Here is a 144,179-nt window from a genome sequence, read left to right as displayed (position 1 = left end):
AGAGGATGAACGACAATATCTTGACCTTAGCCTACGTTTTTTAGATGTCCGTATGTGTTTGGAATAGTTCCATCGTTCTGCCAAGCCCGTCTTCAACTTTACCTCAGGTCATTACAAAGTACTGACAAATGCTTTTGCATCTCCGGAATTCGGGCCGCCCTGATAAAACATGTGTGCATGCATTGTAGATACCTTTGCACGTCAGGTAGCAAGGCTGGAAGAATCTGTGTACCCGAGTATCTTAATAGGGAGCAGCTGTGAGAAGTTGAATACATTGGTGAAAACTCGAGGAGGCAGGAGGCCGAAGGAGAAAGCAGGTATAAGAATGTGGTAGTTGTACCCGATGGGCACCGCTTGTACAATGGCCTCACCATTGTTGCAGGTGATTATGGGGTGCAGGTTGTCTTAACGGCTCCTGGAAAATGGGGCGCTATTAGCCCGGCGATCAAAAGAAGAAGAAGAAGTGGAGCAGAAGGCAATTCTAATGGGAGGTGCGAAATGTGCCATGTGAATAAATATATAGGCCGCACTACCAATGTGGTGCACTCTTTCCCACTCAAGTATGGGCGAGTGTACATACATAGGGAAAACGGGCCGGTGCTTCAATGTAAGACAAAGGGATCATGAATTCTCATTGGACAACAACACTTGCGCGCATGTGTCTTCCCATTGCGGACCACGCAAGTGTAAGCCTCTGCTCGAGGGGACTAGACTTTCGTCCAACCGTACAGATATATCCACTAGATTAGTCGCGGAGGCAGCCCACATAGATCGGAAGCGCATGTGGAGCGTGAGCCAGCTTGCAATAGCATTTTCTCAGCAGAAATTCGGATACATAGATAGATCGGTATGGTAACAGATGTAATTTATCCACGTGTGTTGGTTGTGCTTTCCTCGTTTTGCCATGTGATCGCCTGTGTCGCTCATATTCCTTGGTGTGTAACGGTAAACTTAGTTGCGAGTCAGCGCTCATCCTGTGTTCTTTCACATAGTCAGTCGCTTTGTTCGCGCTGTTACTATTATGAATGCATAAGACCTCGCTGACATTTCCACTTTAATATTGCTACTACTAGACATGACACCTGATGCGCACAAACTAGAGAACTTTAAGTTCAAGGTAGGTAAGGTACGTTTGTGCCATTTCTGAAAAATGAACATCATGCAAATTTGTCAACTGTTCAATTGACGCAGAGTATGTGATTAAAAAGCCGCTGTAAAGCACCGTAGCACCTACACCCCAAAATGGAAGCGTTCACACTTCAAATCTGCACTTGTATTCTCATTGCGGTAGCTTCGCGGCTATGACATCACTCAAGATCGCGGATTTGATCCCGATCGCGGAAGCCGCATATCGACAGGGGAGAAATTCAGTAACGCTCACATACTTAGCTTTAGCATCATGTTAAAAACCCCACGGGGTCAAAATTAACCTCGATGCCACCACTTACCGTGTCTCAAGATCCTTTTGTTCTTTTGAAACGTACACTCATAATTAAATGAAAATTTAATACTTCCGACGCAATTCTATGCCTTGTTTGAGTTAATGACAATGATAACCTCAGAGCTTACAACGAAAACAACGCATGAAGCAAACGCCTCTCGTACAGAATTCTGTGTACTACGCAGACAAACAGCAGTGGCGCACGCTGGGTAACGTTTAACATTACCTCACCAATTTCGCATAGCACTAAAGGCTGAATAAAACATTCGCCGCCGTAATCACCGCTAATTATCATCAATCGAAACAAACAAAAGAAAAATCTTCGCTTACATCGATCCCCACAGTGCGCCATTCCGCGTACTTTTAGGTTCCTAACATCAGCTAGACTATCGGTTATGCCCGGTTGCTATCTGCTAACATTTGGTTGCGATTAAACACACATATAAGTAGGTTACCATGTTTGTAGAGAGAGAGAGAGAGAGAGATGCGAATGAGAGGAAGGCAGGGAGGTTAACCAGACTTAAAACGTCCGGTTTGCTACCCTGCACTATGGGAAGAGAAAGGGGAATTAGAAAATAAAAGCGTGAAAAAAAATATGAAAAGGGACGAAATGGGGTCATTATAGTCTTTCTCATAGGCCACTGTCACGTAGAAAAGTCAACAGAGCCTTGACCGACTTTTGCTGCGACGACAGTTCACGTCGGCATTCCAAAACTGACTGTTCTGAAAGTGGCCTGTCGTCAAGGCGTGCCAACGCGGTCGCTAGTGACAGCTGGTGCGCGCTGTATCGAGGACAGTGGCAAAGCATGTGTTCGATAGTCTCTTCGCCGCCGCATTGTCTGCAAGCCGCGCTGTCGTCCATACCGACTCGGAAGGCGAATGATCTTGTGTAGGCGACACCAAGCCACAGTCGGCAAAGTACTGCTGTTTCGAGTCGAGAGAGTCCAGGTGGGGGTCGAAGTCGAAGGGATGGGTCCAGTCGGTGTAGCCGTGTATGCTTTAAAGTGGGTGTGTTCCATAAAGTTTTGTTGGCTTCATTTGCATGCACACGAATTTTCGTTGCAGCGTCTGTTCTTGAGAATGGAATGGAGTCTTGCAAGCCCTCGTTGTGTGGAGATCGTGCTGCTGCGTCGGCATGTCCATTGCCCATTATGCCACAGTGGCTTGGAATCCACTGCAGCGTGATGTCGTGTCCTTCCTCGACGAGGTGGTGAAGCAGCAGTCTGATTTCTATAACTAGTTGTTCGTGGGGTCCTCGGCGTAAGGCAGAAACAAAACAATGAAGAGCAGCTTTGGAGTCAGTGAACACGCTCCATTTCTGGGGTAGTTCTTCAGAAATTACACGAAGTGCACAACGAATAGCAGCAAGCTCCGCGGCAGTCGATGTAGTCTGGTGAGATAGTCGAATCTTTATGGTGGAAGGTTTTGCAGGAAAGATCACCGATCCTGCAGACCCATTCACCGTGGTTGAAGCGTCAGTATAAAGATGATGATGCTCGTTGTACGTCTCGTACAGCAAGAGCAGTGAAAGCTGCTTGAGTGCTGGAGACGGGAGTTGGGCTTTTGTTCGTATTCCTGGTACCATTAATCGAACATTTGCTTGAGCCAAGCACCATGGTGGAAACGGAACTTTCGCTGGAGCTGTATAACCTGAAGGTATGCACGATAAGGCAGGACTGTTTCACAAAAGGAAGCACGTGGTCAATCCTCTGGCAGTGAGGCTAGATGATGGGCAGGGGCTCGAGCAAGGTGTCTTACGTGTGCTCTGAGCGCTTCCATGACTATATGGGTCTTGGCTGGGAAATCGTGTGCGATGGCAATTGTTTAAGCCGTTGACGAACACCGCGGCAATCCAAGACACACTCTTAGTGCCTGGGCCTGGACGCTTTCGAGTGTACGGATATTACTTCTGCAGGTGTTCGTCAGCACAGGCAAGCTGTATCGCAAATACACAAGAAAGAGCGTCCTGTACAGTTGCATCATTGCATGTACTGAAGTACCCCAGACATTTCCTCCAAGAAACTTAAACACATTAGAGATATCCGTCAGGAGCTTCTTTAGGTAGGCCACACGAGGACTCCAGCAGAGGTCACGATCAATTATTACGCCTAAGAATCGGTGCGTCCTGACATAAGGTATGCTTTGACCATCGATAGAGACATCGTATGATCTCATTGGCTTTCGGCTAAATGCGACCAATGCACATTTTCCTGGCGAGATCTTGAGGCCTTGTTCATTTAAGTATGCCGATGTTGACGTGGCAGCTTTTTGAAGCGTGGCGCGTACTTGCGGCCGTGTCACACCAGATGCCCAGACGCAGATGTCATCGGCATACATTGATATTTTAACTGTGTTCGGAAGTCGTTCCACGTGACCAATGAGTACAAGGTTGAAAAGTGTGGGACTCAAGACACCGCCTTGTGGAACTCCATGGTGCGTATAGTATTGCGAGGACGGGCCATCTTCAGTGTTAAGAAAGAGTGACCGCCTATGTAAATAACTGCGAGTCCAACGATATAATGGACCGCCTAGGCCCACCGATTCCAATGCTTCAAGTATGGCGTCATGAAGAACGTTGTCGTAGGCGCCCTTTATGTCCAAGAACATTGCGACAGATAGCCTCTTACACGTCTTTTAGTGTTGAACATAGGTTACCAGATCGATAACGTTGTCGATAGAATATCGGTGACGGCGAAAACCAGCCATGGCGTCCGGGTAGATTTCGTAATGTTCAAGGTGCCACTCAAGTATGGCGAGAATCATTCGCCCCATTACCTTCCCAACGCAACATGCCAGCGCAATTGGTCGGTATGAAGGAATCTCTAAGGGAGACTTGCCAGGCTGAAGAAGCGGTACCAGGCGGCTGATCTGCCAATCCTGGGGAACTTTGCCCTCCTGCCAGGACTCGTTATAGATATTAAGGAGTGCTCTTCGTGCCCGTTCACCAAGGTGACATAGCATGCGGTAAGATATGCCATCCGGACCAGGCGACGACGACCGATTACATTGGGCGAGCGCCGCGTCAAGCTCTTGCGTCGTGAAAAGCAGATCCATGCGTGAATCTCGTCAATCTGGAATACGGTTCAATGTAAGCGAACCTGTACGAGTTGGCTGGCCCACCATGTTTGTAAACATTCTCGTGCGAGCCGACGTACGTACTAAGAAGCACAGACGTACGCACATATCTGAAAAAGCGTGTTTAGAGACGGGCACACGTGCACATACACGCAACCGTTCGTCGTACGCACGCATATCAAAATGAGTGCAAGTATCACACACCAAAGAGCTCACGCATGCACGTACAACCCATGCACGCTCTTCCTGTTAAGTCCGTGAGCCATTCGCCCTCACAGCATAAGGGCGTCCATCATGTATCCGCGTTCTTCAGCGGCTTATCTCGCCATTCGGACTCCTCAGCGCGTTCACAACTGATCGTCATGTCCCCTCTTCGGCTAATGAATTGTTCAAACGGCTTCATCATCAGCTGAAAGCCACCCTCTTTTCCCGCCACGTTCGTTCATCTTGGACCGGGGACATTCCTGTTGCCCTAGTAGGCCTGTGCTGCTCCTTTAAGGGGGATCTCGGCTGCAGAGCTTTGGATCTGGTATCTCGTCTATGTCACAACCAGGCGTTCGCACGTCGAATTTTTCGCGCCAACTACTTTCACCTGGCTAGCTCCTCACAGCTATATGGAGCAGCTTCGCTATCTATTCGCGCGCCAGCATCCCAGTATTAGGAGGCTTCATTGATTCTGTGATGTTTCTGTTTTCTTTTTTTTCTTTTTGCCAAAATTCTCAACAATGGGCCAGTCTTCAACCGGGGTCGTGTTATACCATCCTCCCTATGCCACGGTATGAAGAAAATACAGTTATAGTATCCTTCCAGTCGTGCCTAATGTATGCGACATAGCGATATTTTCGCACTGAAGGTAGCGGCGTAGAATGACTTCTCGAGTTTCTACTCAGGGGGTTTGAATTCGCCGAGCTGCGCAGTTACCAACTCTTAGGGCTCTCTCTTCATTTGTCCCGTTATTTTTTGTTTGGTCAAACAAGTTGGTGTCAAAAGTGGACTTAATTACTTTGCTTTGAACTAGCAGCGAAGCGTTTCTGATGGCTTCAGAGCAGTCGCGCTTTGCGGACTGGCTTTGTCAACTCGAACATAAGCGCGGGAGCATATATGCATTTATCACAAGCCACGCACAGTTCGTCTTATGCGCTCATGCTGCATCTTCTGCTTGCTTGTGCAGAGGAAATGTTTCACACCTTTATGGCTGTATAAACGGTGTTTGCTTGTCATACGGCTAACACACTCACGCTTAAGGGGCAAGATCTGGAATCGCCTCTGTCAGCTGATGAATGTAACTTGTTTGCTGAAATCTCTGGCTCTTAAGAATGATGATAGAAGCTTATTGAAAAATGGAAGCTTATTGAATAAGCATTCAAATATATCACTGCAATATTCTCTTGCCTCATATTTTCTTGCGCTCAAGGTTGTCCAAATTATTACACAGTATTTACCCGCGACTTCTCTTATCGCCCGTCTAGTTACAGCTCCATTGCCATGTGCTATAAAACTTTTTAAAGTCCTGACGCTCATGGTACAAGCCACCACCCTTACGAGTGTAAAACATTTTGTAGTGGATATAATCTTTTGTATGGCTTCCGAACGAGTGGTCTGGTACACCTGCCACTTCTTCGATTTCTATTCTTATCAAACGGTCTTCTTTATTTCAATTGTATGCCAACTTCCGCTGCAATTAACTTCTAAATCAGGCTGCTTGGACACAATCCTGCAATATTTAATAGCCTGTCAAGATAAGAAAGTTTTGCGATTTGCAGGGAGTCTGCTGTTTGTGTAAATATGCATGTGAATTTCATGAGAACCGAAGTTGCACTCAATGCGCCCTGCTTTCAGTGCTTGCTCTTTGACGGCGTTTCTTTCAACAAGCTGTGTCAGTAACCTGCTCGTAATAGGAATAACAAGGAGAACGCCAACTGACTCCTCCACTACTCAGACAGTGCAGTTTTTAGGCGTGTGCAAACAACCTAGACACGTGTGTTCAAAGCTTGTGCGCTATAACGTAAAACTATTCCAAACTTTTCTATTCCAATTCTCCTATCAGCCCTCCACGATTGGTCAAAAACTTTTTTCGACCAGCCCCACTTCACCTGTCTGTCACGCGACGTCACAAAAACCGCGATAGCTACCCATCTGATATGATGTGTACACACTGATTATGCATGATTCGACAGAAAAAGAAAAACCGTTATTTCTGATTCGACCCCTTTTCGCCATTAGCCCTCAGCTATCGGTAAAAAGTTTTCGTGCTGCACCCACTTCACCTGCCTGTCACGCGACGTCACAAAACCGCACTAACTCACCGCGTCAAAGTGACGTGTACGCTATAAAGATGCATTAATATGCCGAACAAAACTGAATTTTCTTCGGAATAGCCGCAGGCTGCCCCGTTCCGAAAGGAATAAAAGATGGCTGCCGCCGATCGCTGAGACGCTGGCTACTCGCACCTGCCGGAGAGCATAGGTGTATTTGCGTATAATAAAACTTCTTGCGTGGCCGTGTAACGTTTTCGAGCACTTTCGGCACGTTTACCACCTCATTCTGCCAACTCTTCTTTGCTGAGGGTCAGTTTTAACGTCGTTCTTAAGCTTCCGTTGCATGCCGCCGCGATTTTCGACCAGACACCAGAAGCTAAGTAAGGAAAAGCCGACCAATCGCAGACGCCGGCACCACCCTCTTCATCTGGTTATCGACTTTCAGTGCAGTGGCTCTGCCCCAGCGGATCGCTCTCCACTTGAATGTTCTCCTCGCCTCTTGTCAGCCAATTCGATACGACAAGCCGCTCAGTGTAGGCAATGTTATTCGTTTTTCAAGCAAACAAAAGTGACCTCCTATGAACGAGGAGAGAGTTTGATTTGTCTGTACAGACAACCCTGTGGGTGACAGCCCGGTGCTTGCGTCGGTGGTTACGCAAATTTGACGTCAGGAGATTGGAATAGAAACATTTTGGAATAGTTTTACGTTATATGGCCCCTTCTGTAAACTGGTAGCAAAATCATGCAAATAAAAGAATGGTAACAGAGATGTTCTTGTTGTTCGAAGCACTAAGGTATACTTCTGGACGGGGCATTGTTGTTCCTTCTTTTCTGAGGACGAAGTCTTCGTTTGAGGGATCAGAGAGATTTATGCTTTGTGGGCATCTGGGTACCTAACCCTCTTGTTTTGAAAATTAGATAATTCGAGGCCTTTACCACTAAACGCCCGAGAGAATTACATAAGTGGGGGTGTATACACAGCTGCACGTAGTACAAAGGAATAAGCGTGTAAATGACACTTCGGAGCAAAACGCGCTCCACGAGTGCGTAAAGCTGTGTCCGGAGCCTTAACAGAACACCATTATCCAAAAAATTATCGAAAAAAAACCCAGATGTGCTTGTTCATAGTGACGTAATAATGCGCAAATATAGTAAACAGACAGAAATTAAACCCATATGAACTCTTTCAATTTGAGCGCGCCTCAAACCAGAACCAGAAGCTTCGCTTTGCTCACCGAAAAATGTCGGTAAATTTTTGACATAATGCAGTCTAAAAATATGGACCGGTTCCGAGTATAGAGAGCCCGGTAGGTGCGCCAATCAGGAAAATGGCAGAGTCTAAAACAAAATAAATAAAATAAATAATAGTAGATTTTATGTAAAGGCTTGGGTGACGTGTATGTACAGCACGTACATACATGTACAGCAGAGCCAGGAGGCGTAAAGAAGGACGAATCAAGAGCGGTTGACATTGAAGAAAGGAATACAAGGTCTACTGGGGCAGCCAGTGTTACCCAGCGTGGAAGAACAAACCACGTGATGCAGTCACCTGCCTTCCTAACTTGGCGCTTGAGGGGCTTCTTCACTTCTCTCTCTTAAATAGCTCGTGGGTCTTCTTTCTATGATCCGCGCAGCAGCTTCTGAATCACGCTCACATTTTGACTACACGGTTTGCGAAATTGAGCGCTTTGTCCGAAAATCCAGTGCTGTTTCCTGGATCACGTCACCCACTTTTCTATCACCTCTTTTACTCATCAGCTGTAGACAGTGAAGCGGAACAATGCAAACAGGTATTCATTCGCCGCAATGTTCTTTATGATTTTGGCGTATCAGGGCATGGTGTTATTGGTAGATTACGTTTCATCTGCATATACATCTTGCTTTTACGTGCACCTACACTTTTAAAGTTACGCGCGGAAAGTTTTTTTTTTTCTTTTGCAACTACCGCTCTTTGGTGTAGCAGAAAGTGAACATTCTTTAACTCAGAGGTGCGTTGTAGTTATTTAGCTATCGTGTAGTGCAAGGCCTCTATATGGCTGAACAATTATGATTACGAGCGCTTTCGCTCGTCGCCGTTTAAGGCCGGGCTTTAACGCCTGCTTCGTGTTTAACAAGCAATCGCCTCTTATATGTGCCACGACACGGTATTATTCGCTCCTTATTATTCAGGTACCTCCCATCCTGCAGCAAACGTCTTCATAGAGTTTATCGGCTGCCTGTGTGAGTTTTCCGAAGCGCGTATCGCACACCACCACCTTCTCTATGTCGACACGTACACGACAAGACTGGGTTGGTAAATGACAAAAAGCGGCCAGCTTTCAAAGGGAGCAGGCTCGATTGAGCACAGGCTGCCCTGCGTGGTGGTTCACGCAAAACGGCATTCCAGATATCCGGTTTCGGGCAAGGGGGACGGCGGATGAAAACGTCTCTCATAGCGCTCCCGGCAACTACAGCGACATGAGGTGTGCCATCTTCTCTTTAGCCGCACTGCTAGGATGCGGTAAGTGGCGACATTTATGTAGTAGAATATAAATTAAAAAAATAGATTTGATAAAAATAATTTTAGAAAGGCTGTTAAATTCTTACTATGAAACAGGGGGTTAATATATGCTACCTTACGTCTTCGCAATTTTCCCAACTATGCCAGCAATGCTGACACGCATAATTATTGTGGCTTCTACCATTATTAATATTTGTCCATGTAGTGTAGTTATATTCTATATTCGTGTGTATGTGTGTTGTTTGTTTCTCGAACCAAGCGTTTTTGTCCTAAAACGGGAATTTTTTGGTCTAGTGTTTAGTCTGCAATATAAGAAACTGTGGGATGCTGTAAAATGATCTAATTATAATTCTGGTATGTATTGTGCACTATCATTTTTGTAACTTATATTTTGAAAATGTGCCATTATGTGTGCATTTTTAGCGCGGCAGTTCCGCGCTGCCCTGCCTTGTAACCGTAGGAGGCAGGGTGCTTTTCCTAGCAGCAGCCGCAGAATTTTTGTCTGCCTTGCCCAACATGTTGCAAATAAAATAAACCTCTAACTGCAAAAATGGGCGAGTTGTGGTGCATACGGGCATGGTATAGTGGGAGCTTCATATAACGACATGCAAGACGAGCGCTGAATGTTTATTTGAAAATGAATACTTATAAGAGGAATGGCAATCGCAATTATTGCAATTACGGCTTCTTTAATGTGGGCACGCTTTAACATTTCTACTTAAACATAATTTTTCACATAAATCAAAAGCTTTTAGGGAGCGCTCGTCTTGCCTGTTCCTCTTCCTCTGTGCCATGTAGCCTTTACTGTTGTACCAACTACGTCATTTTTACAGCACGTATACGCTTTTCTTTAGAAATATTTTATGCACTGGCTGTTGTCCCCGCAATGGTAGCAGCTGAAAGAAAATGAGTAACGGACGACCTTGACTCTTGTAATTGACCAAGTGTGAAAATCAAATCATATGAAAAGAATTAACTTCTACATCGCAATTCGAAGAGTACAGATATTGGAAGCCACCAACTGAAAGACGGAGTACAGCTTAAGATATCTTTCTTAAAGCAGGCACAGACGAAGGAAATAGGACGACAAAATACATGGCCTATTTTAGAAACGCGGAAGTGAAACTCGACGATAGCCAACGTGCTATAATATTGTCACGTGGGGGTACACGTGTCAATATGTAAGACGTGAAATGTGACACATCAAGGAGAAACGCAGAAGCACAGACAATAAAATAATAAAAGAAATTTCAAGACAGGCGAAAATGAGAAGCTTAAGCCCGAAATTATTATTATATTCAGATGTACAGTCGCAAACTGCATATCTGCAGTTTTTAGCTATCATGTGCATGTAATTTGGTGAAAACTACCTAAATGCAATAGGTAGCGTAGCCGTGAAGGCTAGCTCCCACTTGAATCAGACTAGCAAGAGACGTGATCATTTCTTTTAGCCACAAATGCTCCGCAAGAAGCTCTTGCCTGATGCACGACCGGTATGGGTGTTTCCGCGTTTCGCTCCCATTTAAATATGGCCGCCAAGGCAGGGTTTAGGTCCCGGGATGCTGGGCTTAGAAGCGCAATGCCAGAACCACCGCGCCCCCACGGCGGGCAATCACGCCTTAGAAAGCTTAGAAGCCTAACTAATGTTGCAGGTTGAGGGCTTCGCGGTCAAACTTTTAGGTGTTGCTTACTCCCTATTCGTAGTCGGCCCATTTGTTTTGCGGACCGTGTTTTTGCTGTAAAACACTCAAATGGCTCTCCTCCCCCATATCATGTTGGCGCCCGAGACTGGCATCCACCGCGCAAGAGTACCGTACACTGAGATGTTTGTGGCTTCTACGCTTGGCTATGTCTCCTGACTATGCCCTCTCTATAAATACGGTCACGTTCAACCTTGGTCAAAGAAATAAAGTAACCCGAGCAGCTTTTAAAGGTCTTAAAAGGTGTAGCTCTTAAAACTTCATCGACGAGGTTTCAACGAAAGAACAAGGCTTTGAAGGCGGGGTAAAATCGTGCCAAGTGGCTTTTATGCTCCCGCCTTTGGCGACCGGAGTATAATGAGGGAATGTCTTAAAGGGAACCTGAAATGTTTTACAGCGTCGTACAAAAGCAGTGAGTGGTTAGCTTGATGGTTCTGGTAAATAAGTGACGCATTTAGTCCATCCGCGTAAAGCGTGTGCTAGTTATGGGATTTTAAAAATGAGCATCGCTACTCATTACCGCGGTGCCATTCTTCTGAGTTTTTAATCGCCCGTCACCTGTAGAATACGGGCGTGCGTGACACCAATCGGCCGAGCTATCCGATCGCCTACGAACAGTGCCTCATCGAGAATGCCTGAAACAGACGCTGCGTTAAGCCTATTTTAATTACCATAAGTAGCCATGATAATATGTGTGCCCCTAAAAATAAGTGCACAAACGTAATAAATATGTGTGTTCCTTGAAACCAGTGGCTCACTCCCGCCTGGCAATGCGGATCGCCTGCTGCGGCTCTGGAGACGGGACTGCTGACGGGAAGCGGAGGGGTTCTCGCATAAAAATAGGAGCAGAGATGTCTTTTGTGGTAGAAGAAGCATGACCCGTTGTATGACGCTCGTCTTGCAGAGCAGGTATGGGCAGTGAGTAAACTGTCGTGACCACACACTGCAGACGCAAGCGCTGCACATAAATTCACTAGTCAAAGTCAACACCGAACTTATTGTTCCGGCAGTATCGAACACCAGCAATATTTCACACAAAGGCCCTTTCAGCGCTAGCTGCCAGTTGCGCTTTAGTGGAAGCGGTGCACTTCAAAAGCGTGTAACAAGTCGTGACACAAAAACTGCCACTTCACGATTCAAGTTCAAAAGTCGGGGCAGTGTAGATCTCAGGTATGTGATCTTGTACGTGCATTGTTCACTGTGCGTTCTTATATTGTTACACAGATTGTTCCGGATGTCGCAATGTCTTCATTGAGTACAGGATAGGCTTCATTGTTTAAGGAACCGATCACGTTGCAGCCGCCGCTGAGTTCATCTGTCCGAGCGGAAACGGTTATTTCCCGGACCCGGAGCAATGCGACATGTACTACGAGTGCCGCCGAGGAGTGGCTACGCCAAAGCTGTGCGCTGATGGCATGGCATTCCACGACGGCAATCCGCTGTACGCCCGTTGCGACTTCCTCGCAGCAGTGGACTGTCTACGGAGGCCGTACCTGCGTGAGTTCCCGACGAGATTGCTTGCAGCTTTTTAACGCGTTGGAAGTGCGAGTGCCAAGGTGACAAAGTGTATGTGGCTGAAAAGGGCGAAATGGTCGGAATGCGGAATTTTAAGATTGTCCTGTTGCAAATAACATAATTGTAGTCATTGAGGGGGAATATTCAGAGAGGCGGACATTACTTTCACGAGAAGTCGATACACATAGCTAACTAATTAAAGAAAATTCACTAATGATCTTCTTATTTATTTGCTTCGCGGTAAATATTGCAATTTACGAATCGTGCCAGCAAATGTGCAAGGCGTTCTGGCTTAGAATGAATTTTCAGAATGACGCCAGTTTGGAGACTTGCGTCATCAAACTCGCCGTATAACAATGTACTGTTGCTCCAGATGATTTTTTAAAAACACTCTGTTTTATAAATTGAAACGCATAAGCAGCTGAAACGCCCAAGTATTTCGTCCCACACTTTGTAAAATAGTATATCGGAACTGGTCTCATCATGGGAATTTCATTTCAAGTGTGTACGTCTTGCGATCTCACCGGCAACAATTCGTAACGTGAAATGTGTGCCGTACAGAATTTGTTTAAAAAAGTTAGTTGGTGAGTTTGTGTTATTCAATGGAATACGTGTTTCCATTTCTCATTCTAGTAATGTCGGCGTCTTCGAATAATCCAGCTCGATGGCAGGAATTGCGTTTTCTGAAATAGGCGTTTTTCAAAATTCTGCAAAACTCCCAATATCCCCCTGTATTATATGCCAGATAATGGCAGATATAATCTATAGCAAATGCATAAATAAAGCATACAGAAAAGTATTCATTGGTCCATCAAACATGTTGGAAATCTTAGAAACATGCCTCTTGTTAGTTGGTCATGCACATCAGCCTAAATGTCCTTTCATTAGCTCCCCTAGAAAGTGTGCTGCAATTGTGTGTTAGAAATAACTCGTGAGCTTCTCGATGGCAGTGAGTGCAGAATCCTCAATTGGAAATAGTATCCTTAAAATTTTCAACAGTGTGGCCTAACGTGTTCACGTGTTTGGAAAAGCCCAGCTGCGGTATAGATTCTATGTGTGAGTTGACATTATTAGAGCTCAGCCCAAAGGAGGTCTCCAGTTGTCCCATGTATAGTGCGCGGAAAATGTTGCATTCAAAGCGAAGTACAACTTTACAAGTCTTGCAGTTGTAGTCCACTTGAATTTCGAATGGAAATGAAGATGCGACGCTCATGGCAACATTTGCGCTACCCGTCACGTGGCGGAATTTGCAGGGAAGATTTATGTATCGTGCGCAGCTTTCCAAGTGGTCCGTCTATTCATAACCCACGGATGTTCAGGAACAATTTGGCGCATTTTCTCCCTCTGTAAGGACATGGTATGTTGTTTCCGGAAATAGGATTTATGTTAGGCGTTGATCCTGAAAACCTGAGGATAAGGTTCGTCCATGAACCTGGGGAAGTGGGTTTTCTGCTGATGAGCGCAAGATGATCAAGGTTGTCTGCTTTTTCTTTAGACACGCCGCTGATAACAGAGGCAGGATAACAATGACGTTGTTCACAGTTCACAGTTCAAAGAAAAGTCCTCTTGTAGAGCATATCTGCCTGAAACTAGCAGCGCGATTTTACGGGATTGCTGTTGCACATTGTTTCACACGGGTGCTATGAAAATATGAGTATTAGTGCTCATCGGTTGGTCTTCTGTAATCTGATGTGCCATGCTTGTTGTGGTGAAAACTTACAGTAACACTCGGAGATGTGGTTGCGAAAACGGAACATGGGGGGGGGGGGAATGAGATTGTTGGACGGACTGCACTGAACTGAGAAATGAACTTCACTATTTGTTCCTCGCCGTGGGGCCAAAACTTGGAATACGTCGTGTATGAACTTTTTGTAAAACATTTGCTTAGGGTGCCGCTCTCGAGAAACTCTAATTCCAATATACCCATGTAAATTTTGCGGTAATCGCGACCTATCTTAGTGCCCATTGATTTGCTTTTGATCTCGGCGAAGTACTTTCGATTAAATGCAAAAACTATTTAGGTCTAGTACCAATTTTATTTGGTTCTGAATTATGCGACAATCAATGGGTTTCTCAGAGGACGGCTATGAAAGCGCATACACAAATGCGCAAATGCCATCCACGTGCGCTATAATATTATACAGGGCTACAACATCCTGGGTCACTAAGAGGCTGCCTGTGGGGATACAAACGTCCATTATTTAGCATAGGAAGTGAGTGGTGGGTTTTATGCAAGAAGTGAATTAGTGCGAAATTCCTATCGTTAGGCCATCTACGTAACTCGACATTTTCCCCAGAGACAATCAGTCAGCCCGCATTGGTTTCTTTGTGCACTTTTGGTAGAGGAGGAAAGCTCCCTTGGGGTGGGGCATGGAAGAAGCATGGATTTGGTAACCACATCACTAATTCTGCTCTCTTTTGGAAAGTCACGGAGAGTCCTCTGAACGACTTCTTCAAATGCCGAAGACGGGTTTGGGTCCATCAGTTTGTAAAACATCTTGTTTTCTAGCTGGTGATCGGTATTTCTTATGTAGCCCTTGGTACTAATAATTACAATGGTGCCTTCTTTGTCCGCGGGCTTTATAGCTATGTCAATCCCTACCGCCTATGTTTCCTGATACTTTTTGTTCTCCTTTAGTGAGGTTTTCGCGGAAGGGCTTTTGCTTTCTAATGTCCCAGATTACATCCTGCTGAACTGCCTTAATGAGCATGTGAAGGCGTTTGTCACATGGTGGCGGCGGAGTCCAGCGCCTTGCTGACGGCAGTAGTGGGCGTTCGCGTGGTGGCTCATGTGTGTCACGATGAAACTCACGAAGTCTCAGACGACCGGAAAAGTTCTCCAAGTCATTGTACAGCTGGAGTTCATTCAACTATGCATTGGCAGGACAAAAATTTATACCTCTGGACAAGACATCGCATTCGAAATCAGCAACATTTACATTGCACATGGTAATTGTAGTTGACTGTGTGTGCGTCCTATTCAAACAAATGCAGACACCCAACGAGACATTGTAATTTTCGGTTTTTTCATATATATATATATATATATATATATATATATATATATATATATATATATATATATATATATATATATATATGAATTGTGACGGATGTGGGTTCGGATTACCAGCCACAAGTTTTTTTACGTCCACTTCCATTTACCCTACCCAATTTTCTGCGTTTCAATGGCAACCACCGCTAATTAGGCCTATGCATTCCTTAGCTTAATTCCCTGCTAATAATATATATATATATATATATATATATATATATATATATATATATATATATATATATATATATACTTTATTTTCATTTCTTCAATCCCCTCTCTACCCAGTGACCGGCTTCGCACACTTCAGGCACAATTTTTTCGCCTCTGGCAATCGTGAGGCTAGTGCAAAAAAAGAAACACTACAAACAAAATCAAATTTAACCCAGGGCCCTAAAACGTAGAACTATTCCAATCATCTTTTTTTTATTCAGAACTCCAGACATCAAATCTACATAACCACCGACGCAAGCATCGGGTGGTAACCTTCAGCATTGCCTGGAAAGCCCAATCAAACGCGCTTCTGCTTTAGAGGGTGTCACTTTCATTTACGTTCATTTCCTTAACTAATTGCGCCGACGACACCACGCTCTGGACGTGTGAAGGGTCGAATGGCACAGTTGAAAAAAACGCTCCAACATGACACCGATATAGTCGTGCAACACGTGAACGCAGTGGGACTAGAATGCTACCAGCACAAGTCCTCCTGATCTGGCCACCCGACTGAACGAAGCACAAGTAACCTTCGCATCACATCACAATTGGCGTAAACCGGCAACCAGTGACTGACGCCGAGCACATGTGAGTACTGCGCATGCTACTGCAGCAGAACCGACGGAACAGCATCACGACGACCGGCTCCAGATGACGGTGAACCAGACACGAAACTTCTACACAGAGTGAGCTCGCGTAAGCAAGGTATCAAGGAGAAGGAACTGCTCCAAGTCATCCAGACCTTTGTCACCAGCCGTCCCACCTGTGCACTTCCATACGTGCCTACAGTTAGAGAAGACAGAACAAGCTCTCCTTCACTGTATGCAAGGTAGACCTTGGCTTACCAATGCACCGAGAAACTTCTTCAACTGGGAGTTCACAACACCATCGAAGATCTCATTGATGCATACCACACATCACAGGCTCACCTTCTCTGAGGTAGCAAGTCCACCCGCTGGATCCTAGCTCGAGTAAGCCTCAGTGCGTCCCCGCCATAATCCCACCACACTTAGGCGTGTTCGTCATAAAACTGCTGCCCAAAAAGACACTCGCCTGGCACCACGCCGGCAGAAGTAGAGCGAGGGCCCAGAATCTACACAAGACATTGGGGACCAACTCTGCCGTGGCGTACGTCAAAGCAGCCTATATTTTGATCGATCCCATACCGGCGCCTTTTGCGCCATTCCAGGTCCAGTACTCAAGGCACAGACAGCTTCGAGCTCTCTAAGCGGTGCCGCCCCCACCGATGCAGAAGAAACTGCCATTGCGCTGGCAGTGGCCTCAACAGACCCTTGAATAGGTATGAGCAAATCCAAAACTGCCATAGCAAACTTTGTGCAAGGACTGGTGGCACAGACCACAAAAAGCTCCTGCAGTCACTATACAACAGTGAAGAACCGCGCTCAGTAGAGTTGATGTGGTTCCCGCCTCACGTGGGGATTCCAGCGAACGAAGCCGCCCACCAACATGCTCGAGGATTCGACAGCAGAGTGGTGAGCCTGCCGGAAACCGGAGACATTAAACGAAGTCCTGGACTCATATCACGACATTGCCTAGTACTACCGTCTTAAACGACACACTAGGTCCGCAGCGCACACTAAGGTAAACAAGTGTCAGAAGATCACCTGGAGCAGGTTAGAGACACAGTCATACCCGTACCCCTAGATATAATCGTACATTTAGCCGGGCAGATTAAGTCCGTACTGTCAGTTGTGCGGCTGGCTAGCTAGGCTTATTCACATCCTCTGGCACTAAGAAGGACGCGCTCCCCGATCTTGGGACTTCTCCCCCTCCTTCATCGTGGGAGGAAGTTCTGCTTAGCTCCAGCCCGGACATACAACTCGGAGCCATGGAGCAAGCCAAAGAGGTCACCGTCAGGCATCGCATGGCGGCCACGTACCTTCCATGACAAGTCGATAAAATAGCTCCCCACTATGACACATAAACTTGTCTCTCTCTTTCTTATCTAACTGGCTGAGGAGAGCCGAGGATCACGATCCCGTGAAGAAAGCTTCGATAGGGCCGAGCTAGCCAAATGAAAGTAGGTAACCGGATCAGTATGATGGTGCGGGCCAATGCGACTGGTTCCCTCCCCCTTCCCTTACTTAGTTTGCGGTGGCTGGTCGAAAATTGCGGCAGCATTGAAAATTACCGTAAAACGGATCCTCAGCAAAGCAGAGTTGGCAGAGTAATGTCGCATACATGCAGAAATGTATCGATAACGTTGTAATATGACGTAAAATATTTTATTATACAGAAATAAATTTATGCTCACAGGTAGCTCCGAGTAGCCAGTGCCACAGCGCTTGGTGGCACTGGCACAGCCGTATTCTCTTCCTTTGGTAAGGGGGCAGTCTCCAGTTATTCAGAAAATTTTTCTTGCTCGGCATATTATTGCGCCTTTAACGCCTACATGTCAATTCAGTGCGGTGAGTTTTCGCATTTTAGTGACGTCGCGTGACAGACGGTCAAAGTGGGCGCAGCAGGAAAAAGGTTTACCGATAGGAATTGGCTAAACGGCTTCTTTTTTGTTAGTGGTAAAAAGAAAAGCGTGGAATGAGAAATTGTTATTTTCCCTTCCGTTCGTCTATTCGTGTATTATCACTGTGCACACAACATATCAGATGGGTCATTTCCGCGGTTTTTGTCACGCCACGTGATAGACAGGCTGAGTGGGTCGTTCCTGGAAATATTTTGAACGATCATGGCGGGATGATTACAGAATTGTAATCGAAAAGTCTCCAATATTTTCACGTTATAGCACTCCTATAGACGCAAAAATAATAATAGCTTGATTAAGTTGGTGCACTAAGTACACCAAACTGTACGAACTGGCCTGGGAAACCAAGACCGGCAAACTCTGAAAACAACAAGCATAAGCACATCGGCGAAACTTCGTTTGAGTATTTGTTCATCCTTTCATTCATCCACCGCCCCGTTTGACCAGTATAGAAACGCTTGCATGAGAGAAGAATCTTATAAACCCCACAGTCACAACAGTCAACAACAAGCTCCTGTCTGTGGTGCTTTTTGGAAATCTTTTTTTCGTTTCGGTCACCCGACTGACTTGTTGGTACATGCTACCCAACTTATTTCGAGCAGTGAACAACAACCTAACGACTGCCATGCTAACAACTTTCTTGAGATCATGCGCGACCTGGTGTACGTATAGGATAACCGCAACCGTTTGCCTTAAGTGATCCTACGATTGAGCGGCTGAAAGAAGCTTCAAAAACAAACTAGGAATATTCAACGTCACTGCATTGCAATGAACGCGACAGCAAGCCGTCTGTTAAATATGTGGCCTCCTTGTCAATATGCCACGATTACTGTGCACGTCTTATTACTGAAGCCTTCCATAAAAGCGGCCAAGCATGTGTAAGCCTCCTCTCAGTTTCGCTCCTTCCGAAGGAGATAGACTTCGTATCTCATTGATTAAAATGGTTTGCCCACGCGTATGCAAGATTTCTGTTGCTGTTCGTGCTTCTATATATATATATATATATATATATATATATATATATATATATATATATACATAGGGCCTGACCGGATAAAGGCACTTTGTTGTTAGCACTGTGGTCTGTGTCCCTGTCTTCGTCTTTTCGTTTCGCGCTATTTTCTGCACTGTACACACAATCATTGATTTACATGCATGAGTCATAAAACAGAAATAAAAAATAACTTCCGTCAGGTTGTTACACGCAGTTTTCATTTTTCTTGTCGTTTATGAATGTGATTCTAGAAAATACGACCCGTCTATATCGCGTAAGTATACTTAACAAAGCACTAATAAAAAATGCAACATGTCACTGATAGCCCAAAATGGTTAACCGTTACGCACAATAAATTATTTACATTCACGTTTCACCACACATAAATATTCGAGATCCCAGTTGAGACGTTCTGCGTGCGTTGATCAATTGAGATGCGCAGTTCCGTCACCGCGCAACCGCTTGAAGAAATACCCCTTACTCTGATAGGAACAAAGTAACATGGTGCAAAAATTGTGCGCAGAGAATGCCAAGTCTACTCGCAAGTGCCCCCGCGCCAACGGCTACTTCCCGCACGAAGATTACCCGCGGGTGTGCCAGCATTTCTACACCTGCAGTGCCGGCGTGCCATCCAAGCTCTCCTGCCAGAAGGGACTCGCATTCAGCATCAAGGCGGGCGGCTGTGAATGGGCCGGCAGGGTGCCTGGCTGCGAGCACGAGGCCGCCTCGCAGGTAAGCCGCCGTCTACATTGTTTGCGTACACTCTTTGTTACCTTTCTTCATCACCGCCATGTACCATGCGCTTCCTGAATCTTCGGAACTAGTCCGTTGGAATGCTCCTTTCTGAAACAAGGGTACCTTGGCACTGAGGGACGACCCCCAGCTCAAGCAAAAACTACAGAAAACAACGCTCACCATCACAAATGTGAGCCGGGCCAAATCGAAACCCAACCATGCTACATTTAATGTAGCGGGGAACTTCATTTAAATAAATAACTAAATAAATAAATAGTAACTACTAGGTGAAGAACACATAAATTATCAAGATGTCTAAAATTCTTAACATTCTACTCGCCCAAGTTTGTAATAGTGGAGTAGTACAGGAGTTCCTTGCACAATTTTGTTTAGCACTGCCACTTCTGTCATGCGGACACGGATTATACGTATGTTCATCGCACCGACGTGCCCCTGCTGGTTGTCAGAACGCCTACTTAGAAGCTCCAGCGAAACGCTAATCTCAGTGAAACACGGCGGGTCCGCATAAGCACTAAGAGCACTCCGTCGGTTCAGATGCAGAAACAATGTGCGGCGCGTGCTGAGTCCGCTGGAGCTAAAAGCTGGAGGCACCCTGGCGCGGGGCTGCGGGAACACACGGCCGAGAATTGAGAATCGTAACGAAACCGTGCAATTCAAAAGCGCGAGACGGGTGTGCATATTGTGCCTTCTGGGACCGTGCAGCACTGCGGGAACACGAGGTCAACGCACAGTGACAACGCTGAGAAAAACACTAATTCTAATCAATGCTGCTCCGGGTAATTGAGATCTCTCTGTTCGCGTACCTGCTCACGCCACACCACGCGTGTTTCCTTAGCCTGCTTATGCTTACTGCAATGCATACGGCCACTACAGCTATGAGCCATACACTTCAGTTAAAGTTAGAACATGTTGCTATCCCATTGGTTGCTTCTGCCGTAAACAAAGACTGCGATTTTTGTTTATATTTCACAGAAGCACAATACTGCGCCCATTATGCCACTGACGTTTTTCCGCCACAACGGAGTGCCTCCTATACAGATTCTGTTTCTGGCAGGCAAAAACTCGGACATTCTTTAAAGTATACAGCGCATCATCATACATGGAAATGAGGATTGATGCTGCAAATACTCAAGTGTAAAATTGCAACCCAACTCCAAGCATATCCTGGCCTAAACATTCTTGCCGATTCCGAAAATATCGAACTAAAAAATATTTAAGCGTCCGCACTTCCTAGCCCTCTTAAGCGAGGAGTGAGACGATAGAGCGACGTGTACCGTGACTGCGGCCCTATATCACCCCTAACAACCCGGTGAGGAAGACATTGTTTTCCATCAACTTGAAATGGATGTTATGTCACTTTCCATTTTCTTTACTTTGCAGTTTGAAGAATTAACACGATATCTGGTTATTAAATTTTTCGTGGTCTACCAAAACGTGCGAACGCTTTGTCTGAACCCAAGAAGCCCAGGTGCCATCCCCATGTTCTCACGAAAGCGTCGACCGACATGATGGTCAGCGCCTTGTGACAGAGCGCACCTAGAAAGCAGCTATGCCAGGCGCACAGTTTCTGCCCTCGAGCGTCGCTTTCGGGGCTGTTCTAATGACCACCACATAGCAAATGGCATTATTTTCTCGTAATGCCAAAGGAAATACGCGCACATGGGCCTGCAAGCACAATACTTACAATAACCAGCAGGAGCAGCAGCCACGGCAGCCTATCTCTTTAAAGCGAAGCATTCCCTTCCCCCCACAATTCGGCACCGCTTCGATTCCTCAGTGGCAGGTCGGGGCATGGTCGAGTAGATTATTCCTTCCCCTTAAAATAGTATGGCCTAAACTCCCAAAGGTGAACTATCGTCGTGCGCAGCACCATACTGGCTTTCCCGCGTCCTTTGCTCCAAAAGTAAACGAATATGAAGTGCCTCGTAACTGGACAGAATCAAGGTAATTTTGTTTGCCGTCGCTTTGAGCAAGGCAGACTATTCTTTCTATCTTTACTATTTACATATTTAGTGAATAACAGTGAGTCAATCGATCAATTATTAAATTAGGAGCATAACTGTCTCTGTGAAAATTATAAACCATCCTCAAATATTCCAAACCTAACTTGTTCTTGTCGACTACGCAGTACGTAGAAGATTTTTCCAAGCTTGAAAGAAAGCCCGCGGAATGCAATAAGTGCCGTACGGTTACGCCACAACGCTGGGATGTACGGCGAGTCACAAGAATTGCGGCTTAACCCATCTCATGATGAATGTCGACGTTCATTCGACTAGCAGTGAAGCAACGAGGCGACACACAATATTGTCCCCACAAAAACGCGTTATGTATAAGCCATGCATTGAGCTGGGTTTCTCTCTCGCCCATCCGTCTGGGCACACTGGGTCATTGAGGGCCGCCGCCAATAAGTTCCCGCATGGGAGCTTGTGGGAATGCATATTGAGATAAATTTGTCATTATACGTACGACGTAGATCACATTCCGCAAACACAAGAGAGAACGCAATCATTTAGCGTTTGCAATTGAAGAAACGCACGTACTGAGTGTCAGATGGTTGCCCCAGTTGGCGTAAAATAGGCTCATTGAAGAGTTGGGCGTGCCCAGTTCTACATACCCAGTGACCCGAAATTGCCGCACAAACTGTTAGAGACAGAGATATATAGACAGACAGCCCACGAAAACCGTGTTTATTAAGTGCACTAAGAATGGTAATCACGCTATTGTAAAGAGCCGATGCTTTTTATCCTTGCATCAGATCTCGACAACCGATGACAGTGATGGCCATTATTGTTCTTATTTCAGTTCTTGTGCTGTTCGTGGGCGTATTTTCCTCAATAAAGAGTATTTTCTCTAGCTTTAAATACTTAACAGTCGCTACAGCGTAACAAGATTACATTTCATTGAGGCATTTGTGAAATTCTTACAATAATAGCATATAAAGATTTGGTCCCAAATATGTAGCTATCACAATGCCCACGATGTAGATGTTACTAACAATATATGGCTATCATCTCATTTTCACTTAAAAGATCAATAGGTAAGAAACTAAGGATGGACGTCAGCATACATGACTGTCGTCGTCTTCAGTCCCCTAATTTCGTCAATAGCAGGCGGCTAACTTCGCCACTCACAGTCCGCTAACTTGACCCAAAAGGCAAAAGTGTGGTCCCGGCGCGTGCAGCTGCCAGACAGGATCCCCTATATTATGTACAATTGAAAGATGTAACAAAGGAGAGAGTGTAGCAGAACCAGACGTTACGTTGCCAACTTCTTAGTATGGGACCGCGTAGCCAGAACCGAGCTTCTCATATAGGTGTGCAGTTATAACCTGGAAAAGTCAGCAGTGTGTTCAATGGGGCTGCTTGGTTCCTCTTCAGAATAAAAAAGAGGAACAGCGCAACTTAGGACGAGCGAGTAAACAGGACAGAGCACTCTGTCCTATGTTGCGCTGTTCCTGTTTTTAACCTAGAAAAGCACAACGATAGCTTGCTTAAAGTGTGCTTCACAATGGCGCTTGTCGTAATGCCATCTGTGGCGTGTCCGCAAAATGTCATCGTTTTGTTGTGCAGCGGCAGGCACGGTGGGGTAAGAAGCTAGTAGACATTCTTTCTTTTCTAGTATAACTCAGGTAATGAGTCACACTTGAGTTTTCCAGTGTTGCTTCTTTTTTACTTAACTCTTGTGTCACCTGCCTGCGACAGCTTAAAAGAACGACGAAGCAACGCCACCCAAACTATGCTTTAATGCCGTGCTTTAAAACGACGCATTCAAGCGTGCAAGTAGAAAACAGTATGTGTTGTGCGGAGTGTGGGAGGTCGGTCACGTGATACGCATAAAGGGCATGTCGGGATAACTAAACAGACCATATATATATATATATATATATATATATATATATATATATATATATATATATATATATATATATATATATATATATATATATATATATGTGTGTGTGTGTGTGTGTGTGTGTGTGTGTGTGTGTGTGTGTGTGTGTGTGTCATTGACAGTGGTCTGCTCTGGACCACGGGCAGTTGCACTGCGCTCCTCGAGGAAGCCGAACGCATGTCGAGTGAGCTACAGAACGAAAGTTTTCAAAATGGTGGTGGTGGTGCAACGTAATGATTACGTATTACTGTCGCATTTGGCGCTTAATCTCCACTGAATTTTAAAGCTATGCTTACATTCACCACGAAGACGTCTTCAGTTTTGTATTCATAGTGCTCGTTCAGGTTATGATCTCTGCTGTGTAAAAAAAAATTGATGTATTGATGGTGTTTGTTTTTTTTTTTTACAGCAGGAATCAACGGATGTACCTGAGGACCAGGCAGAAGAGTGAAAGTGAAGCTCCCGTTCTGAGCTTTTTTTTTCCAGTGGCATTCCTTTCTGTCATGAATAAATCCAATACACTACACAAAATTCCTCGCATTACATGCCCTGCATTAAAATGTGACAATAAAGAATGTTTGTTTGTTAACACGATGCATTTTCTTACAAATTCCATAATCTACAGGTCTACATAATCTACAAAAAAAATACCGAACACAGCTCACGATGCGTGCAGGCTTCGCCTGTTTCATGCGTGAGCTGGAACCTGGACATGTTAGGGAAAAACATAAGAAGGACGCAGGATCGGAAACCTGACGTCAAGATCGCCCATTTCGCGCCTTGGGCAAAATGCTAAACTTAACCCATTACGTGCGCTTGCCCGCACGCGTTAACCCCCTCATTCGTGCCTCGCCAGGAATAGCGGTTAACATCAATCAAGGACGTTTGCCGGCACTTGCTTGCTCTTGGCTAGACGAGTTGGCAGATGTCCCTTTGTTTTGGCATATCGATGGTGCTTCAGACTACGCAGTCTAGCTCAATCGGCCATGCGTCCGTGAAGACGGCGTAGGAGAAAGCCAAATCGCACCGATTAGCCAGCATTGCTCTCTACATGCAGCGGCAAGCCCAAAGAGCCGTCTCGCCGTAGTGTCATAGTAGGCGCGGTCTTATGGGCTCTCATTCATCATCTCATTTTCACTTAAAAGATCAATAGGTAAGAAACTAAGGATGGACGTCAGCATACATGACTGTCGTCGTCTTCAGTCCCCTAATTTCGTCAATAGCAGGCGGCTAACTTCGCCACTCACAGTCCGCTAACTTGACCCAAAAGGCAAAAGTGTGGTCCCGGCGCGTGCAGCTGCCAGACAGGATCCCCTATATTATGTACAATTGAAAGATGTAACAAAGGAGAGAGTGTAGCAGAACCAGACGTTACGTTGCCAACTTCTTAGTATGGGACCGCGTAGCCAGAACCGAGCTTCTCATATAGGTGTGCAGTTATAACCTGGAAAAGTCAGCAGTGTGTTCAATGGGGCTGCTTGGTTCATCTTCAGAATAAAAAGAGGAACAGCGCAACTTAGGACGAGCGAGTAAACAGGACAGAGCACTCTGTCCTATGTTGCGCTGTTCCTGTTTTAACCTAGAAAAGCACAACGATAGATTGCTTAAATCGTGCTTCACAATGGCGCTTGTCGTAATGCCATCTGTGGCGTGTCCGCGAAATGTCATCGTTTTGTTGGCAGCGGCAGGCACGGTGGGGTAAGAAGCTAGTAGGCATTCTTTCTTTTCTAGTATAACTCAGGTAATGAGTCACACTTGAGTTGGCCAGTGTTGCTTCTTTTTTGATTAACTCTTGTGTCACCTGCCTGCGACAGCTTAAAAGAACGACGAAGCAACGCCACCCAAACTATGCTTTAATGCCGTGCTTTAAAACGACGCATTCAAGCGTGCAAGTAGAAAACAGTATGTGTTGTGCGGAGTGTGGGAGGTCGGTCACGTGATACGCATAAAGGGCATGTCGTGATAACTAAACAGACCATATATATATATATATATATATATATATATATATATATATATATATATATATATATATATATATATATATGTGTGTGTGTGTGTGTGTGTGTGTGTGTGTGTGTGTGTGTGTGTGTGTGTTTGTGTGTGTGTGTGTGTGTGTGTGTGTGTGTGTGTGTGTGTGTGTGTGTGTGTGTGTGTGTGTGTGTGTGTGTGTCAGTGACAGTGGTCTGCTCTGGACCATGGGCAGTTGCACTGCGCTCCTCGAGGAAGCCGAACGCATGTCGAGTGAGCTACAGAACGAAAGTTTTCAAAATGGTGGTGGTGGTGCAACGTAATGATTACGTATTACTGTCGCATTTGGCGCTTAATCTCCACTGAATTTTAAAGCTATGCTTACATTCACCACGAAGACGTCTTCAGTTTTGTATTCATAGCGCTCGTTCAGGTTATGATCTCTGCTGTGTAAAAAAAAGTCGATGTATTGATGGTTTCTGTTTTTTTTTTTACAGCAGGAATCAACGGATGCACCTGAGGACCAGGCAGAAGAGTGAAAGTGAAGCTCCCGTTCTGAGCTTTTTTTTTCCAGTGGCATTCCTTTCTGTCATAAATAAATCCAATACACTACACAAAATTCCTCGCATTACATGCCCTGCATTAAAATGTGACAATAAAGAATGTTTGTTTGTTAACACGATGCATTTTCTTACAAATTCCATAATCTACAGGTCTACATAATCTGCAAAAAAAAAAAATACCGAACACAGTTCACGATGCGTGCAGGCTTCGGCTGTTTCATGCGTGAGCTGGAACCTGGACATGTTAGGGAAAAACAAAAGAAGGACGCACGATCGGAAACCTGACGTCAAGATCGCCCATTTCGCGCCTTGGGCAAAATGCTAAACTTAACCCATTACGTGCGCTTGCCCGCACGCGTTAACCCCCTCATTCGTGCCTCGCCAGGAATAGCGGTTAACATCAATCAAGGACGTTTGCCGGCACTTGCTTGCTCTTGGCTAGACGAGTTGGCAGATGTCCCTTTGTTTTGGCATATCGATGGTGCTTCAGACTACGCAGTCTAGCTGAATCGGCCATCCGTCCGTGAAGACGGCGTAGGAGAAAGCCAAATCGCACCGATTAGCCAGCATTGCTCTCTACATGCAGCGGCAAGCCCAAAGAGCCGTCTCGCCGTAGTGTCATAGTAGGCGCGGTCTTATGGGCTCTCGCATGACCAAGATGCAGGGGCTACCACACGCTCTGGTCTCTGTAGGGCACATGGCTCCCTGCGTCTAGCGACGCAAGCTAGTGCGAAAACAAGAGTCAGCAAAGAGGTAAATGAAGAGGAGAGATAAATATGTTAGCATTACGCCGCACCTCTTTGAGGTCCCAGATACATTATTTACATCACTTTCACCTCATTGCAAAGTGTTGTTGAGGAGCTCCCTCAACACACGCCCTGCTTCGTGAACGAGTGAATTGAAACTGACGTTGGTCCGGAGCAGACCACCATAAATTGCACAATATATAGAGTGCCGCAGTTAACTTGGAACAAGATAATAAATATACCGAAGAGCTCTAGAGAAATCGTACCGACTGCATAGTAGCCGTAGTCGTGTGTACTTATTGCCAGCATATTTTCCAAGATACATTATTATTTAATAAATTGTTCTTAATGAGGGAACTTCTTAATTATTGCTCGCATCGCAAACATATCAATTACAATGTCGTAGGGCACCTGAAATATCCTACGATTCAAGCATTTGTTCCGCGCTCAGCTTTGCTTTGTTGGTTTTTCAGGGGAAAAACAAAACGCGGGAAGCATCCAAAATATGAAATAAATACGCGCTTGCGCGCGTCTACCACGGATACCACGACCACGGATGCCTCGGATGCACGGCTTCACAAGCGGCGGCAGCTAGATACAGGGCTTCACTCTATGTGATGTTCGCGGCATCGTGAGAACACGCCGCTGACGCATTGATAAGAGTAGCGGGCGCGTAGTGGGGAAGGGGTCGGGGATTTAGAAGCCGGGAAAGCGCGACGGTGCACCTCGGACTGTAATTTTGTGCACTCATCTTGTTCGGTAGATAGGCACGCCCGGAACGTATCTTCCTTTTGTTCCCTTTAGCAATAGAAACAAACGTTGCGCATGCTATGTTCATCTAATGTATTTGGCAGATCTGTACGACCCGCATGTGCTGTTGTCGATTACGTAAATTATTTTTGCTTAACGTGCCACTGCGTAGATATTAATTGGAGACCACAACGGTACAATGACAGTGACCTGCTTTTCAAGAAGCCAGTCATACCCTTCACAAATAATCAAAAGGCTAAAATGATCCTGGCTCTCTGAGATGGCACAGGGTGACAAGACGAATGCAGCCAAGCTATTCCAGATGTGGCATTGTAGACGACGCCCTAGTCCATCAACCTTCCATAGAACGTACGAAGATCTTTGTGAGACGGGTGGCTTCGCCAGAAAGTATACAGGACTGGGACGGTATTTCATGAAGCAGAAACGGATGTTTTGGAATTCTTTGCTGCTAACTCTCATGGTAGTGTGCGCGATGCCAGTGCGGAAGCCGGAACCTCGAGGTCATCAGTGCGGAGGATATTAAAGAAAGATCATATACATCCGTACCATGTACATCTTCATCAAAAGCTTGAAGACGAGATTTTGAAAACATACTTGATTTTGCCAATTGGATTTTCACGAAATGCGAAGAAGTACCAGACTTGCTCACTCACGTGCTTTGGACGAATGAAGCTAATTTCCCCAGAAACGCATAGGTTAATGTTCACAACACGCACTGCTGGAGTAACAGGAACCCGCGATGGCTGCTATAAACACGACAGCACTACGAATAGTCGTTTAATGTGTGGTGCGGCATTTTTGATGGCAACATCGTCAGTCTCATCTTTTTTGACAACACACTAACGGCGCAATGCTACATCAGCGACATCATCGAGGGCCCCATGAACGACGTCTTTTGTAACGTTGCACTTGCGTACCTTCGGAACACCTAGTTTCAACACGACGGTGCTCCTGGGCATAGTAGTAGCCAGTCTTGAGCGTGGCTCGACATGCTTTTTCCTGGACAGTGTATTAGGCGGCATTTACCTGTACCCTGGCTTGCAAGGTCACCGTACATGACAACGCTGAGCTTATTCTTGGGGGGCTACCTTAAAGATCACGTGTATAGCAGCGAAACTGCCACACTAGACACCCAAATGCAAAAATAAACAGTGCCGAGAGATTCCTACGTCGTTGGTGAAAGCTGCAACAGTGCAAGTATTGGAAAGAAGCAAGTACTGTATTGCGTCAGTCTGTGACGTGCTATTAGTGGCACTGGAAAACAACCCCTCAAAACTGGAGTAAAACGTGACGCAACTTTATGATGTCACCCTATTCTTACATAAAAAACTTGCAACAAAGATAGAAATAGGTGAGAAACTGGTTTTTTATGCCGTCTTCATTTTTTGCGGAGTTCAAGAGAGAGAAAGCGCAAATGGCCAAACCAGTTGCACCTTTGTATGTTTCTTTGTGGGATGTTGAGAAGCCTTGTGGGGTTTCCATTTTTTTTTTCAGATAAACGCCTAAGTAGCTCTTTTCTGTTCCTCCGAGAGCTGCTTTTTTTTTCTTTTTGCGTGCTCGTTTGCGCATTGTTTCTTTTTGCATTGGTTGAACTTCTTTTGTAGCTTTCTTTTAAATGCGCGAAACGTAAAGCTATCGCGAGTACCTTATGATCGAACACAACATTCTTGCGTCCGCAGTTGCTGACGCTTATTGCACGACACTAGTTAGGTTGCGAAACCTCTCGACCCATCCTACGTGACGAAGCCTTGTACGATACGTCCATAAACGAATTCAGCCGTACATGTTTCGAAGGTTGCTTGCAGGTGCTTGAGTAGTGGCGCGAGAGGCAGGCTTCAGCACGAAATAAATGCTTCATTCGGACGGCATTTAAGGTACCCTACAACTTTCCAATTGACATGTTTGTGATTCAAGCACTAATTAGAGTTCACTACTTAAAAGCACTTAATTCATGCTGCGTGATAAAAAAGATACGGGCCGTAAGTACACACGGCTGCCGCTATTATGCAGTCGGTAGAGTTTTTGCAGAGCCCTTGGGCTTTTTGTAAATCTTGGTCCAAGTGTACTGGGACACACGATATATATATATACATATATATATATATATATATATATATATATATATATATATATATATATATATATATATATATATATATATATATATATATATGTATATAGAAACGCACTCGGTGCTTCAGGAACACTTTCAAACATACTGAAAGGGTGCCTGTGGTGGCAGATAGCACAATTCTAGTTAATTGGCTAGTCCACTCGGAGAGGCGTACATGAATCAAAAATTGAAATACATGATCGACAAACTAGCCAACACATACTAAACACGTTTTACCTCATTACATTCTGGCCCACAGTGGAGTCCACAATATCTAGCAAGGGCGTTCGCAAGGCGATCCACCTGGAACGAATTATCTGGATGACAGCAGTTTCAAGATATTAGTTACCGAACTTTGCGGACAGATGCATAGGCGTTTAATTTACTTTTGGGCTTCAATTCATAAAACTATGTTCTTTTTGTGAGCTTTTACCCTGACCGCAACTGCGTTGGCCTGTTGGCGCTTGACTAATTTCGCTCTTTCTCTCTTCAAATGAAGATAAATCTTAGACGTCACTGAGCTATGATTCTTGACCTTTACCTAACAATTCAACGTCCTACACTGTGGTAATCTCGTGTTTTCTCCATTAGGCCCTCTTCCACGTCAACTTTCTATAAGAGCGCTTCATAAAGAAGGTATTCAGTATGCGTAGTCTAATGATTTCCGGGAACTCTACCAACGTCTACTCCTCTAGTGTTCCTAGAATTTTTGCGTAGTTGCCAATTGCTTGTTCACCAGCCTTCTTTTTCTCCACTTTTGCATTGAAGTCGTCTATGACTAACCGTATGCTGAGTTTCCCCCTTTTTCCCTGCTAACTCAACATCTTTGTAAAACTCTTCCATTTATTCATCATCGTGAGTGGAGGTTGCAGCGTAGGCTCGTAGCACCTTTTTTCTATACCTCCTATTCAGCTTTATTACGCCTGCTACCCTCTATATAATCCACAATTCGTCAGTCTGGCTCGCGGTGTACTTGTGGATAAGATTAGATAAGGATAATGTGCATACACCAAAACTTTATTGCAATTATTCGATGTGATTTTGTGAAATAAGTTTATATGTTAATTGGTTGCGTTGAAATTATGTGATAACGTCCAGGAAAAGCGAGAAAACTGTTTGAGAACTACAATTTCGGTTTTACGGCAAAGCCTATCTGGGTACGCCGATATGAAATCATATTCATCATGGTTGGTGGCGTGTATATCTCTGTGCATCATTGAGTTCAGGTTGTAAGCACCACCATTCTTTACAAAGCGGCCTTACTTTTGCTCCTCTGTCGGTACCCCAACTCCGGCATTTCTACGAATCTGTGTTGGCATTCCTGCATCGTGGATCCATTTGACTATAGTGCAGAAACATAGGCCAGTTCGTGTAGCAATGTCAAGAAGAAAATAGCCCAATACCGATTATAGAGACTGTCCATGTTCTTTCGGCTTGCGCTCTTGTACCGTGGATTGAGTGCACGGTACATTGTCGTTCTTGCATTTCGCCCACATAGAAATGCAGCCACCATAGGCGAGACTTGATCCGGTAGCCTCGTGCCTAATATTGCACTCCCGTAGGCACTACGCCACCAAGTTGGGTCGAAACGAACAGCTTGCCACAAAATTTTACAGCTTAGTTCGTGAGTTGATCTGAACCTATTAAAGGTTGAGCACAGCTACGTGCATTCTGCCAAACATTGACCAAAATTCTAGAGCTTTAGGACATTAAAAAAAAGTATCACACTGTACTGTCATGCTAAGCTTACATCTAAACACTTGACAAACATGTAAATATATATCACTGAGTTCAAAGAAAAACAAAGCCAGAGCATACTATCATTGATTTATTCATAACACGTACTGAAGACCGGATGGAATTATATAGGTTCACACTTATATCTGCAGAGTTTATGCGATGGAATGTTCATGGCCATTTTGCACAGTTCCAGGAGGTAAAAATCTAATTAAATTCTTAATTTGGTTAAAGGTACTGCTCTAAATCTTTAAAAATGCAATGAGAACAATGATATACGGAAGCGGTGTACTAAGAGGTAAACTCCACGGCAAGAGCGATGTGGCCTGCTGAGGTCGTACTCGACAGCCACAATCAACTGCTGTGCTAGCATACGCAGTGACATTACCCGGAAATGAGCATCTAGATCATGAAATATTCCTGGTCGTTGATTGGAAGCGTACTTTCACACTTTGTTTGAAATAGCTGAACAATGTCCAACTAGCAGAGACATTTGTGATTTTAATTACCTCATGTTCTGAAATGCAGTACAAGTGGAAGAATAGGGAAATATTCTAGCACCAAAAACCATGAAATAGGAATTGGACAGCAAAATTCCACTTTTTTTTCACCTATGAAAGAAAGTCGTAGGTTCGCCGAAAAGGCAAATTATCGATGCCAATAGAGAAGTATTACACGAAGTGTTAGCGAGGTGTATTTGTGTGTGCGCACCATAAACCCAAGCAGTTGGCAGTCAGAACTCGCCCGGTGTGCCTTGTTTTTCGTGTTTATTTTGCGCTGTTTTCACTCGTGGATTCGTACCAGCTAGCTCGCAATCATACCGTTTTATTAGCAAAGTATTAGAGTAAGGCTCATATTTTTATAGGCCGCTTAATGTGCAGTAAACATTCGCCTATTTATTAAATTAGCAACTGAGGTGCCACGAACACAGGCAAGTATAAACACATCTCACTCAATGATCGAGAACACACGCTGTCACAACTTTCGCGGAAGGAAGAGTACTGGCCTAGGGAATATATTGCCTTGCGCCACTTTTCCATTCAGTGCACATACGACAGTTTGTATTAAATTGAGGAGATGTGAGGGGCCAAAACCACGATCTGATTATGAGGCACGCTGTACTGGGGGACTCCGGATTAATTTTGACAGTTCGTTGAACCGCACCCTTTGCACGGTACAGGAGTATTTTCGCATTAAGCCCCCACACTTATTACGGCCGTCGCGAGCGGGATTTCATCCCACAACCTCATACTTAGCAGAGTATCGCTCAAGCCGATAAGGAACTATGGAGGGTTCCGAGACTTGAGAATACTTTACCTAGGTTCGCAGGAAGACCAGCTCAGTCGCTGCAGGTTATATAACTTCATTTCATCTTTATAATGCTCATAGCCCCCTTAGTACTGACAGAGGTGGAGGAAAACAGCCCAAAATGAGTAGGCAGTCGCATCACACAAACAACAAGACATTAAGAGCATGTGCCCTAGAAAAAAATGAACAGATATCGCAGGTGAAAGGAATAATCACATCCAAAAAAATGCGCGTGGCCGGGTGTGCGCTAAGCCTCGCGAAAGTCCATGCGCCTAAACAGCCGAGGCAGAGGAGGAACACACGCTCATTTGCACCGGCCCCCCCTCCCATTCTTTAGCGCATATTTGATCATGTGTCCCCTAACCTTTAGGACATGGAAAGAGGGCGCGCAACAAGCGTCAATCCTCCTAGGTTCATATTAGCTCCTTGTCCAACGCACCCAAAGAAACTGTACGCGGCGTGCTAGTTTATCACTCCTGGCTTTTATACGAATCCTTACGCCAACGCGATGACGACAATAGAAGCGACAAATTGTATCTTTGAAGTTTGAACTTAATTTATGAATTTTGACAATACATGACTGTCATGGCACCGGATCATAAGGCGATACTGTGCAGCCTGACCAGGCTCCTGGCACCACGGGCACAGCAGATAACAGACAAATTAGATTCGGTGTCCATATATTTGTTATTGCAACAAAATGTCACACAACTCAAACGCAACTGCAATAGCAGCAGTTTGGTATCCAAGTTAGGTGACAGATATATACCATCAACATAGGATCTTGCAAAACATAGGACATTGGACAACAAAGAATAACAACGTCCAAAAAAATGCGCGTGGCCGGGTGTGCGCTCCGGGTCGCGGAGGTCCATGCGCCGCCACAGAGGGGCCAGAGGTGGAACGTACGCTCGTCTGCGCCTCACCCCACACCCCCCTTCTTCTAAGGTGCACGTGCACATTCTTTACTGTTGCTTAACTTCCTTTTAATTACGGCTTTTAATAAGGTTTATTTTCAAAAGTGTAACGTTATATAATCCCCTGGCGCTAATGTTATTTACCCGAATTTCAATGCCCTCGTAATGCGTGTACACGTATGTACACGTATTCATGCCAAGGGAAGTGGATATATGCCCCGCGTTGCATTCATGAAGCTACTTACGAAAGCTTATTGTTTGTATTACGGATGTTTGTGATGCTGATGTTGCCTGGTGGTGGCCTACTGGCCTCATCAAGCTGTATGTTTACAGCTTTCTTCCCAGGGTAGCATTCAACACTGTACTTTATGCATGTTTCAAATAAACTTGACTTGACTTGGCATTTGAAAGAAAAATTATTCAACTGAATCACACGCCCTGAGAACACATTTAGGCGAAGATTTCTTTGGTGTTTATAAGGACGTCTTCCCTCCTAAGTGGTGATTTCCAAGTAGAAACCACATGACAAAGTCTGGGGCAGTTTACTGAGATCAGCCTTTCTGTGCATCTGACCGTTTGGATAGACTGGCAGATGGCTTATGGTATCTTCAGCTGGTTGTTGTCAGATTCTCCGAAGCGCTCCTACACTTCACTCTATATTCTGTTGGTTAGAACAAGCGCTCCAAACGTGTTTGCGTCTTTCCAACAAAGCGATCGGATTCCGTCGAGAGCGCTGGTAATCAGTCTGACTCTCCCGTCGTAAGATCGCCTACGTATGACTGAGTTCTGATAACGTCGCGCCCGTCACTTCCGTTTGTTGCACGACGAAAGCGCAAGTCGCCGTTGTTTACGGATCTGTGCTGCAGTAGCGTAATTGCAGATGTTGCCCATGGATCCGCTCGCGTCGCTGTAAGCGTATTCGGCTAAGGCTCCCTGCCACTTGCTAGAATGACGAGTCGATCCGGATATGGCTGCTCCGTGACAGAGCATTAGAGCGACCAGCCGTAGATTCCACTAGTGATAGAGCATTTCACTTCAATCAGCCGGTATGTATTCCCCCTTTTATTGGTACACATAACATTTGTAGTAACGATGCGAAAGTGGCCAGAGAGACATCAGAATCTTTCGCAATCAAATTAATTCGTGAAGAATGTTTCGGGGCTCTATTTATCAGCCTGAAAAGAAAGAAAAATATATTCTACGCACGATTAGCCACTGCGAGTGTGGATGCTTGTATATTTGTAGCATTTCTTAAGGGTTTCGTAACGTACTCACACACACACACACACACACACACACACACACACATATATATATATATATATATATATATATATATATATATATATATATATATATATATAATTTTATTGTAGATAAACATTATTTTGTAGTTGTAGTTCGGTACGTCATAGTTCTGTGCGTTCAAGTCTATACCTTATGATTTCCGGAAAAAAAATTATCTGGCGTTTGCGCATGTCCGGTACAGTCCCGTCGTCCAAGGCTGAAGCCAAGAGCGAGTAGGAATGAGAATGAGACGGCGACGCCGGCGTGTCGACATTTCTTTCAATAGGGCCCAGGCATTCGGCAAAACCTATTTACCAAAACAACAGCCAGCGCAAGCATCAGGAAAGGTTAGGGAAGAGGGAAAAATGCTCTGCTCTAAAACGCAAACAAGACTTGAGAGATGATTCAAGATGAAGATACAATGTGTCATGGAAAACGTGTGGGCTCAAGACCCTGAATGATACGGAACGGACGCTGTGAACAAATACGGGACAGCTTACTCCGACGAGAACACAAATATGACGAAGCTTAGGAAAGACACCTTAAAACACTTCAGTAATGTATGTGATTTGTGGCCCACCAAAATTAATGTCCGGTGAAGCCTTCGAGTCACGGCGACTAACAGCTCCGTGATCAGTGTCTACTGAAAAAACCTAGAGTGTCGGCTTGCTGATCCGCACGCCAGCACGCTCAATCTCGAAGTCTGCAGTTCAGGTAGTTACAACAAGCCCGGAGCTTTAATCTCGCGGTTAGGATAGCGATACGCCTAAACACTCAGCGCTCTGACACAGCGACTCATCGCTAACCCAGAAAAGCAGCCGGAACCACAGACTGACCAGCGCTGTAAGGCCTATCTCATTAGCGCAACAGCCCAAGCATATACTGGGACGCGAGTGCAACAACTGCCGGTGGCGGTGAAAAAACAGCCACCATAGCTGTCGTGTAGCCGGGACAGAGGTCGAGACCGCATTCCCAACTCTAATCTCTGATGGTGGCCATGTGTCAAAGCAGACGCTTGGGCGGCAGGACGGTGATGCAGCGACTGATGATGTCCTGGCATAAGCCAGGGCAAGAGCGGATACCACAGGATGCTGATACCACGATACCACAGATACCACAGAGCGTTCTAAACCACTCTCGCGAGAAGCGTTCTCTTCCACTAGTCCAGTGAGAGCGCATACCTTGTGCGAACAATTTTTTTTCGATCGTTCTCTTAGCACGTAAGTCTTCCTAGCGGCTCCAAGCCCTCTCGTTGGAGCAGTCATTCAAGTAGAGAGCCTTTCCCGCCACGTCGTCATAACACAGCATCGTAGCAGTATTTTCTGTTGGGCCAGGTGAATATGCATAAATATGAGGAGAGGGGCTCAAAATTAACACCGACGAATACGACATCCCATCCGGCCTCTGTCTGGGTTAATGTTGGGCCCTTTTTTATTAACGCAGCACCGCCTCTCTTGACGACGGTTCACTGCAACGCCGGCCATTGCGTGCTGGCATGTCAACGTACGCTCGTCCCATAGGTGCGCCCGCTGTTTCCTCGCCTGTGCTAATAAATCGGATGTTTGCTGTGATCATGTGGTTTCGCCTCTGCCGTTCCCTCCTCCGGCAGGGAGTCACCGGTTCGGCTTGCGTGATTGCACTCTGCCTCAGAGCGCGATGGCTGCCGGATCGTACCAAGTCTGGCTCGCATAATAGAGGGCATCAGTTGAACACACCAATAGTGCGTAAGCGTACAAGAATAATCGCTGAAATTGCAGTGCTATGGTTTGAAGCAGCGTTGTGACTACGCACTGCCCTGGAGGACATTCAGACGCAATTTCACATTTCGCTGTTCCTGCTAAGAATCACAGTCGCTAAGATTAAATTATTGAGGCGGCGATTGCAGTAAATGATGAACTTATCGTTTAGGGTGGCCAATTAGTTGCTTTGCCTGCGCATTTAAATCAGAGCCGCGTCCATTCATAAGCTGAGTACGCTTGAAATGGATCCACATGCTCTGCCGTTCTGAACACAAACACACCCACACACAAACACACACACACACACACAGATATATATATATATATATATATATATATATATATATATATATATATATATATATATATATATATATATATATATATATATATATACAAATCTATGGGTGTCTTTACTTGATGTTGGAGCTCTTCTTGTGTACACTCAACAGCTCTGTTACTGGTGGCCTCTCTCATTTTGTCTCATTTTTCTATGCGCTCTTGTCTTGTTCGCAATTTATATCTGGAGGTGGTGAGCTAGTAAAGCTGGTGAAGCTTTTATTCTGTGGTCCTCTCATTGTTGTGATGAAATAAATAAGTCCTGTGTGCCTGGCCTATCTGTTACATTTTCATTGACCAAAAGATAGGTGTGCAATTGCGTGTTATAACAAAGAAGCTGTCTACATGTAGCTTTGCTTGGTATACTTGATTTCGAATATGTGTACTTTTCAAAGTAGTTGAAGCAATGAAAGCTGAAAAGCGCAAACATTGTCCTCGAGCAATGATTTGCACACTGTCGAACTGAAATAGAGTTTTAGCATAGCACATTTTTTTTTATTTAGAAAAATGCATATTTTCAGAGTGAGCATGGAAGTCTATTTTCATGTCCTTTGTGTGCTTGTGGGCAATGTCAATTGCAAATTTTGCTGCTCGCAGCTCGATAGAGTACCACATAAGATAAAGCAAGTGATCTGTGTTTAGGGGAGGTTCGTTTCATTACTTAGTTAATATATCCCTATTTAGTTTTATATCTTTCCTTCTTATTCCACCATGGCAACCTGAAACCTGTAAGAAAACATCGAAAAGCGTGTTTACAAAGAAAATGAACTTTTTTGTGGATTCATCAAGGTATGCCACTACCAGATCCAGCTCCGGCAAAATTGAGGAATATAAATCATGGAAGGTTTATAGGAATATGAATATAAATTGATATATAGGCATATAAATCAGGAATCATGGAGTATAATCATAAAAAATCTGCCAAGACAAATCTGACTTCTTAACTACTGTGCACCTCTAGCTTTCGCCTTGCTGTCAAGTATGCATTAGCTACTTCGACCTCTCGAAGGCCTTTGATGAAGTGGGTCACCATTTTTTGAAGATAAAGATGAAAATTTCTGTTGCCTGCCTGATTGTTGGTAAAAGGCTTTCGAGGTAGCTGCTATCGAGAAAAAGTTACTTGCCTATTCACCGCACTTTATCTGAAACCTTCATTTCGTCTCCAGGTGTGCCTCAGGGTTACCTTTCCGGGCCACTGCCCTTGTGTTAATAAACGCTGTTATAAATTAGGGTAAATCGGGAAGCATACTACTGTGGCATATTTCGGCTTTGATAAACCGCGAAAAAGTTCAAAGTGATATTCTGAGCACTCTCGATTGGCGCTCCAGAAACCATTTGTCGACAAACACAAAAAACATGAAAGTTACTATTTTGTCGCATCAGAAAGTGGCAATACACTTTATGTACAGATTGGAAAGTGCTAAGGTTTTGAGCGCTGACATTTTTCTTAATTTGGGGGCGCAGATTGACTGGCAGTTTTACTTTAAAAATGTTGCTTCTATTTATCACACTGGTTCTAAACTCCTTGGAATTTTATCCCATCTAACGCGGCATTTTCCGACACCCGGTGCATTACTCCGTCGTTTTGTATCACTAATTTCAATCTATTAGGATTCGCATCTGGTATTTGGAATCGATTGGGAGTGGGATGTACGGAGAAAATTGCGTTAGTACAGATCTATGCTGTTCAAACTGTGTAGAACAAACATTTTCAGTGTAAGACGTACTTTGACTACTACCGATTTGTCAATGAATAGAAATTTGGTACGCACAGCGCCCGAAGGCAGTTTCGCGACACAAATTCCTCCATGAAATTTTAAAGGAAGTATTGGCGTGTCTGACCTACTATGTGGCAATATCTTGCACGTTCCAGTCACGCTGACGCATCACTTTGAGCTCTGCTCACTACATGTAAGTTAAATGCTCGGGTTTCCAGTAAATAAAGATAGCGCCCAACACCCAGTTTCTCTCTTCTTTTGATTTCTCTTCGCGATCCGCGGTGTTTCTAAGCTGTCTCGCAGATAGCTTGGAAACGCTTACCTCACGCGAGTGCCTAACGCTTACTATATGCCTACTTTCTTTAGTGTATATATCACACGGTCTCGACATCTGTCTTAATTGACTTCTCGTTGACGTGCCATTAGTCAACGCTGTGATGTTTCGTTGAATTTGTTGCTTAGGGATTATATCCAAGCAGTAGTCAGCAAATTGTATTCAGGGCATCGGAAATTTCGTCAATAAACTGACCGGTGTATACGGATGGGCCAATCACTGCTAATTTGTGGCGGTGAATGTTCTCTATGAATGTCTGCTTTAATATTTTTTTCAGGCTGCTGCTTTTTTACCAGGAATGGATACATACCCAGCGTTTAGCTGTGGAGCGTAAAATCATAAAATACATTTTTTTATAGATATTGTCGCAACTGATATAGGTTTGACTAGCTATGAAATGTATGAAATGCTCATTCGATGATTCTTGAGATGTTATATTCAAATAAAGGTAACTCACGACTCAAGTTACCATGCTGAGAGATTCCTTGTATGGTGTAAAGCTTCCTGCTGCCCTGTCCTATGGTAAGTACATTGCGTATCACTTCTTTAACGTTTTCTTTTTTTGCGCATAATCAAGGTAGTGAACGCTAAATCCTAAATAAGGGCAATCATTAGAACTCCAGCACTAGCTTGTTATAACATTATTACGGGTATTTTCGGTTCCATTTCCCAGGAGATGCATGTGTCATCAGACAGGGTGTCGTGTGGGTATAGACCATCGTAAAGCTCTGGCACTCGCTCAAGCTTCAATTATTCGTGTACTATGCTGATGCAGCAGCACAACGAGTATCAGTGCAGCAGATGACCAAGCGAGCCGTAGCGCGCTCGAAAACGTCACGATATTCTGCTTCAATGGGATGTCTGCGTCATGACACATACACATCATGAGAAACGAAGGGACAACTACTTCGCATAAGAGATGTGCCGAATTTTTTTGGGTCCCCTCAGACCTGTCATCATTTTTTTTCTCGGAATATGTTCCTCTCAGAATTGTTTAGTGTCCGGTTCTTCCGAGGTGCATGCACACGCTGGGAAGCGCGTGCATGATTTTGGTGAACTTAGGAAGGTTTTAATGAACCCTCAGTTGTTCTGGCGATTGTTTTTCCTGAAGAGCTCGCTTTTAGTTTGCTACAATTTTTTGCGCATCGCTCTTATGAATATTGAACACCACCTGGAACAGCAATCTAATGTCCTACAGAATCTTTTTCTAGAGGCTTCTTCATAGGGGAACTCCTTCTAAAGCAAAAAAAAAAATGAGAAGACACAAATGTGGAGCGACCGTCCTATGGATGTCAGGAATTAAAAAAAAAGAATGCCCCATAAACGTCCCACAGACCTCCCCTGTTCGAACACAAACAGCCGCGGACGTTCATCTAACGGTGCGAAAGCTGTTGCCAATTTTCGAACACCCACTGGACGTACAAATTTCCGGTTTGGACGTCCGCGCAACTCTCCATGTACAGCCAATTTGCGTGCACGGGATGCTCGCGTGGGCATCCGCAGATAATCCGTAGGTCTATAAGAGACGTAGACGTAGAAATCTTCAGCGGCGGACATCCGTACTGCATCGCTAAGACTTGTGTAAAGTATTTTGGAACCTTAACACTTTGAAGGGTGTGAATAGGGCGTAAAGGTGTCAAGTAGAAACAAATTTACGCCTTCAGTGATTTGAAGGGTGCAGACAATTTCACAGTATCTCATGGGTGCTAACGGTAAAGTTTATGCTAAATATTTCCGCGGCTTTCATTTATCTCTTTGCACTCAACAGTGTCATTGCATTCCTTTGTTTCGTGTAGACATTGTGATGATGTGACATTAAGGCACAGAGACAAGAACGTGCTTTTATTTCTTGAAGCACAAGCCATTAGGCGGAAGTACGAAAGGTGCGTTAGCACTAAGTACATACATGCTCTTGAGGAAACAACAGTCTTTTTGAAAAGAACAAAATTATGTGTGTACCAGGAGTACATACGTAAAAATTTTCCCAAGTATAGAGTCTGGAACTTAACACACCGCGATGTCTACATCTCCCGTTTTGTTCTTTTGTTCTCATTAGCAGGCACTAAAATCTTATCCACGCACAGGCACAGAAGACATGCAGATACGCACGCAGAGACAATCCGCAAGCATAGCGATAAAAAAGAACACGGCACTTGACGTAATAGCCAAATGCCAGAACATGAAACAAATGTAAATATTCGAGCCAACGGAAGATAAAGTCACCACGTGGCTTCCGCTCACGGACATAAAGTTGTACTTTTTATTTATTTTTTGCCTGAGAGAAATAGCTCCGCCGACACGGAAATGGTGTTGACTGCAACACGCCTCCCTTTCCTGGTTATATGTGTTTCCATGACATATTCGCTAGCACTTTACATATAAACACAGTAAACATTTTAACACCTTTAGTGTCGAAAGGGGGCTTGTTTGATCCACGGCTAATACCCTCAACTTTAAGGGGTTACACCTAATTGTTGATGTGAACAAATGTGCTTTTTTGGTCAATATCGACGGAACTAAAAATTACAGTTGCAACATAGGACACATGTGCAATAAATAATGCAATAATAGCTATTGCTGTCGAATCTCTCAGGTCAAGTATTTCTGCGCATGGCTTAGTCAGGACACGACACATTCGATCCTTCTAGGCCTTTACGGTTAGACAAACATGCAGTAAATCCTTCCAAGTATGACTGACTTGACATCATTCGAATAAGTGTTGTCCTCAATGCCCGAAATACGACGATCGTATTCCTTACAACAAATTTCTCTGCATGCTAATATAGCTTTAGACGCCCGTAAAATAGGTTATCTGCTCGACGAGAAAAAGTCCTTTAAAAGTAATGTGTCTCATCACTCGTTAAGGAACTGTGCGTCATCGCGCATGAAAGAGAAACTCGCAATGAGAACTGTGATCGAAATTTTATGCTTTTGCAAGAAGTACAAATACATGCGTGTATTTTCACTGTGGAACTTCGCGATCTTGCCTCTCAATTCGGCTGTTTAGTATTAGAGACATTCTGCAATTTCTACCCTCAACGAGGAACTGCAGGAACTTCTGAGGTTTGTCGTCGCTGATGTAGCTCCGGTTTGCTTCTTCACGGCCGCCGTGCAGACAAATCCCTGCACAAAACTTCGGCCTTCTCCTTGTGCCGCCACAGTGTTTTCATCTTTCGATTAGAGGCGGGACGCCAGAAAAGTTGTAAGCTTGAAGAGAGAAAAAGTCATGCGCAACTAAGAGGGAAGCGTTTTCAGCACTGCGGTCACGTCCAGAACCTCGTAATAGCTCCGTAGCTTGGTTGTGAAACATTGGTCATACCTTGCAAAACGCCTCACAACACAATAGCCTATGATAGTAGCAACTGCAATCGGGAGCGCACACGTTGGTTTCTCCTTCCTGTTAGCTGAGAACGCTCCCCAAGAAAAGAAACACAGGAACGACGCACCATTCGGTTCCGTTAACATTTTGAAGTTGAAATGATTTAGTGATCGGAACCTAAGTATACGCATCTCAACCGGTATTTTCTTAGGCAGTGCAATAGGTGTTGAGTACTGTGATGTCTTCTAAATGCAGTGGCTCATTCGACAATTAGGGAACTTTTCTTCCAAAGCATTGCCCTAGTTACGCAACGCACCAGTTATCCACTTCGTGACGCTAAATAGTCTCCCTACAATGGACACGCTGCTTTCCAGCGAGGTGCCTTATTTCGTACAATTCCATAAAACATGTCAAATCGGTGTCGTCGAGGTGATAGGCAGAGATTTTTTCATCCATGCAGCTGCTATTCCTTCAGAGTCAACTCACTCTCACATGCAGTCATCCTAAAACGTGGATAAAGTTTTTCGAGTTCAGAAAACATGATGCTGACTTTTCCACGGAAGAATGCGGATTCTCTCGATGTCTCGCCTATAACTTGAACTCGTAGGCCTATAACGCTGAGCGTGTAAAAGCGAGTAATATTTCGGCATAAAGAGCATCTGTAACCGAAGCATTTGATACAATAAAGTTTTTCTCGCTACCTCCTGCCGGAATTGGTTGAATCGGCACGTGCGTGTCATGCTCCCCTCGCGAGGGGACACAGGAGACTGGCTCTTATGAGTGTACAGGACAGATACTGAGGTACACTCCTGAAAGCCTGGAGGAAATAAGGGCAAGTTGTGCGTGCACTTCAAACACCCTACCCACTATCTGGCAAATGACCGGACAACCCTGCAAATTTTGCTAAGCTTACACTATAAACAATGGCCTACTTTGACCACTAGCTAGTAGGCACTCATGGCGTCAGTAAATTCCACTACTAGTCGCTGTTCCTATTAATGTACATATAGTAAATATTTCCTCTTGAGTTCTAATATCAGCATGCACTTTCTCTTACTTTTGTTCCCTTTTCATGGCGCCCCCAACAACACCTTAGGACCGCCACAACGCTCGGTCACTGCTGGCCGTGTTTGAGGCACCAGTGTGGCCAGAAGTGCTCTTCCGGTCTTGTGAGTAAATGCCGCTAACGTTAGTCCCCTTTTTTACAGTCACTGACAACAAAATCCCCGCGTACCCTCCCCTGGCTACTCATTTTGTTTCAGGGGATGAGAGCTCTCCGGCAAGGCAGTTTCGGTGGTGCACGGGTAGGCTGAGCTGAAACGCCGTCAGGCACGTCCTCGCTGCGTCACTTCGAGGCGGTAAAAATTATTTGGAAATACGTTCAGCCGAATTCCTCAAGGTGGAGGAAAGTACAAGAAAGTCAAAAATATTCATCCACCGTGAGGAACCTTCTAACAGACCCGTATGGATTGTCATTGTAGCTTCGCGCTACAAGTAAGGTGGATGACAATTTTTTCTTTTCAGGTCACAATAATCGCGCAGTTTTCAACTGCGCCTTCTCCCCTCGCACGTAGTTGGAGTTCGTAGTCATGTGCAATAAAATGTATAAACTTAAAGGTAAGGGCGTCAGCCGTGGAACAACAGAACAGCCTAAAGGCTATAAGAGTGTAAAATTTTCTACCTTGTAGTTGTACATTGTACTTGTACTTGTACTTGTACCTTGTACATCTGTATTTTCATGCTTCGTGAGCAGTACATCAAGCGAGTTGATTGTTTACCGCAGTGAGCTGCATTTCTTGCACTGGTCGGCAATGCATCGTTTTTGTCCTGTCCTTTCGCATGTATATTGTCAGACGGACACGCACATGGACACAGAGAGGCTGGGAGCTTTAAGTTTAAGCTCTCGCTATCAGTTAAGCTTGCGTATCTGTTTTAGATAATTCCGGGTCCTCGGAGTGAAACACAATAAAAGGCACCTAGAGATATTGTGTTGGAGAAAAATACAAAACTTCATGTCCGTTTTTATGTACACGCATTAAGGATAGCAAATATCACAGACAAAATCACAGATCCAGCGATTACATTTAGGCGATGTCTGTTGTACAGAAAAAATCAGGAGGAACGCTCACTTTTCTAGTGGCTGAAATCATTATCGTGAAGACAGCTCCATTGTTTCGGGTTATTGAGTCTCACAGGTGAAAAAACAAACCCTTCAAGAGCACTAGGCCTGTCAGAGTATATCTAGAACCACATCCTCTGTATTTTTATATGAGCTGTTAGCAATTGTCTAGCACGCTGTAAAATACGCCTCTAGATGCGCCATCAGGTTCTTTCTAGCTCATTTTTTTACTGTTTACAGTGTTGCGCCAACTTCCTTTTTTTTTATCTGGTACTGATATGCTTGCTGCCCTATTGCAGAACACTGACTTTCCTAGCACCTATGCGACGCTAATAGTGGCTTGTTGGACGAATTGGTTCATTATTGCGTGGTAAAATGCCAGCAATCGGCCAGCAAACCTAAATAATTATCACGAGTAAGGAACAAAGTGAAAGGAAAGAGACTAGATTCAGCACGTTTACTGCCACTTTGTTTCTTATATCTGGTTATTTTTGTACACTTCATTCCCGTTTTCTGGCATTCTACCGCGCTATGTGATCCTATATAATCTGGTTGATAGTGTAGTTTTACATAGGAACATACATGCTTTCACGTCGGATTATGGAGACGGGGCAGTCGTAATTTTTCATTTGGTTGGATATTTGTCAAAGTCCCTGTTCCAGTGTGGATAAAAAAAGACATCTAAGTTCAAGAAACGTCGCTGCAAACTTGCTGAAAGAGCACATATTTCTGGTATACGCTAGATAAAAGTAGAAATCTAACGTGCGGTCAAGTGAAGTTTCTGCTGCCCATGCAGCAAAGATAAACAGTCAAAATTCAAGTAGAGTGTAAATTGCTTGAACTCTTGTACAAGTGCTGCTCCAATATCACGAAAAGTGGAGCGGTACGCTTCTGATGCTCTACAAAATGTCTCGAACTGTGGTGCTTTATGTTGCTAAACCGTAATAGGAACTATTATTGCGATAGCGTCGACTAGGTGACTAATCATAATCAGGCGAATACAGCGCTAAGGACACATACAAAGGTGAGGTCGCATAGGAAACGACACGTGGCGCATTCAACCCTACAACGCGAAAAAAAGAAGTGAGTTGCCATCTCGGTTCACATTGGGAGCAACGCCTTTCCCGGCATGAATTAGACAGGTGGCAGGCGCTAACAGGAAACAGCAACGGAATTACTTGGCAAATAATTCAACTCAGCATAAAATCATTGTTGAACGAGGGATGTGTGAGTGCACCATCTGTGCTGCTATTTGAGAAGGAGATCAAATATTTCCCCGCTGCCCTATGCCCAGGCGCATTTAGTTTGGGAATGCACCATTGTGTATGATTCAGCTGCCCCTTCTTTTTTTTATCATGTTTATTTAGTGCGTTCGATGATCCGTTCTACCGTATTCAAGTATTTGTCCCTCACAATTATAAAATTTGTTGTTGTCGACGTTCCTTCACCTTTGTCTGTCCCCGCCTGCATACCTATAGGAGCGCTCACGGCGCTAGACTTCATGTACCTAGTAGAACCCCTGGCTAACCAGCGCTACGCTTTGATGAAACTCGACGTTGCCTGCCCCATGGGCAATCCATCGCGGTAGATGCAGGCGACAGAGACACTCCGGCCCCGAGGTTCTGTGGATTCTAGTGCCATGTGAGGGAGGCGCCCATTTGGGATGTTTCTGTGGCCGGTGCGATCGGTGAACGCTGCGATGTCTGCAGACTTGGAGAAGGCAAAGCAGACCGCGAAACAAGGCGTTAGCAAAGCGACAACGCCGAATACAGTCAGGCAAATGCCCTTGATGGTGTCCACGTAAAAAATGAGCACTATTCCACCGGACACACTCGCAGCGCCCACGACGAAGAAGCTGCAGATGGCGCCTCGACCTTCCCCGGCCACCGAGGCGATAGTCACGGCCGGCATGCCTTCCGCAAGGTGCCTGCAAGAGCAGAATAAGAATTTAGTGTCGGCATAGAAGTGAATGGGAATTAGGGCGCAGCCATTTCGGATCCACAATTTCGGATCCGCGATTTAAAGTACGTTGACCACATTGCAAATTGCTGTTCAGGAGCTAACTTGACACCCATTGTGCCTCTTCGAGGAGCGAAGTGCAATGGACGATGGTCCATAGCAGATCACCATCCGTTGCACTTCATATACATGCGTATATAGTTACACACACACACACACATGCATACTCTTCTTAGCTTTGCCGTCCTCTCTCTACCTCTAGCAAATAACCTACTTCGCCTACATGACACACATACACATTTTTTCCACTTTGACACTCGTAATCCGCTCAACTGAGTTGCCGTTCAGTGCGTGTGCTGGTCCTCGTCGTTCATCATTGTGTGAACGCGTTCAGGAATGGAAGTGCTGCGCCAATTGCATCATCTTGCGCCAAACCATTGAGCTGCACCAGCCTGCGCCAAAACACCAATTTCTATTAAGTTACCAAATTTAGCAGGATGTGCGTATTGAGTGGCAACCATACAACCATAGGCATGCGTTGGCAAGAGCTTGGCCCTGCCGTCCCAGCCTAAGCAATGCGTTTCAGGGTCGGCGTCTTTGGAGTGTGGTGTGTTTGGCGGCATAATAGTAACTGGAGAAAATGAAAGTCGTTTTCTGCTATATAAGGCGTTACGAACGTTTTATAAAAGTGTTACCGACTGGCGTATATGCAGACCTGCTATAGATCATTTCAACTGGCGCTCATCCCATGGTACAGTAGGGAAGGAAAGCCGCGCTTAATGAATAAGGTAATACAGTCGGCTCAGCATGTATCTCATCAGTTTCGTTGCACAATTTACCACTCAGTTTGGCGCCCGGTTGGTATACGTGCATCGATTAATGGGTGAACGCCATGCGTGTGACGTAATAAATCTATTTCGTACCTGCAACACGTCCGGTTACCAGGGTGATAGTGCGCGCGGCATACCGACAAACGACCTGCTTGCTTTCAGGAAACTTCTCGATCACAAATATCGAATGGCTACTGCAATTGTCATTCAAATGCTCGCAGGCTACACAAACTTCTGCCGGCCATAGTGCACAAAATCAGGCTTTTGACGTCGCAGAAAGCAATCCAAGGAGGTCAATTTTAATATTTAGTCAACCTTAGTGTCCAAATTACGGTCGTGATTAAGCCTTCGCAGAAACCGCAAACGTCTGAAATTGCGTTTGCGGCAACGATGCTCTCGATACGGTTTGAGCAGATTGCGTACAAAAATTTTAATTTTCACAAGCCCTTGTTCGTCGCTCGGAATATCGGTAGCCGTTTTACAGTGGCTTTATCGAGCTCATTGAAAATATTGGTCGACGACGCAGAACGGAAAGCCGGTGATCATTATTGTCCCCTTATTGTTCTCGAAAAATATTTTCGAGCTTTCTCTAGGGAAGCGATGTGAAGTACTGGCAAAGTTCAATAACCAGTACGTCACTTCACATTCATTCTGTGGGCATCAAGAATTGAAAAAAGAAAAACTGCTGGTTGCCAAGAATTAAAAAACTACCTGAAGGCACTAGGCGAATGGCTTTCATTGTGCCTTAATGGGTGATGTTCATGGGAGCGGCTGTAAATATTTTTGATTTATTTTGCATGAATACTTATAAAACCTAAATTTAATAATTAACGCAATCGATGAAATGTCCATGAAAAAGTTGTGGATGACGTTTAAAAATGGTCGACAACAGCATTCGAAACAACCTAGGATTTGTGAAGAGCTTTCTTAGCGAGAACGAAACCCGTGAAACAAACAAAAACAAGAAAAGAAACCACCCTGGTTGGAACAACGCTGCTGCGCACTGAAGATTGCATCAATCTTTACGCGAACGTCATCAACTAGGGGTAGTGTGAACGAGCTGCCGCATTTCTTTCTCGCAGTGTCAGCAGTTTCTGGCACGCATCTTTGGTCCCTATCAAACGCGAAGTAGCGTGATCTTTGTGCGCTTCCCGTTCCGAACTCTTATACTGCTGTCGCCAAGGTTTGCACCATTGTAACATACACAATGAACTGATGGCGACGTTCTCGTCTCAGACCACTTTTATTGCTAGTGCCGGTACTCGTCGTCACATGTGATAAAAATTCTGGAAAATTGACCACATAAGATCTTGGTCGATATATAGGCAGTTAACAATAATTTGTTTATGTATTCCACAACCTTGGCATTGAATCCTTATTAAATGAGCAAGGTAATCAATGTTAGTTCGCTAAAATGAAATATTGCTTGCTTGTTCACAATAAAAAAAAGCTAGACCAGCATTAACCCAAGCCTGTCAACATAGAGTGGGCGCTGTTCATGAAAAGCCCTCGGTTATTCTTTTTCTTGGCCAGATTTACTTGGCCCATCCAGTAAGTGATTTGACGGTGGTTTCTCAGAAACCTTTATGGGACTCCTTTGTAACCTCATTCTACAATTAGGCTGGATGGCAATGTTTCCCTGTCATGAATTTTGCTTGCCTTGAGGGCTTCCGCAGAACTGATCTGCCTTATCATAATAGTGTTATGAAAGGTGAAATAAAGAATGCCTTTTCTTTATATGCATATATGTCACTCATATGGACCTTTACCAAGTTGCTCCAAAAAGCGTATTTACCGCTCGAAAACGGACAATCCATGCTGGAAACTTGCTCCCAAGTTCCAAATTCACTGCTACCAGAGGTGCCCCATAGGTTACTTGGTCGTTTCCATCCCTGGCGTGTTTCTTTTTAAGGTACACTGCTTTACCAGAATCATCTCAGGATATCTGTCGACGTTAACGTGGTTAGCATTGAATAAATTTGGAGACGCACCCTATTACCACTGCGAAACGGATATAATTGAGATGTAAACTGCAATAGGTCTCCCCTCTCGCGTTTCAATATAGACACGTTGAGACACCTAGCGCTGCCGCAGCCAAGTTGACGTGTGGCAGAGGTCCGAATGTGCAATTTAATGTAATGCCATGTTCCTCATCAAGCGAGTGCCGCAGGGATTGTGCACCTTCAAGAAGCACAGGGGTTGAACGAAGATACAAGTATTAATTGGCCAGCATTTGAGACAAGTAAGAGATCATTAGAGCATTGGTAGAAGAAAAGCTGGAAAGAGATTGAGAGAGCCAGATTCATTGCAAGTGTAGGTAATGACAGGTTCTAGTGACAGAGATTTTAAATACGCGAATCAAGATCGAGATGAAATGTCCGTATGCCTAGAGAGCTGTGTATATAGTAAACTCTCAATAAATCAAGTAGGCTAGGACAGTACTCGTCTTCGCCCTGTTTCAAACGCGATTCCGAAAAAAAACATCGTCATCAAAGATGCAGGTTTGATTTGCCCAGCACCGGAAAGAACTCAAAGGATAGTATTGGTTATGTTAACGCGATACCGATATATACCTAATGGCATATATAGGCGTCGAAGAGGTTCATTTTTTTCGCGGCTAATTCCCATGGCACTTACCCATTTACCAAAGCTGACTTGACAGGAAAACGGTTATATATCAATAGACATGGATAGATACGGAAAGGTGCGTGAAGTAAATTAGCATAAATATTGTACAAGAGCATGAACAAGCGGACATGGAACACCTGCAGGCCACAATCACTTGTGCTGTCTAGATGTTCGAACTCCAGTTGTTCGCGCTCCTCCACAATGAATCTATGCCAACTGTTTTAGCTCTACATTTTTTTCGCAAAGTATACTAAGGAAGTTAATCGCTGTAAAAGGTATTCGTGCTAGAAATGAGTTTCATTTGTTTTTTGTTATCCTCAATTAAAATTTGTCTTTGTCACCCAGGTCAGTCCTAGCTGGCACTTATCATATGCGCAAGGAAACTACGGAAGAAGGTCGGCCAATTCCACTCACAACATGGCTGTAACTACTGCCAGAGTTTATCCTTGAGGCTTCTCTTAAGCCACATCCGAGCACATTACTCTCCTCAAAACTTCAGTCAGAAAGGGAATAAAATTTACTCTCACGAAGGAGGTAATTTGTAACATTTTATTTGTTACAAAACATAAAAGAGAGTGTCAACGCAAGAAATTAGTGAACTTATATGAAATACAAGAAACAGAAAAGGGGACAAAAATATCCCAAGGTATGTTGCGAAGCTTTGCACACTTTTTATCGCGTTTGTTTTCATAAAACGTGTTTTGAAAGTGAGTGGATTTTGCAAGGGCTGCTGGAGCTTTGCGTCAGTACATAAAGGTTGCTCTTAAGTCCCAGGAAATTGGCTTGCTCCTCGGGATTTTTTTTTTCATTTCCAATAGATTGCTACCAACGCGGTGAATTGTTTGCGCTGCGATCTCACATCCATTTTATACACGAAACACAAGCGCCTTTGCCAAGTTTTATGTTTGCCTGCTGAGCGGTGACAATTTATCAATAAAATTCTTGTACTCCGCTGTTTTTCATTGTCGCAAATTCTTTAATTGTAAGCTTGAAAAGCATCGTAACCATAACAAGCAAAGGAGCCATAGTAGGTCACGCTAATGCTGCAATCGCCTATAGTGTGCGGGAGTTTCGCGCTATCACCTCTTATTTCTTCACATGCTTTTAACCTTGTGCCAGACGTCATTGTTAAGCATTAATATCTTTCAGGACCCAGATCCATGCTTGAAACCGATTTCACAACATTGGTAAGTGCTGCTCCGGAGCGGCCTCTTCCGGGTGTGTAGTGCGAACATATATATATATATATATATATATATATATATATATATATATACATACAGGCTCTCCTTGCTAAAAGTGACCAAGACTTGCAAAACGACCCAGTGTGCTGGAGGGCCACTCAGTGGTGTTGACCATCACGGGAGCTACTCTGCCGTGTATTTTTCGTTTTGCGAAGTGAAATAATTAGTATTAACTAATTACCTTTTCAGATGTTGATAACTGCAAGGAACTGTTAATATGAAAGTTGTAGGTCGCATTTAGAAATACCTGACTTCAGTGTTTGCCCTTAAGTCGGCACTTAAGTAGACCATTGGCTGAGCTTCCTGTAGTTGCACTTAAATGAAGCCCGCGCAATGCAAACAACCACTTGATAGCGCCACAATTTAAACGCTCCCAGACGACCGATCAAGAAACAAAATTCGCCAGTCTTTCGACGTACGCGTTTCCTCCTTTGACACATTGGGCATTTTGTTCCATTTCCGTTTGTAGAACGTAACATATGGCATACGATAGTGGAGATGGCGCGCACAGATTAAGCCGAGCTTCTTAACCAACGACGAGGCTGGTTGATAGGAAGCGGCACAAACTATAACCCCTATTGAATTATTGTAAAGTCGCTGAAGTTTTTAAATGTTTTTAAAAGTAGTTATTCCCCATACAAGGAAAAGGTATTGAACGTGAGACATGATTACCCACCGGAGCGGATAACGTGTTGCCCTGCTAAGCATGGGGTAGCGGAGTCAAATCCCTGCCGCAGCGGCGATATTTCGACGTGGCAAAATGCGAGAACGACCGTTTCCTGTGCATCGGGAGATTGTTAAAGAACCCGAGGTGCCCAAAGTTAATCCGAAGTGCCCCACTACGCCGTGCCTCACAATCAGCTCACGTATTTGGCACGTAAAACACCCAAATAATTTTTTGCGACAAAAAAAAAATAGAGAGGAACCAAGAACCATACCTTCGTTATTGTAAGCGTCACGAGCAATTCATAATACGGTGCGGTCGTGATACACGTGCTGGACCAACTATGTGCGGCGCGAGCTGATTCGGACGGCGTATATTAAGATGCGCTGCGCGGATTAGCTAGCAGGTTAAAGGGCGCAAGTTGACCTAGGTTGCCTAGGCCCCACTATAACTGTCCTCTTATGGATAAATTACTTATTCAAATGTTTCACACAAAGCACGTTATTGCGGGTTCAACTGTACATTGATGACCGCGCTCGCTACTTCTGAAAGCCAGTAGGCATTCCATATCACCTTGGTATGTTTAGGAACTGCACGAGGCTCATCGGTGTTAATGGTGGGCGATCATCTTATAAGGATTTTATTCATTCGTTTTGCCCTCTATATGAATCTTTATTATATGATAACGTTAATTCGTCACTTTAGGAAAATAAGCCAAATTCATCTGTCATTTCATTTAGCGTAAATTAACGTTGTTTGGGTTTTTATTGAAAAACTGCATCATGTACGGTAAGCATGTTAGCTTTCCCGCCCCATGGTGAGATTAGGGTGAGAACAGCACTTTCTAAGCGCTAGCGATGCACGCGTACAAAGACGCGGCATATCAGTTTTCTAAGCGCCAATTTCTTCCCGGCATCCATCACTTGCAATGTAACGTGTTTTAAGGGACAGACCCATGTGTAATTTCTCGAACCTTGGTTAAAGGCTTCCACAATATAAGAAAGTTAGAAACAAATTCTGATAGTTTCGATGGGATAATTGACGTGACTCTTCTAAACGTAGTTGATAAATTCTAGAGACGCTTACGTGACTGGCGCTTATCAACAAAAATGATGGATCCGGTCAGATCTTATCCAGTCAGATATTACCTTATCTAGTCCGTAGAGTATTGTCACAATAATCGGACAACTTCAGCATTGGACAGCTTTATGGTCGTCTGGGTACATTCTCTGCGACACATGTGGCCGGAACAGCAAATAGAATTGGCTCGCTCGGCCGCGCATTGGGTTTTACGCTACCAGGCGCCAAGATAAGCACTGCATGAAAGCCCGTCCGGAGCATACGCTTTTCGCGGTCAGCTGTCGTATGTGGCATAACGCGTCCTGCTTTAAAGAGCAGCGCATAAGTCAACAACCTGAGTGGATACTCACTCATACGCAGTAACCAAAATTGTAACGAAGTCAGTGACGGTTTAGAATTAGACCAAGAAGAACGGCGAGCATAAAAACTAGCTGTTGGGTGGGTCCAGTAAAAAAAGTAACCCACGGGCACGACATAGTGACAAGCTAATACGGGCTTCATCAAAATGTGGTCTGGGAGTTAGAAGCGTCGGCTCTTTATATATTACTCGTCGCAGGTTCCAGAGTAATTGTTGCCGATCTCGTACCTTCGAAAAAGTACTTCATTCGCGTCATGCACCCAACCTGATTACAAAAGGTTTGGTGGCAACATAGAAGACAGATATAGCCACCGATAACATTCCAGAAACCTCTGATACAGAAAGGCTCGTCTTGTGCTGGTCGGTAACCTCGGACATTTGTTAGCCGGCGAAAGACGGTTGCAGGGATTTGTACGCAAGTAGGCATAGCTATGACTCCTATAAAGAATCACCGTTCCAATACTATCAACACAACACGAACGCGAAAAAAGGGCCTACAGTAAAAAAAATACATCAGAAAGCAACGACGAAATAAAATTCAGACGTTTGTTAGCGTGGACGACTACCACGTGGACGACTTCATGTCATAGGTGGCGCCACTACGATCGCACAACGTCATGTGGCACGATCTCAAAGTTCAATACGCCAATACGTCAACGATCTTGTATAGACTGGAATATATTTGAAGTGGCTTTTCACTCACTCAATGTATGCGTTTTGAGGTCCCAAACGAGATTGGTGGCGGGGCTGGTACTCCACGTTTCTTTGTCGAAGATTGCATTGTTGGCTGCTTGCCCTCTACTGGTTGTTGGTAGGCAGGTGTGTATGATGTGAGGCTTATTCGGCACGCTAGACATACGCATTACCCTGGAGACTTTCTTTTTCTCTGACGTCAGGCAGCTGCCTTCTGCTGTGGTCGCCAGCTCCCTTTCATAAACCAGATAGAACGGCGGCACTTGCGTTGCCTGTTGAACTGCCATGTTTTAAGCGAAGGACAGCATTGCAAGTCCTCTCTTGGACATGGAGGTATATTACTAACAAGTATATGAGTGCCTTCTTGAAGGTGTTCCGTTTGATTATTCTTTTCCAGGTGGTAGGCATTTGGCGTGCGGTTACTTTTCTGGCTACATTGCAGGCCGGCTGATGGAAGCTCGTCTATAAACGCCGTGGTTACTCTCTCGGATCAGAACCTCTGGAGGACGATGTCGAATGGTCGGTGTCGACGTAAAATTTCGTCACTTCGACTCCGCTACCTTTTTGTGGGACTTTTGTTTCGGCGTAGCGGGTAAGGCTGTCGTTAGCCACGACGATCTACATATTATCAGGCACTGACGTTGAAAATGTTGCTTAGGTCCAGTCAGTCCGCTGGAATGACCGGTAAGAAGGCTCCATCTGTTGTACCAGTCCCACTGGTCTTCGTGGTGTCCTGCGTCGATTGAAGCCTCGGCAAGTGTTGATTTAGTGAGCGATGTCGACTTTGAGGTGAGGCCACTAACAGTCCTAAATGGTCGAGGTCACACAGCAGACCCTGAGGTGCTCAGCGGTCTGATCGTCATGCACGGCATGTAGAGCGCCTCAATGCAGTGCTGATTACACACAAAGAAGCTTATTGCCGCCGCCTAGGGAGAACTTCTTCAAGATGGCATATTTTCGCATGATAAACGGAGATAATGCACGCCTCAATACCCTTGGGGCAGCGTCCGTTTGGTCTTCCAAGTACACAGCAAAGTTGTTTAGCACCCGGTGCACTGGCTGCCCCTCGGCGAAGTAGTCTGCGCGCATTTTTTTCTAGGAAGTCGTTGTCTCCTTAGTCGTCTTGCGGAGGCAAGTCGATGGGAGGACGATAAAGACAGTCGGCATCAGAGTGTTTTCGTGTGTACTTGTACACCACGGTGACGCCAAATTCTTAGAGTCTAAGATTCTACCGTGATATGCTTTCTGCAGGATCCTGTATATCCATAATTACTTTGTTTAGCGCAAAACAACGAACACCAGAAAGACGACAGGACAAGCCGCTTGTCCGGTCGCTTGTGTAGGGCGTTGTCCTGTCGTCTTTCTTGTGTGCGTTGTTTTCCGTTATAGAAAGTAATTATGGATTTGCACCAACTTGCCCGCGAACGCATTGTGCTGAGGGTCCTGTAAAGTTGCTAGCCTTTGAACGGCCTGTCAAGTGGGCCAGTGAGATATCTCGTGGGAGTCGAAATGATCACAAGTCATTTCTTTTTTAATGTAGAATAAGCGGCTTCCTCATTCTGCAGCAGCCTGCTAGTGCAAGCCATAGGCCGTCAAGTTCATCTTCCCAATGGAATAGGACGGCACCAGGGCCTTTGCTATTTTCGTCTGTGTGGATTTCAAGTTCGGCGTCATCGTGAATATGTGCAAGGGCAAGTGGCTGCAGCTGTTGTTTGAGTTGTTGAAATGCTTCCACCTGCGGTGTTTCCGATATCTGTAGCCTTATTCGATGTCAGATTTGATTAAATCAGTTAACAGTTCGGCCATGAGTCAAAAGTCCTTGAAAAAGAAGCTGTATTAGGCAGATATGTCAAGAAATTTGTGCAATGCCTTTTTGTCGATGGGCTGCAGGAACTTTGCGATGAGGGTTGTGTTCCACACGTCTGGACAGACTCCATGATTGCTAATGACTTGGGGCAGGAATAGGAGGTTTTCGCACGGAAATGCACACTTTTCCGGTTTCAGGGCGAGTCCCTATGAATTCATTGCTACTAGCATTGTTCTAATGATCCTCGTGCGCTCACGGAGAGTTGCGGAGCAAACGGCGTCTTTCAAATAGACGAAGGATGTCGGCCACATCAAGCCAGTCAGTACAGTAACCATCAGGCGCTGGAACGTTGAAGATGCAGTGCATTTACCAATTTCATGACATTGAACTCGAAGACGCTTTCTCTCGATTCTTCTCGTCAAATTCAATTTCCCAGACGCCAGCCCTAAGTTCCATCAGCAAAAAAGAAATGCTTTGTGCTGCAGAGAAGGTCCAGTGCGTCATCTATTTGTGCTTCTTTCTTACTTTAGGTCCCTGCAAACCCCGCAATCCCTGCAACAACATACAGTTAAATCCTCCTTCTTCACTTTGACTGCAGGGGAGATGCCCGCGGGCTTTTGGACGGCTGGATGAATTTATCACGCAGCATTTCGGTGACTTGTTCCTTTATGGTCTCAAGCTCGCTAGTTGAAACTCTCTGCGACATCCACGGAATGATCGAGTGGATTCTTCGGATAATATGCAATACTTAGCAACTGTTCTTTGGGATACCTTTGATGACGAGAGAAAGGCCCCGTTCTATTGCTGAAGGATATCATTGAGTTATTTTTTCCCATATCTGGTAAAACTCGGAATAACGTCAAAAACTGATTCAGGAACACGGACCGTTGTTGTAGGCCCCGCGGAATGTGAGAGCAAAACACATCACTGATGGCTATAACTTTTTGCATCTACGGAGATCTTGGCAACCTTCTTTAACTGTTTATATTCCTGGCTAAAGCTCATCGTCATTGCATGTAATTTTCCTGAGAGCAATTGAACGATTCCGCTTGCGACAACAATTCTGGGTTGAGCGGGAAGTGTTGGAAACTCTTCACGGTAGCCTCTTTGATTCCGGTTACTTCTGCTCTGACGGAAAGTACGATTTCATCTTGGAGCACGCTATTAGCAGGATGAATGAAAGTCCCACACTGTGGCATTCCTTGCTCACAGGACAGCGTTATCAACTTCGATTGTAGGTCAATGAGTGCTTCGTGTTCACTCTGCAAGTATATGGCGGGGATTGCATCCCATGTGCACTGTGGCAGGATAACGAAAGTTGCAGGGGATGCGCGGTCAAGAATGGCAACTGTTGTCATGAAGGTCCCGGTCGGCGTTATCATATGTCCTCCAGAGGTGCGATTTAAAAGCAGTTCTATGGAGTCCTAACTTTCTTGAACTCGGTGGAGAAGGAACCACTGCCGACTTAATAGTCGGCTCCTGTTTCTAAAAGAGTGGTGACGCAGCGACAATAGAGAAGCAGTTCGAGATCAGCGGTGCTCTTTCTTTCATTGCAGGTAGGCTCCGGCATTGGGCCGCTCTTCAATCAACATTATCTGATGTTATGTCTCGGCATCAAGCCTACCTTCACGGTGTTTTCTTTGCTTCGATTACTCGTCTGGCTGGCGGGGTGTCATTGCAACGTCATCGACGGAAGGTTTTCGGCATTTCGACCAACAGCAACCGCACTTCCATCGGTTGCAGTTTCTAGTGTTGCCGATAACGACTGACGGACCATCCACGGATAGATCCAGTGTGCGGTCGGCGCTGTAGTGAGAGGTATCCGCCTTGCGACGGCGAACGCGAAGGTCCTTGGTAGCTATGCTGCGTTGTCGCGAGGTATTTCGACGAGGACATGGTACTTCGACGAGCAAGCCTCATGGGCTGATTTTGCAGTATGCGAATCGTGGTATGCGTAACACGCCTATGTCTGTCTTCCTTGGGACTTTGCTCTGGTCGAGAGGCGGGCGAGGTGACACTGGCAACGGTGGTGCCTCGCAGCGGAACTTCGGGGTTATCTGGCCCTAGTGGGGGCTCGCAGGGGCCCTCACGGTGGCTACAGCGGCCATAGTGGCGTAAGTAATCTCTTCTGGCTTGGGTGTCGGCGGCGTGGGCTGCACTTCTGAATCCTCCAGTGAGCGCTGAAGTTGCTCCTTGAGTATGTAAGTGATTGAGGACACCTCAGACACTTACCTTGAGAACAACCTCTGGAATTCCTCCCGTAGGAATGCTCTGATGACCCCGCGCACATCGTGAGTGCCTATTGCTTGAGCTTCGGCGTAGTATGTCATCAGCGTACCGCGGTGGTGTTCTTTGGTAACCATCTCCAGTGTCTTCTTGATGTTGCTAGCATCAGCAAAAAACTTTTGAAATGCCCTAAAAGCTTTGCCGTTATGAGTAAACCGTGCCAACTAGCCCAAGAAACAGCCTTGGGGGGGGGGGGTGTTTCTTCGGCGAGTTAGGGAGGAATCGTAGAACTACGCGCGCGCCTGCAATCAGGCAACATACCGCTGTGCAGAGAGCAGGACAAGCCGCATCAAAGCTTTTCATTCGAAAAGCCCGTATGGAGTTACTTTGTAGCACTTAGCTACGTTTGGGTGAATGACTGATTTTGCCTTTCTCTCTCTCTCTCTCTCTCTCTCTCTCTCTCTCTATATATATATATATATATATATATATATATATATATATATATATATATATATATATATATATATATATATATGTGTGTGTGTGTGTGTGTGTGTGTGTGTTTGTGTGTGTGTGTGTGTCTGAAAGCGGGTACACTATCTTAATACATTATTATTGCACACAAGCAGCTTGATCTACTTGCGCAAGAAAGCATTATCAGCACAGTAATCCGTGAAGTTAGCTAACTCTTTGCCTCTTTGTTTGGACAAACATTGTTAGAGTACCACTGTTAAGAGATGGTTACATGGTTTTTGGCATTGGCACATAACCAAGAAAACATGTGCCGTTCATGTTGGCCTTGCCGGTACTGAAAAGAGACTGAAGAGGTGTTCCCTACTGGCGCCTCAGTTTGATTGCAATGCTCAACAATTTGAGAAACGAAACCAGTAGCTCGCGAACAGGAATAAAAATCCCCTGCAGTGCACCCAACCTGGTTGGCAGGAACGTGTGATACCACCGGTGTAGGCATTGGTCGTGGCGCGGTGGCGCAGTCAGTGCCTATGCTGTCCTCGTAATGCCCATGGTGTATGTAGTGGCACCTGCAAAGAAACAGTAAGTCACAAAAGGGTTAGGTGAATCTTGGTAATGTATTATGAATAAACTAATAGCGAAAAAACAAACCAAAGCATGCGAAGCATATGTGGCCCTAAACACCTGTAATTCGTGTGCCCCTAGTATTATTCTTGGTGCCCACACTGCGCTAAAATTTGCAGAAACACTTATGTACACCTTTGATATCGTTTTTATGGACTGGGGCCGTCCATTCCATTCCCACTTCATCCTCAAGGGTGAAAACACCCATTCATTCCAACCCTCTTCACTATTCGGTATGGTGTTAGTTTAAACGTTGTCATCCCTCGAGCAGCTGAGCAGAACCACTCTGTTCTCACAATTCCAGGCAAAGAAACACTTTTAATATCATTGTTTACTGCGTACGCTTGCACACCTCGTTACTAAACTGTATTTCTTTAGGTCTTAACTTTACAAACAACATAGGATACATTCCTTTTGCTGAAGGAACATGCTCGTGGCGCACTACGTCAGCAGCTCATTGTGGTCTGTAATCTCTTTAATATCTGCTGTTGTGATGCAAATCTTTTTTTTTTCTTGGCGAGCACTCACGGACTTTCCTTACCATGGCTGGGTGCTGCTGCCTGGGTAAGAGCTCAGAGTTTAAAAGAACTAACTAAATAAATGGTGGTTCATAGAGGTTCCACTCCCCAGTGGTGGCATGGAACCTCGTTTCTCAAATGCAGGAGCCTGATGTTCGTACCATTAGGCCACCATCGCCCATGCGCATCCATCGTGGCAAACGCCAACTAGCTCTTTTGAGATGATCGCCGCGTTGGTGACACTGCGTAGCACCGGTGCACGAGAGCACATGCATACGCTCACTCAAGGGCCGCCGAAGATAGCGTCAGCCTTTCTATGTCACATCGAACTTTATATAAAGAACGCAGGAATGAAATGGTCAAATTTATATCAAGCCATTGTCAGTTTTTTTTAAGCGTTTCTTCACCTACATTAGATTTCAAGATGTTCGTTGTGTGTGCACGAATATTTTAAAATAAGCGTTTCGGGAATTTTTTTTTGCTGGAAATACATTTATGCCTGTGTGCTGTGAAAATGTCCATCAGTTCTCAAAACGAGCTTTGCACGGACACTAGGATGGCAGGGCACATGCTTGGTCGTTACGGTACACCTACAAAAGGAACCTTATTTTGCAGCAAACTCTTATGCAAGATGTGTACTCAAGACAATCAAACGCGTAATATGACTTGACAAAGAGACGGATTAAACATTATCATATAAATTATATTGTTTCGCTTGTCAAACAGCGTCAACAAGAAGAAGTTAACTGCACCGGTTAGAAGTGTATAATATGGGACTTGATTGCAAATTATATTCAATTCTTGCGATGAGAATATGTGCAAAATATGTCCCTTTGTAGTGCAAGCATAAACTGTAATCCCCTCTTCCTAAACCCTCTCTCCTTACATAAAAGCACCAAGAGATACAATGAAGCCTAACTCTCTAAGCTTCTTGAAACCCAAAAGGTAAATGTGGCCTATAATGATCGAACCACAAGAAGACCACAAACAAAGACACCAAAGAAAAATAGGGGAAAGTACTTGTACTTACTAATTAGGTTAAGAAATGATATATTAATGGAAAAGAAAGCGGATGAATCAAACAACTGCCAGCAGGCTGCTTACGAACCTATGTCTTCGCAATACGCGTGCGTTGCTATTGCCAACTGTGCTAACGCAGCGCCGTTATTCTATCCGCTTTTGGGGTGTTTATGTTTCACTACTGGAACTAACCCTGGCAATGTTAGCCAGCGCCACCACTCAAAAAACATTGGCGGCAAACGTGGAACATTCTTTCTGCCGCAGGAGTCACAAGTACGTGATCTGCTTCGGTGAAGGAAACTGGTCAATAAACCCGCACATGCCCCGTGAAGGCATCAGTGGCGCCAGATTCGGGACCCTCTTAATGTAATGGACGAGAGAAGAAAGCGAACCGAGGGGCCCGAATTTTATTACTCGTAGCATATGAAGCCAACAAACAACGACTTGAAGGACAACATTGGGGAAATCACTTGTACTTACTAATTGAAGAAATGATAAATTAATAGCAATAAATTGGACTAAAAAATTACTTGGCGCAGCTAGGAAATGATGTCTGGTTGTCGCATTACGCGTGCGATGCTCTAATCAGTTAAGCTTCGCGGCACCGTTTTGCCATCTTCTTTCTTATGAATTTACGTTTTACTACTAGAACACTGGCCCCTCGGTTCCCTTTCTTCTCTGGTGCTATATTAATCGAGGTTTGTACAAGTGAAATTACGCCTATTTATCTTCACGTGGTCTATTTGCATTGTTTAGAATTAAGCAAGCCATTGCACTAAGTTTTGACATCATGGCACACCAATTTTTCAAACGTATACTTATGATGCCGCCTGCTTGTAAGTGCTGCTTAAAAATGCGGCATAACTCATCTCAGGCTGGTTGTCGATGGTACTGCGATTAGTATTCTAGCAATATAGTGACCCACTTTCCTTCCGAAGGCATTTTTTCTTAAATTCTGTAATGGTGATTCTTAGGCATCAGTTGTTTCGGCTATATGCGAAATACTCCTGTATCGTCCCACTTTGTTGTGATAGTTTCTTGCCAAGGTGGCCAATGAGCCTGACATCAGGACGACAGCTAATGACGCCGGCGCAGTGACAAGGATGGAATTACGAAGAGGGATAATGTCAACGGAACGACGAAATCGGCATGACAATGATGGCATGACGACGACGACATGTCGATTCCTAAATGATAACGATCAGATAACGACGACAAGTTTACGACGACGACATGAGCAGAATTGAATGACAGTGATTTCATGACGAAGATCTCATGGCGATGATGGTGTCACGACAACCGGATGACAAACCTTGAATGACAATGATGACACAACCACGACGCAATCACGACGATTGCACGAGAAGAGATCTGTAACAGCGACTGCGTGATGACGGCGAAATGACAACCATGGCATTAAAACAGCGGTATAATCACAAATGAATAGTGAGCCCATAGTTGCCATAGAATGACGAAGAAGGAATGATGTGGACAAACCAACAAAGGCTCAATGACGAAGACAGCATGAGAATGGGTTGATGTTTCTGAAGTGAATGCTGAAGGTAAAGCAACAGCCTGCCGACAATGACATGACAACGGTGGTATGACGATGGCAACACGAGAGCAAAAATGTTAAAGTGCGATGGTATGACGACGGCTGTGTGATTATGACGCAATAAGGAAGATAGTATGATAAAGGTATGAGAACAATGGAATGATAAGTGTATGATGGCAGTGGCGTGACGACTGTATCACTGCCTCAGCATGACAACATGGCGAAAGTCTGATTACAAAGCTGCAGTGAGGAAGATGGCATGGTCTCGACACCGTGTCGACGATATTATGACAACCGATGCGTGATAGCGACTGTGTGACTACGACTGAATGACAACAATGGCATGACAAGGGCGGCATTATCACAAATGAATTAGGGCACAATCACCGACAGCGCGACGACAATGGCATGGCGTTACTGAAGTGACGACAAAGGTAAAACGACAAAGTGATAATGACGGTTGCATCATGACGACAGTAGGACAACGAATGAGGGCACCGTCATTATTATCAGTCTATGTGTACATCCATTGCAAGACAAAGGCCTTTCCTAATGACAGACTATGTTGCAATGTAAACAATCGGCCTCATTGGAATGACGAAAGCGTTATGAAGACGATGGTTGATGAAAATAGCACGACGTTATTGAAGTGACGATGACGATAAAATGACAACGTGACGATAACGGTGGCATCACGAACGACAATAAGACAACGTATGCATGAGGACGGTGGCATGATGACGAATGTATAAAGACAATGGAGTGACGATTACTCAATCACAGAGCATGTAAAACCATGATGGCGTCAAGACTACGGCTTAACAAAAGTCTGGTGGTGGAACTGGAGTAACAACGACGGAAAGATGGCGCACACATTACGTCGATGGTGTTACACTGAATGTATAATTTTGATGGTGAAGATGGCATCTGTTCCATTCTTATTAAAGTCACTTCACACACACGCACACACATCATGAGAGTCGGATGACAAAGCTACAATTACCATTATGCAACTGCGTTGTACATGCACAGTCTAAAAACGGCTGATGTAGGGTAAACATAGTGATGACCTTAAAGAAACTTAGGGCCCATGGCGTATGGGTCACGTGACCAGTCGGCTCCTGCACGGGAGAACGCAGGGAAGGAATTGCGCTTGCAGAGGCTAGAAAAAGCAAGTGCCGGGAGTCTCAATGTTGGCAGTGAAGCTCGCCTCCAGAAATCATGGGTTCGCGACACCTAAAATTTATGTCTCTGCTATTATGGAGCCAATATAAAAAAATATGCCCCAAAGGGCAGATAACACCTTCCAGTGTAAAACCAAAACTTTCCCATGTAGACGGTCTGGTGCGCGACCCTTTAAGTGCGGATGCACGAAATGTCATAAACAACATTACCGATGTGGTAAGATTGACACTAATACATCAGCCCAATCTGCTTGCAGTAAAAAAAAAAAACTTGGCTGTAGCACAATACTGGTGATGCGAGATCGTCTAACGTACAAATGATAGGGCAACGAGAGGAAGAGGCGTAGCAATAATGATTAGGAAACAATTCAATTATATGAAGTTTGAGAGTGTATCAGTGAAACTAGGTCATTTGATTTTGAAATTAGCCTCCTTCAGAGTGGTGCCCACATTGGCTTATCTGATATGTAAATTTATCGTTGTATTGAGCGCATATGTCATCTTTGTCTGTTTTTTTCCTATGTATTTCTACGGAATTCAAAGGTTTGAAGTTGCCGCGCCTGTTCGTGTTTATTTCGCTCACCTCATCTTTTTTGAGCGGTTACGACCTCACGCGCACACGAAGGCATATTCAAAGGTTTTTCTTAAAAATCGAAAAAATTACGTGGTTTTACGTGCCAAAGCCACTTTCTGATTATGAGGCATGCCGTAGTGGAGGATTCCGGAAATTTCGACCACCTGGGTTTCTTTCATCATCATCATCATCATCATCATCATCATCATCATCATCATCATCATCATCATCATCATCATTATCATCAGCCTAGTTACGCCCACTGCAGGGCAAAGGCCTCTCCCATACTTCTACAACTACCCCGGTCATGTACTAATTGTGGCCATGTTGTCCCTGCAAACGTCTTAATTTCATCCGCCCACCTAACTTTCTGCCGCCCCCTGCTACGCTTCCCTTCCCTTGGAATCCAGTCCGTAACCCGTAACCCGTAACTACAGGTGCGCCTGTCCTCCTGACCTAAATCAATGTACAAGGCTCTTTTCACATTTCAACCCTATCTAAATACAGCCGCCGTGGCCGCGCTTTGATCTCGTGACCTCGTGCTCAGCAGCCCAACACCATAGCCACGGAGCAACCACGGTGGATTGTTTTATTGCCTACATGGTCGGGTTTGGAATGGCTGCTGTGTCCTACTGGACCATTGGTGATAGGGGCCGGTAAATTGTGGACAAATATACGAAGGTGTTCCCTTGCCTACCTGTTACGCGCCACTGCGTGTGCGCCTGTCCTCCGCCAGTCCCTCAGGATGGGTATGTGTCACTGTGACGTATTAGGTACACAATTCCTAGAATTTGTTTGGTCGGCGTCGTACTTTTCTGTGCAAACAACTGCCGTAACCATTGTTCTCTTAACAAGCATCGCACAATACATTCGTCCTCGTAACATCGCCGCGTAGACTTGCTACACTGTGCATTTATCCAATTTAGAGTTTTCATTGCTGCATAGCTTGTGAGCAATATAACGCATGAACACAAGGAGTGGAGGAAAACCATGTGTTGGATGAGCATAACCACTACATGGCATTTAGTCTTGCGTACGCATAAGGTAACAAAAATTGTACTATTCACCGTTACCTATACAGCATTTATTTGGCCGCCTTACTGAAGCTTTGGTTTGCATAGGTTCATACATGTGATTTTTTTCATTTGTATATCACAGTACTGTGTTAGATAATTTTCTGTTACCAGCCGTATGGCAAACAGGACTCCACATGTAGTGCGATCGGAGACTATGTCGCCTGTGGTGACAGGTGATGTACGTGAGCGCCGACGTGAGCTCGAACGGCAACTCGTCGTCGTCTTCCTGCTATCGCAGTCCTTCTGTAAACATTTCGCCTCCTTAATTTCGTTGTGCTAATTCCTTTGTTAACTTTACTCTCGCCGTTGGGGCGTTGTCATTTCGTCGTGAACACGTTTCTTTCAATCTTCCAGCATCCGTCTTCCTTCCCTCTTTATCACGCAGCTGTACTGATGCTATGATCTTGCATAGCATGAGTACAGCATAGCTCATGCATAGCATGAGTTAAACTATCGTTTAATGATCATGTGGGGCACATAGAGATTCCATCATGGTCAAAGAGTCGTTCGCCATGAATTCGTGCACTTGCGATAGCCGTGATGCCATCGTGATTGTTCTATTCTCGGAAGTCCACCTTTGTCGTTCGATTGTCGTCGTGCTACAGTCATCACCATGCTATCTAAGTCGCGCAACCGTAATCACGCTGTAACTCCGTAACCCCGTAGTCATAGTGCCATAGCGGTTATTTCGCGTTCGTTGTTCCACTGTCGTCATTGCTTCATTGCATACTGCCGCCATAATGCATTCCTGATATATGGTCGTTCTGATGCCTTCGTCTTCGTTTCGTCATTGTTATTCCAGCTTCTTCATCCGATTTGAACGAACAGTCCGAACGCTGGAAAGACGGTGACTATGGTACATGTCCTTCCAGCTTCAACTTTGCTTTCGATATAGTTCTGGTAATCGCAACGTGAGACAAAGAAGGGTACGAGGTGATTAAATCGTCAGCGTTCATGTCCTCCGTTCTTAACCAGCAGACTAGAAGGGCACGAGGCGTTTTGTTTCTAAGTAAGACATCACCTGCGAAATTACTTATGAATTCTCGTTTATTTCCTAAAGATGCAAAATCTTTCCTGACAATGAATTCAGTTCGGCTTCGCTGCTACTTATCGCCCGCCTAATCCTAAAGTACCCACGATGTTGACGTAGTGGCTATGATGTTACGCTGCTAAACCCGACGGTGCGGGATCAAATTCTGGCCGCGGCGCCCGCATTTGGATTGGAACGAAATGCAAAAAAAGGCCTTCTACCGCTGAATGAATCGAGGATAAAAAATACCAGGTGGATTAAATTAAGCCAGAATCTCCAAATACGGCGTTCCTCATAATTATATCGCGGTTTTCGCAGGTAAAGCCATAAAATATAGATTTTGCTGGTAGAATTTCAAACTTCCACTCAATTGGCAACCAGAAAATGAGCTGGATCAGCAATCCCAAATGTACGTTGATACTTGGCGGTGTTTTGAACCTAGACATCTTAGGCCCATCTTGTGCGGCTACTAAACTTGCCTATTTAATGGACGCAAAAGCCATCTAATGTGCCATACACCTGCCAAGGAAAGTGACACTTATTGTCCCTTTACGCGCTCGTTACAAATGCAAATGAAGAAATTCTAATTTCTGGCGTTATAGGAGCTTATCTTAGCCCCCATATACATATATAGTACACGTTTATCAATCACGAGGGGCTTTAAAGATAATGAATCTGTTTCGTCGGGCTTTCGAAATGTAATTAAAGTGACGCTGCAGAATTTTAGGCATCTTCTGCTCCAGGCAACGCGGTGCGGTGTATATTGAAGTGAAACGCAGATGTTGCTCATAGCGAATTTATTGCTATACAAAAGCAAATGTACCAGTAAATGAACCCTTCTGTAACGACAAGGCAAGCATAAACACTCGAAAGTCATGGATAAAAAAGTATTGCCTGATGGCAATACCGTATAAGAACACTATGTATCAACGCTTTTCTCAATACAGAATATGGTGGACTTGATTTCATTGAGAGAAAATCGAAACAAGGCGAACAGAATGAAAAGAAAGAACAGTAGACATAAACAAAAACATGAATTAGTGCAGCATGGTCCATTTTTAACCAATCATGGATACATGAAGGCTTGGTAATGTTTTTGACAATCACTACACCGACATTCTCCTTATTACTTTTGACCAAGCGGCGCTTGCGAAAATATATATCTTGCCCCCGCAGTTGCTGAAGAAGCTTTAAAACGTGATTCACTCGTGTAGTTGTAGTAGTAAATGCAGCGGTATTCACGGCGTTGAATTTCATTCTGCAATAGTGTCGCCCGTGTTAATGTACCCGGTTTAACACGTCATAAGCCTTGCTTTTTCCGCCGGAATCTTTCCTAACAACCTTCATATGGCTAAAGTTTCTGTTATTTTTAAGGACAAGGATAGAAATAATTATCCAACGACATACCAATTTATGTCCTGTTCTTTGCAAAGTGGATTGACAAGATGCTGCACGATCGCGTGATAAATTTTGTAAATGAGCACAATATTTTGACAACTTCTGAGTTTGGCTTCGTCAGAGAAAAATCACACAATTAGATCTTCCAATAGAGAAAGAAATGCTTTTGGGCTCTCTTAAATAGCAGGCGAACACTGTTGGGATTCGTGTTGATTTCTCAATAACATTCGATTGCCTTTACCATAAATTGTCTTTCCAAGAACTTGACCACTATGGCTTTGGTTGTCAACATCTTAGAACTTATTCTGAAAAATCGGGTAATTAGTTCTAAAAGCAAGGCCGTTGATAGGCTGTGAGAGTGGAGTACCGTTTCGTTGTTGAAGATAAACAATTAAAAACAAAAAATACGAAAGGTCATAGGGTATTCAGTCCTAAAAATAAACCCGTTTTTTCACGACCACACCAAATACTGGGGTCATCAAAATTAGATATTGCGCGATCTATAAAGAGCAGACTTGTAGGCATCTTAACACTCTGGTAGAGTTGCTCAATTCTAAATAATTTTCATGAGTTTCCATATCTTAGGAATACGTTGGGAGAGTACTTTTCCTTTAACCTAATTATATTTACAGTGCCCCGTACTCATAATTTCATACACTTCGGAGGAGACTCTAAACGTTTTAGCAAGAGAGCACAAGACCCACCCAGGTGGATAATACAGGCACAATTATTTTGTTAAGCAAGAGCAGGCTGTAAGGCTGTGGGTGCACAAACTTGTATGAAGTGAACAGGTCTCCCGCATTGCATGCGCATAGATTTATTCCATGAAAAAAAAAATTGACAATCTCTAGTTGTGTCCAACCATCTCTTAAAACTGCCTAGAATTTCTTTCCCCGGTTTCGCATCCCCGCGCGTGTGCCTATCTATGGTCGCCCAGTGCAGGCGTAAGATCCGCTGCTAAAAAGGCGTCTCCCCATGCTGGGTATGGAATCTTCTATGAAGCATGGTGTCGATGCAGCCCTCCGCCGTAAGGTGTGGTGGCTTTCTCGCAGGTAGCTGATTATGGATGAAAGTTTGCTGAGAGCTAAGCGGTGATGTGGCAAAGTTAGCCAAGCGTGAAGAGCACAAGTGGTCCTGAGCCGATTGTTGCAATTTCGCTGACGAAGATAGACTGCGCGGTTGTAAGGTTTACCAACTGTGCGTCACGTCCGAACGTTGACAATTATGTTCAGTGGCTGGCTGCGGCAGAAGAACGCGGGAAGCAATGGCCATTTCGCGTGGGCGTTTTTTGTTGTTACAGGCTCACTTAAACTGGCCAATACGACCGCAGAAGAAGCCCGTCTTTTATTGTACTGGGCAACGCGTTGTGCTTGCAGCTTGCATGCGAATCACTTTCGATACGCTGTCGAGGAAGTGAATGTGGCCGAGATTGATGGCCTCGTAATAGCACATATTCTGACGCAACAGTTCTACATTCTGAAGCTAATTCGGAGAAGAGTCTTGTGTATCTGTGTTACTCTGCTCCATCTGTGTAGCTATCCCAACAGCCCGAGTAAAAGGGAGTGACGAGCCTTCGAAAAGATGCTGTTAGGGAGTGACAGGGGACGTTACTTCTTGCACAAGCTAGTCATGAGCATGTTCAAGGTATGCAAAGAAGCATACATCAGCAAATTCGCAATGCCCCAATGCACTCATAATTCGATTGGGCTGGTTTATGAATAGGCCTACTTAAATCGTTACTTTCAGCCACGACGTTGCTTGCTACCTTGGTCAAGTGCTGCAGCAGAGCTGTGACCGCGATTTGTGCTGACTTTTACCTGAGTGGAAGGCTTATCATCTGCTGAGAGATCATCAGGGCGACCGTCGTTGGCTTGTGAAAGCGGTAGTGTGAATACGTTGCCCCTCAATGCCAGGTGGGTACAGAAGTAAAGCCTTGTGCCACTCTGGTAACAACTTGGCCACTACGGATGCGTCAAAGCAGTGATCTAATATTCACATCCGATGCGACCACGGAGCAGCTCCACGGTCTACTGATAAAGGAAAATGTACGTGATAGTGTAGCTTCCATTGAAACCCGTACGTTCAAGGCACGCGATTCACCTGTGTTTTATAGGACTTCGCGCCATCAGTGTGACCAGGGAAATCTTCAGGCGGAACAAAACAATAACCTGACACCATATCCATCAAGAGCAGAAGCCATGCGAGTTTCGTTGTAAAAAGCGGCAAATTTGTTTTGCTCAACAGGCATGAAGCCGTAATTCAAATTATCGGCAATTCGACTCAGTGGGCGTTTGTAGCATTTAATACAGAAAGCGGTGCAGCAAAGCGTCATCCGTACGAGTGTGAAAATACCACCCACTCACAGAACATTGTTTCCTTGTGGGCCAAAGAGAGCTTTGGGCGCTTGGCGCTTGTCGCATCGTCAGCCGCAAAGAGCGTTGGTCATGGCAGGCTCACCGAACAAGCTAACGTACAGAAATTTTTGGCGGTAGTAAATGATTACGTTACTACCTCCAACAATGTTGAAACAAACCTCGCATACACCATGTCACCAGAATTCAGACAAGCTTTTACAATATAAACAACATATCGCGTGAGCGGGGCATATAGTAGCAGGTAAATTTTACGAGCACACCTTTCTGCCTACTTCAAGAGCTGCATTGTTTTGCAGTTCATATGAGCGTACTCCCCCCTCCCTCTTTAGCAGAAGCTGAAAGAGAGTCATTTATTGTTACTGCTAAACTAAACAGAATAATTTTTCTTTAGATTTCGCAGGTATATAAAACTGATTAGAAAATTTATTTTTGTTGAAAGAAAACAAACAGTGTTTCTGTTTAGAGAAAGAGTTTTCTTTTTCGCACTGTTGTTTTCGCGCTTCCATTACTGTTGCCTTAACCGCGTTTGCTAATGTTGGTGACAATTGCTTCTGAACTGTTTTCACCTGAAGCTTTGCGGCCAATTTGGATTGACTTTGGCCATTATTTGGCCCATTAGGACAAGGACACATGGTTGGCACCTGACAATCTGCAATATGACAGAGTGGTACATAACGTTATTCCGCGTAACGCGTACATATGTATGTGCATAGAACTTTTTTGGTAGCGCTTTTGGCCGCTAGGAGCGCACTCAGCGAACCTCGCCTAAAACCCCTTGATAATTTGAAAGTATCGACACTCTCCTCCTCACGGCGCTTTCCTCCTCGATTCTCCTCACCCACCGGCTGCGCACGGCGCGCATTTCCTCCTGAGCTCCAGCGGATGGGCCGCAGGATTCTACGGAGGCGTGTTATTTTGGGCCAGTTGCGCGCCCCAGTGGGGTTGAAAATTTTGAGAAATGCTAATAACAGCATCAATAATTCTGGAGGCAACGTTTATGAGGAGGTTGGTTTATTCTTAAAGCCGTATGTACGGGGTATACCGATGTAAAGGGAGCGCTGAGGCGAGTTCTCTACTCCAGACAATTGTTCTGCCACATGATCAGATGCGTGCGTCTGATATAGTATTGCTTGTGACACATCCCTTTGTGTGTTCTTGTGTGTCTAAGCGAAAGCCTTAGACCTCTGTTTCAAGGTTCCGTTGTGAGCTACAGAAAATATCACGTCACCGAAGGAAGGCGCGAAGCGAACCAAAGCATGTGCAGCCATGTATAAGAGATGATTAATGATTAGCAAAGTAATCATTGATTAGTGATTGGATTCATGCACCTTAATATAGGATGTTTTCTTTGTTCTATATTTATTGTGTCCATAATTCTTTGTCATTTGTGCTGTTATTTGATTAATGTTATTTGACGATTATGGTAAATGTAGTCACGCTTGTGACGAATTAACTTGGTTTTGCGCATGTAAATGCAGATACGATTTTGTTTAGGCTTGTTATGTTCTTGCTATATTGTTATGTTTTTATGTATTTTTCTTTACATGAAGCCATCATTTGGGTGAATGAAGGTGCATAAAAGGGGTCGGTGAAGGGGTCGATGAAGGTGCATTAGGATGAATGAAGGTGCGTTGAGGTGCATTAAGGACGATTATTGTGGATTAAGGTGGATTAAAGTGCATTGAGGGTAAGGGTGGATAAGAAGGATTAATGTGCATTAAGGAGGATTATGGTCGGCTAGGGTGAATTAAAGTGAATGAAGGAGGATTAGGGCGGATTAACAAGAATTAGGGTGGACTAAGGTAGATGAAAGTGGATTCGGGTGTTTTAAGGTGAATTAAGGATGATTATAGTGGATTAGGGGAGATTAATGTGAATCAGGAAGCATTCGGGTTTATTAACGAGGATTAAAGCACATTAAGGAAGGTTGGAGTAGATTAAGGTCGATGAAAGTGGATTAGTGTGCATTAGGGAGGTCTTTTGTGGATTATAGTGGATTAAAGTGAATGAAGGAGGAGATCGATGAATGTGGATTGGTGCATTATTGTGCATTAGGAGGATTATTGTAGACTAATCGGTCTTAATACTCAATGAACTCTAATTCACATTAGTCCCCCCTAATGCTCATTCATCCACCTTAATCCAGCTTAATACTCCCAATCCACCTTAATACAACGTAATCAACCTACATCACCCCTAATGCACTTTAGCCTACCCTATACGGTCTTTATCCTCCTTTATCAACCCTAATATATCATATTGTGTCCGCCTAATCCTCCTTCATCCACCTTAATCCTTATTCACGCATCTTAATCCAACTTAATCCTGATTAATAAACCCAATCTACCTCAATACACCCTAATCCACCTCTATCAAACCTAATCCAGCTCCATGGTCTCTAATCTACCTTAATCTAAACTAATCAATCCTAATCGGTCTTAATCCTCCTTTATGAGCCCTAATTCACCTTAATTCGCATTAACCGACCTTAATCTTCCTTTATCCGCCCTAATCCTCCCTAATCCTTGTTCATGCACCCTAATCAGTCTTAATAACCTTTCATCAACCCTTCCCCTTAATCCACGCTAATCCTCCTCCAGCCACCTTAATCTTCATTCATGACTCTTAATCCTTCTCAGTGCACACTAATCCACCTTAATCTTCTTTATTACACTCTAATCAACCTTAATTCTCTCTAATCCACCTTATGTCAATGACTTGTGATTCGTTAATTAACTTGGGTAATCATTAACGATTATAGTGGATTAGGGGTATTGGGTGGATTATTGTGCATTAGGAGGATTATGGTAGACTAATCGGTCTTAATACTCAATGAACTCTAATTCACATTAGTCCACCCTTAATGCTCATTCATCCACCTTAATCCAGCTTAATACTCCCAATCCACCATAATAAAACCTGGATACATGACAACAGATTCCACAAAACACTGCTTCAATTCATACACAACACAGGCCTCACAGCACACATATAATACTCATATACACATCAAGAATTATGCCTTAAGGGCAAGTCTTTATCGCAATAAAAAAATTCACTTATACAGGGGTGGACATGCTTTGGGTCACCTCTGGCCTTCCTTGGATCACGTGATAGATACTTCCAGTTTACAACGCGATCTTGAAACATAAAGATCTAAGGCTTTCGCCTTAAAAAAAAAAAAAACTCAATGTTGACTAGCTAACGCTCATCACCTGCAATACCCCAGGTACCCTTGCCACTAATTTTTTCATGGCGCAAAGCAGAATCTATAATACTGCCCTTCCGACTGAATAGCAACAGTTAACGACGTGCGAGGTGATAGAGCCACCCTAGAATATTAAGCATACTGAGGACAACCACAACAAAAACGCTGGTGAGCAGGCCAGATGAACGAAAAAAAATGCAGCATTATAGGATGCTTTGCTACGGCTATAAGAAAGACGCCTCAGCTCGCAAACAACGCTGTTCTTTGTCGGAACAAAGTTCTGTCGGCCAATGTCATGCAGCCACTGCTTCCTACGCAAGCCGTCACGCTTTCCTTGTGGTACCATAAATACGGCATAACCGTCTTCAGGCTTCTTACTGCAGTTATATGCCCAACAGCCCGGCATAGCGGTAGCACATAGAGCATGAAGCACAACGTACAACGTTCGCTACGCGGAGCTAGCCGTGCTCAGGAGTAAAATAGCGCGAACGAAAAAGGAAAACACAAGCAAAACTCAAGATCCGCGCGTTTCCAAGGGCAATGGCAGGGAGACCAATCGTCGTGGAGAAAATCGGGGGAAAACTCGTTGCCGCGGGGGAACGCGCAAGGGCCGAGGAGGAGGCGAAGAGGTAGTGCGGCGACCGAGTTCAAAGAGTGTCGCTACTTTCAAATTATCAAAGAGTTTTAACCTGACTTCATCATCATCATCATCATCATCATCATCAGTCTGGTTACGCCCACTGCAGGGCAAAGGGCTCTCCCATACTTCTCCAACAACCCCGGTGATGTACTAATTGTGGCCATGCCATGCCTGCAAACTTCTTAATCTCATCCGCCCACCTAACTTTCTGCCGCACCCTGCTACGCTTCCCTTCCCTTGGGATCCAGTCCGTAACCTTTAATGACCATCCGTTATCTATCTCCTCATTACATGTCCTGCCCATGCCCATTTCTTTTTCTTGATTTCAACTAAGATGTCATTAACTCGCGTTTGTTCCCTCACCCAACCTGCTCTTTTCTTATCCCTTAACGTTACACCTATCATTCTTCTTTCCATAGCTCGTTGCGTCGTCCTCAATTTGAGTAGGACCCTTTTCGCAAGCCTCCAGGTTTCTGCCCCGTAGATGAGTACTGGTAAGACACAGCTATTATACACTTTTCTCTTGAGGGATAATGGCAACCTGCTGTTCATGATCTGAAAATGCCTCCCAAACGCACCCCAGCCCATTCTTATTCTTCTGATTATTTCCGTCTCATGATCCGGATCCGCCGTCACTACCTGCCCTCAGTAGATGTATTCCCTTACGACTTCCGGTGCCTCGCTGCCTATTGTAAATTGCTGTTCTCTTCCGAGACTGTTAAGCATTACTTTAGTTTTCTGCAGATTAATGTATAGACCCACTCTGCTGTTTTGCCTCTCCAGGTCAGTGAGCATGCATTGCAATTGGTCCCCTGAGTTACTAAGCAAGGCAATATCATCAGCGAATCGCAAGTTACTAAGGTATTCTCCAGTAACTTTTATTCTTCCCAATCCAGGTCTCTGAATACCTCCTGTAAACACGCTGTGAATAGCATTAAAGATATCGTGTCTCCCTGCCTGACGCCTTTCTTTATTGGGATTTTGTTGCTTTCTTTGTGGAGGACTACGGTGGCTGTGGAGCCGCTATAGATATCTTCCAGTATCTTTACATATGGCTCATCTACACCCTGATTCCGTAATGCCTCCATGACAGCTGAGGTTTCGACTGAATCAAACGCTTTCTCGTAATCAATGAAAGCTATATATATAAGGGTTGGTTATATTCTGCACATTTCTCTATCACTTAATTGATAGTGTGAATATGATCTATTGCTGAGTAGCCTTTACCGAATCCTGCCTTGTCCTTTGCTTGACAGAAGTCTAAGGTGTTCCTGATTCTATTTGCGATTACCTTAGTAAATAGTTTGTAGGCAACAGACAGTAAGCTGATCGGTCTATAATTTTTCAAGTCTTTGGCGTCCCCTTTCTTATGGATTAGGATTATGTTAGCGTTCTTCCAAGATTCCGGTACGCTTGAGGTGATGAGGCATTGCGTATACAGGGTGGCCAGTTTCTCTAGAACAATCTGTCCACCATCCTTCAAAAAATCTTTTGTTACCTGATCCTCCCCAGCTGCCTTCCTCCTTTGCATATCTCCCAAGGCTTTCTTTACTTCTTACGGCGTTACCTTTGGGATTTCGAATTCCTCTGGAATAATTTCTCTTCCATTATCGTCGAGGGTGCCACTGGTACTGTATAAATCTCTATAGAAATCCTCAGCCACTTGAACTACCTCATCCATATTAGTAATGATATTGCCGCTTTGTCTCTTAACGCATACATCTGATTCTTGCCAATTCCTAGTTTCTTCTTCACTGTTTTCAGGCTTCCTCCGTTCCTGGGAGCATGTTCAATTCTATCCATATTATACTTCCTTATGTCAGCTGTCTTAAGCTTGTTGATTAACTTCGAAAGTTCTGCCAGTTCTATTCTAGCTGTAGGGTTAGATGCTTTCATACAATGGCGTTTCTTGAACAGATCTTTCGTCTCCTGCGATAGTTTGCTGGTATCCTGCCTAACGGAGTTACCACCGACTTCCATTGCACACTACTTAATGATGCCCACAAGATTGTCGTTCATTGCTTCAACACTAAGGTCCTCTTCCGGAGTTAAAGCCGAATACCTGTTCTGTAGCTTGACTTGGAATTCCTCTATTTTCCCTCTTACCGCTAACTCATTAATCGGCTTTTATGTACCAGTTTCTTCCGTTCCCTCCTCAGGTCTAGGCTAATTCGAGTTCTTACCATCCTGTGGTCACTGCAGCGCACCTTGCCGAGCACGTCCACATCTTGTATGATGCCAGGGTTAGCGCAGAGTATGAAGTCTATTTCATTTCTAGTCTCGCCGTTCGGGCTCCTCCAAGTTTACTTTCGGCTGTCCCGCTTGCGGAAGAAGGTGTTCATTATCCTCATATTATTATGTTCCGAAAACTCTACTAGTAACTCTCCCCTGCTATTCCTAGTGCCTATGCCATATTCCCCCACTGCCTTGTCTCCAGCCTGCTTCTTGCCTACCTTGGCATTAAAGTCGCCCATTAGTATAGTGTATTTAGTTTTCACTCTACTTATCGCCGATTTCACGTCTTCATAGAAGCTTTCGACTTCCTGGTCATCATGACGTAGACCTGTACAATCTTCATTTTGTACCTCTTATTAAGTTTCACAACAAGACCTGCCACCCTCTCGTTAATGCTATAGAATTCCTGTATGTTACCAGCTATATTCTTATTAATCAGGAATCCGACTCCTAGTTCTCTTCTCTCCGCTAAGCCCCGGTAGCACAGGACGTGCCCGCTTTTTAGCACTGCATAGGCTTCTTTCGGCCTCCTAACTTCACTGAGCCCTATTATATCCCATTTACTGCCCTCTAATTCTTCCAATAGCACTGCTAGACTCGCCTCACTAGATAACGTTCTAGCGTTAAACGTTGCCAGGTTCATATTCCAATGGCGGCCTGTCCGGAGCCAGTGATTCTTAGCACCCTCTGCTGCTTCGCAGGTCTGACCGCCGCCGTGGTCAGTTGCTTCGCAGCTGCTGCTAACCTGACCTACGAACCTCGTACTCGCCTTGCTGATACTGCTGTGCCAGTAAGTCGAGTACCGTCGTTGAAGAAGGTCAGGACTAGTCACCGCGGTCGAGTTTATGGTGACAACTGTTTTTTGTGATCGGTGGTTTTAGCAGTGGGCTATTCTCGTGAACAGCGTGCGGCGGTGAAATTATGCTTTCTTTCTCTAAAGAAATGCAACAAGTACTCTTGACATGTAATAACCGCTTACAAGGACGATGCGGTGGCAAAAACAAGTGTGTGAGTGGTTTTCCCGTTTCAAAAAGGGCGGCATGTCAATTGATGACAAACCTCTTTCTAGTCGTTCTTCTACGGCCCTAACACATAAAACTGTTGAAAATATTCCTGCAATCATCAACGATGATCGACGATGGACCATTGAAGAAATTATGGAGCTGTCGGGAGTGACTTGAGTTCAGTGTAGCGAATTTTGACAGAATATTTGGGGATGAAAAGGGTTGCTACCAAATTCATGCCACGACTGCTGACTGCTGAGCAAAAACAAAGTCAAGTGGAAGCATGCTGTGCTTGGCAAGGAGAGTGCAGAAATTATCCAAACTTTTTCAAAAATTATCACAGGTTACAAAATTAGGGGTGCGCTTACGATCCTGAATCAAAGCAAAAGTCAAGCCCGTAGAGGACTTCACGTTCGATTCACCTCAAGAAAGCTCGTCAGGTAAAATCAAACAAAAAAACAATGCTGACTTGTTTTTTTTTCGATATGAGAGATGTCTTCCATAATGAGTTTGTATAGTAGGGTAAGACTGTTACCCAGCCTTTCCACTTAGAGGTTTTAAACATATTGCGCAACAGTGTGCGGAAGAACTGGCCCGGTTTATGGCAGTCGGATAACTGTTTCTTTCATCCTGACAATGCCCGTGCTCACGCAGCCTTCTCTGTAGGACAATTCTTGACCAAAAATGGTATGACCCCTGTTCCTTACCCCTCATGCTCACCCACCCTTGCCCTATAGGACTTTTTTTTCTCACTTAAAATGAAAAGAGACATGAAATGGAAGCGTCTTGTTGATTTCCCTGATGTGAAGATGAAAACGACGACGGTGTTGTCAAGCATCATAAAAGATGAAATTAAACAATGTATCGAAAACTGTGAGAAAACACTAGACAAGTGTATTCTTGCAAGTGGAGAGTACTCTGAAAGATATTGAAGGTCTGTGCGAAAAAATGTGAAACAATAAGTTAAAAAATAGTTCGTTTTTTTTTTTGGGGGGGGGGGGGGTGAGTGTACCCCTTCGTATTGCAGGGACCACAGGTGTGTTCCAATTCTCGTCAGCATTGGATACAATATGCGTCGACAGTTTCGAGCCAATGCCGCCACACAGTGCAGACAAGAGGACGACAAGAAGCAAATAGGAGTGCAATCTTAGTTCACTCGTCGGAAATATTTGAGTACTATGTCGATATTCAATCCCCAACTGAACACTCTTCTAAGAAATTCATCTGGAAGTCGTCTGTGCGATGGGGTGCTTCCTTGCGTCGGCAACAAGGAGTTAAGATAAGCCATATATACTGCTAATTTCAAGGTTCTTCTCTCTGAATGTATGAGAAACACAACATAGCTTACATTATAGTAGCCTTGCTTCCGTCCGACAGGATCTTGTGAATACAGCTTGGGCTGATTTTGATTTGATTAATGGCACAAACAAAACGTACGATAAATTTGTTGCTAACTTTAAAAAGTTTATTGCAACCAGTTTCTTTATAAGACATACTCCGCGGAAAGCTCGCAAGGATTGAGTGACGTGAAGTTTGGTGCATATGATACAGCACAGAGATAAAATGCACCATACATTTATTAATGGATGTGAGTCCCTGTGCCTTCTAGTATACACTTGTTATAGGAAAAAAATTATAAAGACGGGTAATACTGGCAAGAGATTTGTATTATGATAGAACATCTCAATCTCGTCATGACGCAGAAATTCTCAAGGAGAGTGACTACCAGTACGTTGCGACCGCAGCAAAGTGCCACTCCGGATGAGGTCAGTGTTAATGGCGAAAATCTTTCTCGAACAGCTTCAGCAGAACTTTTATATTGTCATTTTGTGACCGGAAGAATTCTAAGCACTAAGAAGCCGGTAAATATTCTGCGCCCTTTTAGCAATCTCGACTAAATCTTCATGAACAAGTAACCCTTTCCGCGAATTTCACGGTGTTTGTGAACCTAAAGAAGACGCAAGAGCTGTGATGCGGACTATTTACAGATTAGACAAATATAGCACGTATTAAACGTATAACCCCAATGATTGCATAGATTTTTTTTTATTTATGGCTTGAGTCAGGAGCCTTCTCTCACCATATTCAAATAGCTGGAGTTTCGGCAGTGTACAAAAAAGACGATAAGAACATTTATCAAATCACAGACATGTTTCGGTAATACGTGTATTTTCTAAAGGTCTACAATATGTTAATTTTGTGAAACCCACGGTATGATTACCGAAGCACAGTTTGGTTGTACAAAAAGTGTTCAAGCAAAAGTAATTTGAAGATGACTGTCAACCGCAGAGCGATTAGCGTTTGAGAAATATGCGAGGGACTGTATTCTTGAAGTCATCTTTATTCACCATTTGTTGAAGCCATCCTCGGACTTCCGTTGCTTCGTAACTGGGCGAGATACTCCGGTACCATCCAACTTTGCTATGGTGACACTCGCTTGCGAAGGTTGCCTTTGAGCATGGGGGCGTGGCGACGACTATATAACGACGACGTAGTCACGACCATGGAATGAAAAGGAAGGAATGACGTCGATGGAATTACACAGGCTTTATGATGACGCTGGCATGACGACTATAAAATGACGATTCCAAATGGTGACGACGATATAACGAAGACAGCGTGACGACGATGGTGTGTGGACAATGATATGACGACAAGTGTATGACGGCGATGGCGGGACAATAATGATAGGAGGACAGCCTGATGACGAAGCTTGAATGGCGACAATGGCAACACTATTACAGCATCTGCAAGATGTTATGACCATGGATTCCTTTACAGCGACTGCGTGACGAAGCAAAAATAACGAAAATGTGATGTACGCGGCTGCTTAATCTCGACTAAATGAATATAGCCCAATTACGACAGAATATCGAAGAACTCATGTTGTAATTGATTGATGGATTGACGATGGTGTTATGATCACTACCATGTGGTGACAATGAGGTGACGTTACTAAAGTGATCAGCATGCTAAATGACAGCGTGATAACGACAGCAGAGCACAATAGTATGGCAACGACTTTGTGACGACTATGGCCGACGACAACTGCATGACGAAATTTGAATAAAAATGTTACTGTTTTGACTATGGAAGGACTGTGACGGCCACAGTGGCATGGCGTTTACTAATTAACGTGGATGGGTTGAAGACGATGGCTGAATGGAATGGATGACAATGCTTAAATGGCGAAAATGCAGCGACCACAACGACATGACGACCATAAGCTCATACCTAGTTGCCCAAGCTATTAGAATCTTGCGCCACTTAGTTATGGTAGAAGGAGTGGCGACGAGGCATCACGACAGCCAGGTCACGATGCTGAAATGACGGTGATGAATTCACTACAACATCAGGACCATACGCACGTGCGTAGTGACAGAACTTGATGACGACCTGGACCTTCTGTGTTGAAAGACTACATTACATAGTGTTTTGAGGACAGGAAAGCTGTCCTAAGCATACCGGTGTATTAATCCTAAACTATTGATTGTGTAAAAATAATCGGTTTTTGGTAAAACTTGACGCAAAAGGTTTCTGGGGTTTAGGGCTTTCACTTTTTTGTCATAGCTTGAAAAGCCCATCCTTCAGTATGTCATTGCAATGCCTGCAATTCGTCCGCTATGCAAATAACTGCTCGTGCGCCGCAAGGAAATATTCTTGGTTCTCTCTCTTTAGCCTGCACATTTATTTATTTATTTATTTATTTATTTATTTATTTATTTATTTATTTATTTATTTATTTGTACCTGCTGCAGCCTTAATAAGGCTAAGGCAGCATTGGGATGAGCAATAAACGTACAAACACTTATAAACAAGCTTGCGTGAAGTGTTTCAGGGGTAGTGAATAGATGTAGCCCGGTAATGAATTCTAGACTTCAACTGTTGATGGAAAAAAACTATATTTTATGGCATCAGTGTGGGCAAAAAGATTGACACATTTATAGCGTGGTGGCTCCTCGTACATAAGGTTTTGGAAAAAGTTAGATAGTTATTTAGAGAGGAGAGACGATTGGAATTGATGAATGTGTGAAGCAATTTAGGCATTCAAATTAGCGACGCTCTGCAAGAGGAGTGAGGCCAAGCAGGGGAAGAGAGTTGGAGGGCGACAATTCTTTCTCATGTATCCTACGAACAAAATTCACCGCCTTTTTTTTGCACTGATTCTAGTTTTTTGACATCACAGTGTTTGTATTTCACATCGCCGCTCAAAAAAAGCCTGCGGGCAGGATTTAACAGAGCAGAATAGAAATAAATGGACAAATGATTTATTGATATAGTTAACAAGACTGCGAGTGCAAATTATAATATATATGCAGATGATGTAAATTCATTATTTTTTATAGATATAGCAGGAGACGTTGTTCAAAAAGCAAGTTTTGCACGGAAACGTTTGCAGCGTTGGTAAGTTGTAAATCGATTGAAGAATAATGGGTACACTGTCAAAGCAATAGTATTCAGTGAATAAACCTAGAGTTTCAGTGTAGTCTTATTTATATTGTGGCTGTGAAAAAAACATCGTACGAAGCCCATGGCTTTTATGCTAGCGTTTTTTGTGCCACCTAATTTGGGATAACCACGTAAATGGCTCGTATAAGACGAGCATTAGGCGGGCAATGGTACCTCATCCCAACTAAAGTCAGTATATCATTGTTTAAGTATGCCCTTTCCCTACACATGCATTATCACCAAAGTGTAGGCGAACAACCACTGCTGCTGACTTGCAAAACATTTTCATGTGACAGAAAAAAATATTGCGTGCACTGTAACCTACATATTCTCACGCATACATCTACGTTGTTCATTAGGTACAATTCTATGAAAAAAATTTCGATTTAGCCAGTTACGATTTGATAGTTACAAGAGAGAAAGAAGAGCTAATACTACTAACCTGCGCGTTTTGGAGCATCTTCGTACAACCGTACCCGCGTATGCAATCTTAGACTCAGAGTTTTCCCACGTTCTGAAATACCCAACTAACTATATACAAAACTCAGTCTTTAGGTAAAACGCTACTACATCTGTAAACGAACTTAATATAATGGATGTCGATGTATCTAACATTTATTTCAAAACTATATATTGGGATATGTCCTATTCATATCTTTATTTTATTCTATTAAAGGAGTTTGCTTAGTGTTGAGCACCATGTTAGTTAGTCACAGTGTATATACCCTCAGAATGCAATGCAATCTTCCTACATCTTGGGTAACGCCTTTTATAAAAGACCTTATCTCTTCTTATATTAGCTTCTCACTGTAAGAACCTTTTTTTCTGTCATTGTTGGCCAATTTGACGCTGCTGTAGCTTCTGCTTTTCAGATCAAACTTCGGTTTATCGCTTTATTACAGCATATCTGTTTCTTGAGCGAGTTAATTAAGATTTGATGAAGTGATTGTAGCGCTAGTACGACAAATACAAATAAAGGAGAACTGGAAACTACGGCAGTGGTGCAACGTTCTATCTTCGCCTTTGTCTAATTTGCGCTGCAACAGATTTACCATTATTTGAATTCTTCTCGTGCTCTTGCACATGGTAAAGTTTCGTTTTTATTTCGTGAACATCCCAAAAAAGTTTTGTTTTTCTGTTTTTCGTCATGCATATTGTTCGTTGACTGTGGTCTCACACTGTGGGGTAGCACGCGCTTATCATGCTCCGGCTACTCTCTGGCCTCTCAGAAAAGTCAACTCAGTTCACAGAAACAACCTGCGGCCGTACACGTCCCCGCGCAGCTCACCTAATATTTCACGGGAATTGTGAGTTTGGCGGGAGGGAATGTACACACCGGGTTCGGGCAGGGTAAACAGTGGTGCATCTCTTCTACTGATGCAGCGGTGGCGTAGAGGTAGAGCATACACCGCGCGTGCAAGAGGACCGTGGTTCGAATCCCGCTGCCGCGCAATTTTCCACCGGATTAAAAAAATCCAGGTGTTGGTAAAATTGCCTAAACAGGCCTGGAGTGCGGCCTGATACCTGTAACCAGAACCGCTAACACATTCTCTCACCAGAGCAGCATTGGCCACCCTGGTGCAGCACTTGGCCACAACCTTCTATTCTACTTGCACATGACACCATCAGGCTGTTTGAAGAGCATGCTACTTTGTTTACTGGCGGAATAGCAGGACTTGGCGAGCACCAAGTAGGACCGGCGGGAAACGGTGGCATTGCATTCCGGCACCCTTTAAAATTTAGGGTTCAAAATATATATTGCGCTTACTAGAGCTGGGATTAGAGTTTTAGCTTATTCAAATACGCAGTTACCATTTACGAAATGGTCAGTCACGGTGGATTAAATGTGAGCTGCGAGGTTCGTGGCAAAACCTTCTGGCGGGGAGTTCCAGAAGAGATTGCACCAATTTTATTTAGACAAACACAACAAATGCTCTTTTTCTGATAGTGTGAAGCATCAGCAATGGCGCAAACAACAATGATTCATGAAGTTTCCCTTGATACTATTTGGCGAGAAAAACTTGTTACCAAAACAAGAGGTAACTCAACGGCTGTTGTAATCAAAGAAAGACAAGGTCTTGAAGTGCGCATTAGTGCACGTGGTTTGTCTACAGAGCGCTACCTTCACAATAGAACAATTTCTTTACTTCACTATCTCTGAGATTGGGCCATATTTTCGTTGAGTAAAGCGGCGTTCCCCGTTCCAGTTTTATGAGCAGGCCATTTGAGCGAGAGCATCTGGGTTTCATTTCGGCAGTTTTACGCAAATTAGGCAATATTACTGCACCTTGCCTAGCCCCACGCTAACTTGGTGCCTCTTTTTCGTACAAGGCCTTATTTTAGCCCCTTTATTTTTTTCCACTAAATGCAGTAGAATGTCGGAGATTGCCCAATCTATGAGGCGAATGTGACCAGAAACCCACATACAGCGAACAGCAAATCACTCTGACGCCGCGAAATAAGTTCTTGCCTTCAAAATTTTTCGCATGTACTTAAAGAAACATTCAAAAGCTTGCGCTACCAGCGTTGTTAGTGCCGTCCACGTTTACCGTGATAATCACGCTTCCGTGAAACTTGACAATCCATAACTCTCTAATGATTTAGAGAGGCAAAAGCCCACTCGCTCATCCAGTCGTGTGCGTTTCCAGGAAGGACGGCGCTGTGTATCGATTATGCATGTCTAAACGCAATAACGGAGCCAGACGCATGCATTCACACAGGACATAACTTTTATAATGAATGTCAGGCAGGCTACCTGTATAACCTTCGTTGATCTCTGGGACAGCTATTGTTGGCTCCGTGGAAATCTCAGCGATGTTCGCGACATTTAAGTTTAACTTGCGTTGGTTCCCTAGGACCGTGATGGTATTCGGCCTCACAAACGTTGCAGCCAGTTTTCAGAAGAGCATGAACTAGCCCAGCTTGACCTTGCGGACATTGCTGCATTTACTACGCCACTACAAGAGGATATGCGACCCCTTCACGCTATTCCATCACCTCCAAATCAGTAGAACTCGTAGAAAACTTGCAGAAAACACAGGTGCCATGCTCATTTGCGGAGCTCCCGAAATTAAGTTCCGGACTCTAGTAAGTTCGCAGCCATCAGGTGAGTGCAGTTTCAGCATGCCGCAAAGAAAAACAGACCTCAGCGATGTTTTATGGGCAAATGTGTCAGAAATGATTAGCATTACGTCGCATGTATTTAAGGTCCCGCAGCGATGACGTGAACAGCGTAAAGCTCTCCCATCCGCTCTCTTCGTCTACAAGGTGACCGGCTTCCGACACCTCACACACAAACACTTTTTTCGGCTTCGACACTTCTATTGGTAAAGCATCAATAAACATGATGCGAGGTGTATATTGTCTTGCTTACTAGGCAGGAGATGTAGCTGCTCAAAGTAGTATACCGCTGAACGCATCCAATGAAAGTACAACGAGCACTGGCGTTGTGTGCGTCAACCACCGCCGTTTCTTCCCATTATAAGACACCATACCGGCCAGTCCAGTGTCACATATAGTGTCGCAGATGAACGGAAATAGCAAAACAAGGCCCTTTTTTTGCTCTTGTGGTAAGGCTGCGGCCAGCTTAAAACACCGTATGAAACTCGATACTGTGGCATGGATTCGTTACCTTGATATAAAACTAATTACCGCTGCACTATATTGCAATATATTTTATCTAAGTGATTGAATATTGAATTGTATGAGAAACTGTTTTATTCTGCCCTCCGAAATTAATTTGGCAGCGAGCTCTCGTACATTTATTTTGCAACTAACATATCGTGCTCATTGTTTATGTATAAATGTTGTTATCGAAGGCAACACAATGCTGTATTTTCGCACGTTCTATGCAGCCGACTTTTTCATTGTAACACGCCGCATTTAGTGTATCGAGCCTACTGTACTATTCTTTGCCACCTATTGATTTTTTTTATTCTCGCAACTGTCAATGCTGCTGTATGCGTTCGAGAGCTCGGTCAAGCGGTCGTCCGGACTGCCTTTTCCTCTCAACACTGCAGGTTCAGTCCGAAATTCGACAGAAATAATATTCGATTGATTGATCGAGTAATTTATTGATGCTCTGGGGTCCCTACAAGTTGAAAAAACCTCACACCATGCTCGCGACAGAGGCAGTGGCGAGAAAAAGGTCCTACTCACTCGTCTCCGGTGGCGTCGTCTTCGTTGACCGCGCTGCGTGAGCACCGAGCCACGGGCCCGGAGCCTTGGTAACGGCCCTGCCCACGGCATTGATCCGGGGTCGGAGTCACGGCAGCACGACTCTGGCCGAGAAACAACTCGCGCCGGTCACACGCGCTTGTGTTTTCTTTAACCTGTTGACTTGAAAATTAGGCGCTCATATTTGCGAAAGCACACGCTGTTGCGCCGCTACAGATACTACTGGTAACATCTTCTAGGAGCCCATTTCAATACTTTAGCATTAGGATTGCTAAAGGTGAACAAAATGCATGTGTTTGAATGTCACACAGTCGATAATATATATATATATATATATATATATATATATATATATATATATATATATATATATATATATATATATATATATATATGTATGTATATACCATAGTATATATTATATGTAACATATATAGAAGGAAACTGAAAGGGGTCTGCTGCGAACCACTGTGAGCAGCACTTCGCTCGTCGAAGCGCGAGCACGTGTGTAGAGTGGGCTCCTAAACATCAACACTTTGAAGTGTGGTGAACGCGGTTTAAATTAGGCACGAAGATCTCACATATCTGGGATGTAATGCCAACGTATTTCTGTCGCATGTGTCACTGAATCACCGCCGAGGTTTAAAGAAAAAGATTAAGGCTGATTCATTTATTTGTTTATTTCAATAGCGAAACTCCTTTATGTTGCAGTTTTTCTGTTCGCGTCTTGTGTTCCACATAATCGCTGCGCGTTACCTTGTCCTTACGATTGAATGTGATATAAAAATGTGGCTTTACTATCAACTTTACTGCCTTATATACGCCAAACGCGTGCATTACTTTGCCTGTTGTTACGTGTAAGCTTTCGGTTATGTTTGGTTTGAAAGTTGCATATGTATATTATATCGGATGCGCAGTATCAACACTACATTGAAGGCCATTTTCAGTGGTGACAGTGTGAACAAACAAACAAACAAACAAACAAACAAACAAAGAAAGTAGACTTCGAAACGCTCCGTTTGAGGCAAGCAGTGAGACTATTGATCCTAGCATTCGATTTTTTTCGCTGTTCGATCTCTCTAGTTGGTGGGTATATTTTTCTGATTGTCCATTTACCCACCGAGGTTGCTCAGTGGCTATGGTGTTGGCCTGCTGAGCATGAGGTGGCGGGATCGAATCCCGGCCACAGCGGCCGCATTTCGATGGGGGCGCAATGCGAAAACACCCTTGTATTTAGATATAGGTGCACGCTAAAGAACCCCATGTGGTCAAAATTTCTGGAGTCCTCCACTACGGCGTGCCTCATAATCAGAAAGTGGCTTTGGCACGTAAAACCCCATAATTTAATCTGATTGTCCATTTATATTATACTACGCACAACATGTACGTCCTAGAAGAGGGCGTCATAATCAGCGGCCGGATAAATATTAGATAACACGAGGTCGACGTTTGTTGCTCAATCCAATATTACCAGTGAATACATACAGCAGCGTTGCAGAAAGGATAGTGCGCTGGTAGAGGCGCGCGCATGAACTTCATTCCAGCAATGAAAAGCGTTACACACTTTTAGTTGAGCGCACGCCGCACGTACCTGAGTGCGTAGTACACAATACGTTGGGCAGGCTACGAAGGAAAGGCGCCACAACTCTTAGTCTTAGGCTTTATTGATGCTATGACCCTCCGCGTTGATACGAGTCGGTGGTTTGCGCCACCAAGCTCCTCCTATTTCGCGAAAAGTCCTACCTACTTATCTTTTTTTAATACGTAAAGTCCCAGTAACAAACTTGCTGAGCCTATATTACAAACTTTCTTTTTGTATACATTTGTTCTATGTGGTCTTCCTGCTTTTCTACCACCAAACCTCCAACCACCCTTTAGAGCTAAAGTTCTAATTTAAAATGTCTCGCAACGTAATTCATCAAGTCATAATGACCTTGAGTCGCCGGAGCAGAATTGTGGCAGGTGTGACGTCACGCCACGTGATATGCTGCGGAGAGACATCCCATCTGCGCTCTCTCGGAGCATCGCTGCTGCGGTACCATGTGATTAGGCGAGGGTTTAACGGCTGCTTCGCCGGCGCTTGGTCGCACAGTGTTGCCTTGGGTGGCGCGCCACCTTCTCCGTCTGTGCGTGGTCTTCAGTGCAAGCGACAGGCTAAATCCAATCATCGAGTACATATAGCTAGACAGCAGGCTGCGAATTCTCAAGTGAAGGCAAAGCTGTGGGCTGAATCACCGTAGCAAAGGGAAGCGAGATTAGCACGTTATAGAGAAGCTTACCAAACGCGAAAGCCGGCCAGTATCGAAGCTTCTGCAACCACCGCCGTCGTTGAGCAACACGAACAACAAGGAGAAGAAGTCGAAGCCATGAATACAAGCAACGGCACCTACAACGAACGTTTCACGAACCGCACCCTCGGGCTTGCGGCAAGCTCGACTGCAACGGCCCGGTTTCACCGTGACTTGATGGACAACCCGATCGGCAGTGTGGCTAACTTGTGTGAAACACTGTGGTCTAACTTTAATGAAACCACTTTGGTGCATACTCTTGCAAAACCAAGAAAAACAGACATTTCCCTCTTAGTGACTAGGTTTAACGGAGTTAAACCGCATCCACTTTTTACTAATCTCTATTACGGTGATGTTTGCCTTATGCCTGCGTTTCCTGGATCCAAGGGCATCAATGAAGCCAGCGAGCCCTAGCTGGATAGATATCTTCACATTCTAATGAAATATTTTCGATCATTTTCCCACCTTTACCACTGCAAGCACATGTTTATTCTTCCTTAGTGTACCTCGCTTTATAGCTGCGCTTTCTAAGGCATCCTGATCTGTCTTCGAAAAGTAAAGAACTTCCATTTGGTCTATTATAGATGGTTTCTTTTTTTGTTTCGATTTCACCTCTTAGATAGTTATTCTTAGCAGGTTTCCTTTGCATTTCCACCACCCAGAAGATTATCTCAGCCTCCCTTGCTTTGCGTTTGACGTTATGTGTTGCCAAGTTTCTTTATATACTGGTCGAATAAAGCTTTCTGGTAAGCTTCCTAAGTCTTTTCCTCCACTTTGAGTCAATATTTTTCCTGTAGATATACTTGAAAACTCTCGCTACACATTTGCTTGTTTTCAGATTCCTCAGTCGTTTTTTTGAAATCAATTTTACTGTGAGCTCCCCTCACTTCTAAGTTCTCCATTCAGCATCAGCCTGTACAACTTCATTTGTATTCTTCCTTTTAGAGCCCAATGCGAGGCGTCCCACTGACCTTTGATTGCCATCGAGTCCTCCATTGTAGCCATGACTTCAAACAAACAACCGTACTTCCAAATGTAACTCCTTGAACCTTTACACCTTTTCCAAATCCCCGGAGTTATGCGTACCGATTGTATTCCTACGGCGCTCTGTGTTTCTTTATGGCCGTGTTGCATATCACACATTTCACACCCTTACACCCTAAAAGGGTGTAAGAGTGGGAAATAAAAATCGATGGTCCGAGACGAATTTTCGTGCCATAGAATTTAAGTGTCATTATGCCACATGTTCAATTTCCATCCAATAGACCGCCTACGGCTTTCGCCTTATTAAGGCTGCTTATTGTATCCTGTTCAACGTATGCTAAAGGGAGTGTAAACTTTTCCTATGGTTTCCACAAAGCACGCATGTTTTCCGAATGTCCTCGGTGAACTAAGCGAAAAAGTTCTCTTAATTTGTTGAAAATAAAAGGGAAAATGTGGGTAATGTAGACAAAGTTCAATAAGTGGGTAAGTTGCAGCCTTTCAGTACATTTATATACAAGTGTTTCAAAGCGTTCAATGTTTGTTGTGAACGGCTCAAAATTCAGAACGCTGTTCTGCTAGAAATAGAAACCGTTTGTAATGCCAAAGAGGCACAGTAAAAAAAATTATACGCTTAACAATAGATAACGGTGTAAATATGCTTAAAAATAGCAACTTTATATCCTATTTGGGTTCAAGGGATTTTATTCATAGACCGACTCTCCGCCTTAATCAATTTCAAGGGCGTAAACTATTTTACAGTGCTTGAGCAGCGCCATACTTCATCACCTGACAGCGCCCGCCATTGCGGGCATTCTGAACAGCGTTTGATGGCCTATTTACAATGGCCAAGGGGACAGCTCAGACCGCCGCTATTTCGACCATCATGGTGAACTGTGAGTGTGTACACGACACAACACTTCGGCCAAAGCTGCAAAGCAAGTGTAAACGTACCCAACCGGTGCAAAGCGACCGCTAGTTTTGTTTTGGCATCCTGCGCCACAGTCGGTGGACGGCTCTTTAAACAGTATACTCATGATAATATTGCGCGAACTAATATGTGTCAATTGTGCTTGCTGTTGCAACGTTTTAGCTTACCCAATAATTAATAAAAAAATTTGTATTGTGTGATAGATACGAAAGTGTTTTTACTTCCTTTATATGAGTTTGTCTGAGACGGCAAGGCGGCGACCACAGACGGCTGCTCAGTTCTGCTTAGGTGCTCATGGCTGTAGGTGTTGATGAATGTTGTGCGCGTATTCTTTGTCTTTGGAGAAGTATCCGCATTGCAATGGAAGGTCAACAACGGGAAAACTCGGAACTATACCGATTTCTGTGGTGACGAGAAACTACTGAGGCAGAGGCGCTCAAATCAAATGAGGAGGGGTCTATGTCAAGGAGCGAGAAGAGTAATGCGGCTCTAAGGTGGGTGCCAGGCCAGATTGCACCAAGATGGCACTAAAGCAATATTAGGTTCTATAAGCGCTTGAATTTCTTTCTGCAGGCATTTTTGAGTGGTGGCGGAAACCATAAATTAACTGTAGTGTGGGCGGTTACTTGGTGAAATCTTAGTTTAACGAATAGTCCATTCAATAAATTCGCGTTTAGTTTCTTCTTGCCTAAGGTTGTAATAATACTATCTTCCACATTCAGGCGGACCTGTGCGATCGAAAAAAAAATTACAGTGACGTTTCACTTTTTGAACGCGGGCTACGCGCAAGCGTTTGGATGCTATTCTCTTCTTGTGCATTACTCGTAAAATGTTTTCAAAACATAATTTGATTTTTAGTAAGTGCGAAGGTTACCCCATCGCTTATATTTACTTTGATTTATGTGCGTTATGTCCGGTTTTCCATTTTTATAGCGGAAAGTGCCATTGAGGAGGTGTTGAAGCACTTTAAATAAATGCGTAATCTTTATTACTTCAAGCAATTTCGTAATATAGACTCACACTAATCATTTTCCCCTTCTTCTTCTCGAGTCTCCTGGGCACTGCGAGCGCCTTGCTTCTGCTGGCCTTGTTCAGCTCGGACTCGGCGCTTGGCGGCGTCTCCGGGGTCGGCCGACTCACGCTCGGGTTGCCGCTGGTTGCCTCGCTGCTCCGTCCTTCTCGCTCGGCGCTCAGCCTCTAGATCACGAGACGAACCGCGAATGTCCATAACGCAAACAGAATCTGCAGCGACTGCCAGAGGTGGGCAACCCAGCGTGCCTCCGCCCACACACCTCCTTTTTGACGCTTCACCTTGTTTCTGCTTTCGCACATCGCTCAAAGCCACATGAACCCTTATTAGGTGGCATTTCTTTGTCGCGCGTTCAGCGCACTCTTCCGTACTTTCTCCAGCACGCGATTCTTTTCTACCCCTGCATGCCCCTTCCTCCTACGGTGCTCACTTCCCTCGTGGCAACACACATTGTACCGACAAGGCAACTACGCTTGCCCGGAAAAACATTTGTTTACAAACGGCGTGTTGCTCGGGCTTATCCATGACTGCGTGTCAAGGAGCGCCTTTACCTTATGAGCTTGAGCTTCTGCCCCTTCTGCGCCACTGCAGTTGGCGTGCCATTCAGTTCTTTTTTCTGGGGGAGGGGGGGGGGCTGCGTGTCTTCCACCGGTGCCGCGGACGGCTCATACCGCTTTTGTTTTACTCATCATTGGCACATACGCGATTGGCATTTTTTCACCGTTTTATAATGGACTCACATCTAAATCTCCGCTTTTATCAAACAAATCTCAACGGTTCACATAGGGCTACGGACTGTTTAATTGATCTCGCCTACAAAAAGAAGTTTTCTTTTTTCGTAGCCTGCGATCCTTACGTCAAGAGTCACGTGGTTTCAGGCACCACTGTCATTTTTTTTCAAATTCGGTGCGCCTCAATATTAGCGAGTCAGTCATCGTCACCGGTGCAGGGTGAGACTGCTGCCCTTTGATAGTCGGGACGCGTGTTGTCGCAGTCCGGGTCACTGGTTCTGGCACGCAGCTCATTTTTATTGCCGCGTAAGCACCGCGCCGACATAGAGCCCTGCTTTGACCTCATAGCTAACTGTGTCGCATCTTCGCGCACGAATGACGTCTTCGTAGCGGGTAACCTTAATTCCAAGCGCTCCAACTGGGGTGCTGGGGTCACAAATACGTGTGGGGTGGCCGTGGAGCGGTGGTCTACCAGTGAGGCCCCCATGTCCTAAACGACCCGACGTCTAGTCCGACTTTTGAAACCAACTGTGCCGCGAGTTGGATTGATGTCAAACTGGTGTTAGCGTCTTTGTTTTACGATGGTTGCGAGTGGTCTGTTCCGGACGACCTGACATTGTTGGAGCATCGCCTGATAGCGTTTTCTTTTGCGGCGTTCTGACCAGCTGCCTTTCAGGAAAGGGCCTCAGTCCACAGGGCCCTGGTTCAGTTGTGCGATGCTCTTGACTTGTTTATCAGGAAATTTTATCTCGTCTACGAGCGCGCCTGCGCGGGGCAAATGCGTGTTGTCAGGACCTGGCGCTCATCGCACAAGCGTGTGGTGGACGGCGGAACTTGGCTTCGAAAGGCGCGGCATTAGCACGATACGCAAGAAGTATCAGCGTGCTCGAGATCCCGATACACGGACGCAATTACGCGCCGCGTTTTCTGCTACTCGGGCGGAATATACGCTGTATATTAAAGTCGTTCAGGATATCGCTTTAAAGCGCTACTGCAGCGATTGCAGCAAGCAATGTGTTTTTGTAGCGCAATTCAAAATGGCATTTGGAAAGATTCGATTCCCTGTTGTCCGGACTCCTTTTTTCAAGGCCTTCAAAATGCATGCCTGAAAAGACAAGTCCACTTGTCGAAACACTGGCTCGCGATTTTACCTCGTCCTCGTTTGGCTCATCGCCTAACGTAATAAGACTATATGCACGAGCCAGCGGCTCTACATGCGCGCTGTGGCGCGACTGCACTAATAAACCTTTCACAGGGCTCTATTTATCGTGCACAAAACTATCGCTTTCCAGCAACCTTTTCCCAAATATTCCAGAAAGAAACCCATAGTTCAATTAGTCATAATGTTTTATTGCCCTGAATCAGGCACTATAGAGCGCCGTTGAGTCGTTAGTCTATAAGTCATTTATATTATCACGCAGTAGTGACGGTGAACAATACAGCTGTAAAACTGTGAATAGCATACTAACTTCTTATTAGGCGAACTTGTGCATACAAAAGCAAGTTACACTCAAAGCGCAGCAATAGCGGCGAACACGGTCGACGATTGTCGACATCTGATCTGCCCGTCAATTGCGTCGGCTTTAATCACCAGCCTTCGAACGTTCCAGAATATTCGCCGGTGCCCGAGTGTCTTCCTGAAAGTTCTTCACCATTGGCGTCACTCCTACATGCAATCAGGTTACACAAGGTTCGGTTTCAACAGACAGTGGATAGACCATCGATAACATTCCAGAAATTTCCGATGCATGCAGGCGCATCCCGCGCTGAGCGATAACATTTGTTAGACGGTGAAGACGCTCACCCGTAAAAGATAAATAAGTCCACTATCAATATTCGTCTTCCTCTAGAGGTGTCACCGAATAGCCGATTGGGTTTCAGCTGCAACGGAGCACAATGTAGCACTCATGAGTGGTGGAGACGTTTGTGCTACTGATAGGTGGACACTGCTATCACCCTTAGCTTCAACACATATCAAAACCTATTTAACAGCAATGCTTCATCGCCGTTTGCCGTCAAAATTAAGTGGTAATGTCCTCGAAAAATGTTTTCACAAATGAATGAACAGTTACTGCTGCAGCTTCCATTACTGCCAGATTGATGAATGACATAAGCATTAACATGCATGCACGTCACATGGCGTGGTCATATATTACATATCTTGATTTCCCTCTAGAAGTTAATGATCGAGGTCATTGAACGAGACCGCAGCTGCAGAGCTCCAACTACCTGCAGAGCCAGGGAAAAGCGGGCTACAGAAATGTGGTTATTGTTTTGTTCATAACCTGATTGTGAGTTATAAGAATTAACTTGAATAGAAAAAACGTAAATGGTTTCATATCCAATGTGCATAGGTTGATATTGTGAAAAGGGGCTTCAAAATACTTTTTTCTGTGATTGAACAAAACTTCTAGGGAAAACGTTTTTGTGAGAATTATTTTGCGTCTAAATTCCATAATGATACGACAGGCGCCGCTAAACTCTGTGCCCTGTGACATTCTTGCACCTCTCTTGTGTTGTTTGAGCGCTCAAGAACGTTATCATATAGCTGTGACGACACTGTTTCCTGGATTCACTATGTTACCTTGCAGCAAGAGAGATACATCATCGTTCTATCACTTTGAGGCAGCGTGTTTACGAGTGTCTTGCGATGCTTGTTTGAAGGAGCAATGTCGGTAATTCACGGCGCACATGCCCATGCAGCTACATGCAATGCAGCTAATGGTTCACTGTATTAAATAAGATGCTAATTTCACACAGCACTTATAAGTCATTGAGCTTTTAGGGTATGTGGGGACCACACATACCTTACCTCGAATGGTGTTGTTTACAAATCCATGCGTATTTGGCAGGGACAGAAATGAGGTGAGGGGGGGGCGGCATGCTGAGCTGTGGTGGTAGCTAGTTGTACTATACTGTTCATTTGCAACTTCAGTAATGTGTAAGACGGAAAAAGGCGTTCACTCCGGAGACAAAGACGATTCTGCGCAGGTGGAAAGGTGAACACCAGAGGCGCAGGAAGACGCTGACAACATTGCGAGCGCGAAAAAAAAGGCGCCAAAACCACCCACAGGAATTGCCAATAATTGCGTAGGATATTGTTGGCGTTAGTAAGCATACAAGAACTGGTAAGGTTTAAACAGAGCTAACCAACGGCGATATTCTATGATTGATAGGTCTTCCAGAAAAAAAAGAGAATACAGCGCAGTATATCTAATCGATAAAAACTTAGAGGTCGAAATTGATGAATTCTACAGCAATAATAAGAGGGTAACAGTGGTCATAATAAAGCTGAATAAAACATTTAAAATAAAGGTTGTCTTAGCCTACGCTCCAGCCTCCAGTCATGAAGATGAAGAAAGAATACAATTTTACGAAGATTTTCAATTTGCCATAAGAAAGGTTCAAACCCACTAAACTTGTAGTCATGTGCGAATTCAATGCAAAAGAGAGGAAAGTAGACTGGCGAACAAGCAATTTCCAAATACGTCATCGATTGTAAGAACACTATATGAGTGATGTTCGTAGAATTGGCGGAATGATTATTACTTTCTTCCCAAAGCGCAGTAACAAGAAGCGGACCGGGAAAAGCCCTAATGGAAACCCACAAAGTGAAATAGATTTCATATGCTCTGCTTATCCCAGCATAGTGTAGAATACTGCAGTGTCAGGTGGAGTAATGGGTCGTGACCAATTATAAATGAGCTGTAGCATTTCTCTTATTTTGAAGAGGGAAAGAGTAAACTAATTCAAGAAGAAACAGGCTAACCTATACGCAGTGATAGTAAAAGCGGGAGAATTTAGGCTGGTGCTCTCAAACAAAATGCACCTCTAGAACAGTAATATGAGCATAATAGAGGTAATGAATGAAACCCTAACTAGTCTAACCTTAACTAGTGGGAGGTAAGACACAAAGGCAACCAGCCCGTAAGCTCTCCGAAGTAACGTAGGACCTCATAAATCAACTACAAAACATGTAAGTGTACAACTCAATAGATCAGATGGAACTCAATTGCATGTCTAAACGGATGAACAAAAAAGTAAGGGACATTTGAAATCATAGCGTAGGAAAGATTGAGGAAGAAGTAAATAAATATCCGCAGTACGAAATTAGCGAGATGAAAACTTTGCAAAGGACAAGGCAAGATGGGTGCACTGAACGATTAGTATAATAGTGTAATCAGCGATTTTGATGATACAGTAAAAGCAGCCGAATAATTTTGCGCTGACCTTTTGTACCCCTACGCTGCGCATCATTCAAAGCACTGATTAATATAATACAGAGGCTCCTTCTACAGCTAACCATGGAGTAGAAGGACCTTGTAAGACATGACAAGCGCAAAGCGGCAGGAGAAGGTGGAATAACAGTCGACTTAATCAAAGATGGAGGAGATATCGTACTCGAAAAGCTTGCGGGCGTTTACACGCAATGCCTTACGACTTCAAGTGTACCACAGAGCTGGAACAATGTCAACATTACATGAATCCATAGGAAGGGAGATGTTAAAGAAATAAATAATTATAGCTTGTTTAGCTTGCTTGCAGTATTGCATAAATTATTCACCAAGATGCTTGCAGTAGAATAAGGGAAACCAAGACAACAGGCTGTCTTCAGGAAAGAAAGACTTACACGGAATCCCATCCATATTATCAATCATGTAATTGAGAAACTTGCGGAGTACATTAACTTCTCTATGTTGCTTTCATAGGTAATGAAAGCCGGTCAATGGTAGTACGTGTGCGTTGCTACTTGCTGCGGGCTGATGCTAAACGGAAAAGTGTCTGCCTCGCCCCCCTGCTCGTCATAGTAGTCGCTTCGGGCTGCTCTCTGTGAAGCGACAACACATGCTGCCAGCTTCACTTACTGTTACGGCGCGGCTGGAGCGATTTCTGCGATTCACCTTGTGAGCGATGCTAGGGGCGCTATAACGTAAAACAATTCAAAACTTTCCTATTACAATTCAGCAATCAGCCCACCGCAATTGGTCGAAAACATTTTTGGACCACCCCCACTTCGCATGTCTGTCACGCGACGTCACGAAAATCCCATCTAATATGGTGTGTACACACTAATTATGCATAATTTGACCGAACAAAACAAGGATAGTTATTACTGATTCAACGCATTTTCGCCATTAGCCCTCGGCTATTGGTCAAAAGTTTTCGGGCTGCACTCACTTCACCTGCTTCTGACGCGACGTCACAAAACCGCAAGAACTTACCCTGTCAAAGTGACGTGCACGCATGAAAGATGCATTAATATGCCGAACAAAAGTGAATTTTCTTCTGAATAGCCGCAGGTTGCCCCGTTCCGAAAGAAATAAAAGATGGCTGCCACCGATCGCTCCGCCACTGGCTACTCGCCCCTTCCAGAGAGCATGGGCTTATTTGCGTGTAATAGAACTTTTTGCGTGGCCGTGTAGCGTTTGCGGGAACTTTCGGCACGTTTACGACCTCGTTCTGCCTACTCTTCTTTGCTGAGGATCCGTTTTAGCGTCATTCTTAAGCTTCCGTTGCATGCCGCTGCGATTGTTGCATGCTTCGCGGCGGCATGCTTCCGTTGCATGCCGCCGCGATTACCGCAAGCTAAGTAAGAGAAAGCGGACCAATGGCAGACGCCGGCACCACCCTCTACATCCAGTTATCGATATTCACTGCAGTGGCTCGGCCCCATCGAATCCTTCTCCACTTGAACACGCTCCTCGTATCTTCTGAGCCAATAAGATAAAACAAGCCGCTCAGTGCAGGCAATCTTATTCGTTTTTCAAGCAAACAAAAGTGACCTCCTATGAACGAGGGGAACATTTGATTAGTTTGTTCAGACAACCCTGCGAGTGACCGCCCGATGCTTATGTCGGCGGTTACGCAAACTTGAGGTCAGGACATTGGAATAAAAACATATTCGAATAGTTTGACGTTAAATGGCCCTAGGTGTGTTGGTTTCGACAAGAAATCCTTCAATGAACAATTTTCCCCTTCTGACCCCTGTTTTGTAGACATGCATATATTTATATTATCTAATTAGTTTCCTGTGTACAATGGGAAAAGAGGACAGCTACATTTGCTGTCATAAGGCGCTGCCTACTGATGGGAAAATAATGATGTATGCGCAATGCAAATATTCGTATCATCTAGGACAGTCATCCTCTGGAATAGCAGCTAACACTTTCACTACTATGGGAAATGCTAAGAGAGATGCGTGGGTTTGTAAAACGTGCAGAAGTAACAAGAAACTAAACAGCGGCACAGAGACTGAACTTGAGGAAAACAGTGGTTCTGAGCCTTCACTGTTGGATGAACTCAGAGAAATAAAAAAAATATTTGCAATCTTTGCCGATTCTGCATAAGAACGTTAATTCTCTCCTATTGGTGCACGAAGTGTTCACGGCTGTATCGAAATCAGTTAAGGAACTAAAAGGATCGGTGTCATTTTTGTCCGAGAAGTACGATTCTGTTTTGAAACAACAACAGGGTATTCAGGAACGTCAAATGTCTGATTGTGCTGAACTGGAAGCTACGATAAAAACGGTGTTAACTAAGGCAGCAGTAATACAAAAGCTAGAAGAAAACCAACTTGAAAGTGAGCAGTACGGCAGACAACAAATCTTGAGATCCACGATTTGCGAGAGAAAAGTAGTGAAAGCCTAAGACAAACAATCAGGCAAATGGCAGCAAATCAGGACCTGTCGGGGTTTTCGTTTGACGACATTGCTGCCGTACATCGCTTAAAAGTCAAAAGTTGTTGTACTCCTGTGGTCCTGGTCCTGGGAGAAAATGGTTTGAAGCGCGGGGAGAGCTGAAGAAACTACGTGAAGGTGCATCATTTCCACAGATCTACTTCAATGATAACTTGACCAAAGTTAACCGTGATCTCTCCTGGAAAGCCAGAACGAAGGTAAAGGAGGAGGGGTATTGGCTTTGTTGGACGAAAGGAGACAAGATCTTCGTGAAAAGAATGAAACACTGTCACATGCCCGAATTCGTAAACAAACAGATCTGGAAAACATTGCTTAGCCAATCTGCCTTCTTCTTTCAGTGAACTACCAGACTTCAGTTCATTTAAAAAAGAATTTCCGTGCAGTTTTGATAAAGATTTTACCGCTGTTGTGTCGTTAGTATTCGAAGCATGCGTAAATACTGGGACGAATTTAAATTTCTGGCTGAATCTACAGCTAATTTTGTGGATGTTTTGATAACAGAAATCAATGTTTCCCAGTCTTGCTTTGATACATTTACCTTGCAGGGCGTTTCCGCACATTTTGTCACATGAAGCGGGCGTCGTGGGGGAGGTATTGCTCTGTTTGTAAACTGTGAAGTTTCTTCTATTGAAACATCTTTTGTACATGCCCAATCTATGATGGTGCAAGTTCGTAACAGGTAATTTTCTGTCCATATCTTATCACTTTATCGACCACCCTCATGCAGCCGTTCATGGTTTCTTGTAGAGCTTGAGGAAGCATCTGCGGCAGTGGAGCTCAGTGGACCAATTCTGCTTGATCGGAGACATGAATATCAATATTTTATGCCTTGAAAAACTGACTGTTTATGATTATTTGTCTATGCTGTCCACTTATGGTCTGGAAGGTACGATTGGAGCACCTACTAGAGAGTAATTAGTTAATAATAGCCTAGTGCAATCTTGTTTAGATCACGTAGCACTCACAGCTCCAAGCTGTTTATTTAGGTCTTGTACTATTCTACAACAGTTGGGTGGAACACTATTTTGTAGCATGCCGTCGTGTATTACCGGACGCCTTTGGAACGCCGTCGGTCGAATCTGCATCTGGGCAGCGCAAATGCCTCGTCCGTATCGTTAATCAATGCAAGTTTGATAAGCTTACCGTTTCGTTTGACTGGGCATCCTTAACCAAAGAAGATTCCTTGGCAAAGTGTATGAAAGTTTGTGTACGCAACTGAAAAATTTTGGATCACATTGCAAACGGCTCATAGCTAAGCCGATAAGAAAGAGTCAGTGCTAGATGAACACGGAAATTTTCGCTTCCATATTGCATAGAGGTACTTTGAGGTAACGCTGCAGATAAAATCCCAGAGACCAAGCACTGCTCTTAGAATAAATGTCTGCAAGAAATGGAGTTGTTGCTCTTCTGTGTGGCACCAAACACTGTTACTTCTTTTTATAAATTACCACAATCTTCAAATAATGTAAGCAAAACTTGGTCCTTGGTAAACCATCTTAGAGGAGTGAGTTCCAGTAAACGATCAGTTTTCGGTGCATCTCAGCAACCTCCCACAGCAGTGGCTGAGTCTTTCAAGAGGCACATTGTTAAAGCGTCCCAAAGAGCTGTCTATCCATCCACAAATATTCGGTCCTTAGGACAATCTATATCAGCGTCAGCTTTTCTTCCAAAAATTTTGAAGGGTGATCTGGAAGAAATTATTTACAGTTTCCATCCCAAGAAGCACACGGGATATGATGGCATATCTTTACACGCCATCAGAAGGAATTTCAATGCGTTGTCAGATATTATCTTCTATATACTGAATGGTTTTTTGGAAGGTGAGGAAATTCCAGAGTGCCTAAAAACTGCAGTTGTTTTACCACTACACAAGTCAGGGAATAAAGATAGCATTGAAAACTCTCGGCCAATTTCTATATGGCCGGTTAATGCTCAGGTGAGAAAAGAAAGGTGTTGAAAATAAATTTATCTGTCTTCTTTCCTTGACAAATTTTGCATCCTAACTGATCGACAGTTTGGCTTTGTTTCAGGCCGGGGTACTATTGCACTGCTCGAGGAATTTTCAGATAAACTGTTCTCGGCATTCGATCAGAATCTTTTCGCGTGTTCGCTGTTCTTAGATTTAGCGAAAGCGTTTGAATCCCTGAATCATCAAATCTTGCTAAGTATACTGAATATTTGGGGATTTCGCGGGCCTTTTTATGACATTCTCGAAAATTACTTGAACAACACATTTCAAGACGTCGCAAGGATGATAAGGGTGATTTTAGTTCTAAGCTGTTGTGGAAAGCTGGAGTTCCTGAGGGGTCCATTTTATCGTCATTGTTTTCTATTATCTTTGTTAATAATTTTCCTTGGCAACTTCCAAATGTTCTGTGTTCCAGTATGCTGATGACACTGTGTTACTGTCAAACCACATTTCTTACAAGATGTCCGCTGAAATGTTGCAAAATGACGTGTACAAGGCACTGCATTGGCTCTCTAATACCGGAATTGTAGTTAATGCCCAAAAAACGCAACTCGTTTGTTTTCGCTCTCCACTCAAGACTACTGTAATTACCATGCATCGCTATTTACAAAAATCACACTGTGCTTCTTCTAAATGTGCGCCTATGCCATACGTGGACTCTGTGCAATATTTCGGAATCTATTTCGATAGTAACTTATCGTGCCAACATCACTTATCACTTGTTTGTTCTAAACAGAGGTCAGCACCTTGGGTGATGTTTAGTATCAAATGTTTCGTACCATTGTCTGCAAAAAAGATGATTGTACATGCACTGGGTTACAGTGAGTTGAGATATGGTATGACAGTCTTCGCCTTCAGTTCGGATCGTGGGAGATGCAGGGTAGACAGGATTATAAAAATTGTTCTTAAAAATGTTGCCTACTATTCCCCTTCACTAACAGCTCCAGATATCTTCTGTGCACTTGTTTAACCAAATTTTCATTCATTGCTTGTAGAAACAGTTGTCAAATGTTTTTGGAATTCGTCATTTAAACAAAAAGTGCCGCCACAAGAGAACTTAGAAAACACGTCTGGTACGTAAATCCTCGTTCAGCCACAAGGTATGGTGCCGCCAGACACTGTGCATAAGTGCAGAACCCATATTTAACAAATTACCAGGTGAAATTTTTAATGCGACATCGAAGACTTCGCTGAAAGAAATGTTAAAACAGAGATGGTGAAATTAAGCTCCACGATGTTTTTTCGCATCATAATAGTTATTTCAGCTTCCTTCGTTTAAGTAGTGTAAACAAATGTTATCTTGTTTTTCTTTTTTTCCTTCAAATTTGTTCTATATGTCTCATCAATTTATGCATTTTTTCTTGAAAAGTCTATTATATTCATATGCACGGTCTTACAAGGCAACTGAGGCTGAAACCGGCCTGTTTGTGATGTCTTGAATTTTTGTCGCAATCAACATTATTATTATTATTATTATTATTATTATTATTATTATTATTATTATTATTATTATTATTATTATTATTATTATTATTATTATCGTTATTATTATTATTATTATTATTAATTATGCAGCACACGAACGCACATGATGAATTATTTCCAGCAATTTGAGTGCTCTTTTTCTATGTGGTGTGCAATAATTTGCAAAGTTAGGATATGTAATGCTATGATATGTTTATTCATGATACGTTATGTTGTTTCATAAAGTGTTTTGTTGTTAGGAAATATATATTTTTTCACAGAAAACCTATAAACGTAGCGAACGTAGCGCTATTGCAGATGAGTTCCTAAGCGAGGCGGACATTGCCGCTGATAACGTTAGCTTCAGAAGAATAATTATAAAAAATTTTATTATTCTTTTCTTATTAGTGCTTTAGGGGCAGTTGGTATGGCGAAAATAAAGGCATTCACATTTTAATACACGCTGATTTTTTAAAGAAATCTGGAAATAACACATAATTCGAGATATTTATCTCGAATTTCCAAGCTCGAAACAGAGCAGCGCGGAAATGCAGAAAAGGAGGCTTCGCTACAAAATCAGACCGAAACGCCCCACGACGACAAGCACCAGCAATTCACATACCGAATGTCTAGGCTGGTCGCTGCAGCTACCAGCACAGCACGCTTTGCTAAGAAAGCATGTGCGGCTGTTGGGAGGGTCAGGATTTGCCGCGGTATAAAATCATTGAAAGTTCCTTCCGCACTTTCTTAAAGGGTGTTGCCGTCTGACGCACACTGAGACGCGCGCAATCTTAATAGCGCCTCTCTTGAGCTTTGGAATTTGATAATGAGTGTCTAAAATTAGATGCAATTTTCTAGATTTTTAATAGATTGGAGTGCATGTAAATGCCACTGCATCGAATTTTGCCATTCAGACAACGACCCTCAAGACAGTAAGGAAAGGTTGATAATATTTTTAATCAAAATTTCGAAGCTCTCATTATCAGGCACGAAGTAGGCCCGCTGCGCCTAGCAAATCGCCTGAAAAAAAGGCCACGCTCGCTGCGGTGAATATTTTCTTGTAAAAATCCCCGTTTTCTTTAAATAAAACACCCTACATTATGAAATATATATTTTCTGAACCGGAAGTGTAGAGAATGTGTACGTTTTATTTTTGTGGGCTGAGCTACATGCAGCCATCCATATACATATATATATATATATATATGAACGTTGAACACACAGTAGCAATAACACGACGTTGAATAACACAGTAGCAATACTGTGAACGACAAAATTATAACTTTTATTGGGCGAACCTGTGCCCACAAAACAGGCTACACTTATAGCACAACGATAGCGGCGAACACGGTTGGCGATCGTCGAAAATCTGATCAGCGGGTCAAGCGCGTCGGCTTTTATAGATCAGTCCTCGAATGTTCCAGATTAACCGATGGGACACGCGTGTCTTCCACAAAGTTCTACACTATTCGCGTCGCGCATACATGCAATCAGATTACTCAAGTTGCGGTGAAAGACAGTGGGCGGAACCATCGATAACATTCCAGAAACTCCGTTTACATGCAGGCGCGTCCTGCGCTGCGCATAACATGTGTTACGCGGCCAAACGTGGTCGCCCGAAAAGATAAGTGCAAGTGTCAATATATATACACACAGACACACACACACACACATATATATATATATATATATATATATATATATATATATATATATATATATATATATATACATACAAGATGTCAGCATACAAAGGCACTAAGGACAGCAGAGGCGAAATGATGTAAAAGAATAATTATCTTATTCTGAAAATATGATTATTATAACGCCGGTAATCTACAGTCGATCATCGTCCCTGTGGAACCGTTGTTTCGTGTTGGATTAGACATCCTCGGTCCCTTTCCCCCGTCATCCTCTGGGAACAAAAGGGTAGCCGTCGCAACTGATTACGCCACCCGATACGCTATCACGCGGGCTCTCCCTACCAGTTGCGCCACTGACGTCGCGGACTTTCTCTTGCGTGACATCATCTTAGTTCACGGCGCCCCGCGACAGCTGCTTACTGACCGCGGTCGTAACTTCCTCTCGAAAGTTATCGCCGACATTCTGCGTTCCTGCTCCATTCAACACAAGCTGACTACCTCATACCATCCTCAAACCAATGGCCTGACAGAGCGGTTAAATCGTACTCTTACCAATATGCTGTCCAAGTGCGTTTCCAAGACCACCACGACTGAGACATTGTCCTTCCTTTCGTCACATTTGCGTACGATTCGTCCCGGCACGACACCGCCGGATATTGTCCATTTTATCTATTGTACGGTCGCGAACTCATCTTGCCCCTAGACACGGCACTTCCTCCTGCTTCGATCTCAACAAGCGAGTATGCGCGCGACGCCATCGTCCTCGCGGACCATGCACGCCAGCTTGCCTGTGTTCGACTGACGGCCTCGCAAACCACTCAGCAGCGTCAGTACAACGCCCGCCACGAGACTTACAGTTTTCACGTGGTGCGCTCGTGCTCCTGTGGTCGCCCTCTCGTCACGTCGGACTTTCAGAGTAGCTCCTTTCGCTATATACAGGGCCCTACCACGTGCTGCGCCAGGTGACGCCTGTGACATACGAAATTGCTCCTGTGCGTTAAACCTCGTCCTCTACTCTGGCATCTAGTAATGGTGTGCACATCAGTAGACTCAAGGCCTACTACACTACTTCCGGGTCCGGCGTTTTGTCGTTCCGGGACGACGCTTTTGCTGCTGGGGGTAGTGCTACGGAACAGTATTTGCGATGACAAAGAGGCGAGCAGGCTGAAGACGACGACGATGATTAGAGGCTAGCGCGGGCTGTTGCCTCTTGACGAAGTGCGGCGTATTGCCTTAGAAATATACTTGTATATAGCTTTTCGTCGGCGTCTTCCTGCGTAACAATAATATAATTCTTTTCTTTGTTCGCTCGGGAGCTTGAAATTTACCTCCTCCAGTGCACATCTGCAGGCTTGGAGGGACGCCTGTCAAGGGCAAAAGACGCCGAGAGTGTGATGGGCTATACTAATCTAGGTACAACCAAATCAGGAAGGACCACTATGCTTGAACAAGAACACTCCCTCACCAGAACAGGAATTGACCTACGTGGTGCAGTATTCGGCCACAACATCCCTGATCATATCTACAATTAACCAATGGCCCCAGCAGCATCGAGCAGCTGACCAAGGCGGCGGTCGGACCTGTAGCGCTGCAGAGGGTGCTAATGATCTCTGCGTCAGGACAGGCCACCGTGGAAACTGACCCTTGCAGCGTTTAACACCCGAATCCTCTCTAGTGAGGCTAGCTTAGCAGGACACTTTGAGGAGCCAGCAGACAATGCTTAGGATATCATCGGCCTTAGTGAGATTAGAAGAACTGGTGAGGCTTATACATTGCTGTACAACGGCCATGTTCTCTGCTATAGACGTCTGCCAGATAAGAAGCAATACGGAGTAGGATTCCTAATCAATAAGGATATAGCGGGCAATATCGATGACTTATACAGCATTAATGAGAGGGCAGCTGTAGTCATACTCAAACTTGAGAGGTATAGAATTAGGGTAGCACAAGCCTACGTTCCAACATCCAGTCATGATGATGAGGAAGTAGATCACGTTTATGAAGATGTTGAATTAGCGATGAGATGAGTGCAAAGTCAGTATACTGTAGTAATGGATGAATATAATGCATAAGTGGGTAAAAGGCAGGCTGGTGAACATGCAATTGGCACTACGGCGTCGATTTTCGGAACGTTAGAGGAGAGATTCTAGTAGAATTCGCAGAAAGGCATAAGCTTTGCACAATGAACACCTTTTAGAGCGCAGCTCTTTGGCGTCCGTTCCTGGGTTTCGCGTCGTCGTCGGCGTTGTCGTCGGCCTCGTAACCAGCTCCGCCCCCCTTTCATCCCCCCAGCGCTAGCAGCGACCGACTGATACCGCTGGATGCCGCTGACGCCGCTAGAGAGTCAAGATAACGTGACTGCATAGAACACTGTCGCCGCCATGCAGAAAGAGGAGGAAAGGGTCCCCCCCCCCTGTTCTTGTGTGGCGGATAGGGTGCTCTTCAGTTGCCGACGCGCCGGTTATTTCACGTAGGCCCCGGCACGTCGACGAATACGTGACCACCTTCCCACGGCTAGACCTGGTTCTTAGCGCTGCGGAAGCGAGGGTATCATATTGTTTGTGTCGGCATCGGCGGCGTTGTCCCTGAAACCAACTCCGCAGCTGGGGTTGACTCACTATCGGCGTCAGCGGCATCAGTCAGTCGCTGCTATCTCTTCCCTCCTCCCTTTATCGTGTTGTCCGCTTGCTGCGCACGCTTCTGCCCCCATCGTTTGCCGCTGGGTGTACACGCCGCCCCCCTCCCCCCTCTTCCTGCGAGTCTCCGGTTGTCAAAGCGCTGGCTCGAACTTAATTCCTTTCTTCGCTCCTCCTCCAATGCAACCCCTGTGCGGTGGCAATCAGACAGCCAGATCGGTGGCGGCGGATCTGTATATGTGCACCGCCCGAGCCGAAATTGCCGCTGCCGTTCGCCCTGTGCGGTGGCAATCAGAGAGCCAGATCGGTGGCGGCGGATCTGTATATGTGCACCGCCCGAGCCGAAATTGCCGCTGCCGTTCGCCACTGCGAAATTATCTGCCAGTTCTTTCTGAGCCATGAGCGAGACGACCGATGGAAGTCCTCCGTCTGCTGCTGCTGCTGCTGCTGCTAAACGAGCTGCCAGAGCAGAGGCCCAGCGCCGTCGCCGTCAGAATCCAGAGGTGCGTGCCGCCGAAGCAGAAGCTTACCTAGTGGAGTCTTTGTTAAAGGAATACGTGTGAAAAATAAAAAAAATATTCTGTGATAGCTCATACATGTGTTGCTCGATTTCTTTGCCTCAATCTATCGAAAAGGTGAAACAGCTTATTTGCTGCGCTCAAATTTCGCATTAGGAAGTAACGTAATCGTCGGTAATTTTTTTTTCAGAAAGCGCAGCAGCAGAAATTGGACCTGGCAAAGACCTAATGGCGAAACAATAAATGAAATTGACTTCATACTTTCTGCTGACTCCCAGCATAGTGCTGGATGTAGAAGTGATAGGTAGGATAAAGTGCAGTGAGTATATGTTACTGAGAGCTAGGATTCGCCTAAGTTTGAAGAAATAGGTCAAGAAGAAACAGGTCAACCTACATGCAGTAAGGGTAAAAGCAGACAAATTCAGGCTGGTACTGGCAAACAAATATGCAGCCTTGGAACAGAGAAATGATGATGAGATACACCTAATGAATGATACCGTAACTAGCTAGGTTTCAGAGACAGCAAGTGAAGTGGCAGGCAAGGCACCAAGGCAACCAGTAGGGAAGCTCTCTGAAGGAGCAAATGACCTTATAAAAAAATAATAAAAATGAAAGTGTCCAACTCAACAGATCAAACTCTCAACTCTCCAACTCTCAAAACTGATCAACAAGGCGAAAATAAGTGATATCGAAACTATAACATAAGAGTGACTGAAGAAGCCGTAAAAAATGGACGCAGGGTGAAATCAGCGAGAAAGAAACTTGACATAGGACAAACCAAGATGTATGCACTGAAAGATAAGCAGCGGCAGGGTATTATCGTTAGCAATCTCGAAGGTATAGTAACAGCTGCGGAAGAGTTCTATACTGACCTGTACAGTACCCAGAGGAGTGGGGTTTCCTGAATTAGACACAGCAATGAACAGAATGCAGAAACTCCTTCTATATCTAGCGATGGGGTCAGAAGGGCCTTGCAAGACATGAAATGAGGAAGTGCGGCGGGAGAAGATGGAACAACAGTCTATTTATTCAAAAATGGAGGAGACTTATTGCTTTGAAAGCTGGCGGCTCTTTATACGAAGTGTCTATCCACTGCAAGGGTCCCAGAAAACTGGAAGAAAACATTATACTAATCCATTAAAAGGGAGAGGTTAAAGAATTGAAAAAAGTGTAGGCCCATTAGCTTACTGCTAATATTATATAAAATATGTGCCAAAATAATCTCTAATAGAATACAGGCAACACTGGACTTCAGTCAACCAAGGTAACTGGCTTACTTCTTTGAGTCAGCCGCTTCCCTACAACGGATCAATCTCTACAATGGATCACATCCATATTAATAATAAGGTTGTCGATAAATTCGCAGAGTACAATAAGCCGCTCTATATGGATTCCATCGTTTACGAAAAGGCATTTGATTCAGTAGAGATACCAACAGTCATAGCGGCATTATGTAATCAAGGAGTACAGAACGCTCACGTAAATACCTTAGACGATATCTACAGATGTTCTACAGTTACCTTACTTCTACACAAGAAAAGCAGGAAGATAGCTATAAAGAAAGGGGTCAGACCGGGAGACACAATCTCTACAATGCTATTCACTGCGTCCCTGGAAGAAGTATTCAAGCTATTAAACACGGAAGGCTTAGAAGTAAACATTGACGGCAAATATCTCAGCAGCTTTCGATTTGCCGATGACATTGTTCTATTCAGCAACAATGCAGACCAGTTAGAACAAATGACTGAGGACCTTAACAGAGAGAGTGTGAGAGTGGGGTTGAAGATTAATATGCAGAAGACAAAGATAATGGTAAATAGCAGGGCAAAGGAACAAGACTTCAGGATCGCCAATCGGCCTGTACAGTATGGGAAGGAGTACGTTTACCGAGGTCTGTTAATCACAGGGAACCCTGATCATGATAGGAAAGCTCACAGAAGCATAAAAATGGGTTGGATCGCATACGGCAGACTATGCCAGCTGCTGTCTGGAAGCTTACCATTATCATTGACGAGGAAGGTGTACAATCATTGCATTTTACCAGTGCTAACATCTGGAGCAGAGATTGGAGACCGACAAAGAAGCTTGGGAAGTGGACGTCCGCGCAAAGAGCGATGGAAGGAATATTGCTAGGAATAACGTTAAGAGAGAGAAGGAGAGCGGTTTGGTTCAGAGAGCAAATGGATATAGACAATATTCTAATTGACATCAAGAGAAAAAATGGAGCTGGGCAGGTCATGTAATGCGCCGGTTAGATGACCATTGGAACGTTAGTGTTACGGAATGGGTACAAAGAGAAGGGAAACGTAATCGAAGACGACAGAAGACTAGGTGAAGCGATGAAAGTAGGAAATTCGCCGGCGCTAGTTGGAATCAGCAATTGGAGATCGCTAGGAGAGGCATTCGTCCTGCAGTGAACATAAAACATGCTGATGATTTATATATATATATATATATATATATATATATATATATATATATATATATATATATATATATATATATATGTGTGTGTGTGTGTGACTAGGCACGTTATACCCTTTCTCACTTGCATGAGTACCAACACACCCATGTTGTTTCTGGACGTATTTATATAAAGTATTGATTCATTGATTGATCTTGTTGTTTGACTGATTGGTTGCTTTATGTATTTATTTATTCATTTATTTTGATGAACATTAATGGGTGTTTCTATGCAAGATGAATCAGCTCGTCGGAACGGTCGCTCAGTTGGGGCACTTCTTTCGGTTGAGTCCAATTGCCGTCGTTGTTCTGTTTCTGTATAAGACACGCAAGTGGCGAAGAGAGCGGTGTAGAACATGCTGTTGTTCTGAGGCTTTGGCTGAGTGCTTACTGCGCGTCAGGTAGCACTCAGGAAACATAAAGGTCTCACTTCAATGAACTGCATGAACGCAGTAAGTGGGATCCCGTCTCAACATGAGGTGTGTAGACGACAAGCATAAAGACGAGGCACGCAAAGCATGCACGACGCCATTTGTACAAAGTACGACACACTTCTAGATCACCTTAGAGTGACTGTGGTCAACACATTTCTTTTATTGGCAGTTAGGTGCGGTAATATTGAAATAGCAAAATAAACTTCCTAACCAATTGTTCTAATCATTATATCAGATTAAGCTCGTTGTAAATTAACTGAGTATCAAAGGGAAACGAATGAACTTTAGTGCGATCTATCGTTAACTCTGGTACCTATTGACTCTAATCGGGAAAGCTGTTCGTGCTCAAATCAGGAACACTGCCGCATTTTACACAGAAAGAAATGGACGATGTCATCCTTCTGCGCTCCTTCTTTTAACGAGGCACCCGTTGTATCACGGTGGAAGTTGTTCTTTTGCAGGAACGTCTTCACTTCTTCTGAAAGCGGACATGAGGGCTGTAAAAGAAGAACAAACACCAGTTGTTAGAACCAAAGTACCTTAGTATTGAGTTCTCATATGATTCTTAGGTACTGATGTAAAAAGTAATGAAATGTGTGTGCTCTCAATAACGTTGTTACTTTTGCAAAACTAGAATGCAAAGTTGTGGTGACAATAAACAGGGCCGATACATGGCTTGTTCGACTCTGTCCTGACATCGCTCTTGTGAGCATGCGGAAACACGGCTGACCATGTCTAAGAAAACCAGTTTCTTACCCTTTGCACGTTACTTATGATAATTATTCTGTCCTTAACGACTGTCTGTTCTCTAATGTACTGCCGTACGCTTGACAATATTGTAAGACCATTTCGGCATGTTTTTATATTCCACAGGAATATTGTGTGGGGATGTAGAACAGAACCCTGGTTCTGCATGCCGATGTTCAACTGTTACGAAAGGTATCTTATGTTCATCTACGGATGATTTATTAACGTAAGCAATCATGTGCAACACAAAGATGTACATAATACAAGTGAGAAATACAATATTTTAATGTTGCACAAATTAACACGAAACTTCTGACAAGCAGTCTCGAATCTATTCTTTAGGTAAATGTAATGTTTCAAATTATTCTCGAAAAGCAATTTTCACAAATTGCCCACAAGCCCTATGCCACATTAAGAATAACCCAAGTCCCTTGCTTGACCAGGTGTTCATGGATCGGTCATTGTGAACGACAATGTATCTTTACAACCCAATAACCTCTCTGTTTTATGGTTCGTTTTCACTTTTTGTTAGTCACGTGAACAATTCCCCTTCGCTAAATGCAGTGCTGATGGCGCAGGTATTTTTAACCATATTGGGACGGAGTTTCTTTGCTGCCTGACAGCGATACCGCCAAAAACGCCTAAAATTTACAAACCACCCCAGTTGTACGCTAAGGATACATACAGCTATAAATAATTTGAAATGTACGGCTGACCTTTACATAAACAGGAGATCGCGTTCTTTCGAATTAGAGAAAATCCAAAATGCACTCTGTGATGTTGTGAAAATGGCCAATAACATTTCCTTGAATACTACTTTGCCCAGCTTTATCTAACAAGACGCACACAATAACTGGAACTGCACCAAGGAGAGCCTCAACTCGTTTATTACGATTTCGCGCTATTAAAGACCCTAGATTATCCAAAGGTCACTGCAGCCCTGAATGTTCAATTTCATATGGTGTGTTTTTTTTATTACGTCTCTTATTATCTGTAATTCAACTGTTCACATTTTATGTTAGAGACGTATCCTGTGAATAAACTTCGCGCATGGTCACCCTTTAGTGATCGTAAAGAAGCCTACAGGGCCAAAACTGCCCATCAGGGGAACTTATATATATTAGGTGAACTTGTTCCAAAGGGATGTAAGCAACATTGAAGCCCAACAACACAAGCAAGTATATTCTTTGGTCATCAATATCTGATCTCGTAGTCAGGCACGTCTTCTATTTAAGTATCAGTATTTTACAGACTCGCGCGTTTTATCGTTTCACATCAGTGACCAGTTATCCATGTTAAAAAACTGAATCCACTAGCTTGCATAAAGACGACACCATTATCAGCGGTTGTCTAATGTGTGGCGTGGTATTTTTGATGGCGACATAATCGGACCCATCGTTTTGATAACACACTAACAATGCAATGCTACCTCAACAACATCCTCAAGGTCCCTGTGAACGAAATCTGTTGCAACGTTCCACCTGCACACCTTCGGAACATCTAGTTTGAACACGATGGTACTCCTGCGCGTGGTAGTAGTCTCGAGCATGGCTCAACAAGCTTTTTTCTGGACAGTCGATTGTCCGATACGGACCTGTATTTCGTTCGTCTCGTACTTACTACAGCACAAGTAAATGTGAACTCTCCTCGTGCACAGACCTCGCGTAGGCCTATCATTCCAATCCACCTGGCTGGTCCCACGCATCGCCGTTTCGGCGCATAATTTCTCGCACGGTTGTGTCTGTAAGTGACATTAAGTCCACCGGAGCAGAATGCGTTATTGTCTCCATCTACAGCCTGCCTATTGATAAATATATGAGGAACCTCACAGCGCCAGTAAATTTTTTTTGACTGTAGAAATAATATTTATAACAATAAAAATATTTAGTAATTTGCTATCCAACCCAAGAACAAAACGCACAGGAATTGGAGATTTTTCCCCAAGGCTATCAAAACGATGGTTTCTCCATTGGTTTCTGCTATAGTTTCGTTACTGTAATTCGAACAGTTCACGCTTCTGTAGCATATTCTTTGTTGCTTTCGGCGTTTCAGAATACCAATTATAGTGCGCTTTACGTAGGATCGGCTATAGCCTTTAATTTGTTTCACTAGAAAAGCTAGCCCTCAGTTTCGTCGGCACTGAAGTGAGTTAACAATAACATTTTATTTCAAAGTACCTTACAGGCCCCAAGGGGAGCATTGAGTAAGGGGGGCGTCATTGAACAAATGACAAGAGAAAACAGATATATGAGCGCTAAAAAATGTGAGAGTTAAAAATGTTTGTAATTATCACATGCTTCCAAAACAGTGTTAAAAAAACGCTAAATCAATACAAAGAGTTATCGGGAAAGGAATGAAAAGTACATTTCACCCTAACCGTCCTGTATACCATTCGCTAATTTCGGTAGACGAATCATCATCAAAACATGAGTGTGTATTGAAATGCGCGGCCGAAAAGGCTCTTAAGCGTATGTAATATCATGACGTAGCGTACGATGCTGTAACTCACACGATCAATGGTTGAGTTTTTATTAGTTATTTGCGCAGCCGCATGGTTAAAGCAGCTTCACAAAAATTAATAGCTGCTTTGAGCGATAAAATAAATGGTACAAGTGTCACTCGCGCCAGTCAGCGAACAAAAGCTGAAAGTGACTTGACGAGCGGTCAGCGGAGTTCACTGTTCGGAGAATTGTTCAGGTTTCTACGCGACAGTGAGTTCAAATAAAGTAATGTAGAAATTTAGTCTTGCGCTGGTAGAATGTGTTCTCTGCTTCAGTTAGTTAACATTTCTGTTAATTTGTGGATTGCAGTTCAGACATAGACATCGTGGTGATTGCGAAATGCGGCTACACATTACGCCGAGGGGCACTCAATGGTATGCGTTTTTCTTCGTGATAAGACGTGTATTCAGGCCGTGGGAGCACAAGCGGTAGTTGTCGCTGCAGTGATGGCCACGCCGATGTATGCCCACTCAGACACGATGCGCCGCTAAACGCACCAAATGCGCGTTGACACGAGGGAAGCGTGTCGCAAATACTGCGATGTCGCCGTCGGGTGCGGCTTGGCGAAAAGTCATTGTTGAGCCACCACCACACAGGCCGTCTGCGTGGCACAGACGCCTCACTGAACTAATTGAGCTCCTCAAAGTAAAATACGTCATAAAAACCGTACAGTAGAAACGAAACACAACCAACGGAAGGGATACCGTTGGAGTTTAATTTGAATATACCAGAAAACATAATTCTCTTACGCAAGAACTCAAACACAAACGCTTTTCCCTAGCGGCGCGGCCGGCTCGGTTCCTTGAAACAACACCATCGCCCTCGCCTCCGCGCAACCGCAGGAAAGCTGCGGTTGGCGGGAAGCGTAACAAGCAGCAAGATATTTTTGAAATCTATCGCGTTCCACTCTTGAAGGCGGAGCTTAAGAGTCCTCCAAATTTTGCACGGCTCGGCATGCTTACGCTATACGTACCTTAAACTGAGACACGCCATGACAAACTAGATACGTCAGACGTATTTCCATAATACACCTGCTAAATCCGTATAACTTAACGGTAAAAGAAAGTTGAAGGAGGACTTCACACATACCTTTAGCCAAAGGAAACCTTTCGCAACTTCGAAGGCTGACTTTAAATTAAAAAGAAACATTATTGAGTTTTACGTGCGAAACCATGATATGATTATGAGGCACGTCGCAGTGGGGCGCAACGAAAATATGAACCCGCTGGGGTTCTTCAACGTGCACCTAAATCTAAGTACACGAGTGTTTTCACTTTTCGCCCCCGTCAAAGTGGGGCAGGGATTCGATTCCGTGACCTCGTGCTTACCAGCCCAACACCATAGCCAATAAGCCACCATGGCGAGTCAAGTCCCAGCTTAGCTTGAAAAAAAATGGACAGTGATTGCAGCACACACACAAAAGAAGAACATACCAGTCGGGTACGTTGGCGGCGTCTTCACAAGTGTAGCTGTATTGACTAAAGGCCTGGCCGTATCCGCAGCTGATGAGGCGTGGCTTGTCGTTAACACAGGTGATGAGTCGCGTGCAGTCGGCCGGATGAGGATAGCGTGGATACGGGTAGAACTTCGCACCAGGGCCCGTCACTTTGTCCGGGCAGCGGAATCCCACGATCGCTGCATCAATTCACTCTCGCAAATCAGAAGGCTCCCTCAACACGCTCTCCACTTGCGTGGCTGGAGAAACACAAAAGCTGTAACTTGAATAATTGATCACGGCTTAGTACTCTTAGGACTCGCATTTTTCCTAGGTACACGGTCCCTAATTGTTTTCCTACCAAATTTGGCCCCTGAGTAGTCCATGGTTTAAATTGTAGCGCTGCTGCGATGACAAAAGAAATTTCAAAGCCCACTGGTTGAACAACTTGGGCAACTGGATACGTAACACTGTGTATGTGCAGCTCATCAATTCATGCTACCTTGGGTCACTGCGCAAGTCTCACTCGCTGTTCCTCATTTCAATGAACCCTTTTGGTGCAAACTTGTTTAACTCGGTATGTGCCCCTCATCAATAAACCTTTTCTACTCCAACTTGTGTCATGTGGAACGTACGCTTGGGTATGTGCCGCAATTCATTGAAATAAAGATCAGTTAAATTTTGTGCAGTTGTGTGGTACACGAGATTTGCATATGAAGTTCTAAGGTAAACAGAGTAAGAATGTCGGCAGAACGACGGCGCCCAGGCAAGAAACAACAATTCTTGCAGATCCATTCGAAAGACAACTAACTGTAATTTTTGTTTCTCCTGTGGCGACCAATTCTTTCAGCACGAGCAAGTTGACTTGCTTTATACACATATCGGGTGCGCACTAATAGCACCGGGATTTAGGACTTGTGGCAACACATCAAGCATGCATCGAGAAAATAGTTATTGAGGTTACATATTACCAAGACATGAAAACAAAGACTTAGTAGGAGGGAGTAGGAGACAGCAGAGGGATCGCTAAACTTCCACTGGTAATTCATGCAGCGAAGTCACAAGAATTCAAATCCTCCATGTATATGCAGCAGACACGCTAAACAGCGTCACAGCACTGTGTAAAGCATATGGAACTTGTTTCTAATTATTTTTGTCTAGCATTGCCTTATTGAGCATGCAAAAACACCTGCATACTGTTATCTAACGCTGTCATGCATGGGCTCCGTGGTAACTAAGTATAGCCGCTGTTGACTTTCTTAAGCTCTTTTGCGAAGAAAAGCGACCAGTTCTGAATAGATGGTGCTCGGATCCACGCCCCAGAAAGAGTCCTCTCTCGGTAACAAATACATATAGCAAAGGTTGTGCTATTGCTCGCTACATGCGGTGGAAGCAATTGGGTGGGCCGCAAACTCGTCAGGCATGTACGGTTTCGGACAGCACCCATGGAACATCTATGTTGCCGTAGCTTAATCTTCCCTAGCTGATTCCTCCAGTGAGTGTGGTACATCTTTTCTACTTATTCAAGAATCAACTCAATGACAAATACTTCCTATCGCTGCATTCCCCCTACTGATATTCTTATCAAGTGGTTCTTGAGAAGTCCACAGCTGTATGCCCTGATTTCGCCTTAGGTGGAACGCATCACGTGGACTGTAAATGAAACTTGTTGGTACATATGTATGTTAATATTTGGGTACATCTCGAAAGCGATTCAATTAGTGCAAGATATTCAACGAAGAGCATTACATACTCATTCCACATACCCAATCCCGCGACACCTGTGACCAATGTCGTCATCAAAGAGGTTAGCTTAAGAGGGGCTATAGGTACACAATGCCGCATGATCAACGGCCCAAGTTTGCCAGACCGTGCATTTTTAACCTTGTTTCCCCGCACAGCGGCCCGACTCACTGCCCATTCAACCATGGACTACCCTGACTCACGTTAGAAGAAAAACAGTTAGAGCCAGACATAGACAGACAGACAAACAGACAGACAGACAGACAGACAGACAGACAGACAGACAGACAGACAGACAGACAGACAGACAGACAGACAGACAGACAGACAGACAGACAGACAGACAGACATATAGACAGAAAAATAGATAGATAGATAGATAGATAGATAGATAGAAAGAAAGAAAGAAAGAAAGAAAGAAAGAAAGAAAGAAAGAAAGAAAGAAAGAAAGAAAGAAAGAAAGAAAGAAAGAAAGAAAGAAAGAAAGAAAGAACCCGGGAAGTTCGCGAAGTACACTAAAAATGTTATTGACATTATCCTTATTTACAGCTCGCTTAAAAATGAATTATGAGTTTTACGTGCTAAAACCACAATCTGATTATGAGGCACGCCTTAATGGGCGACTATGAATTAAATTTAACCACCTGGGGTGCTTTCATGTGCGCCTAAATTTAAGTACACGGTTGTTGTTGTATTTCTGCAACGTCGAAATGCGGCCGCCGTGGCCCGGATTTGATCCCGCACCCTCGTGCTCAACATCAAAGCCACTAAGCAACCACGGCGATTTACAACGTGCTACCAGGGCCCCGCCGTCATCTTGTTGCACGCTGTCTATACATCAGAATGCGTAGATAAGGTGTAAAAATATAAATGTAGAATAAACATCTAAAAAATTTCTTATTTGAAGCAATGTATAAATAGAAATCGCTTATTAGCTGCAGCTGTTAGATAATGAATTTCTCAAAGTTCTATTTTCATATCTACTTTCATAAAACCACATGTGCTTTCGACATTGTTGTGTGTATGTTGTTCATTTATCACATGCACAAGCTGTAGTATACATGCACAAGCTGGATTTCTGTCTGGATTTCTCGTATGTGCCTCGTATGTCACGTCGCTATGCACTGGGGGTAAATGTGAAAACGAAGTCGTCGCCCCCGCCACGCCCGCTCATCATGGCATCGCTGACAGCCTAGGCAAGGATAACATCAAGAAATAAAAGCGAGCTTCATATAATAAATTATTTGTTCCATGCTACTACCTGCGGAATAATAATCACCTGGTACACTGCGTTGTCTTCATAACGGAAACATTTTTGCATTGTCTTCAAAAAGTTTTGCAGTTGCCTTTCAAATTTGGTGCGAAACACGGAACAGTGGGACATTTCCTTGCGCCAGCTCTGTCTTGAGTCGGCGAAGAGGAACGATACGAAAAATGATCGAACCTTCAGAGTCACATCCATCGACTAGGTCTGGCCAGTTGCAGGAGTGAGTGACGTCGTCATACGCCAGTCCCGGTTCACAGTTGGTCAAGTTGGCAAGCCCGAACTCGCATTTGAAGTACTGCAAGCAACTGCCACTGGGGAAGATTCCAAACTGCCATGGACAGTCAGGAGAAGGAATGGGACCGGCTGTAAACAGAGAAAGACGGCGTTCATTTGCTTGGTTCTTAAATCTTTAACTCTTAATGACAGGATAGCTCGTCATCCCCACAAACGCCCTTTGGTGCCCACAACGCGCAGTTAAATTCCTGCAGTTTTTGCACATGTGTGTAAGTGTAGTTTCTTGTAATTTTCACTAATCAATGATACACAATAATTTTCACAATATTTTTCGACAAGACCAGTAAAAATGCAGTAGGCATTTCTGCTGTCATATTTTTTAGAAGATGTTGGCATAAGATTTGCATGGATGAAAAATTCTGCACTCACAATTTTTTGCATGAAATTTGTCCTGACAATTAGGGCAGTTCCTATAGGATCATATGTATTTATATAGGAATGGAAAGGTTTTCATTCAGGATACTGATGCAATGACGGATAGAGAACATACGGGGCATATGGGACTATTTGAATAGGAACCAGAACAAAACAAAAAGGTTTCATATTGTCTTCACAAAAGTAATACACCTAGGCATATACAGGTAGATCCCCATAAATAAAACTGCTCAGGAGTTTTTAGACGCATGTTGTGTGTTATCGCTTTCACAACCTGTTATCGATCCTATGCGATCATCTGCTAATGTAGCAAATACCTTAGACTTAATTATAAATTCTCATCCTTACCTGATATGTTCAATCACACACTTACCTAGCATAAGTGATCATTGTCTTCTTCATTTTACTTTCAGCTAAACTACTCCCAAAACCTATAAAAACGGAACATCACACACGAATGCGAAAAGGCCGACTTCGACGCAATTAGCAGAGGATTAACTTCATATCTAGACGACCGCCTAACTGATTTTGACAACTGTTCAGTCCGAACGAACTTTAACTTGTCCGTTGCTAAAGTAAACGATATAACCAACAAGTATATACCGACTCACAAAATTGGTATAAATCCAGAAGCGCCCTGGTATAGTGCCCATATCGACCCGCTTGCCAACCGAAATAAACGTTTTTTTTTCGCTTGGCTAAAGGCTCACCCCCGAATCGAGGTGGGCTACTTAAAAATTAGCATTTGATATAACATGACTGCATTAAACGCTGCAAGGCATAAACATTTGTCTATCACTCTTCCATTAATTATAAATAACGTGGAAATGGACCACATCGCCTTGAACGACTCTTCGGTTTTCCGTCTTCCTCACGAGCAATGTGCTACTCTTTTAAACGATTCCTTTCTCAAAAACTTTCCCACCAAGTGTAAAAGTTTTCTACCTGTCACACGTGATTATGAGTATATACAAATGCCTCCAATTATTGTTTAAATGTCTGTTGTCCTAAAGCAAATTAATTCTCTCGGCATTAAATATTGTGCAGGCTTTGACTCAATTAACACAAAATTCCTGAAAAGTACTAATGTTTTTAGTTCACTCATTCTTACAAAATTTTTCAGCCGTACCTAGATACGTTAACTTTACCTAAAGAATGAATGATCGGGAAGGTGATTCCCCTACGTAAGTCAGGTAAAAAATAATTCACCAAATAACTACCATCCCATTTTGTTGACTAGTACGTGTTGTAAACTGTTTGAACATTTGATTTTTTTAACCTTGTTAAATTCCTCGAGTGTAATTCATTTTTTCACCCCAGCTCAACACGGCTTTGGCAAAACTTTCTCATTTGAAACACAGCTGGCTTCACTCACTCACGAGCTATATCAAATTTTGGATCGTTCTTCTTTTGCCCACTGTATATTCTTAGATTTCGTTAAGCGTTTAACAAGGTTTGCCACAGACTTCTCTTGTACAAATCAACCAAACTAAATCTATATCCTAACTTTGTCATGTGGATCATGGTCTTTCTAACAAACCGCAATCAGTTTGTTACAGCTACTGGTTTTAGTCCTTCTTTCACCAATGTGCATTCTGCTGTACCCCAAGGTCCAATTCTTACCACTCTCCTGTTTCTCATTTACGTTAATGACCTTCCTGCTACACTGTCTTCTAACGTACGCTTGTTCGCTGATGACTGTGTTATTTTTCCCGAAATAACCAATGAAATCAACGTAAGCAGGATGCAACTCGCCCTTGACGCAATATCTAACTAGTGTAACTCGTGTTTAATGGAACTAAATATTAACAAATGTAAAATACTACATGTATCCTGTGGTTTTTGCCAACATGCCACTTACCACCTAATCAGCGTTACTTTAAAAAGCGTTAACTCTTACAAGTATTTAGGTGTTCATGTAACTACAAACGTGTCATGGTCAATTTACACGGAATACGTTATCACCAACGCTAACCTATGTTAGGCTACTTGCGCCGTGACTTCGCTAGCTCACCTCATAACCTAAAATACCTACTCTATAAGACTCTGTTACATCCTAAATTAGAATACGCTACTTCTCTATGGGATCCTGGCCAAGATAACCTGAAAACAGCCTTAGAACTTCTCCTGGACAACTCACCTTGAGTTATGATTTCTAATTATAATGGAACTGCGAGAATTTCTTCCATGAAACAATCTTTGTCTTTCTTGCTGTCTGCTTGATGTAACATTGCACGTCTAGCACTCTTTCATATGATTTATCATCATCCTACACTGCACACGCCATTCTTTACAAGACTCCATTATGTATCAGAGCGTGTTGATCAATGTCATGAAGTGGGGACCTATCCATGCCACACAAAGCATTTCTCGCAGTTTCTTTTCTCTCGCACATGTATAGATTAAAACCACCATCCCATTGATATCGTAAATTCTACTGATATCTGCCTTTTCAGTTTTTCGTGAAACTTTAGCTAACATTGTAAAACCAGGAACTTCTTTTTTGTGACTGAGCAGCTGACACTGTACAGAAAGAAACATCTTATATTCTAGCATTGTGTTTTGTTCATATTGATCTCTGCGTTTTGTTTACTATGTTCCACAATTTCTTATGTACCACTCCCCGCTATAACGCCCCTGGTCCTGAGGGTATGATAAATAAATAAATAAATAAATAAAATAAATAAGTTTTGTGGCTTGGAGTCGTGTTGTAAACATCAGAAATCTATATAAAATGAGCTAATCCACAATAGCAAAAAGTAATATTAAGAAAAGCAGAGAGAACATTCTAGCAAGCTTAGCGGACACATTAGGCGAACATGGAACTAGTGTATACAAATATTTAGCGAATGTCTACGTACAAGTTAATGTTAAGCTAAAAAAGCGCCCTAAGGAATCATTGCAGGCATACAGGATGCTGTTGTAGCTGCAGCGCATGCCCGTTCAGTGGAAAAATGAAATAAGTGTTGTACAGGTATACTCGCAACATCTTGTTGAAGGCAATTGCACAGTTTTGTACACTGAAACATAAATGAAAATTTAATAATAATAATAATAATATTTGGGGTTTTACGTGCCAAAACCACTTTCTGATTATGAGGCACGCCGTAGTGGAGGACTCCGGAAATTTTGACCACCTGGGGTTCTTTAACGTGCACCTAAATATAAGCTCACGGGTGTTTTCGCATTTCGCCCCCATCGAAATGCGGCCGCCGTGGCCGGGATCCGATATAAATGAAAATTTGTGATTGTTTCCAAGTGTGGGCAAGACATATAGTTGGATGGATGTTGATGTAAAACAACCTTTAGCCAAACTCGATTATTAAGCTGACACTAGCAATTTTGGAATGTGCAGCCCAGACGATTAGAATACGTACGCTTGTTGAGGCGTTCGCCGCAGTCTATGCGCCAGTTGTAGTTGCAGAAGTCGTAAATGCCGCCATTGGGGTCAAACAGGAGCCCGTTTGGGCAGACCTCCTCAGTGACGGTGCCATTCTCACAGCGGGTGTAGCGGTCGCAATCTGTCGGGTGCGGCCAGGCCAACAGACCCGGGTCAGGGCAGTGCCGCGGTTCCACCACAAATGGCACAGCGCCTGCATCGTTAGCAATTTGTTAGACTCTGTCGCGGCTTTCTTGTTGTCACAGAAAGACCCCTCCTCTTTTTTCACACACACACACACACACACACACCCGCCCACCCACACACTTTAACGCTCACAGTACAGCAACAGTATTAGGGTCACACAAACGGAGTTAGTTTCTGTCTAAGCGATGCGTGCTAGCAAGACGTAGAAGAAGACTCAAAATTATTCAACTTTAACTCTGTATCATTACGTGGTAAAGAATAATCTCATTAGGCAGCAAGCCGTAGTGGAACTCATTACTCTGACGACCTGGCGTTGTTTAACGTGCACACAATGCATGGCCCAAGGAGCCGCAAATGCACGCAAAATTTCCGCGCGACTGGCCGCTCGAGGCCCTTTACGTGAATTTCCGGGATTCTTTCGCTCTCAGAAAAAAACACTGTTATGTAGCACGTATTGAGCCACAGAAAGCTGTATCGGAAGTCTTTTATGTTTCTCTACAAGTTTTTCATCGACACTTTTTATCTAATATAATATTTGAGAAGCTGATTAATTATCTAAGACGAATTGTCTAATTAGGTGCAATAAAAATAATTTGAGCATCTACAAGCGACGGCAAACAACATCATCTTGGTTCTGTGCAGCTACGTGGCATTTGCATGGTTTTTTTTAACTCTGGCTAAAATTAGCTGGAACACCCTATATATATTTTATCTGGCTGCGCTGTGCTCGGGACTGAGATGAGTTGCACTTCACTCTCCAAAAAAAAAAAAGTGCGTGTCGAGTGATCTGCTTTACAACACTTGCCAATGCGAAAAATGCGGTTCAAATCACGGATTCAGGACATCAAAGAGGTACCCCGCCATACTGACGCATTCATCCCGCATTTCCGCTACACAGGCGCTGAATTTTTTATGTTCATACCAGTTGACATGCTCACGTGAATGCTTCAGGCAGGAGTAATAAATGAACACATGACAAAATAACTTTATCAGACTCGCAAAGCCTTCTTTCAATACTTGGTGTTCTTTAATTTCACATTGATTAGTATTTAAGGAAATGAAGTACGATGTCAGTAATTTCACACTAAAACCCCAGATCCACTACGTCAGTATGAGGTCCCTAATTTCGTGTGTCGTGTCTTCCTATATGAAATTTGCCGTCTCCTCTAGTCTTTTCTCTGTGCCGGTAAATTATCCTCAGCATCCAAAGGGTCTTAAGCGAGCAAGACAGGTCCTTTAGGTGTTGTAGAAACGTAATTCAGTAATATAAGAGTTCAAGTCTATTCTGCGTCTTAGCGTCCGGGTTAATCAAGTGCTGTTCGTGCACGGTGACCTTGTCTGCTAAGGGTAATACAATCGCGCTCTCCGACAACTTAGTGCCTGTTGCGTACGCCTCATTCCCGGAAATTTATTACACTGCCGAAAGACGCGTCCGCTTTCTTCAATGGGTTGAATTGGATTTCAAGTTAAGGCTTTATGTTAGGATAAATAGACTATGACTTTCGGCTAACAAGTAGATTAGTTCAACCTTTGTTTATTTCAACTTACACGCATATTAAGATACGTGCCTTTGTAATCAATGTTAACCGGTGCAAAGTCACTAATTTTTGCGTTTGTTCTATTCGAGGCACTTCAGAATGTATCTACTAAAAGACGCTGTACACTCTTACGACTCGTGCAGGCAGTGATAAATGGGACTCTTGAAAACCCAAGTCTGCAGAGGTAAGCGTAGCCTAGCTGCTTGCAAACTGCCTAATGGTAATGAGAGTTCATTACTTCCATAATGGACAGTGCCTGTTGCCGGACGGAGCACCACGGATTCGAGCGTTTCTCTAATCCGCAAGAATATAACGTGAAACACAAGCACGTCATCAGACTGCCGTTATTTGCCAACAGCACCACGTTTTCTGCAAGCACGTTCTCAGGCGCGCAAAGCAGGCACTGACGGTTCCATATGCGCGGAAACGCATACTTTGTTCATTTGTTACCAATTTGGGCTTGATAATGTTCACTTCTCATTTATTCCAAAAAAAAAAAACGCATTTAGCCTACCTTTATCGCACTCTAGACAACTTTCACTACTGTATTCGCGGAATACGATGCAAGCAAATAGTGAAAATACTTTTTGCAGGCATTACAGATTTCATTTTTCCTATGTTCGAGTCACTAGATCATCTATAAATAATTGTTAGCTGCTCGTTTAGACAAATATATCAGTGGATTCTAGCGGGTGTTGAATCAAGCTTCAGCGGAAAGCTGATAAGAAGGCGAAACAGTCTGCAAACGGCGGCCACACGGCTCCGAAGTTTCGCTAAAGTGGGGTATATTTTCACCAGTTGGCATTGTTTTAAGCCCATCGAATGAGGAGAACACAATAACTTTTGCATTCTGCCCGCACCACAAGGCAGCCGGCGCCGACGGTATCGAACCCTCGACCTCGATGCGGTAACAAGGGGCGTGCTCAATTCCGAGGGTTGTTGAGCGCGGCATTACTGGCGTGCCGCTGGCCTCGAGCCATGTCCTTGCCCGGAGAAAGAAAGGGTGGCGGGACATACTTATTCGCGAGGCCTCGCTCTCAAGGAGTGAGCGGCGACATCTGGGTCAGCGGCCTGTGCGCCTAAGATCTCGGGGCGTGTCGCGAGTCGATTTTTTTTTATGCCACCAAGCACGACCGTCACTTTCTGCTTTTTTTCCGATCGTGTCGCATAAGCGCCTACCAGCACGGTACGACAACTTGATGCTGCTTGGCTTCCCGTAGGGGTGTGTTCCAATTCGTTCCAAGAGGCGAGGATGTCTAGCCTGACGTCTTAAGAAACAGCTTCGTGTGTGCAGCTGTCTGCATGAGGGAACAAGAGTAGCAGCGTTTGCTACATAGATTCCAATTATTTGTGATACAAAGGTAAACTCTAAAGTTACTTGGTATTGCTTTATTCTAGAAGTTTACTAAATCAAAAAAGTAAGTTATTTCACACTTTATATTTCATTTTGTGGTGTCGTGCAAATAAAACAACACGCGTAATTTATAGAATGACTACTCGCGCAAATTGATTTCCTAAGTACATTTTCTGAATCTCGTCTAAACAGTGCTAACGCATATGCTTTTACTCCCTTCAGTTACGAGTTATGATATTCCGAAGAGAAAAAAAAATTTCAACCTGAAGGTATTCTGGCTTTAGGTGCCCAGGTTGTAAAGTAAAAAAAAAACTCCTCTCTAGGGCAATTATTACGTATAAGCCGTCGCGTCCAAATGTGGAGAAATCATGACTCAATACTCATCTTTTTTTTCCTTAAGCGCGCTGTGTTAGTTTAAAGAAAGGAGGGAAATTATTCATTCAAGTTTGTGTGAGTGGTGATCAACGGGTTCACAGGTCGTGATAATGGAAGAAAGCTTCCTCAGCTGCAACGCACACGAAAACGTATTTTTTGCAGCGGAACCTCGTTTTCCCCCCGCGCTACTCATTCTCGCACAGCTCCTTCCCTCCCCCCTCTCCCGGTGCCTCGCAACGTTGGTTGAAAGACGACACGCACCCTCCCCGCCTTCCTCCGTTGCGCGTGGGCGAGGTTGAGCCACGAACGTTGGCTACCCTCTCACATTTTCACTCATACAGCATAAGGCGCGCGGCAAGGGCGTGTTTGCCCTCGGGCTTTGTACGCAACATCAACGTCACAGCGGCGCCGGCCGCAGGAATGCGCCTGGAGTGGCCATATAATTTATATCGCAATAAAAGGAGGTAAGAAGCTTGGTATGCGACTGGCTTTCATTTTAAAGCATGGTAGGAAGAGACAGACCGATGCAAGCTATTCGACTGCAGTGGTGTTATTCGCATGATTTAAATAAGATGAAAGATTAACCTCTGCTTCGTATACACTTAGGGATGTGAGTACAAATTTCAAACGAAGGCTTAGTTGGCATGATAAGAACTACCAGTTTTCTGCCTTTGATTTTCGCCCTGCGGCTTAGAATGGATGCTCAAAACAGTTTTCTTTTCATTGCTTACGCGTATTCTCGATGTGATCTGCACATTTAGATTGGAAATATGCGCTTTTCTGAGTATTCTTATGTGCCAATAATAAAGGGTTGAAGGTTTCATGTAATACGACGTTGTATCGACGTGCGGCTAAGGGCACAGTGAGCGTGTGTAAAATTGCAGCTTGCACCAATTTAGCCTTCGACTGTCGATCGTGTGATTTTTTTAGGCAGTATCTATACGTTAATATAAGACTTCCCAAGAAGAGGTCCAAGAACAACACACACGGAAAGAAAATGACATCTGTGTTAAGTGAACTTCAATCGGCATGCACGAGCTAGAAACGACCTTTCTGTCGAAGACATTTTCATGGTGGTAACTAAATCAGACGGATGCCTGTACTCGTATCGTGCGTACCTTACGTTGGTGCTTGACCATATATGTGTAAGTGTGTCACTAAACTTTACAGCTTGCGACTCAGCCTTGGCGGCATTTGTCTTTTTATCCATTCATTCTAGTTTTCATGTACACTGCTTTATGATAAGAGGAAACATTCCCAACTTGTGCAAGCCACTATTTTATTGCGATGACATAGCTTGAAAACGGCGGCGTTACACGGGATCGACGGCGCGGCGCCAATCGTTGAGCGGTTGTGATTTCACCACCAAGTAAACTTGCCGAGCCCCCAAACCATAAGTTGCGTTTAAGAAGCGCTGTAGTCATCCTCGGTTAATCATGTCGGGTTAACATCGCTCGCGCATGTTCCTACGCTGCTGCATCAGCCAACTGTAAGACTATTCAGTATAACGACTGTATGAAGTTACGGGAAAATAACGACACACATCAATCCGAAATCACCATTTGCAGTAACTGTGGTCTCATGCTAGTGCTTTCTGTTTCTGACACCGACAAGGCACATTCTATAGCATTTAAATAGCCCTTATAGTCGTGCTATAGCGTTTATATTCTAAAGAACCACCAGAGAAAACAAATTTAGCGATATTGGTATATATGATAAGCAGTGGTTCGAGGAGAAGGCAGCCGCTGCTATTCAGGGGTTTATAAAATTATATCTAGCCCACTAGGTACCAGTTTGCTTTTGCTTATTCTTTTTTAGTCTATCGATTTCCATGTATGCAACGTCCCTTTATTTAGAGCCAAAGGGCCCTGCTTTAAAAGCACTGTTTTCCTGGTGTATTATCACGTGCCCATGATACTTTCTTTAGAGTAAACGTTCGCTTGCAAACTAAAGAAAAGGCTTCTGCTGTCCTTATCGAGTTTACAAAAATCCTATATACCAGCACTTACACAGCTTCGCGAACATCACCATACTTTCTTAGAGTATTTCAAGAAGCAGACAACATCTAAGGAGAATTTTTTGCACACTATCCCCACCAATTAGTACGAAGCCCTAAGCTCTAAGTCATCATCATACCATCTTCATAATCAGCCCACTACAGGGCAAAGGCCTCTCCCATACTTCTCCAACTACCCCGGTCATGTACTAATTGAGGCCATGTTATCCCTGCAAACTTCATAATCTCATCCGCCCACCTAACTTTCTGCCACCCCCTGTTACGCTTCCGTTCCCTTGGAATCCAGTCCGTAACCATTAATGACCATCGGTTATCTTCCCTCCTCATTACATGTCCTGCCCATGCCCCCCCATTTGTTTTTCTTGATTTCAACTAAGATGTCATCAACTCGCGTTTGCTCCCTCAACCAATCTCCTCTTTTCTTATCCTTTAAAGGAGCACTATAGCGAAACAATAAATCAATTTAGACTAATGAAACATTGTTTGAGAACCCTGCAGGCAGCCATTAAAAAAATAAATTGGTTATGAGATGAGAAAAAGAAGGTCCAAGTATCAGTATTTGCATTTCGCGCCGAAACCGCAGCGCCGGTACGTTAGGGTGACGTCAGGGACTCCAAAGCATGTTTTCGCGTTTGGGCCGCGTTGGCTGAATAAAGGTTCCCGAAACTTGCCATGTTTAATATTTGGTAACTTTAGAACACAATGTAGTCAATCTGTACCGCTATATATATTCAGTAGGCCCAAGAAGATGCCATCCAAATCCAAGCCGCCACAGCCCCCAGGTGAGGGAACCTAAGCAGGCGTCGCCACCCGTATTTCGCTCTTGTGCTTTTTCTGGCTTACCAAACGTTTTATCATTGTAAGAGTAGTGTTTTTGGTGTGGTAGAACGGTAATTTACTGATGCAGAAGAAATTATTTTTCCCTTTAGTGTCCCTTTAACGTTACACCTCTCAATCTTCTTTCCATAGTTCGCTGCGTCGTCCACAATTTAAGTGGAACCCTTTTCGTTAGTCTCCAGGTTTCTGCCCCTTACGTGAGTACTGGTAAGACAAAGCTGTTATACACTTCTCTCTTGAGGTATACTGGCAACCTGCTGTTCATGATCTGATTACGCCTGCCAAACGCACCCCATTCCATTCTTATTCTAATTATTTCAGCCTCATGATCCGGATCCGCGGTCACTGCCTCCCCTAAGTAGATGTACTCCCTCACCACTTCTAGTGCCTCGCTACCTATCGTAAACTGCTGCTCTCTTCCGAGACTGTTAAACTTTACTTTAGTTTTCTGCAGATTGATTTTTAGACCCACCCTTCTGCTTTACCTCTCAAGGTCAGTGAGCATGCATTGCAATTGGTCCCCTGAGTTACCAAACAAAGCAATATCAACAGTGAATCGCAAGTTACTAAGGTATTCTCAATTAACTCTTATCCCCAATCCTTCCCAATCCAGATCTAATAATACCTCGTGTAAACACGCTGTGAATAGCGTTGGAGAGATCGTATCTCCCTGCCTGACGCCCTTCAATTATTGGGATTTTGTTGCTTTCTTTATGGAGGACTACGGTGGATGGGGAGCAGCTATACATATCTTTCAGTATTTTATATACGGCGCGTCTACACCCTGATTCCGTAATGCATCCATGAGTGCTGAGGTTTCGACTGAATCAAGTGCTTTGTCGTAATCAATGGAAGCTCTATATAAGGGTTCGTTATATTCCGCACATTTCTCTATCACCTGATTTATAGTGTGAATATGGTCTATTGTTGTGTAGCCTTTACGAAATCCTGCCTGGTCCTTTGGTTGACAGAAGTCTAAGGTGTTTCTGATTCTATTTGCGATTACCTGAGTAAATACTTTGTATGCAACGGACCGTTCGCGGATCGGTCTGTAAGTTTTCAAGTCTTGGCATCCCCTTTCTCATGGATTAGGATTTTGTTAGTGTTCTTCCAAGATCCGGTCATATCCAAGGTCATGAGGCACTGCGTATACAGGGTGGCCAGTTTTTCTAAAAAATTTGCCCACCATCCTTCACGAAATCTGCTGTTACCTGATCCTCCCCAGCTGCCTTCCCCCTTTGAATAGCTCCCAAGGCTTTTTTTTTTACTTCTTCCAGCGTTACTTGTGCGATTTCAAATTCCTCTAGACTTTTCTCTCTTCCATTATCGTTGTGGGTGCCACTGGTACTGTGCAAATCTCTCACAACTCCTCAGCCACTTGAACTATCTCATCCATACAAGTAATACTATTGCCGGCTTCCTTTTTTAGGGCATACATCTGATTCTTGCCTATTCCTAGTTTCTTCTTCACTGCTTTTAGGCTTCCTCGGTTCCTGAGAGCGCGTTCAATTCTATCCATGTTATAGTTCCTCATGTCAGCTGCCTTACGCTTGTTGATTAACTTGGTAAGTTTTGCTATTTCTATTCTAGCTGTAGGGTTAGAGGATTTCATACATTGGCATTTCGTGATCAGGTCTTTCGTCTCCTGCGATAGCTTATTTCTATCCTGTCTAACGGAGTTACTGCCGACTTCTATTGCACCCACCGTTATGATGCCCATAAGATTGTCGTTCACTGTTTCACCACTAAGGTCCTCTTCCTGAGTTAAAGCCAAATACCTGTTCTGCAGCTTGATCCGGAATTCCTCTATTTTCCCTCTTGCCACTAACTCACTGATCAGCTTCTTATGTACCAGTTCCTTCCGTTCCCTCCTCAAGTCTACGCTAATTCGAGTTTTTACCATCGTATGGTAACTGCAGCGCACCATGCCGAGCACGTCCACATCTTCTATGATGCCAGGGTTAGCGCAGAGTATAAAGCTTATTTCATTTCTAGTCTCGCCATTCGGGCTCTTCCACGTCTACTTTCAGCTATCCCGCTTGCGAAAGAAGGTATTCGTTATCCACATATTTTTCTGTTCTGCAAACTCTACTGATAACTCTCCCCTGCTATTCCTAGAGCCTATGCCATATTCCCCCACTGACTTGTCTCCAGCCTGCTTCTTGCCTACCTTGGCATTGAAGTCGCCCATCAGTATAGTGTATTTTGTTTTGACTTTACCGATCGCTGATTCCACGTCTTCATAGAAGCTTTCGACTTCTTGGTCCTCATGACTGGATGTAGGGGCGTAGACCTGTACGACCTTTAATTTGTACCTTTTATCAAGCTTCAGGACAAGACCTGCCATCCTCTCGTAATGCTATGGGGTTCCTGTATGTTACCAGCGATATCCTTAGTACTCAGCAATCCGATTCATAGTTCTCGTCTCTCCGCTAAGCCCCGGTAGCAGAGGACGTGCCCGCTTTTTAGCACTGTATATGCTTCTTTTGTCCTCCTAACTGCATTGAGCCCTATAATATCCAATTTACTGCCCTCTAATTGCTCCACTAGCACTGCTAAACTCGTCTAACTGGATAACGTTCTAGCGTTAAACGTCGCCAGGTTCAGATTCCAATGGCGCCTTGTCAGGACCTAGGGATTCTTAGCACCATCTGCGGCGTGACAGGTTTGACCGCCACCGTGGCCAGTTGCTTCGCCGCTGCTGTTGACTGAGGGCCGGGGTCTGATTGTTGTATTTATACAGGAGGTTGTGGCCATGTACTGCACCCGGGTGGCCAATCCTGCTCTGGTGAGGGAGTGCGTTACCGGTTCTGATCACCGGGATCAGGCCACACTCCAGGCCTGTTTATGCAATTTTATCAACACGCTTTTTTTCTTTATTGCACTGGTAAATCGCGCTGCACCGGCATTCGAACCATGGTCCTCTTGCACGCGAGGCGGATGCTCTACCTCTGCGCAACCGCTGTCCCTAAGCTCTAAGTATTGGTGCTCAAAAACTAAAACTTATCTGCCACAACATAATAAACGAGAATCATTTACAAGGCCAGTCTAAACAAAGCAGGGTGTTCATGAAGTCCACTTTATTGCCATTAAGAGACATGTAGCAGGAAGGCCGCTGCAGAAACTAATGTGCGCAATCTATATGTGTCTGTTGTTCAAATACCAATGATTCAACATCGCTAAGGCAGGAATTATTTAATGTACCGGTGCATTTTTTCGCAAGTAGCAGAACGTGAAATATCTCCTGTGGCGTAGATCCTATATGTATTCATTTAGTAGGATTACTCAAAGAAGTGGACCTTGCTTACACTGAAAATCCATATCACGGTCTCACTAGAAGACAACGCTTCACTAAACATCTACTTTGCGACAGGCAATATGTTTAAGCTTCTTTCTGCTAAATACCGCCTAAATGCCAGCGCTTCTCGTTATCGCTTCTTTCTGTGTTCTGCTTCTAGTTCCGCGATGGTTAGATCACTATTTCCAGTCGTCATGTTGTTTACATACAACAAATTACTGATCAAGTTGCCTGGCTACGCACACCACGACTCGCTGTGTCTAAGATGATGCAATGTTTATCAAGTATTGCAATGACGTTTTGCAATTAGCTTGTTCATAAACCTAATTAGTCGCAAATATTTTCTGTAACATTATTTACTATTCAGAATGATAATGAATTTTACTCTATTTTAATTAACCTCGCTATACTTATGTACCACCAAATGATTGTCATTGTGCTTAATTAATTCCGTCACGTGCACTACTTCGCAGGTTGCAAATATTTCTGCTATTTAATACACCGCTTATTAAAAAACAGCGGCAAGTTTTCAACCTTGGATGACAATGTCGCTGGCTTACCCTAATTCTGCCACCTTTCACTCACGTTTGCTCGGAGAAGTGTCGTCGCTGGACATATAAAGCTCCCATCAAACGCCTCTGCTAAACCATAAATTTAACCAGGAGATTAACCTTAATTACTTATACAGAATCCACTTTAGGCTTACTAATTCCATCGTAATAAATCATAATTAGGCTTAAGTCATCCTAATTAACCTAACTAATCGTGATTAGCATTAATCAATTTAACGATAATCGATCACAGTTAGGCTTAAGTATTCTTAATTGCCCATAATAATACTTGTTTATGCCTGATTAATGTACCCGAACTACTCTTTCTCAGAATATTCAATCCAGCCTAAATAACTGCATTAGCCTCGTAGTGATACATTACCAATAGTCTTATTGAGCACGTAATCATACCTTATTACGCTACGTTGCGCTTCCTTAATCCTAAATAGTCTTATCTTGCCTTAATTAAAGTCATCTTAATTATTCTTATTAACCTGTTATTAACACTAATTAACCTCAGCGGCTGTTCAGTACAGGCTACATACGGTCATAATCATAAATTTCACCAGTAATGCGTATTCATAAGGCAATCTCTTATATACTCCTATAGGACCCCAAGTATACCTATGTATCGTGTCACGCTTTGGAGGCAGACCGACGGATGGACGGACCGAGTTCTGAGGAAGGTAGCCCTAAAATGCATACGCATGAAAACTAGCCGGAGATGCCTTTTAAAAGTGGCAACTAGATTCGGCATCGCGTTCCAGCGCGTGGCGCGCGGCCGTACATCGCACCATCACAAGGAAGCTGTCGCGCGTGAGTTGAATGCCGATTGAGGCGGGCGTCCTTCCTTGGTCTGCCTTGTGCAGCCGAAGAATGCTCGCGGGCCGCCAACCGCATGCGGCTGCAGCTGCCCTCAGCCAGCCAGATCCAAGGGCGCACTACTTGGTGTTGATCGCTACCGCACAGCTGCCGGCCACACTCGATCGCCTTAGATTTTTCAGCATTATCTAGTCAACGATGACGCCATACCGACGCACTAATAGGCTAAACAGGAGGGCATCCCTTTTCAGTGGGCTTGCCATCATGTCAAACTCATTCGTCCGCCGTCATGCGGTCCGCGCGTTTTGCACAGATAAAAATTTACTATGGCCGCTTTAGCCACCGTGTAGCATATTCATGACACTGGCGGTGCTGCTGAGCGAGTGGTGTTACACTGCTATAATTTTATTTTTACTCGTGTCATTCTTAGAGGGACACTCAAGCCAAATCCTAAGTCCAGCAAAAAGTGATAGATTATGACTTGAGAATCACTAAAACGTCATTATTATCGCGAACAGAGCTTTAGTAATGGAGAAATGGAGGTAAATGCTCGACACCATTAGAGACTCCCCCACGATAATCAAATACTTGCCCGATGCGAAGGCACTGCTCGTTTAAATTCTGTCACTGGTAGTTAACCACTCGCTTTAAAAAAATAATTCGATTGCAGTAAGAGTTCAAATAAATCGCTAGTTTGTCGGTGCTATATAAATAAATATATATATATATATATATATATATATATATATATATATATATATATATATATATATATATTAGAAGAAAGACCTCATTGACGTAACCATCGATAACAACACGGGTGGTCGAAACGTTTCGTTTTTGCTCATCTCGGCACCGTCCGCGCTTCGATATTTCAGTAGTTTCATTTTCACGTAGTGCTGCACCGGTTTTAGTGGCTCGGGAAACTCGCACAAACTATAAGTAAAAGAGCATTCCACGTCCATGTGACGTCGCATAGCGACATATGTTTCTTATTTGCCATTATGTTGAGCTGCTAAGTGCGAGGTCGCCGGCCCGAATCCCAGCCACGGCGGCCGAATTTCGATGGGGGCGAAATGCGGAAAACACGCAATTATATTTAGGTGAACATTAAAGAACCCCAGAGTGGTCGAAATTTTCGGAGTTGCCTACGACGGCGTGCCTCATAATCAGAAAGTGCTCTTGGTACGTAAAACACAATAGTTGAAAATAAATAAAATAAGATGTGATGCCGCACGTTGCTCGAAACGTCCAAGCCACTTGACCAAAAACAGCTGCAACGGCGAATCCACCGCTCCGTCTTTGCTCGGTTTCTCTATGGTCACGCATTTTCGTATTGCGCAGAAAACTGTAGCGCTGTCTGCCGGGCACCGTTTTGCACAAGGACGGCAGTAAAGGGCAGTCATGGCGCATGCAACGTCACCACTCCCCGAATGGGTGGCGGGAGATTCGAATTGCGATAAAGGTAACCCTTCAGTTGCAATGTCCTTGTAATACAAGTATTGTCTTTGCATGAGACAAGCGCTACGAGGTTTCTAGAATGGTATTTAAATACTTCACGTCGACTTAGCAGTTGCCTTTAGTATTCCTTTAAAGTACTACTGCAATCAGGTTGCAGTCAAGAAAACGCCGGCCCCTATACCCGATACACAACACAGACGTTCTGCTACAATATATATAGTACTATAAAAACTTTATTGCTTCTAAAAATGTTAATGATAGTCCGCAGATGCGGCATGTGCCTCGCGGTGAAGTTGTTTATTGCAGTCAAACTTTGATGTCACGCACGCAACTGAGCCCGTCCCAGACGTCGCCACTGTTACATCGTCGTATTTCTCAGGCATCTTTGTCTGCATGTTTCAGCGGCCATCTAGTTCTCTCAGTTATTTTTTTCCTTTTTGTTTTGTTTTGCATTGACTAGATGCACATTTTTTTGCATTTCGTCAGCTTTAGCTTAAACATGCACTGTGTTTTGCTTAGCGGTGGCGCTCACTGAATATGTATAAAGGAGACGGTGTCATGGCGCGTGTCACCAGCGAAACTCCTCTTCGCAAGGAGCCCTTCTGCACAAAGTGGAGGGGATTACTTAAACGAGCTATAGTTTTCCCGTGTCTGAGCTACCATAATCCCCCCATATGTGACGTAAGGTAATTAGTTTATAAAGTTAATTCTTGAAGCTTGGATAAATATTCATGTCTTCACTTTGCTTTCTAGGGCAAATAAAGTTCACCTCTGAGACTAATATAGCAGAAGTAAAATTGTGATACATGCGACGGGTCAATTAAAAAGATTTCGTTAGCGGTTAATAAAAGCACCCCATATAGTGCAGCCGGATAGTTAATCTGGCACGTTGCCCAAGAAATAAAAGGTGGGCAAAGTGATTACAATCCCTAGAAAGCTTCCACCTCTTCATCTAAAGGGTTAGTCCTACCTCCTCCATCAGTGTCTGTTCAGCGGTAAGGAAGCATGTCATCCACTCCCAGGTAGATAAATTTCAAACGTGTCCTCTTTATTATGTAAATCAACATGGCTTGCATATTGGTGTTTCCTGTGACGCTCAAATAGATAGCTCATATTGCAGAATAGCTCTTGTATTGCCGTAGATATCTCGGTCAACTACTTGCGAAGAGCCCTTGATGAAACCCTTAAAGAACTCCTACTTCTAAAACTATCGCTCATTAAACTTGACCATTTTGTTGTCGAAGGATTCGTGACATCCCTGCAAACCAGCAGCAAACTGTTTATGCTACGAATATGTTTTTTTAGCCTGTGTATCGCAGCGACGCTTTCCTTGCCTATTTTCCCTGGTTTGGCGTTGCTGTCCAGGTTTTCTTAGGTTGGTTTCACTATCGGCAGAAATATCTGAGGATATATATTGGACGGGTTTTACGAGGGGGGGGGGGGAGGCGACAACTTTTGCTAAGCTTCAAACAATATGCCATGTGGCCGAACAGAAAATAAGGTAATGTTGTCTGCCGTGGCTTGGACGCAGTATTTAGACTAATTACACAATGAGTTCTTAATAATTGGTCATCTTCGATAAACATTTTGCTGTGAACAAAGATGTTAAAGGAAAAAAAATGTAGACCTTCTTGAAGAATTGCCGATTCGATTTTTCGCGTTCAATAGGTGCTTGCCGCAAAAGACATTTTTTTTTTGCATGACTAAAAAAGAAGCCTGCGAAATACAAAAATTGCCGCGCGCCAAATCGCGTGCTGCGGTCTAGCAGCTCGCAACTGTTGTCTGAAACTACTAAAAAGGAAATATAGTGCCGTTAATTTTTACAGCGTAGATAATTCCCGCCACGGTCACACAATGAAGAAGAAAAAGGAAACTGAACACGGAAGTAGCGCAACTGTCACTTCCTTAGTTGCTCATCTATGAGTGATGCCAGTGCCAGCGCCTCAATTTCGGGCGAGAACAAAGCGAACATTTTTATCCAACCGCGATTGCGCTAGAATTGGGCTCGGCGAGGCGCTTCACGCATAGATGAGCCTCTATTAAGGTAACTGTTCTCTAAGGCTCTTAGTCACCCTTGGTTAGTGCGCAGTTTTCCCTTACAGAAGGAGCGTTACATGTGAGTAGTTCATAGACGGTTGGTACTCCGAGTAATTTAAATGGGCTTGTAACAGGAAGAGAGTGAGTGATTAGAATGTCTAATTACATATATTTTTGTCCATTTAGACGTCATACATTAAAACTATGAGCTTATTTATAGTATGTTAAATATTTCGTTTGGTTCGTATGGTAAATTTTTCGTGTCAACAAGTACCAACAGCCATTGTAATTACGACATGTTTTTCTGTACGTTTTCTTGGCTTTGTAATTGTACAGGGAACGTCGCCTGCTGTCACTATTAGGGTTCTCAGGGACACACTCAAGCTGCCTAGAGCAGGTTTTAGCCGCGAAGACCTTGAAGATCTTCATGGAGAAATAAATATTGCTTGATTGATTGATTTTACAAACGCGGATTGCAGACAGTTTTCATGTGATGTCGCGCACACCGCTTCTCTTAAAGCTAGTACCCAAACATGCCGGCAGCGATGACGTCAGTTCCCTTTATCATCACGCGTACATCGTTTCACTTTGTTCACAGTGAACGTTTCTCCCGGGTTATCACTGTGACCAATTTATGGCTCGGCACAAGTCGCACCTGTCGTGTTATAGCGCTGTTTCGTTTCCAGTCTATGCCACTTCTCGATGTGCGGGTACCCGAACATGGCTACCGCGATGACGTCTCGTGAAAACTATCTATGCTCTTAACATAGAGTGACCACTCACCGGCGAGTGACGCGAGGGCCACGAAGACCACGACAGGGCTGATCATCGTCGTTCAGTCGCAGTTATCGACGGTCTCCGTAGGGCGACTACCGCGACGCAGCTGCTCCGTTTTTTTTCTCCTCCCCGAGGAGGAGGAGAAAGTGGCGCGCCGCGAGGACCGGTTCACCTGGTTGTCGCCGCACTAACCCCCATTCTCGAGACCGCTATGCTGCTGCTCGCCGACTCGGTTCATTCGAGCGCTCTTTCCATTTACACTTGCCCTTCGACACAACCAGCCCACTCGCATTGCGTTTCTGATCCTGAAACCTCCTAGTATGTTATCAGGATAGGAGCAGAACTCTAGTAATGCAGCAACGTGAGGCATTTAGGTAGGCAGGAACTATGAAACACTAAGTAGCCCACATTTTATTCTCGCGCCCGTTGATAGTTTGGCCTACCGCTCAGACCATTTATTCAGTTCACTAACTGTGCACATTCATTGCATTCGTGCCCCAAACAATAGTTTCCAGTGACATACGGGTAACATGGCTGCAGTATGGAGACAAGTGATGGTATTCAGAGATTACGGTATTAGCCAAAGAAATGAAAATATTTTCCACGTGGTTAGTTCTTTCTATGCGACGTGAGGGCTTTTTGTTGCTTCAACTTACGTTTTACCCGCCTTGGTGGCTTAGTGGGTATGCCATTGCGTTCCTGAGCGCAAGATCGCGAGATCACGGGAGCTGCATGGGGGCAGCATTTTTATGAGGGGGAAAGGCAAAAATGACCCTAAGCATTGGTTTAGGTGCACGCTAAAGAACTTGAGGTGGTCCTAATCATACTGCAGTCCATGGAGTCGCTTCTTGGTTGCGGAAATAAAAGAGTGACAATTTTTACAGATCTGTTGTCTCAGTGTTTAAAAAAAAATATTCTAGCATTTACACACCAGGCGTAGAGAGAAAAAAATTTCCACTGCCCCGATCGTACAGCTTTGAGGGACTCGCTTTGAACTTCCTTTCCCCCACTGACCATCAGCACTGTACAATGACCATGCAGTAAATAAACCACATATGAAGTTATTTTTGATGCTACCACTTTTTATACATGAAACAGTTTTTTTCATTTCAGAATAAAAAAACACACACTGTAATGCCACCGAAGGTGGCGTTCTTGCACAAGAGTCCTATTGAGTAGGGCATAACTTGCCGTCAATAAACAGCTTTACAAGAGCAATTAACAAGACTTCGTGAAATAGATTGTCCGGGCACTTGCAGATAAGTTGTTTATTTAGCAGAATCGAAGTCAGTTGCATTTCAATGAATCCACATTTTTGTTAAGTCTTGAAAGTGGGACCCAATTTGAAGTACTAATGATCAAATTTTTACGCTTAATCTGGGCAACTTCGAAACCGAGTACTCTGAGAGCGCAGTGAAGTACGATATGCTATCATATCAGATTCAAATTTGAAAGTCGATATCGCGGCCAGTAGCCGCAAATCTGTATATGGCACATTTTGGCTGGCCAGCATTTGCCCCGGCGTGCGCTCTCACTATCTGCCGCGGCATGCCATCATTCAAACTTGGCGGCGCACTTCGTCACGGGTCGTTTCTGTCGAAAGGCCAGCTTATAGACCGCCGTGACGTCGGAGTGCACGTGAGCGTGGACGTTACCTTATTTTGGCTGGAGGTGAACTCTACCAAAGGTCGCCGATTTCGACCAACGTGGTCGGTCACCTCGTCCCGGCGGCGCCGACATCAAGATCGGCGAGTTAATATGTACTGGGGAGCCGACTACTCCGATCACAGCATTCCCTTCTTGATGCGCCAAGTAGAGGTGTATGGCGTGTCGGTTTCGACCGGCAGCGGCGTGGTGGTCGCTTCTAGTCGGTTGCGGCGGCGTCGTCGGCGCGACGCCGGGTATTCATCGGAGGCGGCGCACGGTCATTGTTTCGTTGGCGTCGCCGGCGGCGTGGCAACCGTAATCACAAATTAAGCAAGCTGTTTCCCTACATCCTCCTTTGCTAAACTGGTTGAAATTCTGGCCCTTTCATACTGAGGGCTGACAGGACCCAATGCAGAGGTGTCGAAAGAGAGAGAAATACAAAACATGTTGTTAGTTTTTTTGCTTTGCCCCCGAAATGGTAAAAAAAAAAAATTGCGCCCTTATTTAAAAGCGGCTATGTAGAGTGTTTTCGTATATTCCTTCCTCCACGAATATGCCGAGCATTGCTGTTTCTTGCGTCAAAGTCGCAGTTGTTTGCTTTTTCGACATGCCTCGGTGTATATGACATTTTTTCCTTGAACAAAAAGTCAGTGAATTCGTCTAGAATTGCTAAGCCAGCACCGTCGCACGTAATACTAAATATGTTAACTTTGCGTCCACTTTTTCTGAATTAGATATTGTTTATAAAATATGCGTTACGTAAAAACAAAGGACACCTGTCAACCAACCAGCAGATATTAGAACGCACGTTCCCGACTGGACAACCAAGTGAAATCACTTCTGAGTAATAATCAGATGTTGTTTTTCTAAATTTTCCCGTAACGTCCTTTTTGCTGAAGAAAAAAGAATCAAAGTACTTTCTTTTTCTGCAGCAGGTGCAAATTTTTTTTTCAGCTGATATCTGTTATGATGCGGCAAAAAAGAAATTTGCTCACTCTGATAACTCCTCGTCCCCAGCTTGAATGGACAAAGTGTCTATTAGTGGAAATGCAGGCATTGCTCGGATACACAATTATTTCCAAGAAAAAAATAAATTATTTTTGATCCTGCACGCCGAAACTATATTATAGTTCAGTGCTGCTATCGGTGTCAGCTGCATTCATTTTTATAGGAATATTTCAAAGAAACAGCACGCTGCAGTAGACAGGTAAAAATATATTTTACATGTAGAAATGTAGGAAAACTGCGTCGAATACAACGGCCGGATTAATGCGAAAACTTCTAACTGGCATCTTAAACACATCGGGGCGAGAAATTTCTATCATACTACACGTTGCATTTCTCTCGTTGATGCTGCTTTCATACATATCGTCGATTCTACTGGCAACTACAGTGTCCACGACCCTCAAGATAGAGTGTACTACTCAAACCGTGATTCCGACTTTCCGAGGCCGCTGTTTTTTTCTCGCTGCGCCATATTGTCCTTTCGAAGGAGACGTTTCGGAATCCCACGTTGCGCTGACTCATGGCGACACGCATACGCAGACGCGTGGAGAGCAGGGCTACTTTTGTTTGTGATATGAAGTGCTGTGCCACACGTGTCAAACATGATTCGTTCTTTTTATGTTACGTCATAGGCAAGCAGCCTATATATATAGTTCGCTGCCACTGAAATAAAACAGTGCGGTACGTGCTCTTGGATCGTCTCCGTCACTCTGCCACCCGCCACAACAGTTTGTATTGTGTTGCTTCATTGCTCCCTTGTTCAACATCACTCTATGCTTGAGGCAGGCAAAAGAATTAGGTAAGACAACACAAAATATTAAACGAAGCTGGAAATCTTTTTGCCTATTTAAAATGGCGCGCCGACCTCGCCGACAAGAAAAATTGGCGGCAGCAGCGGCGCGCCGACTTCTCGGCGCGCAGTTCTAGCGCGGATTTTTGCTACTTTATGTACAGATGGCGACACTGGAGGTTTCCCGGCGCCAACTTTGCAATTACAAGTAAATGCAGCGGGGGGTGGCACTTCTGGAGGAGCCGGGCATTTGTGCGCAGTTGTGGATAAGAGACGGTGTGGGAGAGAAGATGTGCGGGTATTTGCTCCTTGAACATCTGACGTTGTCTAGGCAATAAGGATCAGTTTTTCTGCTCATGTTGTATGCGCGTGTGCCTAGGCGTGCTGGCATTGCGGAGTGCGGCTGAGTTTGTTCACGCACGGACTGTGGCTGCCAGCGCGGTGAACCAGGTGAAACAGTTGGTGCGAGTGCCCCATTTGCTAATCGCTGTGTCTAAAGGTACGTCGGACGTACGCGAATCCCAGAAGCTAAAGGTATGTCCGACAGACTTTAGCGCACCTGCGGCGCTGGTCCCAAGTCAGCCATTCCAGATTAAACCATTATATCGCCTTACAACGCTCGAACTTAAAAACGTATTATTAATTTTCCTGAAGGAGCAGTAGGGGCCGCAGTAGACCCCGGACAGGCACTCATGGAGCAGTATCTTCGCTCTTGGCAGGTTTTTCGTTTGCTGCCATACGCGACTTTTCAGGAGCATTTTCTGAGTGGTCTCCTTTGAATGAAATAAACGCACAGCGCCTTAGGGACCGCAGTTCAACGCGATTGGCTGAAACGCTGCAGGCGACGCCTTAATGTCACGCCGTGACGATTATTGGCTTAACGTATCGCACATGTTAGGTTACTTCAGCGTTGAAAGTCGTTACGTTGGCGCGGGGTACTCTTACAGAAGTTGCAAGGCCGTCGAGCGTCACTGGCGGACTTTAATCCAGTCGCGTTCAACCGCGGTTGCTGAGACGCTGTGATGTGCCTTCTAGATCTTAAATATACGCCGCGTGGATTCTACTACCGTCACTGCTGCTCCCGCGGGAAAATCAGTGATGCTACTTTAAAGAGAGAGCGCCGTAAGTCGCGAGACAGGTATAATCCGGCACAACTGACTCTGCACGAGCGCCGCAGGATGAGTCTGTCAAACACATCGACCACGAAATGCGCCGTCAGTGCACAATGCTTCGCGTGTTTCACCGCGCCGGCAGCCTGCGTCCGAGCGTAAGCAAACTCAACCGCACTCCGCGATGCCAGCATGCCTAGGGTACTCCGTGGCCTAGGGACAAACAGATACAACATGAGCAGAGAAACGTCCCCTACGTAGTGCCCAGGCAGATATAGATTGAAGCAGCAAAGGCATTGGCCAGGGTTCACCCACATAACCTCCACATCTCTCTCACACCCTTTCTTACTCGCGCATGCGCAAAAATGTCGAGCACCTCCGGAAATGCCACTCCCACCTCTAAGCGGCTGGGAGTGCGCCCTCCCCTGTCGCGCGCGAGACGCGGGGAGGAGGTAAGGGAGGCTACGGCGGCTGCGCCTTATGGGGCGGCCGTGCGGGAGGTGTATCACGAAAGCAATCTGCCACGTGGCCAAGGTGCGCGCCCGCGTGGGCCTCATGTTGAAAGCGGTCTGCGATGTTTGCAGAGTGCGCGTAGTGCCGGCAGATTCGTAGGCGCTGTACTTTCCTTGTTACGTTCGCGTTGATGCGAGATATGCACGTGCATCTCTCGCCGCTGCTGCCGCGAGTGACGAATCGCACCTGCGGCCGCCATTCGTCACTCCAGCAGTTTCACAGCGTGTTTACGCGCTCATCGAGCTCGATGCGCTCATGCTTACCTGTGTGCACGTGACACCGTGCTTGTTAATTTAGTCAAAACACGTGGGCAGGCTAGGTGGTTTGAATCCATGATAGAATGTGGAAGTGCGACTGAACGAGGACCTTGAAAAAAAAACAGACACAAAGGGACAGCGCTGTCTCTGTGTGTCGGTTTTTCTCTACGACATCATTCAGTCACCCTTACAGATTATATCATTGTTAATTTAGTTCGTAAACGAATGCTTCCAAATTTACAGGGGCGCTGAAACTGCAGTCCTCACTTCGTATAGCCGTCTACCATTTTGCTATCGCAATCGGTACTTCTGCTTTCGGGCGAAGCTGCGACATTCTTTTCCAAGACGTAACGTCATTCGATTATAATATAACTCATGACCTCGCTAATCTGCCATCGAAACAGCTTAACAACCTAAAAGCATGACATCAGCGATGAAACAGAGGAAACGGAATGAGCGCCACCTGAAGCCTCAAACCCCGACTGGAACGTTACAACGTAGCGCGAGAATTGCTTAAAACGACAAGCACTCGAGAAACCTCAGCACGATATTAAAGCTGTTGAGTTTCAGTTTGCGACAATTATTAAGCAACCGGGTCATGCACTGCGCGCTTTTGCAATGAGACAATGCACGCACGATCAATCTTTCGTTTCCGTCAGCTATTGTTTGGATCGGACTGCTGGTACGATCTGTTGGGAACTCGGCGCTGACGCCCGTGGTTGTACCTGGGTCGCAAGCCCCAAGGGTAGCGTTGGCCTGGCGGCCTGGGGTACAACTGGAAGCATCCGAAGGTCCCGGCAAAGCATGAGTCGACTGGTAACAACGAAACAACTTGTTTATTTTAACATCGCAAAGAGTTGGCGGTCAGGTTTGACCGAAGTAGAGAGACGGGAGAGCACTTCACTCAACAGAAGAAATCGGAGCCCTCCTTTTGGCGTCCGGGGGCAGCTGTTTTTATACTCTCGCAGTTGAGGGCAAGAAGGAACCCCTCAAAAGACGAGCACGTGAATGTACAATGGGCTAATGGTGACGCACACTGTCGTAGCGATGCCGTAGCACCATGTCGAGCACGATCTCGTAGCACCCTGTCGTGGCGCTGCCGGTCGGACACAATGACTGTAATGAGAGGATGGTCCCTGCTTTGGCATCGCCTGTTTCGGGCACAATGACTGGAATGAGATCCCTGCTTTGGCATCGCCTGTTTCGGGCACAATGACTGGAATGAGATCCCTGCTTTGGCATCGCCTGTTTCGGGCACAATGACTGGAATGAGATCCCTGCTTTGGCATCGCCTGTTTCGGGCACAATGACTGGAATGCGAGGATGATCCCTAGGCGGTCGCATCGCCGCAGTTGCGCCTGGAAACACCTGGCGATGAGTGTTGCGGCGACGACGATCGGGCCAAAATGTCTGCCGCCCCGCCGCAGTCGCGCCGGCAAAACCACGTGTCGCAGGCGAAACGCAACAGACCGCCCCGCCGGGGGAAGGAGATCCCGATGGACAGGGGACTGCATCCGCTGTCCGGAGGGATGTCGCTCGATGATGCTCATAACCGAAGTCGGGCGTCCCTCGACGTTTCTTGAGCGCAGCGCACAGAGAAGGCCTCGTTCTCTTGTTCAGGTTCGCACGGGACACTGCAAAGTGACTTCGGGAGAGTTCACATTTTTGTTCTCGTTCCCGGCAAGCGTTAGAACTACGCTGAAACTCAACCGCTCAGTCAGCAAGCACGGCACAACCCTCACTAAGCCCTGCCAGGGTCTTTCCCCTTTTTATACCACTGCCTAGTTCCTTACAGTAGTCTAGCATCACTCAGAACGCGTCCACAAATTGAAAAATTGCACTAGAAAGCATATCATCACTTTGAAACACTAAACAAAAGCAATATGTTAAAAAAAAATCCTGCCTCAGGAAGAAAAACATCAGTAACAAACAATTTTGAGGCTGATTCCTACGTTAGGGGCTTCGACTTAAGCCATCGGCGTTACCGTTGAGACTCCCCTTTTTGTAACGCACCTCAAAGGAATATTGTTGTAAAGCGAGGCTCCAGCGCAGGAGGCGGCCATTTTTGGGAGAGATGGTCTGCAGCCATTGGAGAGGGCAGTGATCCGTCTCAATGATAAACCTCGAGCCGGCTAGATAGCATGACAAT

The 144,179-nt window shown here is 44.3% G+C and overlaps 3 protein-coding genes across 6 annotated transcripts; 1 reads left to right on the top strand and 2 right to left on the bottom strand.

Annotated features, from left to right (window-relative positions):
- The first annotated feature begins 9,123 nt into the window (after positions 1-9,123).
- On the top strand, positions 9,124-26,515 carry LOC142586890 (protein obstructor-E-like). 4 transcript variants are annotated; one of them, XM_075697771.1, is made up of 4 exons: positions 9,124-9,274; positions 12,274-12,471; positions 19,775-19,983; positions 26,370-26,515. In XM_075697771.1, exons 1-4 carry the CDS (start codon positions 9,232-9,234, stop codon positions 26,406-26,408), a joined length of 489 nt encoding a protein of 162 aa, XP_075553886.1. In that variant the 5' UTR covers positions 9,124-9,231; the 3' UTR covers positions 26,409-26,515. The 4 variants fall into 4 exon arrangements, with proteins under 4 accessions (XP_075553886.1, XP_075553883.1, XP_075553885.1 ...); XM_075697768.1 differs by having other exon boundaries at positions 26,367-26,513; XM_075697770.1 differs by lacking the exon at positions 26,370-26,515 and adding an exon at positions 24,311-24,487.
- Positions 26,516-41,314: 14,799 nt separating this feature from the next.
- On the bottom strand, positions 41,315-92,356 carry LOC142588724 (uncharacterized). The gene is made up of 5 exons (XM_075700539.1): positions 92,312-92,356; positions 91,129-91,305; positions 85,891-86,012; positions 59,303-59,411; positions 41,315-46,806 (listed from the first exon to the last, which is right to left on the bottom strand). The coding sequence occupies exons 1-5, from the start codon at positions 92,354-92,356 to the stop codon at positions 46,387-46,389; spliced, it is 873 nt and encodes a 290-aa protein (XP_075556654.1). The 3' UTR covers positions 41,315-46,386.
- Positions 92,357-109,834: 17,478 nt separating this feature from the next.
- Positions 109,835-136,858, bottom strand: LOC142586889 (protein obstructor-E-like). The gene is made up of 5 exons (XM_075697767.1): positions 136,716-136,858; positions 121,434-121,649; positions 117,565-117,750; positions 114,376-114,577; positions 109,835-110,191 (listed from the first exon to the last, which is right to left on the bottom strand). Exons 1-5 carry the CDS (start codon positions 136,759-136,761, stop codon positions 110,164-110,166), a joined length of 678 nt encoding a protein of 225 aa, XP_075553882.1. The 5' UTR covers positions 136,762-136,858; the 3' UTR covers positions 109,835-110,163.
- Between the last annotated feature and the right edge of the window lie 7,321 nt (positions 136,859-144,179).

The sequence above is a fragment of the Dermacentor variabilis genome, chromosome 7 (assembly GCF_050947875.1).
Source record: "Dermacentor variabilis isolate Ectoservices chromosome 7, ASM5094787v1, whole genome shotgun sequence".
Classification (NCBI taxonomy): Eukaryota; Metazoa; Arthropoda; class Arachnida; order Ixodida; family Ixodidae; genus Dermacentor; species Dermacentor variabilis.
Note: the sequence above shows the minus strand (reverse complement) of the source record. Positions and strands in the feature narration are given on the sequence as shown.

Coding starts and splice junctions, on each gene's coding strand:
- LOC142586890 (XM_075697768.1), top strand. CDS start 9,232: ATGAGGTGTGCCATCTTCTCTTTAGCCGCACTGCTAGGATGCG. Junction 12,472..19,774: donor TCTACGGAGGCCGTACCTGC/GTGAGTTCCCGA, acceptor AATTGTGCGCAG/AGAATGCCAAGTCTACTCGC. Junction 19,984..26,366: donor AGCACGAGGCCGCCTCGCAG/GTAAGCCGCCGT, acceptor TTTTTTTTACAG/CAGGAATCAACGGATGCACC.
- LOC142588724 (XM_075700539.1), bottom strand. CDS start 92,356: ATGGGGGCCTCACTGGTAGACCACCGCTCCACGGCCACCCCACAC. Junction 86,013..91,128: donor AGAAGGGGAAAATGATTAGT/GTGAGTCTATAT, acceptor TTTCTCGGCCAG/AGTCGTGCTGCCGTGACTCC. Junction 59,412..85,890: donor GACGACGCCACCGGAGACGA/GTGAGTAGGACC, acceptor GTTTCTTTGCAG/GTGCCACTACATACACCATG.
- LOC142586889 (XM_075697767.1), bottom strand. CDS start 136,761: ATGATCAGCCCTGTCGTGGTCTTCGTGGCCCTCGCGTCACTCGCCG. Junction 121,650..136,715: donor GGCCCTCGCGTCACTCGCCG/GTGAGTGGTCAC, acceptor CTAACGATGCAG/GCGCTGTGCCATTTGTGGTG. Junction 114,578..117,564: donor CGATGGATGTGACTCTGAAG/GTTCGATCATTT, acceptor GAATTGATGCAG/CGATCGTGGGATTCCGCTGC.